The 144,179-nt window shown below is 34.9% G+C and overlaps 1 long non-coding RNA gene across 1 annotated transcript; it reads left to right on the forward strand.

Moving 5' to 3' along the window:
- The first annotated feature begins 26,404 nt into the window (after positions 1–26,404).
- On the forward strand, positions 26,405–90,369 carry LOC144288333 (uncharacterized). Its single transcript, XR_013356285.1, has 4 exons — positions 26,405–26,482; positions 51,531–51,621; positions 85,195–85,260; positions 90,282–90,369. It is a non-coding gene; the product is annotated as an uncharacterized LOC144288333 (long non-coding RNA).
- The last annotated feature ends 53,810 nt before the right edge of the window (positions 90,370–144,179 follow it).

Raw genomic sequence — 144,179 nt, forward strand, 5'->3', positions numbered from 1 at the left:
ATCAAAAGTACAGAGCAATGAAACTAGGAGCTTGTTATTTGAAAAAAAAAATAGAATTGATAAACCTCCAGCCAAACTTATCAATAAAAACAGGGATCCAGATAAATCACAAATGGGAGAGGAGAAATAACAACCAACATCACAGAAATACAAGATAATATTATTAAAAAAACTATATGCCAACAAATTGGACAATCCAGAAGAAATGGATAAATTCCTAACATATAAACTACCACAACTGAAACAGGAAGAAGTAGAAAACTTGAGCAGACCAATAACCAGCAATAAATAGAATCAGTAATCAAAATCTACCAAACAAACATAAATCCAAGACCAGATGGCTTCACAGAAGAATTCTACCAAACATTTAAACAAATTAATATCTATTCTACTCAAATTATTCCCAAATATGCAAGTGGAAGGAAAACTTCCAGGTTCATTCTATGAGGCCAAAATTACCCTGATACCAAAACCAAAGACCCCATTAAAAAAAAGAGATCTATAGGCCATTATCCCTGGTGAACATGGATGCAAAAATTTTTCATAAAAGACTCACAAATTATAGTACCTTAAAAGAATTCACCATGATCAAGTGGAATTTATTCCTGGGCTACAGGGGTAGTTTAATATTCACAAATCAATCAATGTGATACAGCACATTAATTAAAAAAGGATAAGAACTATACCATCCTCTCAATAGATACAGAAAAATCATCTGGCAAAATACAGCATTCATTCTAAATAAAAACACTCAATAAAGTAGGGCTAGAGAGAACATACCTCAACATAACAAAGGCCATATATGAAAAACCCACAGCTGATATCATCCTCAATGGAGAAAACTGAGATATTTTCTTCTATGTCTTATCAGGAATAAGGCAAGGATGTCCATTTTCACCACTGTTACTTAACATAGTACTACAAGTCTTAGCCTCAGCAACCAGACAACAAAAAGAAATAAAGGCATCCAAATCAGCAAGGAAAAAGCAGACTGTCATTATTTGCAGATGACTCTATATAGATAGATACTTTATTTTATTTTATTTTTTTTATAATTTTTATTTATTTATGATAGTCACAGAGAGAAAGAGAGAGGCAGAGACATAGGCAGAGGGAGAAGCAGGCTCCATGCACCGGGAGCCCGACGCGGAACTCGATCCCAGGTCTCCAGGATCGCGCCCTGGGCCAAAGGCAGGCGCCAAACCGCTGCGCCACCCAGGGATCCCGATATATACTTTATATATATATAGATACTCTATATATATAAAAATCAGAATATTCCACCAAATAACTACTGTAAATGAAACACAAATTCAGTAAAGTTTCAGGATACAAAATCAATGTACAGAAATCTATTTCATTTCTATACACCAATTATGAAGCAGCAGTAAAACAAATCAAGGAATCAATCCTATTTAAAATTGTACCCCAAGCCAAAAAGATACCTAGGAACACATCTACCCAAAGAAGTAAATTATCTGTACTCTGAAAACTATAAAATGCTGATAAAAGAAATTTAGGATGACACAAAGAAAGAGAAAAACATTCCATGCTCATGGATTAGAAGAATAAATATTGTTATGATGCCTATGTTACCCCAAACAATCTATACATTTAATGCAACCCCTATCAAAAATACCACCAGCATTTTTCACAGAACTATAACAAATGATCCTAAAATGTGTATGGAACCAGAGAAGATCCTAAATGGCCAAAGCAACCTTGAAAAAGAGAAACAAAGCTGAAGGTACCACAGTTCCAGACTTCAAGTTACATTACAAAGCTAATTATCAAGGCAGTATAATACTGGCACAAAAACAGATACATAGATAATAAGAAGAATAGAAAACCCAGAACTGAACCTACCACTCTTTGATCAATTAATCTTTGACAAAGCAGGTAAGAATATTCAATGGAAAAAAGATACTCTCTTCAAAAATGATGTTGGGAAAACTGGACAGCAGCATGCAAAAGAATTAGCCTGGACCATTTTCTTATACCATACACAAAAATGAATTCAAAATGGATGAAAGACCTAAACATCATATAGGAAACTATCAAAATCCTCAAAAACACAGGCAGTAACTTCTTTGAGATCAGCTGTCGCAATTTACTACATATGTCTCCTGAGACAAGGGAAACAAATGGAAAATCAACTATTGGAATTTCATGAAGATTAAGTTTCTGTACAACAAAGGAAACAAAACTAAAAAGCAACTTTTGGAATGGGAGAAGATATTTGCAAATAACATATTTGATAAGGGGTTAGTATCCAAAATATATAAAACTCAACATCCAAAAAAACCAAATAATCCAGTAAAGAAATGGGCAGAAGACATGAATAGACATATTACCAAAGAAGACATCTAGACAGCTAATAGACACATGAAAAGATGCTCAACTTCACTCTTCATCAGGAAGATGCAAGTCAAAAGTACAATGAGATATCATCTCACAGCTATTAGAATGACTAAAATTAACAACACAGGAAACAACAGATGGTGGTGAGGATGCAGAGAGAGAGAAATCTTTTACACTACTAGTGGTAATGCATATTGGTGCAGAGCCCAAATGCCCATCAAGTGGTGAACAGATAAAAAAGACAGGATATAATAATGTAGATATAGATACACACACTGGAATATTATTCAGCCTTAAAAAAAGAATGAGATCTTGCCACGTGTAATGATGTGGATGAAACAAAAGAGTTCTGCTAAGCAAAATAAGTCAGCTCCAGAAAAAACAAATACTATAAGATTTCACTCATATGTGGAATTTAAGAAACAAAGCAAATGGACGTCGTGGAGGAAAAAAGACACAAATCAAGAAATAGAGTCTTAACTAGAGAAAACAAACTGATGGTTACCAGAGGGAGGGTGTTTTGGGGCATGGGTTACCGATGTGATGGGTATTAAGGAGGGCACTTGTGATGAGCACTGGGTGTTGCATAGAAGTAATTAATCACTACATTCTACATCTGAAACTAATATTATACCGTATGTTAACTAACTGGAATTTAAACAAAAACTTGGAAAAAAAAAGTATTTTTCTTATGTGTGATTCTTCACAAAGATGTAAGGAAACTTAACTCTAATTTCAATAGCATTATTCTTTCTCCAATACTTTGGACATGCACTTTAATATTTCAGAAGTAGAAGTTGAAGTTGAATTCTATTGGAATTAAGTTAAACCTGGAAATATTGATACTAGCATGAAAAATTCTTGCCATTTGAGAAACCATTTTCCTTCTCACACATACAGTGGAGTAGCCAAGGGCCTTTTGCAATGTAGTCCTATGGAATGCAGAAATGTAGAGTAGCTAAGCAACAGTGAGATGAGAATTCTAGGTAGCTGAAGTTAGAACTCCTAATTGTATGAGTTGTAAAAAGGAGGGCCCCACAAAACAGAACAAAACAAAACAAAACGAAACAAAACAAAAAACCTACTTCAGTGTCATGGGATTTATGATGCTCAAATTTGTATGTGGAATTATCATTTGAGCAAGAAAGTAGGAATAGGGTCTGAGCAAATAAAGAAAACTGGGTTTTACTGCTTCTATGAACTAGATCAGAGCCTTCAAATATGACAGTTATAACTATAACCAAGAGACATCCTTCCTTACTATTTATGGATAAGTTATTATCAATTCTCATATTTTCTCATGTGTAATATATGTACAACTTGCAGTTCTGGATAATTTTATGCCTACAGTTGTTGAGGTTTTTTTTTTTAAATCTCAAAAAACTTATTTTTAACCCTTTCCCTTCTCTCTGCTAATTTTCCCTTGCCTACTGTACCTTCACTAAAAATCCCCATTCTTGTATAGTTTTACTTCATAAAGTGTAGGAGGACAGTGGTGATGGGGTTTCAAATAAACACAGAGTTGCTTCTAGGATTCAATCTAATGTTATCAATAAATGATCTCAGACCCTTTGAATGCATTTTTTGGGATTCCCTTCACTATTTTGTTGTTAAAGGCTACGAAAATGAGCCTTTTTTTGTTAGGGGTTCTGTGGGACTTTAAGTAAAATATTTTTTGGTGTATGTAGATGCCTAATCAAGCTGACAGCATTAGTAGGTCATTATCCGGGATTAAAAGTCATTCTGTAGTCACCACAAAATACTTTTTCCCTATCATGCAAAAGTTAGCAGTTGGCACGGCCAAATGCAATTAGAGATGTTCCAAATAGACTGTTAGAATGGAAGCTCAAGTTAGTTTTATTAAATGTAGAAATTATTGAGCATTTTGGGTTTAATATTTCAAGTGTTCTGAACTTGAATCTTTTGTTACTTTGGGCTCAGAATAATGAATTTTTCTTTTTCAAGAACAATATTTTAATAGCTTTTAAAAAAACAATTTCCAAAATCTATTTCAAAAGCTTTTTTAGAGCCTCAAGTTGCTCTCTTAAAATATAATTTGATGAATAAAGTATAATCGACAATTAGTCACATATAGACTGGATTTTCCTCAAAATACATAAAATATTAAAGTTTCAAAGTAAAAAAAAAAAAGAAAAGCAAACTATGTCAATTCCATTCTCTTCAGAATTCATGTCAAGATTTAGACTTATATCCAAAGCATACTAGGTTTAGGTCTTTAAAATTCGTACAGTGAAGAAATTGCTTTGTGGAATGGGTCATTGAAATGAGAAATCTGCCAACAATTGATACTTTGTTAGTAGGGTTTTTACCAATCGCTCAACAATGCTCCATGACCTTATTTATTTCTTTCAAACAACAAATCAGCTTTCCAACTGAGCTTATTTTTCTAAGAAAAAATCTTTTCACCTTGAAAACAAATATCCTCAAACCCAAGGGAGACTTCCACATTTGGAATGTATGTAGATAAGTGATAAGGCATGATGATATGGGAGTTTTAATGGTTAGAAAATAAATAAAATTAATTCAGTTTCTTTCTTTACACTTCTCTCTGTAGCCTTTATATCACATTGCTATTTTGGGTGACATTAGAATCAAGTATGCAATATTTATAGAAAGATGTTACTCTAGTGATAAAGTATTACAAAAAGCCTTGGCAACAATCTAAGACACAGCAGGGGAGCTGTATGAGAGCTATTTTTGTAATGTTTAAAATTATACTAAATTAAAAAAAAACCCTGTTGGGTTTTAAGCTTTAAATAGCATAGTGTGGTGTAACTGATCAGAGGATTAGATTCTGATAATTTATTACATAAAATGAAGCACATGTTGACAAATAATATTTATGTATGAAAAACATTTTAGGTCATTTTGATGTAATTCAGTATCTAAAGTCTTTCTCAATGGATTTTTTATCTAAAAATAGAGGACTATAAAATGGAAACTGTATTAAAATAATTTGAAATAGTAAACTCCTGGAAAATATTAACAACTAAAGTACATACAGCATACATACATACATACATACATACATACACACATAATCTCTAAAACTATGAGACCTGGATTAGCCTGTTACCAGGTAAATTTCTCTTTTTCTAATTCTATTTTTACTTTGTAGCAGCTTTATGGAGATAGAACTCACAATAAGTGCAATTCACCTTTTTAAACCATTTTATTACGTGATTTGCACCAGCATCACAGACACATGCAATTGTACTCTATCCAATTTTAAAATATTTTTATAGTTCTCACCCCTTCTTCTCTACCACCATCCATCTCCTAGCACTGAGTAACTACTAATCTACTTTGTTTCTATAGATTTCCCTTTCCTAAACTTTCATATGAAACAAATATGTGGTCTTTTGTGGCTGGCATTTTTCACATAGCATGATGTATCCAGGGTCCGTCCATGTTGTAGCGTGTATTAATACTTTATTGCTTTTGATGGCTAAATACTGTTCTATTTTATGGATATACCACATTATAGTTCATCCATCCATCAGTTGATGGATATTTGTTTTTTCTGCTAGCTTTTGGCTATTATGCTATGAGCATTAGTGTACAACGTTTTGTGGGAATGTATGTTTTCACTCTCTTAGGTCTCATTCTCTTTTTAAAGTCATATTTTGTGAGAAGAAAGAATTCACATTCTACCTGAAACTTAGGTGAATAAAAATCAAGGATGTGTCTTATTATATCAATAGCCTACTAGAAGAGGTTTTGGCTCTTCTATAATTTTAAGAGGTTTTTTTTTACATTTTGGTTCTAGAATATATATAACCTTTTAGTCTTATTTACTTGACTTTTAAAATAATGATTATATAACAATGATATATATGTAATATTAATACAAGTATATATAATAATGACTGCATGTATTATGAGTATGTTAAACTTAACATGTAAATTTTCTTTTTTTTCCTATGCTCACTTCTCAGAATTGATATTTTTTTATTATTAATATTAAGTGCAGAGCAGGAAACAGGATGAAGTAAACATACTAGAAGACTATGATCAACAGGTAGATATTTAAATCTTATTTGGTAGAGTTTCAAGATATTTGTTACCATTGTCCCTGGCACCCAAAATTGTTTGCTAAGGTTTCCAACAAAGGGGCCACTTCACTTGCTGAAGACTCTCTATCTGTACAATCTGTCTGTGGGAATTCTCTCTTATTCCTTTAAAAGGAATCTTAGGAGTTGAAGAAAAGGTAAACACATTCTCAAAGCAGAAGTTTTTACACTTAATGATATTTATGTTTTTATAAGTAAATCTCCTATTAGTCTTTGAATTCTAGTATTGAGAGTTCAGTGTGAAACAGGAATATTGTCGTGGAAGACCTTTGGTTACACCTGATGCCCAGTTCAAATTATACTTAACCAAATATTTTATTTCCCTAGACAACTATATCATTATGTATGTGTATATACCTCAGCACTAAAGACTTTTTGTAATAAATGTATTAGATGTTCAGGTTTAATTGAAGCAAGGGTAAATTCTTGTTTAAATTCAAGGCCAGAATTTGTCTCTTAATATGTAATTGGTATTTACTTAACATACTCAAAGTCATAATTAGAGTCCTTACTGGAGTTAGAGAAGAGACTTTGACTATAGTGGCAGAAAAAATTTACAACAGATCAGAAAAAGAAACTCAATGCTTTAAACAGGCAGTAAAATCAAACTCTAATGGGGTCTAGTGGAAGAGAGGATTGTTATGTTTTATTCTCCATTTGTTTTATATATCATATTCTTCAGAATTTATATTTTGTTATTCAATATAAATAAAGCGCTGGGGATCCCTGGGTGACGCAGTGGTTTGGCGCCTGCCTTTGGGTCAGGGCGCGATCCTGGAGACCCGGGATCGAATCCCACATCAGGCTCCCGGTGCATGGAGCCTGCTTCTCCCTCTGCCTATGTCTCTGCCTCTCTCTCTCTCTCTCTCTCTCTCTCTGTGACTATCATATATAAATAAAAAATTAAAATAAAAGCACTGGATGTTATTTTTTCATGTCCTTGTACCAACTAAGTGGTAATAATATCATAAGAAACAACCATATGTCCAAGTAGTGAGAATTGCTGAAAACTGAGTAAGTAGACATAATTTTAAGAGGTTTTTTTTTTTTTTTTTACATTTTGGTTCTAGAATATATATAACCTTTTAGTCTTATTTACTTGACTTTTAAAATAATGATTATATAACAATGATATATATGTAATATTAATACAAATGTATATAATAATGACTACATGTATTATGAGTATGTTAAACTTAACATGTAAATTTTCTTTTTTTTCCTATGCTCACTTCTCAGAGTTGATATTTTTTTATTATTAATACTAAGTGCAGAGCAGGAAACAGGATGAAGTAAACATTTTAAGGATCTTCTGCAATGGAAACAACACAAACTTTGGCTTTTCTTATAAGAATTTATATTGATTCACTTTGGAAAGAAATGATTCTTGACACACACACACAATTTGTAATATACCTTAGTGAAAACTATGCTTATATGTTTGAATGGAAAACGATAAATTCATTAATTATTGAAGAAATTGTAATGACTTCACAGATATGGTAGAGAAAGATTAAATTTTACCCACTTCTTTCTAGATATAGGTAATACTTATGTTTTCTATTTACTGAGCTAACAATATCTACACATAGATATATACATCTCTTTATTAAGTTTCATTTAATATTGACAACCATCTTATTTTTCCATTTTACAGGTGTTTAATATGAAAAAAATCATAACATTTAATGGATTAAGGTGTGACTGCACCCACTCAGTACAGTTACTAAAATCAGTGAATCATACACTTGAAATGGGTCAATTTTATATGCATAAGATAAACCCTGATAGAGTTGCTTTAAAAAAAATCAAATTGGAAGGAATTACAATAGTATCTCCTACCTATATTCTGTTTACTATTTTCCAGGAACTGTGTTGAACACTCTTCATGGATTGTTTTATTAATTACAATAATCTATAATGTATGTACCATTCATATTTATAGATGAAGAAACTAACCAGTAGAAGTTATGATAATTGCTCAATTCACACAAAAGTTTTTGGTAATTGCTCAATTCACACAAATGGTCATGTAGATAAGAATGTATATCCTCCCTAAATGTATGGGCCACAATGCATAGACATTACTCAAATTAGATTAAAACATTTCTATTCAGGTCAAGGATAATAATTTGCTGCTTATTTTTAACAACATTTTAAAGTAGCTAATTATATGAGACCCATGACTCCAAAACCAGACTAACCTCTGACCATTCTGGTATATGATAGGGAATTTCCCTTTATTTAAAAAGGTAATCTGCATTGGTAAGTCTGTGAATTTCTGCTCAAAGTATGCTAACTTGTAATACGTAGTTTATAATAAATGTGGAAGTGCCTACTTGAGACTAATGGAAAAAATGTTGTGATGTTTTTAGTTGATCTAATAAAAATTTAGTTAGTATTTACAGCAAGCACTACCTAAATGATTTTATTATCTAATGAGTAATTAGCCCAAACATGTTGTTTTTGTTTTTGTTTTTGTTTTAATAATAGACTTTGTCACTCCTTTCCTTCAGGAAAAGAAGAAGAAAAAAACCCTAAACATAAAGAGCAAAGCTCTGATCTCCTCTGATAGAGCTAGTGCACATCAGCACTCTGATTTTTCTTATTGCTTTAAATTATATTATCTCATCAGTTTTCATATTGTAGGATAAAATCACAACTTCTTAAGGTTGGTGTTATGAACTTTAGAAAAATACAAATCTGGGTTGGAATTGCTAACAGTAGTCCTTGGAACCCATGGTCGTCACCTGCAAAGTAGGACTACAAATACCTACCTGTATATTTGTATTTGTTGTAAGTCTATGATAAGAATTACCAAAAGCAGTGCTAGGCCCATAATAGGTACTTATAGGTACCTATTAATAATAATAGTAGATTAGAACATACTTGCACTCTCCTTTTAAGAATGTGTGTGTTTTTAAGCAAGATTATCCACCTTTGAAACTTTAGGCAATCCTTGAAAGATGGAAATTTAGTTTCTGAAGTACTGCTGCAATTGTATTGATTGCATTTGGTATTTTTTAATGATGACGCATCTCTAAAGAAAGACTAACAGAATTTTGTTTTCACATTTGAAATTCTTTATGCATTGTAGAATCATATGCCTGGAAATAATAGTAGAGATATTACATAAATGAGTGAACAATCTCTAAGGATAAGCAGAAAGAATCAAGAAAGATATTCTTTCCAAAAGAGGGACACCAACTAATGCTAATCCATCGGAATTTAGGTAGGAAACATGTGCTTATTGTCTTTTTCCTCAGCATAGGATGGGTTCATCTGCCAGGTTCCATTTGTTCACTTATTAAATAATATACACTGTCTGTGAAAAGGTTATAAACAGAAAGGGAGAGCAAGGTGAAAGTCACTGGCATTCTTCTGGAGTTGTCTGATATAATATAACCTGAAGTTACATGAAATGGTGAAGTGATGCAAGAAGATTCTAAAACAATGTCAACTTTCAGAAGGTCATATAGTCTATTTCCATTTATAAATGATGGGAAATTATAGGAAAACTATGTTGTTGGGATGAAACTGGGTTCTGCTCTTGAATAGGTATGACCTTTGGCGAGTTCTCACTCAGTTTCTTTATCTTTACAACAGGGAAAGGGTGGTTATAGGGTCTCATTCATTCATTCATTTAGCAGATATTTATTGGTCATTTCTCAAGTACTAGGCTCTGTGTTAAATTGTGAGGAAAATTTAGGGAATAGGAAAGAAGCTCTGTGCTTTTAGAGCTTTTATTTATATGTAAGCATACAATATTCAAATAGCAAATTAACATGTAAGATAATAATTAATGTGGTAAATTCTAAGAAGAAAATATGAGAAGGAAAGATCAACTGTAGGTAGTGTTCCCAGCATCAATCAATAAGCAAAGTTGAATTCTGATCCAAGACTGGGAGGATAGGAGCCATTCATATGAAGATCTTAAGACAAGAGTTCTGCAGGCACAGGGACTCCACAGGGAGGTGGAGTGTTAGTGGCTAGAAAAGGCTTCTTGGGTCAGAGGAAAGGAAATATGGGCTTTGGAATATTAAGACCGAGTGGCTATATGTATATCAGAATTGCTATGCACTTTTGGTCACCATGTACTCCTTACTCTTTTGAATGATATGTTACAGAGGTTACCTTCACTTTGTCTCTCATTGCACGTTGGGTGTCTGAGGGGCAGAAAACTTGTCTTTCAACTTCACAGGTCTCCGGATTGAGAGAAGTCATGGTGAAGACCTGTACGTGGGAACCCCTGGGTTGCTCAGTGGTATAACGCCTGCCTCCGGTCCAGGGCGTGATCCTGGAGTCCTGGAATTGAGTCCCACGTCAGGTTCCCTGCATGGAGCCTGCTTCTACCTCTGCCTGTGTCTATGCCTCTCTCTCTCTCTCTCTGTCTCTCATGAATAAATAAATGAAATCTTAAAAAAAAAAAAACCTGAAATCTGGCATTGTGATGCCCCCAGATATGGTTTTCTTTTTTAAAATTCCCCTGGCTATTCGGGGTCTTTTCTGATTCCACACAAATCTTAAAATAATTTGTTCTAACTCTCTGAAGAAAGTCCATGGTATTTTGATAGGGATTGCATTAAACGTGTATATTGCCCTGGGTAACATTGACATTTTCACAATATTAATTCTGCCAATCCATGAGCATGGAATATTTTTCCATCTCTTTGTGTCTTCCTCAATTTCTTTCAGAAGTGTTCTATAGTTTTGAGGGTATAGATCCTTTACCTCTTTGGTTAGGTTTATTCCTAGGTATCTTATGCTTTTGGGTGCAATTGTAAATGGGATTGACTCCTTAATTTCTCTTTCTTCAGTTTCATTGTTAGTGTATAGAAATGCCACTGACTTCTGGGCATTGATTTTGTATCCTGCCACGCTACCGAATTGCTGTATGAGTTCTAGCAATCTTGGGGTGGAGACTTTTGGGTTTTCTATGTAGAGTATCATGTCATCGGCGAAGAGGGAGAGTTTGACTTCTTCTTTGCCAATTTGAATGCCTTTAATGTCAGGTTGTACTACAAAGCTGTGGTCATGAAGACAGTGTGGTACTGGCACAAAAACAGACACATAGATCAGTGGAACAGAATAGAGAATCCAGAAGTGGACCCTGAACTTTATGGGCAACTAATATTCGATAAAGGAGGAAAGACTATCCATTGGAAGAAAGACAGTCTCTTCAATAAATGGTGCTGGGAAAATTGGACATCCACATGCAGAAGAATGAAACTAGACCACTCTCTTTCACCATACACAAAGATAAACTCAAAATGGATGAAAGATCTAAATGTGAGACAAGATTCCATCAAAATCCTAGAGAAGAACACAGGCAACACCCTTTTTGAACTCGGCCATAGTAACTTCTTGCAAGATACATCCACGAAGGCAAAAGAAACAAAAGCAAAAATGAACTATTGGGACTTCATCAAGATAAGAAGCTTTTGCACAGCAAAGGATACAGTCAGCAAAACTCAAAGACAACCTACAGAATGGGAGAAGATATTTGCAAATGACATATCAGATAAAGGGCTAGTTTCCAAGATCTATAAAGAACTTATTAAACTCAACACCAAAGAAACAAACAATCCAATCATGAAATGGGCAAAAGACATGAACAGAAATCTCACAGAGGAAGACATAGACATGGCCAACATGCACATGAGAAAATGCTCTGCATCACTTGCCATCCGGGAAATACAAATCAAAACCACAAGGAGATACCACCTCACACCAGTGAGAATGGGGAAAATTAACAAGGCAGGAAACAACAAATGTTGGAGAGGATGCGGAGAAAAGGGAACCCTCATACACTGTTGGTGGGAATGTGAACGGTGCAGCCACTCTGGAAAACTGTGTGGAGGTTCCTCAAACAGTTAAAAATATACCTGCCCTACGACCCAGCAATTGCATTGCTGGGGATTTACCCCAAAGATACAAATGCAATGAAACGCCGGGACACCTGCACCCTGATGTTTATAGCAGCAATGGCCACGATAGCCAAACTGTGGAAGGAGCCTCGGTGTCCAACGAAAGATGAATGGATCAAGAAGATGTGGTTTATGTATACAATGGAATATTACTCAGCTATTAGAAATGACAAATACCCACCATTTGCTTCAACGTGGATGGAACTGGAGGGTATTATGCTGAGTGAAGTAAGCCAGTCGGAGAAGGACAAACATTATATGTTCTCATTCATTTGGGGAATATAAATAATAGTGAAAGGGAATATAAGGGAAGGGGGAAGAAATGTGTGGGAAATATCAGAAAGGGAGACAGAACGTAAAGACTGCTAACTCTGGGAAACGAACTAGGGGTGGTAGAAGGGGAGGAGGCGGGGGGTGGGAGTGAATGGGTGACGGGCACTGGGGGTTATTCTGTATGTTAGTAAATTGAACACCAATAAAAAATAAATTAAAAAAAAAGACCTGTATGTAAGGATTCTTATCCATATTCAGACCTGGGTCAAAACATGAGACTAAATGGCGTTTCTAATGTCATAAGTGGATAAAAAGTGATTAGAGACAGTGTACTGGAAGGATAGAGTATATTTTGCAAGTGGGAAGGGTGCAAGTTGTTGTGCTCAAAAGGCAGACTGTGGTAGACGCTCAGAGATGACTGTGATCATACCTACCATGCTGCTTTCTAAAATGACTTTACTATTCTTAACAAGAGTTAGAGAATATTTTACTTCCTTTTGAATCAGGGCTGGACTTGGGACTTACTCTAATGAATGTTGCAGAAGTGATTAAGACTGCTTTGAGATATCAGGCTCTTTGAAGAGAAGATGCTCCATAGCAAAGGAGATCTGGAAAATGAGAATCAAGAAAAAAGAGAGGATATGGAAAACTGCCCACCTCCTGCTATTTCAGAAATTCTAGTCACTGCACCAGATATGTGAGTGAGGTCCTCTGGGACCTACCTACCACAGTTGAGCTGTCACATGACACAATTTGAGGATGATTCCAGAAAAGTCTAGAAAAAATAATTGCTCAGTCAGCCCATCAAAATGTGAGAAATAATAAATTTTTGTTTTAAGCACTTCAGTTTTGAGGCTTGTTACTTAGCAATAGATAATTTATAGCAAATAAAGAATTGTCCAAATAAATTGTGAAAAATACTGATATTCACATTCAGGTGATGAATGGATTCAGTAAAAGGCCAAGAAATTATACATCTGTATGGGTTAGAACCATCATTAAAATTTCATTTTTTTTTTCAAAATACAGGAATAACTAGAAACCACAGATAAAATGCTAATTAGGTAAACCAAATTATAAGACTGAAGCTGATTTAATTCAGGATTATATGACTAATGAATTTTACAGCTATTTTATAGAAATTACAATGAGAAGAAATATTAATAATTTAGGGAAGAATAACATCTTAATTATTTTATTGAACATTTAGTTATGTACTGTTTTAAGTGCTTTATTAATTTATTAAATCCAATAAAATTCTGAAAAGTATAATACCTATTAAAAATTAGTAACTGAGAGTTTAATAAACATGTCCAAGATTACACAGCTAGTAAGTGAAGATTTTATCACCTTTAATATCAGGTGGAGCAAAAGCTCAGGATAAAAATAAGGTCAGTTGGTATTACTACTTTCACTAAATTTCATGAACCTGAACTCTGTCTTTAAAAAGAGGAGAGTATCTAGTATGACATATACTCTCATCATACATTATTTGAGGCTTTTGACAATGACACTGGAAATTGCTTTGACAGGTTGACAGCAAAGGTTCACTTTGCTGATAGCCAACTTAAATATTTAAGCTATAAGATTATCATGGCTTGGATTAGAATATGAACAAAGAATTTTGAAGAAGGGACTTTTGGTGTTTATAAAAGAGAAATAGAGGATTTAGCAACAGATGCATTTACAAGAAAGGACTGTGTAATTTGGCTCTCCTGTGTTACCAGCTGGGAATTTCAGCTGAAACTTGACCAATCTCCTCAACATACTTCACCACTAGGATCACATTAGATTATCACGATGATCATTACTAGAATCTCAGGGCCTTAAAAATCAAATTATCTATTTTCTCAACTCTGTTAATCTTGAACAATTCCTACTTCTTTGGGGAACAGTAAGATTTGTATGATTCAGTGAAGTGGATAATTTCTTGATACTTCAGTAAAGTGACAACATAGTGTCATCAAATGGAAGCAAGATATGTATTCTGCTATGCCATACAAAACATTCGTTTTGAGCCCACGATAAAATTTTATATTTAATTGGTTCAATATATCAATCCATTGTTGCAATAGCAGTTCATTGATACTGGGGGGACAAGTTGCAACTCAACTGAATGTAAATCAATATGAAATTGAGAAATTCAAAGTTAGCAAAGTAGAGATGGTTCTTATTTACTATGCCTGGGGAATTTTTATTCTTGAAAATACAGTTTCAATTTTATAGAAGAAAATCTTAACAATTGCAAACAGTGTAATATGGTACAATAGGTAACCAATAAAATAGCCCACTCATTCCTAAAGTACCTCACCTTAAATTTTTTTTGAAAAATTAAGTACCTCACTAATTTTCAATGTTTCAAAACAAGTATTACTTATTTGAGGGATAAGTGAATACTTCTAGAGATTTTTATAAAGTAAAATATATATCATAATTTTGATGTTAGTTTATAGTGCAGTTGATCAGCCATGTATATTGCCTCTCTATATACTTAAGAACTTTTAAACACCCCCTAATCAGTGCCCTTTTAGTTTCTTTACAGTTTTCTTTTATTTCCCTAGTATCAATTCTGATCTGCAAAGCTGTAATTTTATGAAAGACAATGAATAGTGTGTGTGTATATATACATATATATATATATATAATATATAATATTTGCTATCACTTCCCTTGATGTTTTTATCTTAATGAAGGAGATAAACAAACATGGAACCAATGGATAACTTAAGGTAGTATTTCACAAGTCTCCAATAGAAATTGTTGATGTCCATTAAGTGTATGCCTACTTATCAAAAACTCTGTAATCATTTATAGAACCCACATTAAGCAGCTATTATGCCAGACATTAGGGTAATAGGAAAGGGAGGTATAACTGTCAAGATGTTCCCAGTCCTCTGCATTGTGCCCATTTATCTCTTCCTTCTGACCCCTGGCAACCATTGATCTTTTTACGCCTTCATAGTTTTGCCATTTCTGTGAAGTCATATAGATTGGCTTATTTCACTTAGTGATATGCTTTAATTTTCTTCCATATCTTTCCATGGCTTGATAGCTATTTTTTTTCTTTTTAGCACTGAATAGTACTGCATTTCTTGGATGTATTCAGTTTATTTATCCATTCATCTATTGAACAATATCTTAGTTTACAAGTTTTGGCAATTATGAGCAAAGCTGCTATAAAAATCTGTGTGCAGGTTTTTGTGTGGACATGTTTTCAACTCCTTTGGATGGAGTTTTCTTTTAAAACAAGGAATTATTAAAGTTAATAAATTTATTTCTTTTACATTAATTTTCTACTCCTGATTTTAAGAATAAAAGCTAGAACGACTATTCAAAGAATATCACTGGTTCTCTAATATCTTCTTGTCAGAACCAGAGCAAGGATATAGGAGATGTTCTGAAATTAGCCATGTGTGGGTTTATTTTTATTGAAATGTATATTTGCCACAGCAAATTACTTTAAGCATTTGAACCTTTGATCTTTGAGGTACTTCAAATCTTTTTTTTTTATTCTGATATCTAGGCATCCATCATATTTTCTTCATATTTCTTCAATTCTGAGAGCAAATTCTAACTTAAAAAATTGATTTCCATTTGGTTTATTTAGAGACTACAAAGAGATCAGTGAGGGTTTGTCAAAGCCTTTTGACTTCAAATAGATGGAATCTTTCTAAGTATTGTTTTTATTTACTAAACTGTTCTAGGCATTTTAGGGAACAGGATGCTCTGATGATATTTGTCTGGAGAGATTTCCTGTTTATTCTGGCGCAGTGGTATCTGAGCAAGTCAGACTGTGGTGGGGAAACATCACAGGCTGTGTGCTCTAACAGCTTCTTCCACATTCTCGTACTCTTGCCAAAAGTGAAACCAATGCCATATTTACCACTCAGCATTTGAGTTGTGACACAATGCACAAACTGTGGCATTAGATTGGCCATCTGAGTTTCTTCATGTGAATTGCAATGATCTTTTTTATTGCTATTTAATCATATTGAGTATGCTAGGGACTTTGGTTTCTGTCTACCAGAGTGAGTTCCCAGCACTTTTTATTGTTCTTTTAAAAAATATTGTTATGGTAGACAATTGGTTATATATCATGAAATAACTAACTTTTCCGAGGGGAAAATTGCAACTATTCAGAACAAAATTACCATGTTGGCTAAGAAAATATAGCCCTAGGGGCAAAAGAAAAAAATTTATAAAACTTTGAGCTTATGAATTTTTCTTGAATGCAAGAAATGGAACTGTCAGTATATGCATGTTGATAAATTTATCTGAATATGTATTACTTTAAATTACTTCATAGAGTTTTGCCAAGAAGACTATATGAGTGTTTATTAGCCATTATTTTAGATAAACTCATACTCTTATCACTAACCTTTAGATAGCTCTTATTCCTAATAGAAAAACAAAACAAAACATTTAAAATACTTCAATCAAACTTTTAGAACATTGGGTACTATCTGGCGCCTGTGCTAAAGTGCAATTTCCACAAAGATGTCTAAGGCCCTAAATCATATCTGTAATTTATTCTACAGAGTAAATCTTATTAAAATATATTTTATGAGGGCAGGTTTTGATAGAAAAGGAAAATAGACCATGGGAAACCTGAGTGCCTATCAAGAAGGGAAAGGATGGGGGCACCTGAATGGTTCAGTGGTTGAGCAATTGCCTTCAACTCAGGTCATGATCCCAGGGTCCTGGGATTGAGACACACATCAGGCTCCCAACAGGGAGCCTGTTTCTCCCTCTGCCCATGTCTCTCCCTTCTTTCTGTGTCTCTCTTGAAAAAAATAAATAAAATCTTAAAAAAAAAAAAAAAAGAAGGGAAAGGATGCCAAAAAATGAGAGGTGGGCCTCAGAAGGAATACTAGAAAAGGAGAGAAATTTTAAAAAGGAAATTTTTAAAGAAAAAGAAGTATTTCTTTTATTTGAGCTTTCCCTAGAAACAGAGGCTGATACAAATATTTATGAGTCAATAGGTGATTTGGTAGGCAATAATTTGGGAGACACTGGAAAGAAAGTGAAGAGTGAGAAGGAAGAGAAGGTATCTAAGATACAGAGCCTGAGAGATTAAGTTTCCTTGAAGTTGCTTTGAGAAGTAATCATAAGCAACAAGAATGAAGGGTAGTGGATGAAACAGGAAGGAGGGAAAAACAGGAGAAGATTGATGGATGACTATGACTCAATTATCTTCGGACCTTTTGGGAGACTTCTCAGATACATTTCAGAATTGTTCCTCTGTCTATGTGAGAAATCAAAGGGGAAGAATTGATTCATTTACCTAACATACAACATAGTATAGTGGGAAAATAAATGTAAGTTTTAGAGTCAATTGTCCTGAGTTTATGTCATGGTACTCCCTGCTTGCTAGCTATGTGGAATAGTTGTGAAAACTTTGAGACTTTTATTTTACTTATGTAAAATAGGAGATAATATTATATATTTTTTTGCTGGTAAAAACACAGATAACATCTTTAAAATTTTCCAACAGTGAAAGATTTCCAAATGTCTATCTCAAATTAATTATTTCTAAAAATAACAATGACAGGTTTTTTTTTTTTTGCTTTGAAATTCTAATTTTTCTTTTGTGACACCAAACTTAAAATATTGAACACAGACACTTACTTGATCATTGATTTAATCTTGTATCTTTTTGATGGAAATAGGAGCGTAAAAGACAGAATTGAAAAAAAAATAGCCTTAAATAATTGTACTTCATTAATTGCAAAAGTGGGAACAGGATTTATGACCTTTTCAACATTTTCTACATGTACATGGATTGGCAAATATAAACTTAAATAGTATTTTATTAACTCTTTCAGTATATTTTAATGACTTAATTTTAGAAAGAGTCAAATGTAGTATTAAGTATAGATATTTACACATTCTATAAAGGAAATACAGCCAAGAGATCAAAGCACTTTGAGATTAGCTCTACAATATGCTCTTCATCTATTCCTGATGCCTGCATTCAAGATAAATAAAACCATTTAATTTTTCAGCAGGTTCTATGGAGCCTGTGAATCATGATGACTCACTTTCAATGGGGTTGTGAAATACTTTCCCTCATTTCTTCCACTTTATGGAATGATAGAACCTAAATCTGGCCCAAACTGTAACGTATGTACAGCCTCAATATAAGCTTAAGAAGTCAGAAATCTACTTTGATATTTAAACAACATCAATATTTAATCACTAAATTGTAACAAAAGAAACTTTCACCAGCAGAATTTTAAAAATTTTGTAGTCTCTTTTAAATATGAAAGATTTTAGTTATATGTAAACAGATGTTAATCCATTTTATAAGAGCTTGATGGCAAAGGTGACAAAAAGAAAAATGACACTATTCTGTGAATATTAAGTCCTAGATGGTAATTTTTACTTTTCCTCATGTCATACTAGGGAGGAAAAGTCCACTCCCAAAGGGCACATCACCTTCACTCCACTGTCTCACCCACTGGGGAGATTTTGTACTGTCACAAAGACCTTTGCTTCAGGGTAAAGCAGCTGTTCTGGGTACTTGCCAATTGAAGTGATGGTCTAACAAAATCTGTCAACAGAAAAACACATCACATCCTCATATTCCTGTTGTGGTTGCTTTCTCTTTTCCCTTTCAACATACCCCTTGGGACACTGCCTTATACAGAAGGCCAAGAAGGTGACATACGTGTGAACATATGGCCCTGTCCTCCTGGGGTAATGTACATGAAAGCATATGGAGCTGCCCTCTTACTCGTCAGCAAACACAGGAAAGACTTTGCCATACCTTGTTACCTTGTTGATTTTCCATATGGTTCTGAATTGTTTCTGAAAGTAAATGATTTGCACTAATTTCCCTCCAAAATTCCTTCTAGATAGGAAGAAAGATCCTGGCTCCCTAAAATTCAGTAGATAGTCATCTAAATATATGTATTTCTAAAGAAGCAGATTACTACTACAATTACATATATGCATATCTATATATATGTGTGTATGTATGTGTATATATATATATATATGTGTTTATATATGTGTGTGTTTGTACATATACCCCTAGGTGAAAAATTACTATTTAAATATTTTTAAGTACTTAAAAAAAGTATTTTATTCTGACATACATTCTAAAAGAATTCAGATTGTTGGGGTTTGTTGTTGTTGTTGCTTTACATTTAGATATTTTCATTCCCTTTGGCTAATTTACTCTTACCATATTCTTTGATTTTAGTTTAGAGCCAATTCTTCCAAGAAGCCTCATATCCTAAGCTTAAGATAGATGAGGTTTCTAGGGACCTTCTTAAACTTTCTTCTTCCTCACAATTGTACTTATCACCTGTTTAAAAACTTGAAACTATTAACCACAACATGTGAACATCATGAGGAATAGACATATCATAGACATGAGGAATAGACATTAAAAGTACCTTTTTCATCAAGATACCTCTTCCATGACTAGAATGGGACCATGAAAGAGGTAAGTGATTAATAAAAATGAAGAAATGCATTCAAATAGGTAAAATTTTCTAGAGACCTAGACAAAGACAATATTAATAAAGGCAGAGGGGAAATTTTGCAGTAGAAAATTCAGCATCTAGGGTGCCCGGGTGGCTCAGCTGGCTAAGCATCTGCCTTTGGCTCAGGTCATGATCTTGGGGTCCTGGTATCCAGCCACACATTCAGCTCCCTGTTCAGCAGGGAGTCTGCTTCTGTTCTCCTTCTGCCCCTCCCTCTACTCATGTTCTATTTGTCTCTGTCTCTGTCTCTCTCTCAAATAAGTAAGTGAAATCCTTAAAAAAGGGAGACAATTCAGTATCTAGTAGTTGAAGTGATTTGGGATTAAAGAACATAGCAGAAACAGAAGTAATCTGTTGCCTAGTTTATGATGATGAAGAAAGAGAATACGTAGGAACCGAGAAGGGATTTTTGGTAGGGCTAGAGAGAAGAAAGTGGCTAATAATTACTTTTTTTTTTTTTTTTTCCTCCAGTGGCCAAATCTGATCACTTCCTTTCTTTCCAGAATTTGGGATAAGTGATATCATGCCACTACAGGAAAAAGCAATTATTTTGTGTTCCAACTTCCTATTACTCACAGACTTAATGATCTGTGGTCCCTTGCTGCCCTGATTCAACCACAAGGCTATCCCAGTTGATAATCTGATATTGATAAACCAAGTATTTATCATCAACACTCTAAAGACCACATACTTGAGACTCTCCACAGAGGCTTATAAATCTTTCTGTCTCTAAAATATGGTGTTGTTCTTTCAATTTCATGGTGTGGCTCTAGAAAGTTACTCAGTATAACATTTTGATTGATAAGGAGCTCTCTTCTTTGGTCCCTGCTTTAACTATGCTTTTCACAGATCATTATTTTTGGTTGATTTCTCAACAAAGTCTTTAGGCCAAGAGATAAAGAGAGGAAATATATTCACAATATTGAAACAAAACAAAACAAAACAAAACAACAAACCTGTCAACCAAGAATACTATACCTGGCAAAGATGTCCTACAGAAATAGAGATAAAGATTTCCCCAAACATACAAAAGCTGAGGGAGTTCATCATTAGATCTGCTTTACAAGAAATGCTAAACAGAGTTCTTCAAATGAAAATAAATGGGTGCTAATTAAAATTGTAAAAACAGATGAATATAAGTATAAAACTCCCTGGTAATTGTAAATAGACAGTTAAAGTAAGATTCACTAATATTGTAGTGGTGGTCCATAACTTACTTACAGTTCTAGCTTACAAGTTAAAAAACAATGTATTAAAAATAACTATAATAATAATAAGCATAATAATAATTTGTTATTAAGATATACCATATAACAATATATAAATTGTAATGTCAATAACCTGAAATAAAAAGGAAAGAAATAAGTATAAAGTTTAAAGAATGCAATAGAGGTCAATAATATTAAAGTGAAATAGGGTGCTATATATATAACACATTTCTTGTAAGCCTTTGGTAGCCACAAAGAAAAAACACATAATGATTAAAAAGTTATGATTAAGAAATCAGAGCAAAGCATTATAAAAGTCATCAAACTACAAAAGAAAATAGCAAGATAAGGAAAGATGGATCTACATAAGAGAAAACAATTAGGAAAAGGGCAAGAGCAAATCCTTACCTACCCATAATTACTTTAAATGTAAATGTATTACAGGGAAAGCTGGGTGGCTCATATATATATAACAAAATAGAATTTATAAAAATGGCCAAAAGAGACAAATAATGTCATTATATAATGATAGAGGGATCAATTTATCAAAAATATATCGCATTTATAAATATTTGTGCACCCAACATCAGAACACCTAAATATATTAAGTAAATACAAACAGAATTAAAGGGGAAATATGCAGCAATGCAGTAATACTTGGGGACTTTAATTCCATAATTCAGCAATGAGTAGATTATCCAAAGGACCAGTAATAAAACAGTACATTTGAACATCACTGTAGAACAAATGTACATAGTACACATATACAGAGCATTCCTTCAACAACAGCAGAATATATATTTTTCCCAAGCACATATGGAACATTATCTAGGATAGATCCTATGATGGGGACCAAAACCAGCTTTAATAAATTAAAAAAAATTCAAAATATACCAAGGATCTTCTCTGATCATAATGGTCTAATACCAGAAATCAGCAACATGAGGAAAACTGGAAAATTCATGAGTATCTGGATATTAAATACCACATTCTTAAGCAACCAATGGATCAAAGAAATAAAAAGGGAAATAAAAGAGTATCTTGAGAGAAACAAAAATGGAAATACAACAGCATACAGAAAAGGCAGTTCTGAAGAGTTTACAGCTACAAATTCATATATTAAAAAATAGAAAGCTCTCAGACTAACTTTACATGTAGAGGAACTAGGAAAACAAAGACAAGCTAAGCCCAAAGTTAGCAGAAGGAAGGAAATAATAAAGATTTGAGCAGAAATAAATAAAAGAGTACAGGGAAACAATGGGAAAAATGAATATAGTTGAGTGTTGGTTCTTTGAAAAGATAAAATTGGCAAACCTTTAGCTAGACTAACCAAGAAAAAAAAAAGGAAGAAATCATGGGAAAAATAATAAATGAAAGACAAGACTGTATAGCTGGTACCATGGACATACAAAGGATTGTAAGGGACTACTATGAAGAACTATATGCCAACAGACTGAAAAGTTTAGAAAAAAATTGATAAATTCATTTAACAGACCAACAATGAGTAAGGAAATTGATTCAGTAATCAAGATTCCTCCAACAAAATAAAGACCAGGATCAGATGGTTTTATTGAATTCTACAAACACTTAAAAATAATTAATGTCAAATATTCTCAAACTTTTCCAAAAACTCAAAGAGGAGGAAATAATCCCCAACTTTTTTTATGAGGCTAGCACTACAGATACCAAAGCCAGATAAGGGCACAAGTAAACTATAGGCCAATATCCCTGATGAACATAGATGCAAAAATTCTAACAAAATACTAGCTAAGTCCAACAACACACTAAAAATATCACACAGCATGAGTAGTGGGATTCATCCCTGGGGTGAAAGATGGTTCAACATATGCAAATCAATAAATGTGACACATCATAGTAATATAAGATGAAAATCTTATTAGCATATAAACAGATGTATATTATATCAACAGATGACAAAATTTAACATCATTCATGATACAAACTGTCAACAAATTTGGTTTAAAAGAAATGTAGCTCAATTAATAAAGTCCATCTATGACAAACCCAAAGCCAACATCATACTCAAAGGTGAAATATTGAAAAATTTTTGCCAAAGATCAGGAACCAGACAAGTGTGTCCACATTTGCCACTCCTATTCAATATAATGCTGGATATCTTAGCCAGAGCAATCAGGCAAATAAGTGAAATAAAAGTCATCAAAATTGGAAAAGAAAAGGTGAACTTTGTATATTTTCAGATGACAAGAGTTTATATGTGGAAAATCCTAAAGATTCCACCAAAATGTTGCTAGAATCATCAACACATTGAGTAAATTTTCAGGATAAAATATCAACGTATAAAAATTAGTACAACTTCTAATACACTAACAATGAATTAACTGAAAAAGAAACAAAATAATCCAATTTATAACATTATCAAGAACAATAAAATACTTAGAAATTAACTTAACCAAGGAAGTTAAATATTTCTACATTGAAAATACACTCATGGCAGAAACTAAAGACATAAGTAAATGGAAAAATATCCCATGTTTATGTCTTTAAAGAATTAAATTGTTAAAATGTTTATAGACAGAAAACCATCTATAGGTTCAATGCAATATCTATGGAAACTCCAATGGCATTTTTCACAGAAAAAAAGAATCCTAAAAATTTCATGGAAGCACGAGACCACAAATAACTAAAGTGATTCTGAGGAAGAGCAACAAAATTGGAGGCATTATGCTTCCTGATTTCAAACTATGTTACAAAGCTATAGTGGTCAAAACAGTATGGTACTGGCTTACAAAAAAAAAAAAAAAAAAAAAAAGACACAAAGACCCATTGAACAGAACTGAGAGCCCAGAAATAAAGCCACACATATATAGCAACACATCTGATAGAGGAGTCAAGAATCCTTGATTGGGAAAAAATAGGCTCTTCAATAAATAGTGCTGGGATAAATGGGATATTTACAGGGAAAAATACAACTTGACTCCTATCTTACACTACTCATCAAATCTAATTTAAAGGATTAAAGATTTACATGTAAGACCAGCGACCATAGGACCCCTAGAAGAAAATCTAAGGAAAAATCTTGATGTCTCTTAGCAATGATTTTTTTAATATGACCCCAAAATACAAGCAATAAAATCGAGGTTAAAAATGTGGACTATATCAAACTAAAAACCTGTACAAAAAAAAAAAAAAAGAAATGAACAAAATGAGAAGGCAATCTATGAAATGGGATAAATTATTTTAAAACTATGCATCTGATAATGGGTTAATATCCAAAGTATCTAAGGAACTCATACAAATCAATAGCAAGAAACCCATAACAATTCAAGTTAAAAAGAATAAATAGAGAAACAATAGATATTATTCCAAAGAAGATATCCAAATGTCCAAAGACACACAAAAAAACACTCAATATCTCTAATCGTTATGAAAATGCAAATCAAAGCCACAGTGAGATATTACCTCACATCTTTTAATATCACTATCATCAAAATGAGAAGAAATAATAAATGCTAATGAGGATGTGGACAAAAGCAAACCCTTGTGCACTGCTGGTGAGAATGTAAATTTGTACAGCCTCTGTGGAAAACGGTATAAAGGTTTCTCAAAAAATTAAAAATAGTACTACCACATGATACAATACTTCCAGTTCTATTTATATATCTGAAGAAAATGAAGTAAGTATCTCAAAGATATCTGCATCTACCATTTTTATCATAGCACTATTTGCAATAGCCAAGGCATGAAAACAATGTAAGCATCCATCATTAGACAAATGGATAAAGAAAAAGTAATCTGTGTGTGCACACACACACCCATGAATACCATTTAGCCATAAAAAATAGGAAATCCAGCCATTTGCAACAGCATGGATGGAACTTGGTGGCATTATGCTGGAAGTAAGTCAGGCAAATACTGTATTATCTCATTTATATATGGAATTAAAAAAAAAAGTGATCAGATTTGTGGCTGCCAGAGTGCTGGTGATGGGTAGCGAGAATTGTGTAGAAATTATCAAAAGGCACCAACTTTCTGAAATAAAATAAGTTCTTAGCTGTAAAGTACAATATGATAAAAAAAGGAATGTTAGCTATCAACATTTGAAGGTTATTATAAGAGTAGATTGGAAAAGTTTGCATCATAAGGAAAATATTTTTTTAACAATGAGAGGTGATGGATGTTAACTAAACTTATTGTGGTAATCAATTGACAATATATATGCATATCACATCATTATGTTGTACACCTTAAAGTCATGCATTATCCTACATCAAGTATATTTTAAGAAAACTGGAAAAAATGAAAGAAAAATCCTTATCTCTTTTTGGATTGTTCAGATCCAATGTAATTGAATCTAATGTAATGTACTTAATGTATACATTGAACTTAATGTAATTATCTTTTTAAGATTTTATTTATTTATGAGAGACACAGAGGGAGGCAGAGACACAGACAGAGGAAGAAACAGGCTCCTCATAGGAAGCCTGATGCAGGATTCAATCCATGGACTGGGATCACACCCTGAGTCAAAGGCAGACGCTCAAACGCTGAGCCACCCAGATGTCCCTGAACTTAATGTAATTATTTATAAGATTGGGTTAAATCTACCATCTTGCCATTTTCTTTTTGAAACATAGGATATTTTTTTTTAATTTTTCATCTTTTTCTGTGTTTGTTTTTGATTAGTTGAGTTTAAGTGATATACTTCACTTTTATTATGGGAACATTAACATAGCATATTTTCTTTTCCCTCCAATACATTGTGATATTTCTGTCACACTTTCTTAATTTTTACAAACTCCAAAATACATAGTAATAAAATTTAATAATGTCTTAGTTTTAGAGCAACTTTAGATTTATAGAAATATTTTGGTAGTAGAACTACTTCCTGTGTAACTCAAATTCAGTCACCCTATTAACATCTTGTGTTAGTAGGATATATTTTGTCACAATGTGCCTTACTTGGCATGTTTCTCATGTTTTTGTCATGATTAGAATTAAGTAACATATTATTGAAACAAAGTCCACTAAGACACAAAGTCCAATTCTTATCACATAGCATCGGGAATACAAAGTATCAATATAACCTCTGTTGATGTTAACTTTGATCACCACACCTGAGATGTGTTTGTCAGGTTTCTCCATTGGTAAGTTACTCTTCTTCCTCCTTTTCCATAATGTACTCTTTAGTAGCAAGTCAGTTTGTGCAGACCAAACTTAAGAAGTGGGTTTATGTTTCATCTCCTCTAAGGTGATTATATGAAATTATTCTGCATGGGATATTTGTCTAATCTCTTCCATATATTTATTAAACAGTTGTTATTTATACAATATTTTATTAGTGTGGGCTCATGGATATTTATTTCATACATTGGGTTGTAATACTACTTAATTTTGTTGATAAATTTTTTACCTTTGATCACTGATAGTTCTTTCAGTTGGTTTCTGCATCCCTTTAACATATCCCCATAATTTTTACTCTAGGTTTGTGTTGGGGGTTTTATGTTTTTTTTTTTAATTCTTTTTTTTTAAGATTTTTTTTTATTCATTCATGAGAGACACAGAAAGAGAGAGAGAGAGAGAGGCAGAGACAGAAGCAGGCTCCACGCAAGGAGCCCAACGCGGGACTCGATCCCCGTGCTAAACCACTGAGCCACCGGGGCTGCCCGGTTTTATGTTTTGACCCACTTTCTTACTTTCTGCAATTTCGGGCTTATTTTGTATATTTCTAACCCCAGCCCTAAAATCAGCTATTTCTCTAATAAGTTCTGTTTTTTTTAATATATATATTTTTAATTTTTATTTATTTATGATAGTCACAGAGAGAGAAAGAGAGGCAGAGACACAGGCAGAGGGAGAAGCAGGCTCCATGCACCGGGAGCCCGACGTGGGAATCGATCCTGGGTCTCCAGAATCGGGCCCTAGGCCAAAGGCAGGCGCCAAACCGCTGCGCCACCCAGGGATCCCAAGTTCTGGTTTTTAATGGAGAATAGTATTATAAATTATAATCTGGGCACTGGGTGTGTCTCTTGCTATGAGGTTGTCATTGATTCTAGGTCCTTTTAGCTGACAGATGAAGGAGATATGTATGCGTATGTATACTAATCTACATATTTGCACATATTGAATGTCCCTTATATTCAACTAAGTCTCTTGATTCTGGATGATGAAAACATAAATGGGAAATGGTTGCCTTAAAGCTTCTTCTCTTTGTTCTTTTCAGAGAACTTGATTGTTTGATCAGCATCATAGAATTTTATCTTATGCATGCCCATTTTGCTATTTGGATAAAAATTTAAGGAGACTCTATGAGGATTTCTATGGCTTTTTTGTGCAGTTGTGCTCTCTGTTATATTCTGTCCTTAAAATTCTAGTCCATCCTGCCCAATTGTCTCCTGTGACAAGAATGCTGTGTTCTGTTTAGGTTCTTGTATTTATGCAGGAATTTAGAAATTGACCCCAGGCATAAAGATGAAATTTCTTCCTCAAAAGAATTGATCAGTTAAGATGTCATGTTGTATACTTCCTTAATCTAGTATTATTTAAATATTCTACCTATTCTAGAGATTTTAGTAGATGTTTCACAACAGGGTTGTGACCAAACATGTTTGGGAAACCTTGGATTCAAATAGATTTTTAAAATTATTTTTAATATAAATATCCAAAATGAGAGTGCAGAAGTCATTATTTTTACACCTATTTAACCAGTGAATATTATTGATATAAATAAAAAATTTCACAGTATATTATTTATTAGATAGAATATAGGTAATACTTGTCACCATGTACATCACATGGTGAGCTACAGAGGAAGGGTCCTCAGATTTCAAACATGCAACTTCAGGAATTGGAAATTAATTTTAAATTATATTTACTAAAGCCTCTTTAAAATTTCATTGTTTTTCTTGCAAGGAACTTTTCATCAATCAATTATGCTTTTATTTCCTTTTTTTCTCATTGAATATGCCACTTCTTTCATATATGAAAGTTGTAGAATTCTATATTCTTTTCTCTCTTCTACCTCTTTCTGCTTATTTTTCTAACTTGAATGAGCAAATCCATTCATTTTTCTGAACTCTGTCTTTATCTCCCCACAAGGCTGAAGACTCTATTTTGATTAAACTTTCAGTTTTGATTGTTTTCTTTCTCTATCCATTTTCTTTTGTGTTGAGCAATTAGACTCCATATGCTTTTCTCTGACCCCAAGATTCTATATTTCAATTGATGTGTTCAAGTATCAGCCAACTTAAATACTACTTTGACAGACATTTATGACAGGTATTTGACAGATAACTATTTCCACAATGGCCTTTCTATACTCTCAAACACAAGATTCCCTGAAACTACTATATCTACCAGAATATTATCCTACATTTTCATTCATCTATTCTTTCCTCTAGAGCTAACTTAGTTGACTTAAAATGTCTTGGTGTCTCTCTAACATACAACTACATCCTTTTTAGTGGCTATTTCATTCCTAAGTAATAGTTGAGTGTTCTTTTCCTTAGCTTGCTGACTGGTATAACTGCAAAAGCCAGCCAGAGAATATCACAATTTTCTCTGGAAACTCTTTTGAAATAAATCATGAGTGGCTGCATATATAAAGCTCACATAGTGTTCTTTTGTTGCTCATGTCTGAATAACCATCTAACACATCTATTCCCAAGGTCTTTATAATTATGGTTCAAAAAAAAAAAAAAACCACCCATGTATTTCTACAGACTTATGCCTTTGAATCTGATTGTCATAATGGAATTGTTCTTTACTGGATTGTCTCTCATCTCAATTGCAAACCATCCTGAGCTTATTTTAGGAACACCTGGCTTCCCCTATTCTCCTATAAATTTCACTGTTGTGGAGTACAGCCTTCTATTTCTCTATTCACTCCTTGCTCCTCATTAACCACCATAATCTCCTCTCTGGAAAGTAGCACTCCTGCCATTCATTAAAAAAGCCTATTTAATTCAATGTTACATGTACCTTACATTTAAAGGAATGTTTCTAGTTGTATAGTGAATGTTTTTTCCAATGCCATGAGAGTTGTAGTACAAGTGAAATCAATGGTAGAAAGGGTAGAGTGAAGGTGGGGCATCTGAATACCCTGATAAACACATCATTGCCTGAGCAAGATTTCAGACTGATTCTAGCTAGTTTGGTCATCTGTTTGCCTTAAAAGCCTGAGAAGATATACTCTTTCTGTTCCACAGTCCTCCTAACCCCTGTGACAATCCCCACATTTTAACATGATTAATTTTTTAGGAAAGAAACAAGCAATTGTTAAGAACACAAATTCTGAAATCAGCTGACCTGACTCTGCTGACTATTCTTCACCAGATGCGTATGTTTTGCCAAATTATTTCATTCCTCTAAGCTGCAGTTTTCTCATCAAAAAATGGACAAATTATTTGAGATACCTCATAGAGTTCTTTCAGAGTTAAATGAAGTAATTCACATAAGGCAGACAGCACAATACCTCACAATAAATGCTACCATCTCTTAGTCATTATTTTCCTTATTGTTTATTAATGGTAAGGATTTCTTCTATTTTGTTTTTCTATTTTGTAAAAATAAATTTCAAGTCTTAACTAACAATGAGTAGGCTTTAATGTTCATCATTTGGAGAAATCAGAACTACATTTTTGCCTTCTGTATTTTCTTGTTCACCTCATGATGCTATTGGTTCTATTTACTGGTAACACCTAAATTTTTATTCAACCTTAATCGGGAATGGACTAGTCATAATAAAGATATGATTTCAAAGTCACGAGGGAATCTCATACCAAAATTATTGTTATCTCCCAATCAGAAAATTGATGCCTAAACAACCACACTAACTGATGCATAAGACATAGAAATTCCAGGTTGTAAGAAATGTCCAAATTCTTTTAGAGAAAGGTCAACCTTAGAAGAAGTGACTTAGTTAAATGATATAACTAGTTAGTGTCTAATATGTGACCAGAAAACAGATGTCATGAATCTGGTTCAATATTATCTCTGGCATGATTTTTTTTTTTTGGTTAGGACTTATCAATATATGTTTGCTTTATTTTTATTTTTCAATTTGTTTTTAAGTTAAAACTTGCCAACATATATAACTCCCAGTACTCATCCCATCAAGTGCCCTCCTCAATGTCCATCACACAGTTACCCCAACCTCCTGCCCATCTCCCCTTCCACAACCCTTTGTTCATTTCCTAGAGTTAGGAGTCTCTCATGGTTTGTCTCCCTCTCTAATTCTTCTCACTCAGTTCTCCTCCTTTTCCTTATAATCCTTTTCACTATTTCTTATGTTCCTCGTATGAGTGAAACCGTATGATGATTGTCCTTCTCCGATTGACTTACTTCACTCAGCATGATACCCTCCAGTTCCATCCACATTGAAGCAAATGGTTGGTATTTATCCTTTCTGATGGCTGAGTAACATACCATTGTGTGTGTGTGTGTGTGTGTGTGTGTGTGTGTGTATACACACCCCTGGCTATTCAGGGTCTTTTCTGACTTCATACAAATCTTAAGATTATTTGTTCCAATTCTCTGAAGAAAGTCCATGGTATTTTGGTAGGGATTACATTGAATGTGTAAACTGCCCTGGGCAGCATTGACATTTTCACAATATTTATTCTTCTAGTCCATGAGCATGGAATGTTTTTCCATCTCTTTGTGTCTTCCTCAATTTCTTTCAGAAGTGTTCTGTAGTTTTTTTGGGTATAAATCCTTTACCTCTTTGAGAAGGTTTATTCCTAGTTATCTTATGGTTTTGGGTGCAATTGTAAATGGGATTGATTCCTTAATTTCTCTTTCTTCAGTCTCATCGTTAGTGTATAGAAATGCAACTGAATTCTGTGCATTGATTTTGTATCCTGCCACACTGACGAATTGCTGTATGAGTTCTAGCAATCCGGGGGTGGAGTCTTTTGGGTTTTCTAAGTACAGTTTCATGTCATCTGCGAAGATGGAGAATTTGACTTCTTTGCCAATTTGAATGCCTTTTATATCTTTTGTTGTTTGATTGCTGAGGTTAGGACTTCTAGTACTATGTTCTATAACAGTGGTGAGAGTGGACACCCCTGTCCTGTTCCTGATCTTAGGGGAAAGGCTCCCAGTGTTTCCCCATTGAGAATGATATTAGCTGTGAGCTTTTCATAAATGACTTTTAAGATATTGAGTGAGGAATGTTCCCTCTATCCCTATACTTTGAAGAGTTTTAATCAGGAATAGATGCTACATTTTGTCAAATGCTTTCTCTGCATCTATTGAGAGGATCATATGGTTCTTGTTTTTTTTCTCTTGTTGACATGATCTATCACATTGATTGTTTTATGAATGTTGAACCAGTCTTGCATCCCGGGGATAAATCCCACTTGGTCATGGTGAATAATCTTCTTAATGTACTGATCCTATTGGCTAGAATCTTGGTGAGAATTTTTGCAACTGTGTTCATCAGAGATATTGGTCTATAATTCTTTTTGGTGAGATCTTTTTCTGGTTTTGGAATCAAGGTAATGTTGGCCTCATAAAACAAATTTGGAAATATCCCCTCCTTTTCTATCTTTCAAAACAGCTTTAGTGCAATATTTATTGTTTCTTCATTACATGTTTGATAGAATTCCCCTGGGAAGCCATCTGGCCCTGGACTTTTGTGTCTTGGGAGGTTTTTGATGACTGCTTCAATTTCCTTGCTGGTTATTGGCCTATTCAGGTTTTCTATTTCTTCCTTTTCCAGGTTTGATAATTTGTGGTTTTCCAGAAATGCATCTGTATCTTCTAGATTGCCTGATTTGTTGGCATATAGCTGCTCATAATACGTTTTTAAAATTGTTTGTATATCCTTAGTATTGGTTGTGATCTCTCCACTTCCATATGTGGTTTTATCAATTTGAGTCTTTTTTCTCTTTTCAATAAGACTGGCTAGGGGTTTATCTATCTTATTAATTCTTTCAAAGAACCAATTCCTGGTTTTGTTGGTCTGTTCTACAGTTCTGGTCTCTATTTCATTGAGTTCTGATCAAATCTTTATTATATCTCTTCTTCTGCTTGGTGTAGGCTTTACTCGCTGTTCTTTCTCCAGTTCCTTTAGGTGCAAGGTTAGCTTGTGTATTTCAGTTTTTTCCAATTTTTTGAGGGCTGCTTACATTGAGATGTATTTATTTCTTATGGCCGCTTTTGCCGTATCCCAAAGATTTTGAATGGTTGTATCTTCATTTTCATTAGCTTACATGAATCTTTTTAATTCTTCTCTACTTTCCTGATTGGCCCATTCATCTTTTAGTAGGATGCTCTTTAACCTCCATGTATTTGAGTTTCTTCCAAATTTCTTTAGGTGACTGAGTTCTAGTTTCAAAGCATTATAGTCTGAAAATATGCAGGGGACAATCCCAATCTTTTGATATCAGTTGAGACCTGATTTGTGACCCAGTATGTGGTCTATTCTAGAGAAAGTTCCACATGCACTTCAGAAGAATGTGTATTCAGTTGTGTTTGGATGGAAAATTCTGTATATCTCTGTGAAATCTATTTGGTCCAGTGTATCATTTAAGGGCCTTGTTTCTTTGGTGATGTTTTGCTTAGAAGATCTGTCATTGCTGAAAGTGCCATTTTGAAGTCTCCCACTAAGTTTATTATTATCTAAGTATCTCCTTACTTTGTTTATTAATTGATTGATATACTTGGCAGCTCCCACATTAGGGGCATAAATATTCATGATTGTTAGGTCTTCTTGTTGGACAGACCTTTTAAGTATGATATAGTGTCCCTCTTCATTTCTTACTACAGCTTTAGGATAAACTTTAATTGATCTGATATGAGGATTGCTACCCCTGCTTTCTTTTGAGGATCATTTGAATAGTAAATGGTTCTCCACCCCTTAATTTTCAGGTTGAAGGTGTCCTTAGGTCTAAAGTGAGTCTCTTGTAGATAGCTTATAGATGGGTTTTGAATTTTTATCCAGTCCAAAACCCTGCATCTTTTGATGGGATCATTTAGCCTATTCACGTTCAGAGTAACTATTGAAAGATATGAATTTAGTGTTATAGTATTACCTATTTAGTCCCTATTTTTGTGGATTATTTCTTTGGGTATCCTCTTTCTTCTACAGGGTCCCCCTTAATATTGCTTGCAGAGCAGTGTGGTGGTCACATATTCTTTCAGTTTCTGCCTATCCTGGAAGCTCTTTATCTCTCCTTCTATTCTGAATGACAGCTTTGCTGGATAAAGTATTGGCTGCAAGTTCTTCTCATTTAGGACCCTGAATATATCCTGTCAGCCCTTTCTGGTCTGCCAGGTCTCCGTGGAGAGGTCTGCTGTTAATCTACTATTGCTCCCCATATAAGTTAAGAATCTCTTGTCTCCAGTTGCTTTAAGAATTTTCTCTTTATCTTTGAAATTTGAAAGTTTCACTATTAAATGTTGAGGTGTTGAACAGTTTTTATTGATTTTTGAGGGGGTCCTCTGTATCTCCTGGATCTGAATGTCTGTTTCCTTCCCCAGATTTGGGAAGTTCTCAGCTATGATTTGTTCAAATATACTTTGTGGTCCTCTCTCTCAGCCTCTTCCTGAATGCCAATTACACATTTTTCTTCCTTCTCAAGCTATCATTTATTTCCCTAAGCCTTTCCTCATGGGCTCTTGTTTTTCTCTTTTTTCCTCAGCTTCCTTCCTTACCATCAACTTATCTTCTATGTCACTCACTCTTTCTTCTACCTCATTAACCCTTGCAGTTAGGACATCCAGTTTGGATTGCATCTCATTTAATCTATTTTAATTTCAACCTGATTAGATCTCAATTCTGCAGTAATGAAGTCTTTAGAGTCCTTTATACTTTTTCCCAGAGCCATCAGTAGCTTTATAATTGTACTTCTGAATTGAATTTCTGACACTATATTGAAATCCAAATTCTATAACTCTGTGGCAGAGAGTATTGTTTCCGGTTCTTTCTTTTGTGGTGAATTCTTCCTTTTAGACATTTTGTCCAGTGTAGAGTGGCTATATGAGTGGCTGAGTCAAATATATCAACCATGACCTACGTAAAATATACCCTAGATGATTGTGTGGAGGTCAGAGACCAGAAAATAAAAGAAAAAGAACAGAACAAAATAAAACAAATGGACCAGTAAAGTGAAAAACACCTTTAAAACAAAGTAGTCAACATGAAAAGCCAAAAACCAAAAACGAAGAAGAGAAAAGCAAAAGATAAATAAATAAATAAATAAATAAATAAATAAATAAATAAAAGAGGAAAAAGAAATAAAAGGGGGTATGGTGGTGGTGAGGAAGTGGTAGTAGAGAGAGAATGTAGTCTATCTGAGGGGTCCTAGAGGGTGATCCTCCTGGTTCTGAGTATATTTTGTTCTGTACATTAGAAGATGCTCAATCCCAAACTTATACAAACCAGCAATACTTATATAAAGCCTCAACATTGATCACAAAAACAAAGTAAAAGAAGGGGGCAGAATGGGAAGGAAGAGAGAATATAATCTCACAGAATGAACCAGCATGGTATTCCATTTGGTTCTGGGTGTATGTTGGTCGTGTTTTAGAAGATACTGATTTCCACTATTGTAAAACAAATGAGGCAGAAAAAACAAAAATCCATATCTCATATATCTACCAAAATTAAATTGAATACATTGAAGGGAATCCAGAAGTGAAAAATATATCTAAGACATAGAATTGTAGAAATATGAAAGTCAAAAAGGAAAAAAAAGAATAAAAATGAAGAGCTGGTAAAATATTGTAGTTAGAGTGAAGAAAGAGAAAAAATATTGGAAAATTTTAGTCTGATATAAAAACAAGTCATAATGAAAAAAAAAAAAAAAAAAAAAGAACCCTCTAGTTCTATATACTATGTTCCCTCAGTCCTGGAGCTTTCCAGCACTGCTTTGTCAGTAAGCTTGCTCTTCCCTTTTTCTTCCAGCTGATCTTCTGAGAGTCTGCTGTGCTGATTCTCAGGTGTGTGTATCTGGGGGAGCTGCCCCACCCCCTGCCAGGTGTTGGGCTCAGTGGGAGCTGTTGACCCCACAAGGCCCCTGTTTCCTGGAGGCCCCACTCCGTCCCAGGCACGGAGTGACACCAAGAGGAACACCACCACTGGCGGCGGCCAGATTTCCAGCTCTGGTGTCCAGCTTCCTGCGAGTAACTAACCGTAGTCTCCCAGTCCACACTGGCCTGCATGCTCCTGGGCACAGGGGTGGGTGCACTGATCTGCACAGCTTGGGGGCGCCCTGCAGCACGAGAGTCCTTGCTGTCCTGTGCCCTCCCTGCTTCTGCCTGTCCCAGGGGGAATGCAGGATCACCAGCTATGGCTGCTTGAGCACCCTGAGATCTGGAGCCCTGTGCAGATTTTTAAGAGGATTTTAACTGGTTGTGGGGAGGGAAGAGAAGGAAGGACAGAGGATTAGAGGCATGAGGACCTCCTATCCCCTTGGCCTCCTCCCCTCCTCCCAGGCCTACACTCCTCCAACACCTCCTGTGTCCCTTGTAAATAGAATCAGACCGGCCAGTCTATTCCTCTTCCCTTCCCTGCAGCCCTCACCCCCCCCACCGGGTTTAAATAGATTGTTATGATTTTTTTCTTAAAGAAAACATTGATTCACATCATCCAAACTGGCCCATACCCCTTCTACAGCTGTGTCCCCACTTCTGTCCTCTGCCCCTGAGGTCTCCTTCCTCCTCTCCCTACCCTGAAGGGCTGAGGGGGTGGGGGTCGGGGTGGGGGGGCTCCTGATGTCTTGGTTTCCACAGTAAGGTTTGCCTGTGTACCGACCTCCATTCAATAAATTATTGGCATGAAAAAAAAAAAAAAAGAAAAAAACATGTGCTCCTAGAGACCACCTCTCCCGAAGAGAAGAGGGCACAGCCATCTCCGTCCATTGCCAGGATCTAGGGTAAAGGGAGCCCTGGAGCCGGCCCACTGACCAGGCTGCTCCCGAATGCTCCCGAGGGCTGCAGTGTTCCAGCCCTTTGCTGATACCGGACCGTGGTTTGCAGTGAGCTTTCGTGCAGGCACCCCTCCTCTTTCAGTGACTTGGGGAATCTTGAGGCTTCACTGTCCCTCCTGCAATTCTGTCCAATTTCCCCCCCTTTTTTTTAAGATTTTATTTTTATTTATGAGAGAGAAAGAGAGAGAGAGAGAGAGAGAGAGAGAGAGAAGCAGGCTCTGTGCAGGGAGCCTGATGCGGGACTCGATCCCGGGTCTCCAGGATCACACTCCAGGCTGAAGGCTGCCCTAAACCACTGGGCAACGGGGGCTGCTCTCCAATTTCCCTTCTAAGCACTTTTCCATCAGGGAAAAAAAAACTCCAGCGTGGATTTTTAAAGTTCAGGCTTCTCCAGGGCTGGGCTTTCCTGCCCAAGAGACTCTTGCTCCTCTGCTTTAGCCTGGCTACTTGTGGTACCCCTCCTTAATTTTATTCTTTTTTATATATTTTTTCATCTTTCTACCTTGTTAGAAGTGAAAACTTTTCTCTCTGTAGCATTCCAGCTATTCTCTCTTGAAATCTCAGGTCAAATACGTAGGTGTTCAGGATGTTTTGAAAGTTATCTAGGTAAGTTGATGGGACCAGGTGAGCTGAGGGCCCCTTACTCTTCTGCCATCTTGCCCCTCCCTCTTTTTATTTTTTTAAGTGGATATATTCATTGTTACTAATTTTTTCCCTGTTGGAGGCAAGTCAGGAACCAGTGAAAGATGCCAAAATATAAGTCTGAGAATACTAACAACAGAAAGGGCCAATTTGCAATTTTCCTAAACATTTTTCTACTAGTGGTCTTTTTTCTTCTTTTATTTCTTACTATTTTCCACCCTCAGTGATATCTACCTTGCTCACCAAACACACATGCCATACATGACATAGTGAGACAGTTTATTGCTTTATGACCTTCTGCTTTGGTCTAGATGTATTTTTCCTTAGTTACCTTACCACCTTCAGTTCCTTTTATGAAAATAGCCATGTGTTTTGTTTCTTTGCCAGAGGTTGTTAGGGTGGGATAGGGCTTGGTGTTTATATTTGTTTGTACATGTGTATGTGAGTGGATGTATGGGGATGGGAGAAGAGTTTTTATGAGATGTACAGGATTTTGGGGTTTTTTATTTTTTTCAGTTCTAAAATTTTCTATTAAGTTCTTCTATCTCCAATTATTTTGCTCAATTTTTTTTTTTTTTGCTCAAACTTTTATTTTTTTTTTTCAAGAGTGTTTGCTTTCCCATTAAAGCATTTTTATGATGGCTATTTTAAAGTCTTAAGTAATTCCAAAACTTATGTCACCTTCGTGTTAGTATATATTATTTTCTTTCCTCATTCAAGTTGTCATTTTCCTGGTACTTGGCATAATGATTTATGTTTGGATTAAATCATGGGGACATTTTTGTTATTCTGATACGAGATTCTGGATCTTCTGTTTCAGCATCATGCTTCTAACACTGCACCAGAGGGACAAAGAAAGCACTATGCTATTACTGCCAGGTTATATTGAAAATTAAGGTTCCACATTCATTCTCCACTGATATCCTGTATGGAAGGAGGGACCTCATTACTACTTCTCACATGGCCTTCTTTGGCAAGAGGGTATGAGTCTTATTACTGCCTTGTAGGGATTAAAGTTCTGTCTCTCCACTTGACTTTCTCTGACACCAGTGGGCAGAAAGGATCCCTTACTACACCTGAGGAATGGAAGTCGAGGCTTTCCATTTATCTTTGGGGCAGAAATGGGGTTTGGGGGGCTACAGTTTTTTCCATGGTGTTGCCTGAGTATGACAGATTGTAAATACATATTTATCTTGCTAAGTTGCCTCACTCCTGGTCTTTTGGTTAGAAAGATTAGGCTTTACTGGGGCTTTTATTTTGTTTCTGTCTTTCCTTGTCAATGTTTCTGAATTGCCAGCCCCTTAAACACCCAGATCAAAGTATATATGGTCAAAAAGAAAACCTAGGGAAACACCATGCCATTCCTTGGGTCCCAGGTTCCCTAGTCTGTCTTTGACCTTCTAACTTTCAGAGTTTTCTTAGGATTTTTTGCTCTCCTTAACTAAAGGAAAAATAAGAAGTGTGCTTATCTTGTTTGAACTGGAATTTCCCGCTCTCTACAATTCTTATAGTTCTACAACCTAGGACTTAAGAATATTTTTTATATTTTTAAATATTTTTAAAAAGTTCTAAAGATTATTCCACAATACAAAAATTATGTGAAATTCAAATTTCAATAATTTAATCTGTAGTTAAGTGTGTACTAGAACACAGCCCTGCTCATTCACTGTGTATTGTAACTTCTTTCACACTGCAACAGCAGAGTTGAGTATTTGTGATATCACAGAGACCAGATAGCCTACAAGGCCTGAAGTGCTTAGTATTTGGGCATTTATAGTAAAAGCTTATTGATTTCTCATCTTTATGTTCCCCCTAGCCTCACCAAAAAATGTATCTCAACATTCTTATTTATTTTCTCTTCCTCACACCCCAATATTCTTTTTGCATATGTGAGGAAATCACCATACAAGGCTTTCCTCCAGTCAACCCCTGCTTTAGCTGTTCCCAGCCATGCATTCTCATCTAGTTTCTGGCAGGCACTCCAGTCCAATAGGCAGGCAGGATCCAATCACCTCTTTCTCTCCAAAACAGCCTTTTTTTAGGCTTTTAACTAAAAGAAAAAAAAAAAACAAAAAAACAAACCAGACCAAAAACTAAAAACCAAACTAAGTATGTGAAAAAGTGGTTCTCAGTCATTAGATGAAACACAAAAAAGAACCCTGATTCCTGCAAGATGGGAACAAATGTGGTGATCCCCGCTCTGATTATTGCTTTTCAGGTCACAGAACTATCAGGGAGAACTGGAGAGGAGCTCAGCAGTCTTTTTGAATTGTAGAGACAGAGCTCAGAGTTGGATGGGCCAATATGACAAAGTTTGTAAGAAGACCAAAGATGAGAGTTGCTGTAGAGGGTCCTCTCAAGTAATTAAGCTGGAAACTGATCAGTAACATGCCTCACAGGCAACTACCTTAGGTTAGAAGACAGACCAACCAAAATAGAGAAGGCAATACCCTTGGCTCACAGAGATTGAGGAATAGTATCCTTTTTCACCATCCAAACAAACTACCCCCCTTTTTTTTAAGGACAAACCACTATTTTTTTTTTAATTGGGAATAGATGGGTTAGTTCCTAGAAAGATCTTGTCTCAGTAGTAAAGGAAAACTAACCTTAGGGTAAATGCTGTTCTTGTCTCTCCAAAACAAGCAAACAAACAAAACAAAATGTAACTGAATAACAACTTCAGCATACCCAAAATCTCAAGGTATTTAGGAGAATACAGTACTATATGAAATATAAGCATTCAACAAGATGAAATTCAAAATATCTGTTACCACTTTTTTTAAAGAAAGGAAAATATAGCCTATTGTGAGGAAAAAATGTCAAAAAATCATTTAAAATGAGATAAAAATCATGAAAGGAACCAGACAAAAAGGGTACATACTGTTTAGTCCCATTAATATATAACTGTAGAAAATATTAACTAATCATCAGTGAGAAAGAGGATTACTTATATCCTATGTACCAGAGAAGCAGCAGGGGGCATGGTAGGAAGACATTACTAATGAGTATGAGCAAACTTTTGAGAGTGATGTTCATTGATTTGTCCATGGATACACACATATGTCAAAACACATCAAATTGTACAATTTAAATATGTGAAGTTCATTGTTTTCAAACTTTTTTCAAATTTTTTTAAACTTTTTTCAAACTTTTTTCAAACTTTTTTTCGAACATGGAAGAAAATAATCGGAAATGGCAACCAACTCAGAACATGACATAATATAAAAATAACAATGCATTTTTCCTGAAAGTTGCAAGGATTCCATCTATTCACACAAAAGGACACTGCAATCTTGTTTACAGTTGCTGGACTGAACTACAGGAACAGTTTTTGTTCACTACATCTTGGAATCCTAGTTCTGTGACAACCTCATTCGGGTAGAAACATACTTCTCCATTAACTCCAGTAGAGCACTAATGCCCATTTATGAATGTATAGCATATTAATAAGTCCTACTACTAACTTCTGTTAACATCTGAGTATATAGCCTTTCTGAGTAAGTAGGTAGTAAAGAGATATGGAATTATTTCTTATTAAGTTCCAAGAACTAAATAAAGCTCTGGTAAAAACAAACAAACAAACAAACAAACAAACAAAAGGTTTGCAGGACATTAAAATGTCACTACTAGAGCTCATACCGTCCTTATAGAGTCTCCTTTCTCTACAGGGCAGTGATTAAGAGCACACATCTGGAATAAAAGCATTCAAATCACAGTTCCCATAATTATTAGCTGTGTGGTGGGGGAGAGTTAGTTAACGCCTGGGTCTCAATATCTCCATAAGTAGACTTAGCACCATAACATTATGCTTTTGTTGGGGTGAACATTGATGAAATCAAAGTGCTTCACCAGTGCCTGACTCATAGTGAACACTGAATCTGTACCAATTCTATTATACCAACACAAATAATATGCCAAAGTAGTATTTATAATGCTTTAATCATCACATGTACATTAGAATCTTTGACAAGCATTGCTCTTATTTACTATTTCTGTACTTGTTGATTTTCATTGCAAATTAATGGAATTATTTATCATATAGAAATACATCCAAGTCATCTTGAACACTAGACCACAAAAAATGATTATTCACAAAAAGAAATAGAAATTTGTTCCACATGGTGACAATTAGATAACTTATCTCATAAGTTTTTGCTAATTAGTTAAGTCCATTTAGTAAAGCTTTTCTACATAATCAGTATTCAGTATTTTGAGGAGGAAAAAACAATTATATACAAATACATGTTTTTAGCATTAGATTCTTTTTTTTTAAGATTTTATTTATTTATTCATAGACACACAGAGAGAGAGAGGCAGAGACACAGGCAGAGGGAGAAGCAGGATCCATGCAGGGAGCCTGATATGGGACTCAATCCCGGGACTCCAGGATCATGCCCTGGGTTGAAGGCAGGCGCTAAACCACTGAGCTACCCAGGGATACCCAGATTCTTATTTTTTGTAGATATTTTGTTGCTTACAGTGGTGACCTCAATGGAAGGCGAAAACTTAATTCCTTAATTGTGACTTTTTTCCTCTGGTTCACTTTCTAGTCTATTTCTTATTTAATACAACAACAAAAAAAGGTCCAACTGATTGTACAGTTTATTAAGTGATCTAAGTTTATAAATGTTAAGTCTGCAAAATATATCTCTTTAATGTTCCTAATATTTTGACACTTTGGGAATGTTTTTGAATATCCATTGAAGTACAACAAATGTCATCATGTAATAATATCTACAACTAGGATAACCATCTCAAAGATTAAGGTTTAGATATAAAAAAAATAAGCAAACACAAAATAGGCTTGAATTTCACAATGAAATAATCACCCTCATCTCATTGCGTGGATTAGCCAGGTTTCTTTTTCTTCTTCTTCCTTTTTTTTTTCTATAACAACAATGTCAAGTATGTGTAGAGCTATTTATAATTTGACAAAGCATGATCACCATTAACTCAATGGTCTTTAATTGTTATTAAGAATTTGACATACGCTCCAACCCCCCCCCCAATTATCAATGCTAATTGTTATTAAACCCAAATGTTATTGGGTTGTAGTGTGACCATTCTTATGTAATCCCCAAATGTTATATATTTTGGGCAAACATCATTCAATCCAAAACATGAAATGCAGTAACACCACATTAGGTGATAAACAACCTCAGTAAAGCATTAGTGTCATAGGTTATAGATCATTCTGTCATATAAAGCACTACTCTCTCTTTATCTGAGAAAAAAGAGGAGATATCAAGGATTTTTCTTTTCCAAAATCAAGGAGTTTGAAATTTAACTATCTTCATATTTGATTATGGATAAATGTGCAGATGTTGCACACGTGAATATTTTGAAAATCTAATTATAGTTTCTAAAATGTTTAAAAGTATAGTTTCTAAAATATGTTTCTAGGGATGCCTGGGTGGCTCAGTGGTTGAGTGTCTGCCTTCAGCTCAGGGTGTGATTCAGGGGTTCTGGGATCGAGTTCTGTATCAGGCTCCCCACAGGGAACCTGCTTCTCCCTCTGCCTATGTCTCTGCCTCTTTCTCTCTGTCTCTCATGAATAAATAAAATCTTTAATAAAATAAAATAAATTTCTAAAATGTATAACATATGTAAACATGAGCAAACTAACCTCAAAACATCTAAATCTTTCCTATTTACTCACCTTGTTGCATTTAAATGTTTCCTACCATAGTGGAATATAATATAGTATGGCATTACATAGTTTTATGTTTATACATACCCTTTGCGACTAAATTTCACTGATCAAGGAATAGATTGTGATTGAAAATGGGTCTCAGTTTAAGAGTTTGTGTTTTTAATTAATCTTATAAAGAATTTAAATATATATATATGTAAAATATATAATTATGCAGTGTCTGAATAGGACAAGTTATACCCATTATACAGAATATTAATTTATAATGCATATTAAAAGTTATTTTAAAATTATACAAGACTACCAAACAAATATAATTTGATGTTGCTTCAGAGCCAACAAATGGATTTTGAGATAGCAACATATGTAATTGAAGACATCTGTGAAAGATACAAAGTAATGAGATTAACGGTACTAATGACAGTATTGTCAGCTAAATTCTGATTGAAGAAACCTTTGAAACTTAAATAAACTTAGCTGCACATAATAAATATACGTTTTCCATATCCTTGACAATACCCAAGGTAAATTATGTATTGAAACCCTCAAGGGAAGAAGCAGATTGCATTAAGAATAAAGAATTATGTGCATTAGAAAACAAGTTTGGGCTTCTACTGGATAGAAGTCAATACATGAGATGAAGAAGAATTCACATTCATAATAAAATATTTTTAAGTCATAGAACTACCATGTTTTGTTAAGTCTTTTTTTTAGCAAAAATGGAAATGAGCTAAATGAATATATAAAAAATGTAGTTGACTTGTATTCTGGTAGGAAAGCATTTCCTAATGTACAATGATTACAAATGGCCAAGGTCCCAGTGGCTTTAGCACATGCAATGTCAGATAGTATATTACCTGACAAAATGATGTCTTACTTAGGAATATTATGATGGAGTAATAATATTTTATGCTTAGTTATCATTACAGACTAATTACATTTTTAACAGGAGGTTTTAAGCATGAAAAAAATCACTAAGAGTATATGGAAGCAAACATCTTTTATTTTCAGGTAGATAGCATTTTATAACAGGAAACAATGCTAGGATATCGTAAACATCTTTTGCCTACCTTTATATTTCAGTAGCTCAATATAACCACATTTCTCCAAAGACTCATTCTGTTATTGAAAGGTAATGGTGGGAACCAACTTAAGAACATGTAAAATGCAAGATTTTTTAATCAATGAGAAGCTATTAATTTAACCAACCCTTCCTGTAATAATATTGAGACAGACTGTCTGCCTGTTTTTACATTATAGCTAGCTTTGCAATCTGTGTAGAATTTAATGAGGTGTGTAATTTTTGTGAATTTATTGATTCTGAGAGATTCAAAGATTTTAATGCTACTGAACTTTAGTATTTTTACCTTTCATTTATCTCATATATGGACAATACTATTATAATGCCAGCTGTTGATCTCTCTGTGCTGCCTTCTATACATCAATTACTTTTCTCTAAATGTACGTGGAAAATGTCCTTAAAAGAATATACAATTTATTCTGTTCCTCTCCTTATTGAGATTCTTTCATTCTCTATATTCAGTTTTCTTGTGGTTTCTCTATTCAGTTAATTTCTCCTTTTGCGTTGCATTATCTCAAACTCCTAGATTTGTATACAGACCCATTATGTCTTGTTTTACCCCTGTAATAACCACATACTTTGTCTCTTGACAGTATTTTCATGCCCTAGAAAGTTAAGACAGCTTCAGAGTAATTTAAGAAAGCAGGTAATTCATTAAAGCAAACATACTCTCTATTAATTCTAGTAGCCCAAGAGGTCTAATGTCATTGAATATTTCAGTAAGTTATATGAAAAAGCATAACATGTAATATGAAAACCGGCTTCATAGTAATACATTTTGTGATTGGCCACACAGCACAGTACTAATGGCTATTTATCCAACACAAACCAGAAAATGTTGGATGGGTTTATTTTATTTTCTAACCAATTATTTGAATTATGTAAGGATGATATCTATGATATTTGCATATTGGTAATATCCAAGTTTTACTATGTTTATAAAACTATTTGAATAAAGGCTGCATGTGAGGGTCAGGAGGGCTCCCTTGAAGCCCCTGACCGGCCTGACTCCCCATGGGGTGGCTGTGGCTATATCTGCTCATCTAGTCCAGGACCTGAAAGATGGAGCAGATATGCAGTGACCAGGGAGGAGAGTGACAAATCTTGCTGTCCAGTAACACTCATCTGCTGTTCATACCACTTTGGCTAGGCTCTCTCTCCCCCTTGTCAAATTCTGCTCACAATCTACCTACTTGAACATTATGAAATAGGAGAAAACATGTCTAATTTGGGAATTCTGGCACTGATCTGCACCTTGAGGGGGGTCTGAGGACACAGAATGACTACCCTGAGGTCAATCGGCCGAGAGGAAACCCCACTGAATCTCCCAACATCCAGCTGGGAAGGTCCTCTGCTATGGGCCTCTCTTGCCACACTGCCCATCAAGTGCCCAGGAAGCACCTGTTCAGACCAATTGCACCAGTTTCAATTTTCCACAGGAGGTTAGGGGTCAGAGCCAGGAAGTAGAAATGCCCATCAAGGAACACACTGAATCTCAAAACAGGGTGTAATGCAAATTTTTAAAAAATGCTAAGATTAAGAACAGAAAGGCTGCCTAAATGCTAGCTCACAGGCTGCCCAGAATTAAGCTTAATGTGTGTATTGCATGTTTTCTCATCATGCTAATCTTACAAATCACTAATGAGAAGAGACCTTGTTGGTGATTAAAGGTAGACCAGAACAATTCTCCACTTACTTAGTTTTTATATGGAACAATTCTGGGTAAATTTCCATTTTGAGACAAATTCAGGTAGATGAAAGTTTGTTCCCCTGCTTCAAAGGCTTAACAACCTTTGGCTTAGTAAATATTGATACCTGTTTTAGTTCCTTGGGGATTCATCAATTCAAACTAGAATATGTAGTCCAGAATTGATACTTCAATATAGATGACCAGCAAACTAGAAAACCCACATGTACCTAATGGAGAGTTGATGGTTTTAATGTTTATTTCCTACCTATAACCAAACATCCCCCTCAACCCCTTATTGACTCAGTTTGATCAATAGCCTTTAGTGTAGAACCTTGTCTAAGGCATTTTAAAAGTCAGAGTCAATTGCAACTACTCCTCACCCTTGATCAGTTGTACCATTTTCCAATATGACGTAGGCATTTTTTTTTTTTTTTTACAGAAGCTAGATTGCCACTTTCTAAAAAAGCTGGCTGTGATTTTACCCATTACAATATGCTCTGCCAGGTGACCTTGAGAAGGATGCATTCACTGTTACAGTCCCTTCTGGGAGCTGAGAGGTTAGGGTTCACAATGGCTATTCAAAAATATTATGGCTATTTTATCAAGTTGTTCTAGAAAGTGCCATTGTGTTAAAGATGTAAAGAAAAATGGGATCCCTGGGTGGCACAGCGGTTTGGTGCCTGCCTTTGGCCCAGGGCACGATCCTGGAGACCCAGGATCGAATCCCATGTCGGGCTCCCGGTGCATGGAGCCTGCTTCTCTCTCTGCCTGCGTCTCAGCCTCTCTCCTCTCTCTGTGTGACCATCATAAATAAATAAAAATTTAAAAAAAAAAAAAAAAAAAGAAAAATGTATGTATAAAGCCTTTGGGAATTCCAAGGCAAGGAACAGTATTTCCATTTTCCAAGTTACTCTTCACCCCAAATGAAACAACCATGCTTATGGCAATCAGCATGCATCAGAATCCTGGGGGGCCCTGTTAAAACACAGATTTCTGGGATGTATCCTCAGAATTTATTATTTAGTACATTTGGGATGGTTTCCAGGAATTTGCTTTTCCATCAGATTTCCAGGGATGCTGATGCTGCTCATCTTGCTACCATGCTTTGAGAAGCATGTATAAAAGCTAGGCAATGCAGTCAATCAGGTTAACAATCTTTAATTCTTGAGAAAAATTTATGCTTAGCATTCCCAAATCCCCCATTCATTTTCACCTTTCTCCTTGATCATATTAAAACTACTGAATATTTACTTTGAATTCCCTTGAAATGTGACTTGAATTCTCTTTTGGTTAAATATTTGTTCTTGCTTTTGACTCACTCCAATATTTTTATTTTTTTTTTTCTAAATGCAGTTTCTATTGTCTGTTTCAGGGCCATCTATTTGTCAATTTGTCTTTTTAGCTACAGGATCCCAGATACTAGGTTAAGAACAAGAAAAAAATTAATTATTTTCATTTTATGGTATTAAATCACATGGAATACCTGCACTTAAAATGGATGCTTCTTATTCCAACAGGAATATATGTTTGTCTTAGCCTGTTTTCCCCAGAAAGAAGAAACTAAAGCAAAGGATTAAGTACTACCTGTTCACCACAAAATGCAGCTCCAGAGGCAGGAATTCACGGAAAAGAGAGTATGGCACAGAAGGAGGCCAAGAAGAGGATGTGTTTTCACTCAGTCCAGCACTTGAGCATTAAGTACAAATTGCTCATTCTCCTGGGACTGCCTCATGAGAGGCTTTTAAATGACTGTTTTTAGGGCAGTTCATTAAAAAAAAGAGAAGAAAGTAATATATTCTCCCACTGGTCAAAGGTGAGCCCCATAGGACATTAAATTCCCTTGTACTTCCTAATGGTGCACATGTGTACACCCGAGGTTTCGGTGTTCCATGCCTCATTGTCAAGAAGGAAGCCCTGAGGTTTGTGCACACATAAAGGTCCTCTGAGGTCTTAGAGGAACAGGTTACTCCTAGTGGCCAGGACAGGTACAATGGCCAAATGCTCAAGAAACTGGAGAGAGCAAAAGAATCTAAAGTGGTCATAACAGAAAGTATAATACTCATTATAAAACATTGTCTTCCTTGTTCTTTCTGCCATTTTATGTCAGCATTGATCATTTTCTGTCTTTCTGATTCATGGTTGCCCTGACTTGTAAGAAATCAATCTCTCCCGACTCTGTTCCTATCTTTTGCTAACTCAGATTAATCTTTTAGGCAGATACCTTTTAGGTGGCTCCCTTTTCCTTTACATAACACTTAAATATTGCTTGGAGTTTTATCATTGGCCACCTTCTCACTCGACTTTCCCTTGATAATCCAGTCTACTCATACCTTTAACTAACTGACATCTATGTGCTCAAGGCCTCAAAATGTATCTCCTGTCCCAATCTCTCTACTGAGATGCAGACCCAGATAACTAGTGGCAGGCTCTCTATTCTCACCTGGATGTTTCATAGGTATTTCAGTTTTGTCAAGGCTGAACAAATTACCTGTCTTGTCAGAATTTCTATTTCTTCTGTAATTCTTAACATACCATCAGCCTTCACTCTCCCCATCCAATCTTTAATTAATGGGGATAATTTTTTTAATGTCTTGAATTTGTCTAGCTCTCTCATCCTCACTACTGTTATCATCATCTCTCACTGGGATTTGCTGCCCTAGGATTTTAATTGGATGGCTCCCTTTTAGGGTTCCTCGTTACTCTACTGCTTAACTTTCTTCAGTTGTTCTTTGTAGTTTTCAGGAGGAAGAACAAACATCTTGGCATGTCTTTACATGACTTACTTTTTGCTTAACTTCTTCAACTTAAGCATTTACTACTCCCAGAGGTGCCCTGAGCTGCTATTAGAGTCATGTTCCCTGAATTTACCTACACTGACTTATCTTCTGGTTCACGAGTCAGCATTGAAGTTCACTCTTTATCAGACACCTGTTTATAGATCAAAATCCAGCTTTTCTAGGAGATCCTGCCTTACGAGTCCTACCCCAATCCAGACTTGTCATGCTTTTTGTATATTTCTTTTGTTTGCTCAGGTTGTACTGTGCTTTTTCTCATCAAACAACACAGGCAGGTAATCCGTATTCTAACATACTAGGTACTTAAGCATTACCCTCATTTAAATTATGAATTTCTTTGGGGCTGGACTTGCTTTCAATATATCTTGATCCATATGAAATGGCCAATCTATTTTTGAGTTAATAAATAATAACATTTACTGATGAAGGAATTTTCTCAGTGTAACTCAGGCTATGTAAGTTATCTCATTGCCTGACTTTTTTTTTTTTTCGGCTGAAGAAACTGAGGCTTATAGAATATAAATAAATTGTTCAAAGTCAAACAGCTAGTAAATGACAAAGCCAGATTCATCCTCAGGCATAGCTGATTCCAGAACATTTGTCTTTCCTACCAAACTACTTTGGAAGTACAAGGATTCAAATTCTCTCTACCCCTCGCCTGCTTAAGGCTTTACTCGGCCCCTTTTAAAAGCTATGTCTCAATGTTCCAAAAATGGGTAGTTATACTTATGATGGATTTTTTTAGGTAAGCAAATATACTATACTAGCACAGCAATCATTACAATCATTTGTTGTTATTTTAATTTTACTTATTAGGAGAGTAAGCCTGAGCATAAAGAGATCACTTGGCAGGTCATGAATGGACCTAAAAATTCATAGTTCATCAAAATTTAATAGAATGGGAACCTCGTACTTTCCTAACAACATGGGAAATGCATACAATAATATCATGAAATACTATATATGTGGGAGACATTTTATTTGAAATTTATGGGAAATTACTGTGGAGAAATAATACTAAGGAAGAGAATCCTCAGAGACAAAAGATCATTTTACTGTAAATTTACACCTGTTGATGAATTGGCAAAACCAAAACTGTGTTACATTTACCTGGGTTGAAGACCAAGAGGGGCCAGTAGAATAACAGCTAATATTGAAGACCTGAGAAAAACCTGCTAAGGCAGCCTTGCATTTCTAGGCTTGCCTGTTAGTTTTTATTCTTGACATACTTTTCTTGAGAGGATTGAGGAGTAATACATTTTACTGCTAGTAACTTTTACCGATAGCTTCTTTTGAAGGGTTAAGGCATTATATGTATAATATGCATATATCCTTAAATGTATATGCACCAACCAACAATCTATGATAAGTCAAACATATTTAACAAGCCTAATTTTCTTACTGATTTAATAGGGCTCAATAAATGGAAACTGTGCAGTCAGAATAATGAAAAGAGGACATAATTTATCTCATTCTGTTTGTGTCCTTTCTATGTTCTTTTGTCCTTTGATTGCACTGGTGGATAATATTATTTTGTTCCCAAGGAAATATGTCCCTTTGATTAGGTTGTAGATATTCTCTCATTTGTCACTGTTCTATCAAGCTATGCCATGTAACAGCAGGAACTCTTGATTATTTAATTGCTTGTAAGAACTCATTAAATCTGACTATCAATCATGGGACATATGGTAAACATCACCCAATGGCGTGAGAGGTTGTCGCAATGATCTGTCACTAGGGCAAACCCTTTTTTCAGCAATACAGACTTTGGTTTAGTTGTCTGATCATGATTATTTTTAATTGATATTGATTTACAAGTCAGGGCCATCTAGTAGCCTTAATCTACACTTTGAAGTTAATAATGTAAGCATTTATAATTTTATTAGAAACATACTCAAATGAATCTTTTCTGCTTTGTACCTGATTTTCTTCTGTAATAATTGAATTTATTCTTTTACAAACAGTACATAATAAATTTTGAAATCTATTATTTTTCTCTGGATAGAATTCATATAGTACTCCTTAATAAATAGAGTTTACAAAGTCAACATCAATACTTTGTTATAATCAGTTTTGGGGAAACAGCATCTTAGAGATTATTTCTGAAATGGTTCTCTTCAAATTAGAGAAAACCAAAACAACTATTTTGCTAAGGAGTAAAACCATAAAGTTCAAACCTAGAGTATTTTCCATTAAAGTGAATATAATTTTAAAATATTTATTTACAGAAAACTTTAAAAGAATCTGATCCTCCATTATTTTCAAGACTGGGGTATATGCTGCCTTTAGGAATTCAGTATAAAGCCCAATTTAAAATACAATTCTTTCTCATTAAGTCCACTTCTTAGAAAACTATGCATCTAGTGTTTATCCAAATCAGGTGTGTTTAGAGGCAAAGAAAAACAAAGCCCTAAGCTCCCTCTTCAGATGGATTTATAAGGATTGAAGCCATCTGAGAATTCATAGTTCCAGCAGCCTTCAGAATTATGTACCAGGGGCTTGTACACATGCAGGAACAAGTTTGGATTCTACTGGTGAAGCTCCTCAATATCTCACTCAACAAATATCTGTGGTGGCTGTTTACATTGAAGAAACATTTCAGTGTGGTTCCCCAAGTCCTCTGGAGAACTGGAACAGTTTGAAGTGTAATTTTTCCTCCTGGCAAAAAAACCAACTAGTTGGAGACTGTGAGGATGAATTTCAGAAGGTTTAAGACACTTCTTTCTGTTTTAAAAATATCTTCAGTAAATCAGGGTTGATAAGCCTATAATAGCAGAGACTGTATAAGGATAATATATACAACAGCTACTTACTCTTTTCTGCACTGGAGTGGCATGGGTTGTAGGTAGGTTGGTTTCAGCTGTGGGACTATTGTATCCATAGGAACAGAAGCACCACAAAGGCAAAAGTTTCATCACACTATTTCACTCATAGTATTTAGAATGAAAATATAGTAGGTGCTCCATCCCTGTTGTGGCAAATGGCAAGGCTTCATTAGTCTTTAGGGCTGAATAATATTCTGTGTGTGCCTTTGTGTGTGTGTGTGTGGGTGTGCACATGCGTGTGTGTGTGTGTGTGTGTGTGTGTGTGTGCAGCTTACATTTTCTTTCTCCATTTATCTTTCAGTGGACATTTTGGTTGTTTACATGTCTTGGTTATTGAAAATAATGCTGCAGTGAATGTGGGAGTGCACATGTTTTTGAATTAGTTTTTTTTTTCCAAATGCCCAGAGGCAGAATTGCTAGATCATATGGTAGTTCTATTAGTAGTTTAATTTTTTAAGGCATCTCAATACTGTTTCCATAGTGGCTTGTACCATTTTATATTCTCACCAACAGTGCACAAATGTCCCCTTTTCTACACATCTTTGCCAACATTTGTTATTTCTTGTCTTTTAGGCAATAGTCTTTCAGGCCTAAAATTGAATGAAATCTTGCCTTTTGTGACAACATGGATGGACTTTGAGGGCGTTATGCTCTATGAAATAAGGTAGGGAGAGACAGATATCATATGATTATGCTTATATATGCAATCTAAACAGAACAAAATAAAACCAACAAAAAAACCCAAAATTCATAGCTGAAGAGAACAGGTTGGTGCTTACCAGAGGTGGTAGATCAGGGTGGGACAAATGGGGGGAAAGAGGTGTCACAAAGTATAGATTTTCAGCTATAAAACATGTAAGTCATGGGAATGAAATGTACAGCTCGAGGACTATAGTTAATAATATGGTATTAAATATTTTAAAGTTGCTAAGAAAGTAGATCTTAAAGTTCTCATCACAAGAAAAAAAAAACTGACACTATTTATGGTGACAGATGTTAAATAGACTTATTTTTGTGCTCATTTCCCGGTACAAATATTGAATCATTATGTTGTACTCCCAAAACAAATATAATGTTGTATGTCAATTATATCTCAGTAAAAGATAAAATTAAAAAGCAGTTGTTCAATAAATATTTATGGCATAAATGAACTAATGAATGAGTCAATGACTATGATACCAAAGTGTTTCTTGGGGAGAAGAATATTTTGTTTCTTAAAATTTCTGCAGTTAATACAAAGGCTATTATTCATTTTGGGCTGCAACATGCCAACACTTTTAAATAGTATCTCACTTAATCACATAGCAAGTTAATACTCACAGAGTGCTAAGCACTGTGGTAAACCTTTGTTATCACATGTAATTATTACTCTAAATGTATCTGTAGTAGATATCATTATCAGTTCCAGTTTAGAGGAAAGGAAGCAGTGGTTCAGTGAGGTTAAGCAGCTTGTGTAAAGAGATGTAACTACTAAGTGAGAGAGTCCAGATTGGAATCCAAGTCTGCCAGCCCAAGTCTTCACTCATAACTCTAGAGCAGTAAATATGGGCCCTTGTACTTCGACTGTCTTCTTACGCTCTGGGCTAATAGGCTATGGCACACGTCCTCAGAACCCTTCTTTATACAGGGCTCCATGTGGGCACTGTTCTTTGGTGTATGAGAAAAGCCATTCTGCCATTCACCTATATTCTCAACTTCTTTTGAGCACTAACAATATAGGCACCCTATATTGGCGTATCATATGTACATAGAAAGCAATTATAAATGGAATATGAGGAGCAAAGATGGTAAATCAAGACTCTGTGTGCAAAGTAAGAATGGTTGTACTTCCGCTTTCCATATAATGTTAGAGATCTTGAACCCACACAACAGATGACTATCACTTCTCAGCTCATGTCAGGTAAGGTTAGATCTAGAGGAGTTTTCAACGCTGAAGGTCACTCATTATTTTTCTTATTGAGATGTGATGGAACACTTCTCTTACTGAGAGTTTATTTGCTTCCCTTTCTCTGATTGCTGGGAGGGCAATTCCTCTTCTTGGAGGATAATTATTAACAGTTTTTCCCCTTTATCATAATCTACATATGACCTTATCAATTGTACTGTAAGTCTTAATGTCACTTGTCTGTAAAGCTTGGCCTGGTACTGATAAGGGTTCCTCCCTTTGTGATCCTCTAGCATTTTTCTTTTACCACAACAGTGTCACACGTGTAATATAATTTATACCTTTGTGTTTCTGTCACTGCTGGTAGACCCTGAACTCTCTGAGGGTAAACTTTTTTTAAGACTGTATTTCACCCCTATTTTACAAGTTATGCTGTGTAGATTTCATCTTTTAAATTCTAACATTCCTTAATTGAATGGCTATAGTAATGACACAACCTGGCATATGCCCAGTATTCATTCATATTCTACTTTTTATTTTAGTCTTTAATTGTCAGTTTATATGCTTTATCTTTGTCCCTCATCTTTAGATTGCTCACAGCACATATATCAAAGAGGTAACAGAAAATGTTTATTACATTGAATGAAATATATTTTCTTATCAAATTAAATATTATTTTATACATATTCAAATATTATTACAATATTATTCAAATATTGATTGTTGATCTTTTGGATAGGTTACAAAAGTCAATGTTGCCCATCGCCCTCAAGTCCCAGATATGCAAATTCTTGTGGACTGTTTAAAAGTGTCCACATGGATGAAATTAAGGATACTTGAGTTGTTGGGGTAAATGATAGGATTTCTAGAAGTAACGAGTACACCCTAATAAGTCTATATAGGTCTTCTCTATTGAAAATAAATTTGCCATTTGCAGTATCAAGAAACCAATGCTGCCATATGGAACCAGTAAAAATGACAGAAAGAATACAACATTGTCCTGTATTCATAGCACAGGCACTCCGGGATGCACTTGTCTTTTTATGATTAATTTAGACATTTTCACTAATAGATTCAAAGATAATTGCCAGATAAACAGCTGTGCTATCCCTACAACAGGAGAGGAAATGAGTAAGGGATATTAAATAAGGAAAAATGTTGCTCAGGTGCATTAATCTGGAAAATGGAGCTCATTGTAAGATGCTCTGTCTTCCTTGGTATTTGGATTTGAAAATTGCAGTATTAAGGCATAAGGACATGATAGGGCACCAACAGAAGAAATAATATTCTTATAAAACCAAGGGATTATAATGTGATTATTTATGAGTGAATGAGTCTTGTGATTTTCAGTCTTTTACTAAAACTTACAGTATACTTAAGAGGAAATGTTTAAAATAATTTTTCCTAATGTGTACGAACCTTGAGCCAATGTTTCAGAGAATATTTGGGATATATAAAAAAAACAACTCATGGTAGGTGCTCTCTTGCTAATTTTAAGATGTTATTTTTGCAGAGATGAATTGTTCTGATTTGTTCAAGTACAATGTGCTGAAACCATCGATGACTTTGAAATTATTTTATAAAGTAATTGTTCCTGTTTCTAAATCAAACTCCCAGAAAACACATATCCTATTTGTAAATATGGAAAAGGCAATTGTGCAGTATCATCAAATTTACTAAATTTGATTTGATGCCAAATGTAAATAGACAATTGGATTCAGTAGTTGCCTTAATATGTTAAGTAATACCTCAGATGCTTTGGTAACATTTGTCTAAAACTGTTTTTCCTATTTTATTTGCTTGCTTCAATTTTAATGAGTATAGTGAGCCACTGTACTTTTAAAATCTTTGCACATGTAAACTATCAACTCAGGCCTTTATAGACTTAGTATATTGATGGGAACTGCATTATACTAATTTTATGACTTTCAGATAGGTTAGTGCCAGTGAGGTCAGCTCAAGAGTAATGAATGTCATTTTAAAATACCAAGAAGCATGATTATTTTCATACTGATATTGCTGTGGAAAAATACCAAAGAGGCTGTGAGATTATGCCACAAAGTATAGAAACTGTTCCAGGAAGTAAGTGCATAAACTCGGCTGTGCAAGTGTACAGAAAAACCCATTAAAACCCATTAAAAGGACCCAAACTGTAGACAGAAAATAAAAAAGGATTGATCAGCTGCATCCATGAAGGCAATAGATTGTCCATTTATTAATTAAAAGTACATTTTATATATTGTGATGTGATAAATAGTTGGGCTGTATAGGTTAATTCCCTCAGATCTGCACCGAGGGCTATTAGCATTGATAAATTATGCACTATGACATTTAACATTTCTGATTGACGGTCTAAAGGAGTGCTGTACCTGCAGCTTTGCTTCTGCTATTTACACAGCAATTTAGTCTGGCTATAGTCCACTGTGAAGTATTTCTCATGCAAGCGGGCCTACCCTCAAATAAGCATGTGCTTTTGTGGTTGTGCGATTATACTTCCAGAACCAAAATTAAATCTCTTGGAGCATAGCTGTCTCAGTCAGACAACTTCTGATATATATAAACATTATTGGGTATCACGGGCATAATGAACTTAAATACCCCAACATATGGGATGTATTGTATGCATAATAAGGAAACCTATTTCTATAATTTTTGTAGTAATATTATATAATGCTATCAACTTAATTTTATACATTGCCATAAGGACATTTTCTTTCGTGTTTCTTTCCCCACACTGTTCTATTTTTCTAAAATCAGTTTCTCTATTAACTTTCAAAAAATATGTTTGAAAAATTTTCTGAACTACATAGTTTGTTTTAAAGATTTATTCATTTATTTTAGAGAGAGAGAGAGAGAGAGAGAGAGAGAGAGAACATGCAATGAGGGAGGAGGGGTAGGGGGAAAGGAAGAGAGAGGCTCTCCAGCACACCCCCCCCCCCCCCCACTGAGTCCAGAGCCCAGTGCCACTTGGCTGGATCCCAAGATCCTGAGATCATGGCCTGAGCCAAAATCAAGACCTGGCACTTAATTGACTGAGTCACCCTGGTGCCCCTAAACTATGCAAAGTTTTAAAACTCCATCCAAATGTTTAAGAACCATGCTTCAAAGACTCTGTATGCACAAATGGTTCAGATCATGATCTCAGGTTGTGAGATTGAGCCCCATGTCAGGCTCCATGCTGTTGAGCCTGGAGACTGTTAAGATTCTTTCTTCCTCTCCCTCACTTGTTGCCTCTCGCTCCTCATTCTCTCTCTCTCTCAAAAAAACAAACAACTCCAATAAAAAAATATACAAACAAAAAACCCCTTAAAACCAATGCATTAAAGGATCAAACTATTTCCAAGTAACTTAACTATGTCCAAGAAACTGGCACAAGAATACTTGTGGAAATTTAAAACTGTTCATCTATCAGCAAGGTAAAATTCCCATAGCCAGTATCCAATAAGAAAAAAAAAAAACAAAAACGAATCTTTTAAAGAAAAGATGACACCTAAGAAGAAGAAATTATGATAGAAACTATCTAAAATGAAGCAGAAGAAACACATTAATCTCATCATGGAACTGTAGACAAGTGTTGAGTATCTGAACTTGCATGTAATTTGAGTCACTGAAAGAAAAAAGAAAAAGAGCTGGCAGAAATATTTGAAGTGATAATGGCCCAAAATTTTCCAATTTTGATAAAATCTGTAAACATGTAGATCCAAAAATGTTAATAAATCCTAACCATAAGATATATGAAGTACACAGAAACAAATCATAATCAAGTTTTATAAAAGCAAACATTAAAGAGAAAAATCATAAGAGCATCCATAGAAACAAGAAGTATTATAGAGAAAGCAAAACAAAACAAATTCTCATTGAAACAATGTAAGTAAGACAACAGTGGAATAACATTTTTAAAGGACCAAAACTAAAAAGAAACAAACCTCCAAATCTGTGAACCTACAATTTTTTTCAGGCAATATAATATTTAAAAGCAAAGGTAAAATTTTTTTAGACGTATAAAGGCTGAAATAATTTATAATCAGCAGAAATGTATTAGGAGAAATATTAAAGGAAGCCATTGAAGAAGAAAATGGACATATAGGTTGATGAAAGGAATGAAGATCATAAATATAGTAACTACATTGGAAAATGCATGTTATTTATAAATACTTCATCTCATTAGATAATTAACTGCTTAAACAAAAATAATGGCAATGTGAAACAGATTTTATAACTTATGTTGATGTTTGAAAAATTAGTACAGAGGCTAGGAGGGGAAGAAAGAAATGGTGTCTAAGGCATTATAGCACACATAAAATGGTATAACCTCACCTGCAAGCAGACTGATTAAGTTCAAGATATGTACTATAAACCCCAAAATAACCACTAAAAATAACAAAGAGGTATAGCTTATGTAGGAGAAAAAAAGGAATCATAAAAAATACAATAAATCTCAAACCAGAAAAATAAATGTGAAGCTAACACTAACATAAAGAAAGCTAGAATAACTCTAAGAATATTAGACAGTCTACTTCAGAGCAAAGATTATTACCAGGAACAAAGGTTCATTTCATAATGATAAAGGGGTCAATTAACCAAAGAGGCATACAAAAATCCTAAGTATACGTACCTCTAACAAAAGTCCTTCAAAATACATCAAACAAAAACTGACAGAAGAGCTAGAATAGACAAATTCACAGGTGTAATTGGAGAATCAATATCACCCTTTTATTTGAGAAGCAGTAGATCCCCCTCAAATAATCTATGGGAATATAAAAGACTTGAACAACATTATCGATAATTTGACCTAATATTTATAGAAGAGTCTACACAACAGCAGTTGAACACCTATTTCTGACAAGAGCACATGGACCATTTACCAAGATAAATGGTATTGTGAGCAGTAAAACAAGTCTCATATTTCAAAACATCAAGCCATGCCAATCATGTTCTCTAGTCACACAAAAAATTAAATTAGAAATGAAAACCAAAATGTCTTCTGGAAAGTCCCAAATATTGAGGAGTAAATACACTTAAAACAACCTTTAAGTTAAAGAGGAAAATATAAAGTGGTATTAGATAACATCTGGGAACAAATGAAAATAGAATCACAACACATCAAAACTTGTGAAATATAACTAAAGCAGTACTTGTAGGAGATTTAAAGCACTTAATGATGATATTAGAAGAGAACAAAGTTCATAAATCAGTGACCCCAGGTTTCCCCTTGAATAACTAGAAAAAGAACAAATCAAACCCACAATAAAAAGAAAAAAAAGGGAATAAATTTAAGAGCAAACATTAATGAAATAGAAAGTAGAAAAGCAATTGAAAAAATTAATCAAACCAAATATTGGTCGTTTGATCAATAAAATTCATATACCTTTAGCTAAACTGCTAAGAAAAATATGGAAAGAAATTGTAACCTAACCAATATCAGATTTGAGATGGGTTATAATATCACTATAGATTCTACAAATATTCAAAGGATAGGAAAATATTATCAACAACTTTATGCCAATACATTTTAGAACTTAGATGAAATGGACAAATTCCCCCAAAATTGTAGCTTACTCAAGATAAAATAGATAACCCGAGTAGCCCAAAAACTAGTAGAGAGATTAAAGTTATAGGTAAAAACTTCCCAAAAAAGACAATTTGAGCCCCAAATGACTTAAATGACAAATTCTGCCTAACATATAAAGAACAATACTAAATCTGTGCAAAATCTTCCAGAAAACTAAAGTGAAACCCAGTCCTGATACTAAAACTAGGTAAGAGGTACTACAAGAAAACCACAAACCAAAAACTCTCCAAGCATAATAGGATAATTCTACACAAAATTTTAACAAATTATGTCCAACATTCCATAAAATGGATAATATTTTATGACAAAGTTTTAAGCCAGGAATGCAAAGTTTGGCTTAACATTAAAATGTCACTGTGATTCCCAACATCAGTAAACAACAACAAAATCACCTCAACAAATGTAAATGTCCATCAATAGATGAATGGATCAACACACGGCTTTATGTCTATACAATGGAATACTATTCAGAAATAAAAAAAATGAACTCTTGAATCATATATAAATATTAAAATAAAAATGGAGAATAAAAAGCCTTTCAAAAGAGTATGTAATTGTTGAATCACTGTTGTATAACTGAAATTAATGTCAACTATACTTCAATTAAAAATTAAAGAAAAATGAATGTGTACTGTATGGTTTATATAAATTTATGGAAAGTGCAAACCTCTGTAGTGATAGAATGTACATTAGTGAATCTCTGGGGAAAGGTTAGGAGAGGGATAAAGTAGGGGAGCTGGGAAGAACTCAATGAAATGGATTACAAATAGGCACAAGGACACTTTCAGGAGTGATGGATATATTATCTTGATTGTGGGGATAGTTTCATGGGTGTTTACCCATGTCAAATCTTATCAAACTGTATACCTTAAATATGTGCAATTTATACTGGTTACATCTCAATAAAGTGATGTTTAGAATTTCAGAGTCCTTCTGATATAGATTATCATAATCTTCAGAATCATGGCGTTGGTCCTTCTTGGCTGATGGGAGGGATAGTCTTTCACACTTGTCCCTGCCACCTCTTCTCTCCCAAATTTCAAACAGTTTTAATTGATTCTGGTAGAGGGACAAATTTTCCTTTCTTTTAAAATTTTATTTAAAGTGCTATGGGAGTAAGACCTCAAGAAAAATCTTTATGTCACCTGTGAGTTGCTATGTCTAAGAATCAGTTATTATTGAAATTTAGAATCCACCAATTGACCAGCAAATATGTACTTAAACACTTTATAGGAACTTCTGTTTTGTTGACAAGGTTGATTCCGTGCTAAAGAAATTTCAGTCAACATGGATGTTTGGCTTGGTTCTGAGACCCATGTGTTAAAATAGTCATAGAAACACTATTATAGTAGCTCCAAACTATAAATAACAAGTGTCTGATTTATAGAGTAGGTAAACAAATGATGATATATTTATATAAGGAAATACTATAGAACAATGAAATACCATATACCTTTACTTAACAAAATGGATAAATTATACAAATAACAGTGTTGAAGGAAATGAGCTAAACACAAATGATATGATTCCATTTTATATAAAGGTCAAAAACTAGTAAAATTAAGCAGTAATATTAAAAATTAAAAGAGTGTTTATTTTGGGAAGGGAAGAGGGAGGGTAATTGGGATGGGTCCTAAAGTAGCCTTGTGGTATGTTCATTAATTGCTGTCTTTTAACTGGTTGGTGGTTACATGAATGTGCTCACTTTGTAATTCATTTACTCCTATAATTAACAACATTAGTTCATCAAGTATAAACAAAAAAATTTTGAAAACGTCACATAAAAGTAGTCCAGTTATTTAAGAGTTACTTAGCAAGGGATCTATCTACCTGTGTCAGATTCTTCTTATTTTTAATATCAAATTTTAATTCATTTTAATTCAGGTCAAGATAAGGAAATTAAAAATTAAAATGAATTCAGCTGTTTTGTTTAATAATTTAAATAATTTCTAGATTAGATTAGAGAAATTATAATTTCTCACCCAGAGTTAGAGTTCTATCTGTGATAGAAATTACAGTTTGATGGAAAACCATCATTTGCTATGATCCAGTTAGCCAAGCCTATGAGCTGATTCCTGTTTACCTGGGAATAACTTGTTTGACTTATAGGACAACCATCCTGTAAAATGCAAACCTACCATAAAGTACAAATAATGGGCCTGGGTTTTGCAAGATCATTAAAATATCTAAACAATAATTTTGTCATTGACATGCACCTTTCCCTGCCTTGACATTTTAGTTTCAGTCCTACTAACCTCTAGGAAGCCTCAACAATCCAAAAACTTGTATTTGAAAAATGTGACACATTTATCAACACACACGTTAGCAATTCCTTGGGTGATGGCTTGTGTCTGTGCTAGCTAAGTAATGAATATTCATTCCAAGACTAGGGTTTGGGCGGAAGAGGGGTGGCTGGAAATGTTTCTCATCTCTATCCCTCTTCTTTACATTGCTTGTGCATCATGTTTCAGATACCGCTCTGAACTGTTGGGACAATATACTGAGTGACCTGTCACCTCAACCATGGGCACATTCAACACCAGTACACACTATGTTGGGGTCGTGTGTAAAAGAAATATGTTCCTTGATTTGAAGTCCATGATAGCCTGTGAGATGGTATCACTTTTGAATATTTTAATTTCTTTTGGACATCTCCATTTTATTGATTCTTCCATGTGGTAGAATGAGGAGACATCTCCTTTTTTAATAACTCACTCTCTTAGAGCTTCAAATTTCTCAGCTTTAAAATGAAGTTTGTAACATCAATTTCCTAAGACGATTTTTAAAGAATATATGTAGTAATATACAGAAACTATCTAATCCAGTGATTGCCAAGTAATAGGTACATAATATTTAAAACTTCTGAAGGTGGGGGAAAGCATAGGAGAGAAGAGGAAAAGAAGAAGAAGGAAATGTAGGAATAGTGACAAAAAGGTTATAAAATTTACATTATGAACTAATATAAAACAATGATTAATATCAAAATATAAAAGCTAAAAATATGAAGCATTATTCCAAAAGTTCAATAGTTTGTCTTTTTAAGCAGGTTGATTATGAAGGGGGATTTTTTTGTGCTTACCATGTTACAAAATCCAGAACATAATATTTAAAATAGATACACACTGCTTCTTGTCACATGTCATAAAATTAGTTCCTAAGATGGTTTAAAAATGTTTCTCAAATATTTTTAGGATCTTTGGATATCTTTTAATACATCTAATAGGAAAAGGATATCATCAAATTGTTCAGTTGGTAGATGCAGAATAGGTAAGAGATAAGTAAAACTTGAAGCAGTTACTATTTATTCCATATATTATTGTAAAACATTATTATTTTTGCAGAAAGCTATAGGTCTTATTAGCAAAGGAGAGGGATGGGGAAGGTGGGAGGAAGGAGAACAGAAGGCAGCACTGTGAAAGTGGCATCCCAGGGAGTGTAACAGGGGAGTTCTGGAAATCTTGATTTTTTTTTTTGCCCATTTTCCCCCCACAAACTATCTCTTCTGTTGATAAGCAGGCACATTAATTCTATTTGATTTCCATTAAAAAAAATCTATGAAAAACCTCTTTATTGATAGCTGGGAAGATTTGTCAGACTATTTCCTGTTTCTCTTAAGACATTTCCCATGTATTATTACTTGTTATGTCTGAATGTCTGTGAGATTGTCCTTCTGTTTTGGTTTTATAATGAAGTTACCATGAAAATGCGTCACATCTTTTGTCCTTGCCTCCAGTTTCAGTCATTATTACCAACATGAAAAAATCCACTGAGTTTTATGAATTCTCTTTTATTTTTAGATCTAGAGTTTGGTGAGAAACCATGAACTTCACAACCCCTATGCAGTAAATAGACTTGACTCTCCAGTTTCTTTTTCTTTCACTTTTCTCTATTGGTTTAGAAAAGGTAAAATAAAGTTGCTTTAGAAGCATATAGTCTCAAATAGAGCAATTGTAAGAAGGGCTTATCCTGTTTGATACAACTAAGTCTTCCAAGTCTTTCCATTTTTGAAACAGAAAGACTATTTTTAAAATAAAGATCAAAAAGAGAACAGAGTTGTTTAGCTACTAAAATGAGCTTGGATATAGTCTTCCAGGAAGGCAACGTAAAGCTACACACACAGATCAGATCTTTAAATAGTAAGATGCTAATGAAAATACACGATTTTTCCTTACTATATTATAAAAATATGCAGTAAGTTTAAAACCTGGATCTAGAATTTTAGTCCCAAAGGTGCAAATAAAATAATTCTAAGGTGAAGCAAAAATGCCTTTGTGTTACTACCCATAATATAAAAGACAAGTCAAAAAGTGTAACCTAGATATTTTACTTGCCTATGAATTTCTCTTTGGTTGCACCTTGCCTTAAAAGTTGTCCTCTAATGTAGAATGATTCACCATGTCTAAGAAGTGTTTTAAAATTGACATGTTTAAAAAATATTACTGGTCTACTAAAACTTGTTTTATACATAACATTTTAATCCTGGATCTCTTATTAAATTATAGTGAACTTTTAGAAAGTAAGGCTGTGAGATCATTCAACACTGTACTCTTTCCTCAGTTACAGACCAGTACCTAACATAGGGTTTTGCAAAAAATGATGTGATTCTCTTATAGTTTATCTATTTGTAAGAAGAAATACAATTGGGATCAGGAGTTTAATCACCTTTTTAAAAATCCTGTTAAGGGGGGAAAAGATATGGAGAAAGCATACGGCGTTGGTCAAATCTCACTCTATCACTTCTGAACTGTGCGGAGTCTAAGGTCTAAAATGGGATTAATAATATCAAATTTGAAGGAATGTTCCATAGAATAAATGAGATTGCATGAAAATGAGTAAGTAGATTGTCAAATGATGGAAAGAGAGATCTCTGAGTTACATCCCTTTGCACCTAGTTTCCTTAAAATTAGTTTAAGGCATATTTGTAGTTTATTCCTAAAATCCTGCCACAACAATTCCCACCACAGTAGATCCCAGCTTGTGTATGGATTGTGGTGGCACTTGTTATCATCAGGCTCTCTGCTATTAAGACCCGTGAGAATGTGATTCAAATAGAACTGGACTCTCTTAAAAAAGAGAGTGAGTTAGCCTTTGAGTGAATATTAGGACAAAGACCTTGATAAAAAGATACTAAGAGCTAGCATTTTTCTTATGCATTATGAGCTGAACTGAAATAAATACTGAAGTTTCATTTGGCACATTTTTGGCATCATTTCTCTATACACTATCTCTAATGGGTACAGGGCATGGCCCTATTAGAATACCACAAGATGTTTTCATAGTACTGGGATGAAACTCAAGTAGGTTTTGAGTGTGAGTGAGAAGGACACTGTCAGCCAAGAAACAAAAGGAAGAATTTACTTTCTGTGAACTCATCAAGGAGTTAAAAATAGATGGACATTTATCTACAATTCACACTTGATTATTTTTGTTCATTTCATGTTTCTTATTTGGTATAATGTCACTTAAACTGACATTATTACTTTTTATCATAATAGAGGATACTAAGCAAACTAGATAAAATTCTAATATTCTTTAACTAATATGTTTTAAATTGTATTATTGTAATATAATTAGTTATATTTACATCTGGTAATAGGAGATAAATGAAGGTTTTTCACAGTATCATTAACTAACATTACTTGATTAACAACAATTGTTAGTCTATATTGAACAGCATTTAGAACTTAATATGTGCATAATTTTTATCACTTATTAGTATCTATTTTGTACTGTTTTATCAAGATCTTGACATTTAATACTCTATTAAAAGAACACTGGTTTATTTTAATGTCTTTAGTGACATTCTTAGGATTGTAACACCAAATGAAAATTTAACAAAAACTTATTTACTCTAGAGTATGTAGTGATTAAGAATAATAAACCTTAAACCTTAAATCTGTTACATAATAATTTGTTGAGAAGGAGAACCTGAAGGAAAGAAAGAAGAAAAGGAAATGATGTGTTCTGGTGCACCACATCAGTCTGCAGTCAGATGAAGCTTGGCAGTGGCATGGGAAGCAAGGTCACTTTTCTGGCACTGATTTAATCTAATCTTTCTTTTGCAGTTGAGTATATATATTTTAGTCAAGGAAGTTTGACCCAGAATTTATTATGGCTGGAAAATATCTATAATAACTGAATGTTGCCAGCAAATAATTAATACTGCAAATACAGCTCTGGAGATTATAGATAAACCATATATCTCTATATATATTAAGAGAGCAAGTACTTACAAGTTGACTGTCAACAAATTCTAATTTCACCTAAAACCGTGACATATAGTTAAATTCTCTTGGCACTGGTGTGGAAGATTTCACATTTTAAACTTTGTGAAACACAACATAACAATGCAAGGCAGGTAAAAAGAAAATCCAATGGAATTCAGTACATAAATGGTCAGTCCTTCAAAGTGAAAAATTTATTGGTATAGTATTAGAAGTTTCCACCACAATATTTTGTATTCATAGAATTATTTTACACTATTCCTATAGGTTTGATCAATGAGAATAAATTACTATTTATTGTCAAATGATAAAGATGATTTTCATATATGTGTTTCCATCAGTTTCAACATAGAGGATTATCCACCAAGATATGATTTTAACCCTAACTTATGAAACAGTAAGTTTGCTTGTAATGGTTTCATGTATATGGCCAAGGATAAGAGACTTCTAAGAAACAACGTATTTTATACTCAGCCTGAACAGAAGTCAGCCTGAACATTGACATATTTGCATTTATTTCTGTTGTATTCAGGTCCCATTTGTACACCATAATATGGCCCAGATGAATGTGGTATGCACAGATTTCTGTCACAGCTCAGGAAAAAGGAGCTTGGGGAATATATTTTTTTCTTAAAATTATGCAATAGGTAAAGGACAGCAGTAAAGGGAGATGTTAATGCATTTTTTTAAGGTTACCAATTGCATGAACAATCCTTGCAAGAGGCCCAGTTTAAAGAACAATCATTCAACTTCTACCAGTTCATAAGAGCCAATTATATATATCTTGTCCCAAGGCCACATTCAGTGAGGACTCTTTAGGAGCTGGAAATCAGATGTCATGAGAGTATTTATACCAGGGAACCAGGCAAACACTAAATATCAAGGCTTTTATTGTTTTCATTTCAGAGAAAGTTGTTTCAGTTGCATACCACTGTACCACCCCATCTCTGTTGTTGATTTTTGGCGATAGTAGTTTAAGATAACGTATACTGTGCATAACAGGTACCTATTCTAACCAATTTTCAAAAGGTCAAAAGGTGTGTATGTGTGGACTCATGTGCAACAGAGAGAGAGAGAGAAGCATAACATGAACAAAAAAGAGGAGTTACAATTGAAGAAGAACTTACAAGATGACATAGAAATGTGAATCTCAGAGAGACTCCAGGGATATCCTATAGGCTGCACCAGAAGAATGAAGGCTGTGAAATTGGATAGAATATTTATTTAAAAAGCAACAGTCCATCATGGAAGTTGAGAAAAAGAAAAAAAAGGTTTTTGAAATATGTGTTATAGAAGTGAAACTTAGGAAGACTGAATGAAAAAATGGATGGAAATTCCTAAGTCACTCAAATTTAGGGGCAGACTCAGCATTAACTCTTGAGGACATATTTCATAGCATCCCCAGGCATGGAAAGTGCCTTTTAAAATCATATTATGTTAAAAATATATAGTTTCAAAAAATATATAGTTTCATTAAAAATGTTAAGCAAAGAGTTGACATCTCCCAAATTATGTTAATGAGTTAATCAACAAAATATTCGGAAGAGCTGAGAAGGTAATTTAGACTCTCTCCATTGGTCTCAACAATCCATCACTTGAGTAACCCTATTTCATTTCCCTACCAAACCTCTAGCATCTACACTTTATTGACTCTACCCCATCATCACCATTTATATTTCCAATGGAGCCCCACTGTATTATCCTAAGAAAACCATTCTGCTTTCTTCAGACCATGCATCAGAATCAAGGTGAATTTTTTATTTCTCAGTTGATCAAATTGTTAGTAGTTTTGAAATTCAATAAAGACTTAAAAATTTTGTTCCAAAAACTCTAACTTTACTAAGAAAAATGTGGTTTATCAGCAGATGTTATTAGAAACAATGTTGTACTAGGAACTCCACTCAGCACAAAAGCCGGTTCTGTTTCTTTACAATATACTTCTTTGAAGACCAGTTTGAATTTCTGAGGTCCTGGGGCTGTGAGCATGTGGACAGCAACTTGCTGGTTTCTATTTTTAAAATCAATATTATCCCAATTTATGAATGTTTAAAAAAATAAATTTCTAAGTGTGACCTGAATTACTTCCTTGGAAGAATCTGCATTCTTGTAAAATCCTGCAGTGAGTACCAAGGGTAAGAAAACTGACACCTACTGGTCTTAAGTTTGAACCAAGGGAGGACTCCTAAGCAAACGCCTATTCTTGAGATTGCATTAATAAATGTAAACAGGATGTTTCAGCACAGAAGCATAAAACTGCCTGATATATGCAGGCCTCTTTTTAATGATGTTTAAAAAGGAGCTAAACATCTCCCTGGGAATTCTTAAAACATTTATCTTTTAGGCAGTTATTTAGCTTCACAAGTCTTTGTTGTTTCACAAGCTGGAGAAAATAGGTCAGCTAATGTTATATTAATCAGCAAATTAATATTTTAATTTGATTTTCTTTCTAGTGAAAATGCATGTACTTCCCCCCACCCCTCCTTTTTTTTTCCCTACTTCGGGACTGATGTTAAGTGGTATGATTATCATATTGTACCTTGGAGTTCTGAGATAACAGAGTCCAGTGAGAGCTCTATTCTTAGAAAAGTGGGAGGTTTATCATGCCACTTACACATTTAAAATGACACTCCATGGCTCCTGTGCAACCAAGTATCTTAGAGCTGAGTCACACGATTCTCCAAATTGTGTTCTTCGATTCATATTCTAAAATAGTACCTTGCGAATCCAAGTAGAAAAAAACTTTTTGCTTAGTAGCAATCCTGTCTTTATTTGAGGAAAAAAAAAAAAAACTTACTCAAATTACCTGAACCATGTAAATGTGGGTTTCAGAGTCCATTTTCTATTTTCATGTATTAACTGACAAGTCAACAGATAGATTCAAAGAATCTGGTGGCATGTTTTTTTTGAAAGTGAATAAAGATCTACCAGGTTTAAAGTAGAAATTTAACAGACTAGATACTCTTATATTCCTTTCCTCAAAAGAAAATGCTCCTTGTTTTTTTTTTTTTTTTTTAATGTCCATTAAATAATTAAAACATGCTAGGGGGTAGGAAAGTTTGTGACATTATTTATGTAGTGATTTTAATTTTCTGTTAGCAGCAGTCACTGTGAAATTTAATGTATTCCTACCAATCCAAATTTGGCATTATTAATGGAGTGAATGGCCATGCAGCCTCAAAGAGGTTATGAAAGACTAAAGATGGTAGAATGTGCCTGAGGTTTATACTTCTAGTTTGCTGTTCTCTTGAAACCTTCTCAATGGAAGGAACAATACCCGATATTTCTATTTCTCTGCCTTGTCAAAATTCAGTTACTGCTTGGCAGAAAAGGATGCTAAGCTAATTTATAAGTGTCGAAAAACACGTATGTACTGAAAAAAAAAACAGTAAAATTTCAAATTATCACTGGGAAGTATAGCAAAATGTATCAACTGGAAATTTCTGTAAGGATGATCTATTTCCATCAGATGCAACATTTTCATTGACCTATAAAATTTTGAGTCCTAAATGTCTATCTGTAAAACTTCTTACATAATCTATAGCATAAGCTAATTGTAGGAAACCCTACTCCAGTAGGAAAACTACATGCTTAATTAGCATAAATTAGTACCAAATGCTTAATTCTACTCTAACTATTTCTGTTCCCTGGTTCTCTGTCTCTGTCAGAGAAGTTCCAAACATTAGCTATGTGAACAAAGTCATATATAATTCTCAGAGAAATACTTAAGTTTATCATGTAAAAGTATACTGCTTTTTCCTATATAAACATGTTACAAAGAGTTCTGTATTTAACATTATTTCTGCCTTTTTATTATAGCAAATGTTAGAAATTATACTAACAAAATGTTGACTATGCAGAACTCATGTGAAACTGGTATGTTTAGATCATATGTTAAGTTTTCCACTACATTTTCCTTTTAATGGGGAAGTTTTACATGAAAAGAGAAAGGTGGAATCCCTGGGTAGCTCAGCAGTTTAGTGCCTGCCTTCAGCCCATGGTGTGATCCTGGAGTCCCAGGGTCGAGTCCCACATTGGGCTCCCTGCATGGAGTCTGCTTCTCCCTCTACCTGTGTCTCTGCCTCTCTTTCTCAGTCTGTGTCTTTCATGAATAAACAAAATCTTCAAAAAAAAAAAAAAAAAGAGAAAGGTAAGTAAGAAAAAATAAAAGATTGTTACTTGAAAAGAGCATAGAAATATAGATTCACATGTATTCATCAAAAATGTTAAGTAGCTCAGAGAGAAAATAAATTAATTTACATTTATGAACCATCAACTACAGGCTATATTTTCTGCTAGACGTTTGAAATGCATAATAGTAACAAAGTACTTTACATTTATTGAATGTGAACTGAGTGTCCCTAAAGAGAGCCAGAGTGTTCCCATGTTGGCAGTATCCTGTGGGTTTCTGACAAAAGTAAATGCAAATCCTCTCAGCAGGGAAGGGACCAATTCAGGTCTTGAGTATTCACAAGAATTGAAATAAGAGCTCACCTTGAAACATCAGCAAACACACAGAGACCTGTGGTTGCCACAAGTTCAAGGTAGGGAGATATGAAAAGGAGGAACAGAGTTTTTAGACCTCCGAAACTACTCTGTAGGATACTATAGGGGATATAGGTCATTATACATGTGTCCAAACCTATAGAATGTACAACACAAAGAGAGAACCCTTATATAAACCATGGACATTGAATAATAGGTGTCAATATAGGTTTAGCAATTGTAGCAAATTTACCAATCTGGTTGAAAATTTATAATGGGGAAAAATATGCAGGTTGTTTATGGAAGGGGTTTATGGAAAATCTCCGTACTCTTCTTTCGATTTTGCTGTGAGCCTAAAGCTGCTCTAAAATATAGTCTTTTCTTCAAATCAAAATTTTAAATCAAATACAATGAAGGAATAGTGATAGTCTCAAAGATTTCATAGGTAGAAATTAGTAAATACAGAAAATAAAATAGTATCTAGTGAATATGTTTAAAGATATAGAAGATGGGGTCACAAAAATGAATCAGCAAAATAGCACTATGTACGCTGACCAGGTAGATTTGTAGGTGAATTAATTCGACTGTATAGGAAAGAAACTAAAATTTCTATAGTAATTAGTAACTGAAAGGATGAGTTAAAATGAAGATTTGATACAAATGAAAACAAAATCTTCTCCCTTAGGTTGTTTCTGTGTCTTGGCTTTGTGAATGATGCTGTATGGAACATGGGAGTGCAGACAGCTCTCTGAGATAATGGTTCCATTTCCTTTGGATATATACCCGGAAGTGGGACTCCGGGATCATACAGTAGCTGTATTTTTAATTTTTTGAAGCAACTTCAAACTGTTTTCCTTAGTGACTGAACCAATTTACATTCCCATCAGCAGTGCACAAGTGTTCCCTTTCCTCCATGCCTTTATCAGCATTTGTCAGTTTTTTTTTTAATAGTAGCCATTTTAGCAGGTATGAAGTGATATTTCACTGTGGTTTTGATTTGCATTTACCTGATCATTAATGATGCTGAACACCTTTACATGTACCTGTTGGCCATCCGTACATCTTTGGAACAAATTCTACTCAGATGCTTTGTCTATTTTTTAATTAGGTTGTACAACTTCCTTGTATATTTTATATATGAGCCTTTTTATCAGATATGTGGTTTGCAAATATTTTCTCCCATTCCACAGGTTGCCTTTTCATTTTGCTAATGGCTTCCTTTCCTGGGCCACAGCTTTTGAGTTCAGTGCAGTCCCACTTGTTGATTTTTGTTTCTGTGGCTTTCAAAATGTCTTTGTGTTGACTTAGAATTTTATTGTTTGTGTTGAGTATTCAGGAGAACACTTTCTGATACCCGAGTTAAGGGTAAGCATCCTGTAGCTCCAGGAAACAGTTTAGCATAGCAGCTTAGCCTAGCATAAGGTAGATACTCTCTATTTGTTGAATTGACTCCCATGTGCTCCTTTGGCCATCCTAGTTTTAGATTTCTCAATTTCATTCAGTCTTGTCTGTCCCTATGTTGTTCTTTAATGGAGTAATCAATCTTTTCTCCCAGTGGGAACCATTTCTTGATTATCTATTGTGATCTTTTTTATATATATTAAAACACTGCTTTGCCTTTGAGACATTCTACCACTGTCACTTATGTAGATGGTGATGTCCCCCAAGGATCCCAAACACATGTTAATGAATTCTCTTTAGAATTCAGTAACTTGGTTCTTTTCATCCATCAACTGGTCATTGTTTCAAAGTGCCTTAAAAAACAGCCTATCCATTTGGCACCCAGTCTTACTGCTCTTTAGAGAATTAAATAGGAAATAGAAATGAGCTTCATGGTCCAAGAGAGAAGTTTTAGAGGGTAGCCACGAGGAGTAAAGAATATGAGACAGGGTCAATGTGAGGATTGGCTAGAGACAGTGAAGCAGAACTTTGCACTCAAAAGGCAAATATGGTTGACCCAGAGAAAGAAACATTTCCTGAAGTTTGAGGGCCTTCTTCTGAGCCTGGAAAACACTTAAAAGCACTGCTAATATAACACCTATTACCCAGTTGATAGTCCTGAGTATTTGTCTAATTAGCATTTTAGTCATTTTATAAAAGTTCGAGGGTTGAACATGGAAGAAAGTGCATCCCAATAATGCAGAAACATAAAGACATGGAGAAATAGAGAAAAATGACAAAGCATTTGATTCAGAGAGAATGCTCAAATCAGCAAGAGCTGGAAATTATCACATTATTTAGAATGAAATGAAGTTCTAACTGCGTACTGACCAAATTCTCTTGCAGTTGGTAATGCGAGGTTACTTGACATCATAGGTAACCTGGCAAACATAAATGGGAACTGATTTCTCAAGGTCAACTACAGGTCAAGAGTTTAGTTTTCTCTCTTGGGTTCCCAAACTACTTCTTATTGCCAAAGGTACATTTGTTTTTAAATCTATAAGGACTTTCTGATCTGATGCAGGCTATGTTCAGTGGGTCCTCATACCCCCATGATGAACAAATGTGTTTTTACTGTGTTTTAACTCAAAGTAAAATTAGAGTGCTGCAAAATAAAAGGCCCTTCCAACTGTACGGTGATGTGAGATTCTCCCATTCCAAAAACTATATACCATAGCTTAAGCAATATACAAAAAACATGGATGGGGTCCTTGAAAATATCGGTTGTCCAAAAGTAGTCACAAGGAAAAAAAATCTATTGATGAATATTAACTCTGAGAAATCTAAAAAAGTCTATTTCAAAATCATATTTTGATATAATTTTTGTTCTCAAAAGAGGTACTGTTGTGACTTCCATTTAAAAAAATAATATTTATTAAAGCTGATACTAAAATCCCCTATTTCCCGACTTCTGGATCACTCTTTGAATATAAAAAATAATATCCTTGTAGTTTCATTTGTGGTTCTAAAAAAGCGTTTGACTCATTAAGGTTGAATGTCAGGAAATTTCATCTAATGTTCCGTTTTAAAAGAGAAAAGAAGGGAGAAAGATTTAGATGAAAAGTAGAGTGTATGACCTTAGAAATGTATTTATAAGGTCTGGCTGCAGCAGCCAAAAATAATAACCATTGAACCTAGTGAATAATTTAAGGCCAATGAGCTAACAGTGATCTTTGCAATGGGATATTAATACGTAAATATTTTAGTCAGCTTTTTCACACCCAGCATAAAAATGCCTTGTATTTCATCTACAATCTCACCGTAGGTGAAATTTCTGAGTGATTCTATGTTCTCACTGAAGTTTTTATATATACATTCACACGTTATAATTAAATTATTTTACTCCTCAAATACATTCTAGAAAAAAAGATCATATTTTCTAAAAGATGCAGTGATGATTCCTAAGGCCATGTTTCATTTTGCACATTGGGATAGTACTACAAAATGATTTGATTCTTTCATCTAGATCTATTTGCTCTGACACTGGAGTTTATTTCAGATTAGAACAATTTTTTTAAACCAATACTTAACCTTGAAGAACTATTAACAAAGGTGATCAACAGATATAAGTATTTGAGAGTTGCAAAAAACATTCACTATTCACTCTAATATAAAAATACATATAACTATATCCATTTATAAATTATTAATTTCTTTGTGTTTCTTTGATGTTAATAAACCAAAGCTATGACTCTGGTTTTCAGACAAATGATTTATGTTCGCCAGTGTTTTTAATTGCTTGTTGTGTTAAGGTGTAGTTCTTGGCTAGAAGTTTAAGATGAGTTTTTCACACAGCATGATAGAATGGGAGAAAACTTGAAAGGGCATTACTAGGTCTTAACTTAGACACCTAAATTCACTTCCTCTTAGTTTATTTTCCTCCCCTTAGATGAGAAGACATGTCTGATTAATTGATAAGGCCTTCAAACTACCATTGTAAATGGATTAGCTATGGTAATACCTGAGTTGTCCCAAATCTTATAGGTAAATGGGACCTTGAAAAATGCAATCCTATTTTAATGGCTGTTTAAAAACAATGTGGGAAATCTAAGAGTAACACTCACTAGGTTTCTCTTCTGCCATGTTTGTTTACACCCATTAGTAAAGTATGGATTTCCATAGGCCACAAACTTGGGTGTATAAAAAAATGAAACTATCTTTAAATCTTTAATAATTAAATTTACAGCCTAAGTAGAGGAAAAATTTATAATTGATTGTAGAGTTTTCATGACCAAACGAGTTTCTTTATATCCATCTAAATTCTTGTTGGCTAGAATAGGCTCCAGGCATCAGCGTGGGGAGGCATCTACTCTTTTATATCCAGGATCTAACCCAATTAGAACTACATAAGCGATGTACATCAACTGTCTGGTGTCCACTCACTAGGCTTCAGAGGTGCTTACCTCTAGGTCAATCACTCTCTCACCAATTATTGCCCTGTGCCCTTTTGATTTCTCTCCCAGTGCCTTGGAAAATATTATGGTCTTCTGAAAAGCTGTTTGGTAGCTGCAGGAAAGTAGGAGGGCTTCTTCCATCCACCTCTGATCAGGTATGTTGTCACCATGTCAATTCTATGGTTGTTATACTACGTCTATGTCCTAGGGACTCTGCAGGGCTTGTCATAACTCCAGACTTACTCTGGAAAGCAAAGTACAAATTTCATTCTTTTTAGGACTGCAAATATCTGAGGATTCCATTTTCCATCCTGTCTGAAAACTAGACCCTGGAGAAGAGAGCAAGTTAGAGGTCCCTTATCAAGGCTCTAACAGTATCTGAGTTTTATTCTTCCCTTCAAACAGTCCCTTCTCTTTCAACATGGGAACATTTACCTCTTTTTTTGGGGTTAGTTCAGCTTTCTATCTACTCTATTTTCAATCTTTTTTTTTCTTTCAGGTCTTAGCCTTTTGAAACTAAAAAAAAAAAAAAAAATCCCTAGATTCTTATAATCAAAGCTTTTCCTCTGAAAGCTGTCTTTCCTGAATTTCAAAGATTATTTCTGAATCCAAAATCAAATAACTTGACTTCTTACTTTTCTCTGGCTTTCTGTGAGGCTTCTTTCTTTCTCTTTGGCAACGCACACTGCTGAGTCACTGGAGTTGTCTGTGATAACCATGATCACTGTGTTGCACTTGTGTGATTCAGAAAAAGGCCCCATTTCTGGATGGAAGCAATAGAAACCACACATTATCTGGGTGGATTTGTCCTCTGGATACAATGCTTGGCAGTGGCATAGTGCCCTTTAGCTGAAAAAAAGCTTCCATTTCTTTCAGTCAATGCAGCTCCGTGACATGATTCATGGCTTGGTTAAGTAGAGTATAGACCAAATTTTGGTTCTCCAGAGCCCTGAGATGGATGTCCTTGTGTAGGGTCCCACAGACAGACATAAACTGCATTTTGAGGGACAAAGTGCAAGGAGGAAGCCACTTCTGCAAATATTTCAGAAAAAAATTCCCACCATTCCCACCAAGATCACCTAGTTCTTACTGCAGTAGCAGCAACATGATTTGGAACATGTAAGAAAAAAATAATTCATATCATACTAAAAAAAAAGAGGCTGTATTTTAAAAAATGGTCCCAGAAAGAGGACTTAGATAAATCCTATATTCTCAATTACCAGAATCCATTAAACAAGTGCAGCCAAATTTTGAAATGATGGAAAGAATATTATCTTCCTATCTCCCTTTGTTCTCTCCCATTGTATAAGAATCCTCCTGGTTTGATTTGGTAGACACTTGCCAAAACCCATTCACCAATGCCAACTGGATAAGAAAAATGCTTTCTCATGTTATTATGTGTGATGTTAATTCCTGGGATATGTACATCATCAAGAATGCATCCAATATGATGAAGTAAGGAATTCTGAAGCCAGATGCAAGCTGTATTTACAGCTTGGTATAGTTATGCACCTCCTAAATACATCACAAACTATCTTATATTCCTAATATACAGTTTTAAAAAATGAAACATGGGCTTCAGATATGCTCTTTGAAAATGTGCTGTTAGGATAAATACTCAAACCAATATATAGATCAAAGTAATTCTTATAAGATTTTCTTTTATTGATTATCAGTCCACTTGATTGGAACATTCCTGACTAAGATCAAAGTCACTTTGCAAAAATGACTGTAAACCTGATAAAGTAGTAGCACCAGAGCACTGGCCTACTTTGAAGGTGTGTATGAAAAGTGAAAGCAAATCAATAATAATTATATAAACTGAAATGTATTATCTTGTATTAATTCTGTAATTATAAAAAATGTAGTGTAGGAAGATTATTTTTAAAGTACACCAAAGTCTATTAGCTAAATTTGTTCAAAACATATTATTCTACTTATTTTCAAAAGCCAATTTCAATATTTAGTAAGATGAAGGCCATAGAAATAAAGCACAAAAATTAGACAAAAATCAGTTTGAAAAATTATTTAACAATCATTTTACTAACTTTTTTCAATATTAGAGAGGTAATAAAATATGAATTTTAACAAGACAGTTATAGGATATAAATAAAGGTCCATCAGCATGGGAATCTATTGAAGACATATTAAATAACTCAAGATAGTGGATTAGTATTGTTTGACCTTCTTGAAAATTTCTAAATCATCTATTTCTACATCCTTACTAGCATTGATTGCAATCAGTTGAATCAGTAGTTTATGTTCATTTCCTTTCATTTGCTATTATTTTACACAGGGGAATATTTGCATTTGCATTGTATTCCTGACATAAGTAAAACCCACTTCAAAGTTCATACCTGCTGTAATGTACTAGTAAATTTCAGCACTTCCTTCAGTAAGTCATCCTTTTCATAGGAATGTTGACTATAAGAATCTTGCTTTAACAGTAATCTGAGGATCATAACTTTAAAAGATTAATAGCTAACTAAAGGAATTAAAAATAAAACCTGGCAGTTAGAAGAATTATACTGTTTCTTACTTAAATATTAATCTCTAAGTGGAGAAAGAAGAGAAATCGAGAAACTATAGATTAAGAAGTGCATTAAGGTATTCATTAAAAAGCATTTAGTGAAACAACCAGAATTCCAAACACAAAACCACTCAATAACTCTAGCCTTACTGCCTGGTCTAATGTAATGCTGTGGATGGGACTGAGGTGATAAGAAGGAAGTTCTGTACCACATACTGAGCAAAAGGAAAGCACCTTACCCTCACTTCATTTAGTATCATCGACAACATAGATGTTTACTGTCTTAAAAATTGTTCTATTATTTTCTCCTCAATTTTTGCTATTCTGTCTGATGGAGGTTTTTTTTTTTTTTTCCCCCTGTATGAACTCTAAGAGTTAAATGCTTTGTGGCTAATGAAAACACAGTGTAATGGGTTTCTGGGGCCAGATTGTATTTCAGGTTCAAGTGTCCCTCAGAAATAAATATAAGTTATTAAGTTGTACTGAGGGAAAGTTGGATTTTTTTTGCATGCATATTATCTTTGGTGAAATAAATGAACTTATTCTGTAATTTATAACACTGCAGTATTCAATTTATATTTTTGAATTAAACTCATTCATACAAAAAATTCACTCTAGTCTTTCTCTGTCCTTGTTTGTATACCTTAGTACACAAAATTAACACTGAGAGCCATGAAGTTTATGTTTTAATACTTTGCCTGTTCATTTCAAATATATTTGTCCATTCGATCTTATCGAGGCATAATTTGTAAGGTAAAGTAGCAAGTTTAGGTCATCTTCAAATCCATCTAGATTAGCCATCCCTCCCAGGTTTACTAAGGATATTGTCCCAGTCTCTGTTGGGACAGACTCAGCCAAAGGGGTCTCACAGAAGTAGGCTCTGAAGCAGCTGGCTTTGACTTTGTATGTCCCTGATGATTAGTGAATGTGTCTTATTCTATAAGAATCATCTGCTTGCTTGAAATTTTATGCAGCAACTCTTTGTTCTTTCACTGAGAACCCTTGAGAACAAGTTTCATCTTTCAGATGGCACAACGTTGTGTTTAAAAACAATTTTTTCATTTTCTCAATCTTTTTTTTTTGATCAAGCTAAATATTCTTTAAAGTTTTCTTCATATAAGTTATTTTTAAACATGTCCTTTATCATTCACCTATCTGTCACACCATTATTCATGATACTTGCTCTACTTGGCCTATGTTAGTTTCTCAATGCATTACCAAAAAATATATGCATGATATTTCTTTTAACTTTCTTCTTGATAAATTCTCCAACTTGTCATGAACAGTGTAAATGACTTAGCTATCTGTATATTGTATATGTGTCTACACAAGTAGAATTAAGGTTTTTAATGTCATACCCATAGTACTTTAATAATTATTTCTAATGAAGTCTCATAAGGTAACAATTATATATAAAACACAGCAATTAGATGAATCAAAGCTGTATTTCAGGAGTTAGAAAACTTCTGTAAAAAGCCAAAGTATAAGCATTTTCAGTTTTGGGGGCCACATAATCTCTGTTACAACTATGCAACTCTGCCTTTGTAGCAACAAAGCAGCCATATGCAATATCCCAAGGAATGAGCGTAACTGTATTCCAATAAAGCTTTATTTACAAAAACAGGCATGAGTTGGATATATCCTGTGGGGCATAGTTTGCCAACCCTGTACCAGATTTTGATATCAGAAAAATGTTTCAATACTTTGAGTATGGCTTCATAAGTACGGGATTTCATTGTACCTGAATATAGTTTGGATTCCATTGAGGCAAGAAAAACATCTGGCTCATTAATTATGAGCCATACTTTTCTAGAATGGAATGAAGATTTGTTGACTACTCTTTTGAAACAGAGCTCAAATTATACTCTATTCTTTTTGTAAAGAAAACTCTTTTGCTTCATATTTATTCTATTTTCCCTTTTCTGTTCTCAGTGGAACTACTAATTTTCTTTATGTAATAGGACTAGATAAATAATGATACTTAAATTATTCTTAAACAGATTTTTAAAAAAACTTAATTGATTAAACTGTTTTATTCTAGGGGAAGCAAGATGCTAGTAGCTAGGAGTATTTTAACATCTTTGCAGGAATAGTTCTAAATTTTAAGCCTGCATTTCATTCTGGAGGCATTTATTTTTACATATGGAGAATTTGTTTAATTTGTTTTCCCTTTCCCACACAGGAGAACTATACTATTTGAGTAATTAGAATAGAAAGTACCTATACTAATACAAAGAAAAGAGAACATGGTGCAGGCAACTCTTTCTCACCCCTAGAATGTATCAAGTATTCTAAAATGTAATTTTATGGCAAAACAAAAACATGAACTAAAATGTCTGAAAACAAATGCCGACAGGATATCACCAGTGGTGAGATTCAATTTAATGTGGGGATTATCTTGTAGAAGAGCACTGGAAACCATTTTCTTATTGAGTTATGCACAAGGAAATAAAATTCTCCTCGTTTTTAATTATCCTATCTGTCTTTAAGTTGGTTAATTACCCATCTCTTGCATTTATTCTTATCTTTTAAGCCAGTATAGTTACCATTTCTCTATTTTTTTTTTTTTTAGTTTCTTGAGGGATAATACTCAAAGTACTGCAGATAATCTAGAATTCCTTAATTATTTGAAAAATTTACGTTAAGGAAAATTTTTTTTTACAAGTATGCAATCCAGGTTTCTCCAAGGGACTAATATAGTTTTGGGGCATTAAATATTAAAGAATTCAGACCATTGCTTCAACAGTATTCTCCTTGACACCCTTGCTATCATAGCTTCACTTAGGTGAGGCTATTGATTTTAAAAACTTTGCTTTTTTTATCCACCTAAGAATGTACGTTCTGACTTTGGATACAGAGGTGGTAAAAGGCCAAAGTTGAATTAGATATTGTTTAAGCATAACCAAAGTGTCTTTATTATGTTTTTAAAGATGTGTTTTATACCAGTGTTAGTAGGACACAGAATGGGTTAGTTCTGAAAAAATAATTTTGTATTATAACATATATTTTTAAAAAGATGAATGACTCAATTAAAAATTATGGCTGTTCCATTTTAAAATGTCTTCAGTTGTAGTACTGTAATGAGGACCATTTTTAAACTGGGCTCAGACTCTGATGACATATGATCGCCGCCAGCTGCATCAAGAGGCAGAGTCTGGGTAAAAATAAGTTATTTGACCAGAACAGCAGAACAAAGCTGAAAATCTTCTGACACCTGATCCCTTCAGCAGCTGTGGAAATCTATTGAAAGGGTTCTCCTTCTAATGCATTTGTCAGAATGCTAATTGGAAAAATGACTTCATGTCATGAGTCATACGGTCACCTCTGTGGACCTCATTAGACTTAAACGAGCACACTCAAATCTACTGCAATCATTCAGATACAGCCATATGTTGGTAAAGAAGACCTCTCAGTAAGTAGTCTAGCTCCTGGCCAATTGTGAACATTGTCAAGTGAAGAAATGGGTGGAGGGGTCAAATAGAGATGTTTAATTGCAGATGTAGATGTAAGGGATTATAGCTTCCTGAGTAATCAAGAACATGCAAAAAAAAGTTTGATAATCCAATAAATTCAACCAAATTAAGCCAAATAAGTTTAGCCCAATTTTATGAAGCACCTTAGAAGCATACTGCTAAGGAACTAGAAAGGTAATGAGGATGGGGACTCAGAAACTCAGAATTAAAGAAGGCAAACCACCACTATATAGTCATTTTAGTAACAACAACAACAAACACAAAGCTATGAAAACTAGTAAAAATTTTCCAATGTAAGCTCCAAAAGTATGGACGTAAGGTATCAATTATAATTGTATTAGATGAGAAGTGGGAGAGGGATGAAGGAATCAGGGAGTTTTTTTAGGGTAGCCAAAATGTGACCTAAGACTGCAAGGATGAAGACAGATTCTGGAGGCACAAGCAGACATGGGCAGCTAAGAGAGAAATGAATGGGAATGCCTCCTAAGTAGCAGAAACTACTGAGGGCAAAGCGACACACAGCATTGCTGGGCAACAGAGCATAGACAATTCTATCACAGTAAGCATGGGTTAAAGTAGGAGAAATCTGGTGCTTGTAAGACCAGAATGACAACAAGGCCTTTGAATGTCAGTCAGGGGACCACCAGGATAAAGCCACATAATAGCAAAAAATGCTTAACAAATATTTTTAAATGGAAAAGAATGGTCTCTAAAAGTACAGAGAATAATTTTATTTTTTATATTTTTAAAATTTATTTTTAAAAACCAAGAACAATTATTTTGTAAAATAATGCTTATAATCTCTTCATAGGTATACATATTCACAATATAAATAATACTGTGTAATCAAATTGATTAAAATATCTTGTTAGACTATTTGCCACCTAGTATAGCAAACTGACTCTTCATCTAAACTTTCTTTACTTCATCTGGTTATCTTCCTACGAAATACTGAAACCATCAAGGGTCAAAACAGTCTAGAAAGAACACTCCTGTTAAATATACAACTCCCGTCAACTCTATGACAACTAATCTTTGACAAAGAAGGAAAGAATATCCAATGGAAAAAAGAGAGTCTCTTCAATAAATGGTGCTGGGAAAATTGGACAGTCACATGTAAAAGAATGAAACTGGACCTTTCTCTTACACCATACACAAAGATAAACTAAAAATGGATGAAAGACCTAAATGTGAGACAACAAAATTCAGGAATCCAACAAAATTCTAGAGAAGAACACCGGCAGTAAATTCTTCAACCATGGCCACAGCAACTTCTTGCTAGACATGTCTTCAAAGGCAAGGGAAACAAAGGCAAAAATTAACTATTGGGGTTTCATCAAGATAAAAAGCTTCTGCACAGCAAAAGAAACAGTTAAGAAAACTAAAAGGCAACCTGTGGAATAGGAGAAGGAAGATATTTACAAATGACTTACCTGATATAAAGGGCTAGTATCCAAGATCTATATAGAATTTATCAAACGTAACACCCAAGAAACAAATAATCTAGTTAAGAAATGGGCAGAAGACATGAACAGACATTTCTCCAAAGAAGACCTACAAATGGGCAACAGACCAATGAAAACATGCTCCACGGTGTTAACACATGCTGGACTGACTTTGGAAACTGCAAAACACACAAAATAGCACAAGATACACCATTTTCCTGTGTCTTATAATATTTCTTCATGGAATTGTAAGTAGGTAGTCCAGTCCTTTAAGTGTAATACTGGGTGGAGAAAACTTTTGAAAATGATTTTGGGAAAATACTAGGGATTTCTGAGACCTCTAGAAATCACTTGGTATCAGGGAAATACAAATCAAAACCACAATGAGACACTATCTCACACCAGTCAGAATGGCCAAAATTAACAAGACAGGAAATAATAAATATTGGCAAAGATGTGGAGAAAGGAGAACTTTCATACACTCTTGGTAGGAATGCAAGCTGGTACAGTCACTCTGGAAAACCATATGGAGGTCCCTCAAGAAATTAAAAACAGAGTTACCCTATCCCTATGACCCAGCAATTGCACTACTAGGTATTTATCCCAAAAATACAGACGTAGTGATCCAAAGGGGCACCTGCACCCCAGTGTTCATAGGAGCAATGACCACAATAGCCAAACTGTGGAAAGAGCCCATATGTCCATTGACAGATAAATGGATAAAGTTGTGGTATACATACAATAGAATGTTACTCAGCCATCAGCAAGGATGAATGCTTACCATTTATATTGATGTCATGGAACTGGAGGGTGTTAGGCTGAATAAGTCAGAGAAAAACGATTATCATACGGTTTCACTTATATGTGGAATATAAGAAATAGCACAGAGGATCTTAGGGGAAGGGAGGAAAAACTGAATGGGAAGTCCTCAGAGAGGGAGAAAAACCATGAGAGACTCTTAACTATAGGAAACAAACTGAGGATTACTGGAGGGGAGGTTGGTGAGGGGATGGGATACTTGGGAGATGGGCATGAAGGAGAGCATGTGATGTGAGGAGCACTGGGTGATATACACAACTGATAAATTATTAGTGGTGGTCCCCTGACTGACACTGAAACTAATGATGTACTATATGTTGGCTAATTGGATTTAAATAAAAAAAAATAAAGATTAAAAAATATACAATTCAAATGAGAAAACATTTATTGAAATATTAGTATGGTCAAGGTGCTATGGAAGTACAGGTATGACAGGGAATTAATGGCCTATGCTACGGTCCAAGTCTGACCTGGTCACTGTTTTAGGATAGCCCCTATCTGGTATTTTGGAAAATGGAGGTGCTATCCATTTTTTTTTTGTTTTTTATTTTTTTAAATTTTTTTTGCTATCCATTTTTTAAACTCTCTGCTCTCACCTTTAGCCTCAAAAGTTAAGATGCCCTAGACTGTATCAACTCTTTATCTCGATCCCCTGGCTTTTCTGGGGGTACTGGCCACTTCAGTACTTGAGCATGCCCATGTTGTTCAGCAACTTACTAATGGCCTAGATATGCCAGGTGAAGGCCTGGATGAAATGTGGAAGGCTTTGCTACTTGGTTTAATTTCATTTTGTACTAAGGCGTGTATGCCCATTGCAGTTCTATAAGTGCCACCTCAGTCTCCCAACTTAACTTTTTTAAAAAAGAAAGTGAGGTATAACCAATTTAGGTATATAAAGATCAGGCACATAGATTAAATTGTATACAGTGAACAACACCCTGAAACACCCACTCAAAGCTGAGAACTCCTCCCATACTCTAGAAGTGCTCTCTCCCTCCATGCTGCCTCCCACGGCACACTTGGCCCATCAGTTCCTCCACCTCACCAACAAGGTGATCCTTCTCTCAACTTCCATTACTTCTGTCAAGTTTTCATTATTTCTGACCCTCCCATTAAAGGAATCATGTGTACACGTTCTCATGTCTGGCATATTTTTGCTTGACTTCTTTTTGATTGTTAGATGGATCCAAGTTGTATATGTATCACTGGATATTGTTCAGTCTCATTGTATTATGTCTACTCTGTGATTGTACTAACATGCATTAATTTTGTATTACTTAAATTGTTTGGATATTCTGGGTGGTGCCACAATAACTAAAATGTTGAACACTGTTCCATGTTCTTACTGGCAATGCATATGCCATTTAAAAATGAGTACTCTGCCTTTTATGATTTAGATCCTTTTTACCAATTCTTTTTTAAGATTTTATTTATTTATTCATTCATGAGACACACACACACAGAGAGAGAGAGAGAGAGAGAGAGAGAGAGAGAGATGCAGAGACACAGGCAGAGGGAGAAGCAGGCTCCGTGCAGGGAGCCCGATGTGGGACTCCATCCTGAGTTTCCAGGATCCTGGTACTCTAGGATCACACCCTGGGCCGAAGGCAGGCACTAAACCACTGAGCTACCCAAGGATCCCCTTTTTACCAATTCTAAGTCAAATTCAGGTTTTCATTACATGAAAAATATTACAGACTACAGAGACATTAGAAAAATAAAAGATAATGAATTGGGTTAAATACTGTTTAAATTCGATCATAGTTCCATCTGAATACTGTTACATTAAGACTAAATTGTAATGCTAACTTTCAACTTAACTTGTGTCAAATAAGAGGGAAAAGAATACAGTTAATATATACTTACAATTGTTAATAGATCATCCATCGGCTGTGATGATATTATCTTGTTAAAATTTCTATCTGCCTTTTCCTAGTGCCTGTGGATGTAGCAGTAAGAAATATTTAATTCACTTTTATAGATGGAGATGCAGTCCACACAGTAAATAATCTTTCTGTTGTTTCTATTTCTGTACCTTAGGCATTGACTCAAATTGAAGGGATTATCCCACTGAAGTCTTACTAATATTTTACCTGGACCCTTAGATTAGTTTTTTTCCACCCTGATTTCCTTCCTATCTTTCTCTGGGTTTTATTCTAGTTGTTAAGTTATGGTCTCTCATCTCTCAACTTCCCCTTCTGTACTATTTGACGATAAACTGGAAATTTATGAAACATACTGCAGCTCTGCCAGTGAGTTGAATGATGGGCTCTTCCAGGAAGGTGCTCTAGAGAAAGATCAGCAGCCTGGAGAAGGAACTCCCTCACTCTTGTTTCCATTGCATCCTGTGGATCTGCTATATGCCTGTGCTCCCTGAGTCAGCCAGCAGGGTTTCTTTACTCTAATACAAGCAATTACCTCTATGCCCATAGCTCAGTCTGGTTGGCAGCTTTTCCAACACTTGTACAATCAACTTCATGGTGTCTCATTCTCACAGATTCAAGCACTGATGAACTTGGTACCCTACCTTTGGAGTCAGGGTTCTAGGTTTATGAGATACTCAAGCTTGGGAACACTGACACTGGCTGAGCACAGCCTCTTCCTCAGAGGTCTGCTTCATAGGGCCCTTTCATCAAAGGTTTAATAATTTCAATATGTTTCTTATCTGATTTTAACTCTGGGGGTGTTTTTTGCTCCCTGTAGTGGCTATATTTAGACTTTAGGTATTACTTTTTAACATTTTAATTAACTGGTTAATAATTGCCTTCCATTAAATTTTCTCTATTCAGATAACTCGTGTGGCTTTGGTCTCCTAACTGAATCAGTATGATCCAGAAATTGGTACCTGGAATGGCCCCCAGAAACACACACTTAACAATGGAAGTTGGGAATAGGTTTTGTCATGTACTTTTGTCATAAACTCCTTATCAATAGCATACAGGTTGCTAGTAATCCATGACCTAACTAAACAAGCCACTACTTATGAATGACTTTGTTGAAAGTGCTAACTGATACAGGAGATTTTAGAGGACAGAATGGTTCCTATGCTTGAATATTTGACCATATTGATGAGTCTAAGAACCACAGTATGCCAATGGTCTCCTCCCAGTTCTTGGAGCATTTACAAAAGTAAAATAATAAGCTTCAGTCTTTAATGTGTATGTTTGTATATATTAACTGTATTCTTTTCCCTCTTATTTGACACAAGTTAAGTTGAAAGTTAGCATTACAATTTAGTCTTAATGTAACAGTATTCAGATGGAACTATGATCGAATTTAAACAGTATTTAACCCAATTCATTATCTTTTATTTTTCTAATGTCTCTGTAGTCATTATTTATTGCTACATGACAAAAAATTCAAAGATGTAATAATTTCAAGTAATTTAATAGGTCATGATTCTGTGTGTTGGCAATGGAGGTTAATGCTTACTATCAGCTGATTTCCTCTCTTTATGATGTCTTATCCTTTAGGTGGCCACCATTGGCTTTTCTACATGGGCAGCAGTGTTTCAAGGGTGCAAAAGCAGAGGCTTCCAGGTAACTTGAGGCCTAGACTCACAAGTCACACAACATCCCTTCTACTGTATTGTATTGGTCAAGATTCATCACATGAACAGCCCAGAGTCAAGAGGTGTGAAAAGCAGATTCTATTGTTTAAGGGTTACAGTGCAAAGTACTATTAAAAATGGCTGTGCATGTCTGGTTGGAAATAGTTTTTGTGTCCATGTTTAAAAACTAGCTACCCTAATCCCTTTCTAAGAACTGACTGACAATATGAGAAACTTCACAATTTTCCCCCACTATTTATTGTTTCCTTTCTTTCTTGGGCTTAGACTCTATAGTACACTACTGAATAAAATCATGCACTTTAATTCATGTTCAAAAGCTTTGCCAATTTCTACCTCAGCCATACCTTTCTAATAAAATCTAAACTGAGATATAATCAACTCTAACTATAGCTTGCCTGTATTCACTATCCACAAGTATTAGTCAAAATATTTAACAAATCTTTTTATATACCATGACTAAAAAGAAATCCTCTTACAGGGTTCAAATATCATCCTTGATTTCATCTGAGCACTTAAAGTGGAAATACACACACACACACACACACACACACACACTCTTAAGCTGCCCCTAAGTGGGCCTAACAATCCTGATATCATTTACTCTTACATCCTCGAGTTGACCATTTTACACTTTCTTCTTCCAACCTTCCACATCACTCTTTCCCATCGTCAAGTGATAGCTGCACTGTTTTCACCCAATGATAAAATAGTAGCATGCAGAAAAGGCCTTGCTCAGCTTCCCACCTCCATTTCTAGTTTCTATTCTTGTTTCAACAAATGAGTTATTTCTGCTTCTACATTTTGCCCCTTGTGTGCAAAGTTAAATTTCCCCTTGTCCACTTATGGATTTCCCTCTATGCATTTTCTTTACTTCTTTCTGTCTCAGGTCATTCCCATCAAAATATAAATATACTTCAATATCTCTCATTACTGAAACAACAGCCACAAAATTACTTTCCTCCCTCTTCTCTAGCTCCAGCATACCTGTCTACATGACTGGATAGCACAATTCCTTAGAGGAGTTTACATACCACTTCTATCCACATATTCTCCTTCCCTTTCTCTGTAGTTCAATCCCAATTATGTTATCTCCTCTACTACCCTAATGAAATTGCTCCAGTGCAATTGTATAGTCCATCTGTGTTTCTTCTTGTACTTGACTTAACAGATGCAGTTGATTATTCACTCTTTTGAACTTTTTTTTTCATGCTTGTTTTTTTTTTTTTAGAAAATTATACTCTTGGCTTCCCCCCACCTCCTTGACTTCAGCTTCTCCTCCTTTGCTATATCTTCCTACTAGTTTGGGTCACTAAAGGGGGAAATCATTCCATGCTTAGTTCTGGGTATTCTTTCATCATCTAGTTATATTCACTAACTAGTGATCTCATGTAGCCTCAAGTAGAGGAATAGTATCCATACTGGAATCTGCAGACTGTATCTTTAGCCCCAAGTTACTCCGTAAGCTTCAGATTCACGTAATACCTTCCTGACACAATCCACTTCATTTCCAGTCTTCTCAGCTCGATAAACAGCACTCTAGTTCTCCTAGCCGCTCTGGCCAAACTTGGGATTTTTTTCTTGACTCCTCTTTTCTTCATGCCTCTTAATCCATTACTAAGACCTGGCAACTCTATTTTTGAGAAGATTTCACCTAACAGCTTTAGCCTCTTTCATCTGCAAGAGTGTCCTGATGTACCAGCTTTTACATGTTTCCCTACTACCTATTTTCCACATCAGACAAATCTAAGTATTACAGTTCAGATTTCATCATTCTTCTCTTTTTAAGCCTTCAAAGTTTATACATATTTACAATTAAAATTGAAGTTCCTTCACATGGCCCATCACTCAGTCTATTCTTTCATTTCCATTCCCATTGCCCTTCCTACCACCTTGCTTATATTAGTCCAGGTGCCCTGGGATTTGCTTCCTGAACTGTCCCAATTCTCTCCAACCTAAAGATCTTCATACCTGCTGCTCCTCTTGCCTTCCTACCATTTCATGTTTCTTTTCTGAAATGTCACTCCTTAGAAAAACTGCCCTGATTATTCAGTCTAAAATATATTGGATTGTTTTTCTCTTCTGTATATTTTTCTCAGGGCTTGTATCACTGTTGTTTTCTTATTACATTCTCTCCTATTAAAATATGTTTAAGATTAGCCTGCCATGTCTTTCACTGCAGAATTCATACCTTGAATAATTACAGGCACATGATAAATGTTAAGTATTTTAAACAAATGATAGAAATGAATAAGCAAAATTTTGAATTATATTTGAAACGCTAAGAAACTCTAAGTTCAAATTTTGTGGTGAAGTGGCACTAAAAATGATTTTTATTCCTTTTCCCTATATTTATCTCAAAGTCATGAAGTAACTCTTGATTTCTGTACTTTAAATATTGTCAAAATATTAAGTATCAGAGATTGTTTATTAATGAGCTTGTACCTTAAAGGATTTTTTTTCCTTTCGATAGAAACCTATTTTTAGGAGATATATACATCCTGACACCCAATGTCTTTTGATTGTAGCATTTGCTCTATTTACATTCAAGGTAGTGACCTATATATATTTGTTGCCATTTTATTATTTTTTATGTCATTGTTTCTGGAGATTTTCTCTGATCCTTTTTTGTCTTCGTCACTTTGGGTCTTTCCTTTCCACTCAGAGGCCCCTTTAATATTTCTTGCAGGGATGGCTTAGTGGTCACAAGCTCCTTCAGTTTTTGTTTGTCTGGGAAACTCTTTTGCTCTCCTATTCCAAATGATAGCCTTGCTGGATAGAATATTCTTAGCTGAAGATTTTTACCATTTAGGAAATATTGAATGTTGAATATACCATGCCATTCCCTACTGGCTTGCCAAGTTTCATTTGAGAGATCTGCAGCTAGCCTTATGAGTTTTCCTTGTAAGTCAAAGACTTATTTTGTCTTGCTGCTTTTGAGATTTTTCTATTTACCACTACATTTTGCAAATTTCATTATAATAGGTCTTGGTGTTAGCCTGGTTTTGTTGATTTTGATGGGAGTTCTCTGTGCCTTCTGGACCTACATGCCTGTTTCCTTCATAACCTTATGATTATTGCTTTAAATGTTACTTATGTCTATTTCACTCAGATCTCTGGCTGTGGCCTTTTCTTGTTCTTTCACTTGGGAGAAATTCCTTCTTGGCATTTTGTCCAAGTCTCTGCCTTCTATGTGTTAGAAAAGCCAGCTGGGTCTCCTGTTTCTGAAAGTAATGGCTTTATGAAAAAGAGGTCACGTAGTGTTCAGGACCTGACACATCAGGTAATGTCTCTGGTGTGTGCTGCGAGTACTCTACTGTTGTGTTGTGGCTGCTCTATTCTTTAGGCCAGTTGTCTGTAGGGACTTCCTTGGCTACCATGGATTTGGTCCCTGGCTTGAATGTGGCTAGTTATCTAGATGTGCTCTGGCCTGCTTATATAATGAGATTTGACACCAACTCCATTGGAAATAAGGCTCTGCAGAACTCTCTGGTGTAAGATGTAATGTGAGCAGGGGTTTGTGTTGGTTTTTTGGGGAAAAGGCCCACTAAACTGGGACTGGAACAAGCTTGACTCAGAAGGGCAGTGCTGCCAGAGCACAGGGGGTGGGGGGTCGGGGGTGGGAGGGTATATTCAGCTTGGTGTAATCAAGTTAGGCAACCAGTGTCTGCCCTGAGTCGCTTCCCTCAGGTGACTATGTTTATGTTGAGTAGCAAATTATTTATGTACCCAGATCTTTATGACTAAGATTAAATTCTTACTGGCTTGTAAATTAAAACGTATTAATTTAACATAGAACTAAATATGTAACATTTTAATTTCAAAATTTTGACACTTATTAATGTTAAAGGAGGGCCTACTATGTGCTAGCTGTTTCTGAAGTTACTGGGGTCATCATGTCTACCTGACCAATAAGGTCCTTTTCTTAGAGTTTCTCAGTTTGCTGATTATCTGTCAGCGACAGTAATCAATAAAATTGCTACTTTCAGAGATTAAAAAGTGCTATGAAAATGAAAGGGCCTCATGTACTAATTTTGATTATAAAACTAGAAATTCTCTAACTTGTATTATAAATATTTTTAGACTCTTAATTTCAATTTTTTTAATATGTTGACATTTCCATAATGTAGCAAGATAATCACTCAGATCCAATGGTGTTCTGGAACTAGCTAGTACTAGCTTCCAAGAGCAAATTATGTATAGCTCTTCCCAATTATTCACAACAGTAGCCTAAAATTATCTGTGGTATAAGAATTTACACCATGGAAACTGGAAAAATAAAATCAGCACTTTTCTTATAATGATGGTAGTCACATATAAATGTATACACATCACTGATTATATCTGTCTTCCTGCAGAAGTATATCCACCAACATTGAAAAGCAATAATTTAAAATAATGGAAAGGAACTATGTTTTCACAAAGTAAAATTAACCCCAAGAACTTTCCTGCTAAAGCTTATTATTAGAACTAATAGCTTAGCAAGATCCACAAATGCATTATGTAGGTAATAAAGCTATATAATTCCAGTCTATGATATCAAAATGCTTGACATAATTAAGAATATTTCCATTATCTAAATAACAATTATTTTCCTTTATATAGTTTATTAGATATGCTAGTGTTAAGTAAAAAATAGTGTATCATCTGAAGAAATTATACCAGATGGCTAAATTATTATTTTTCAACTCCCAAGAACTTGTAGTTTTCCTAATCTGTTTCTTCTGGTTAGCTCTTAAATAATAGAATCTATCCACCTCAATAGATATAGTCATATTGTAATTTATTTTGGCATTTAAGTTTCTGATTGTTTGCTTTGTATTTTTTCATCTTATAAACATTTTAAGGGGTTTTAAGTTTTAGAATCTGAACATATTATAGACAACAGTGGAATAGTATCCACTAACTGAATTATTTCATTGCTATGCCTTTTCTAATTTTTTGAGGACATCATAATTATTGTTAAGTAAACAGTTGCCTTGTTTTTAATAGGTTTCACTGCCTCCCACTCCTTTGGAAACATAATTGTCTTTATCGGTTTGTTCAGACTCAACTTGTATAAATATCTTCAAAAAGGAAAGCTTTCAAGAGTTCTGTTAGGGTGGCACATTCACAAGGTAAAATCTTCACACTTTCAAAGAATGACATTATATAGTGTAAATCAATATACAGTATAAGTAGTTACAAATCAGAAGGAGGTTTTTGGGTTGATTAACAAAAGACAGGATGATAGCCATGGTAGGCCAGAGACACTGCTCTTGAACGGAAAAACAAACAAACAAACAAACAAACAACCTTGGTATAGTTATTAGCCTTACTTATTTGGTAATACCACTTTATCTCTAATTGTAGTGAAGCCATTGAACAACTAGCTCACTGATTTCCTATGGTTCTTTCCACTAAGAGAGGCAGCTGCTGAATGTTTTAAGCTTTAGGAAGAGCTAAGACTTTGAATCTTTAGGAATCAGATAAAGTAGCTAGCCTGGTGGATACATTGATGGCTACAGAACAAATTCAAACATCATAAGCACATTAAATAAAAAAAAGACTCAAATAAGTTCATACAGAAGCAGATACTTCACTGGGAGAGGAACTTTCAATCACATGGATACATAAAGAAACTTGCCAAGTTGAGCATTGTTTTTAAGACATTTTTTTTCAGGATTTTATTTAAGAGAGAGAGAGAGAGAGAGAGAAACAAGCAGGGGAGGGGCAGAAAGAACAAGTAGACTCCCTGCTGAGAGGGGGGGGCCTGACATGGGGGTTCAATCCCAAAACCCTGAGACCATGATCTGAGCCACCCAGGTGGCCCAAGACATTACTTAAAGTATATATTTTTTTTAGATGGAAGTGTCCAATTAGTGTTAAACATTACATTAATAATGGTGTTCTTTCAAATAGCCAATCTACTTAACAGTCCCAGACAGGATACCTGTGTGTTTTACATCTGAAACTGTATAAACCATATGTGCAGAACTCTCATGCTAAGCACTATTTCTCCTCCTCCTGTAAGAGGGCAGGCACCCAGAAAAAAAAAAACAAGAGATTCTAGGAGATGATTTTATACACATGTGTGTGTATATGTACATGCAAACATAAGAATATATACATATATGCACACATGTATGTGTCTATATTTATGACTATGATGTATGTTATATATCTATAGTTTAATATTTCTGAAATCCAGATCAATTTATATTCACTTATTATACTTTCTCCACAAAGCTGTTACTAAATTGTTACATTTTCTCATCAATCATGCTTTAAAAGTAAAGGAAAAAGGGGTGTGTGGCTGGTTTAATTGGTTGAGTGACCAACTTTTTTGGCTCAGGTCATGACCTCAGGGTGGTGAGGTGAGCCCCACATGGTGCTCTGTACTCAGCGCAGAGTCCGCTGAGATTCTTTGTCCTTTTCCCTCTGCTCTTCATGCTGCTTGTGCATGTGTGCTTTCTCTAAATAAATAAAAAACTTTAAAGAAATAAATAAAAATAAAGGAACTGTGTTCAATCCTCTCTTTAATGAGTCAACCATTCAACTCTTATTTTAGTGACAGCATAATTGTGCTTTCTTTGTATTTAACTTTCAAGTGTAGTAAGACCGTCTTATATTCTAATATACCCAGGTACTTGAGAATATTTTAAAAAATATAATACTTTGATTTTTTTTTAAGTTTGAAACTTAAACTTGCAATAAGTAAGATTAAACCTTTAAGAAATTGTCTAAAACAACTCTTAAAATTACTTTGTTTCTAGGCTTTCCTTTTTGTGCAGTGATTTCTCTGATTATGTTGAAAAGCTATGCTTTTGTATCTGCACCTATTAAAAATCATTGATTTCCTTCTGTGACCCTGATACTAATAATGAAGAAAGTAGTTACATAACTGACAAGTACTTAAACAGAACCAGAGGAGTAAAAAATAAATGTTTCTACATTTTTACCCTATTTTGAGGGCGAATAGGAAAGCTGTTCATACTATAACCCCTCAGAAGTCCTTTTAGGTCATAAACTGCTACACTTACAGTACTGAAAGCCTTTACAATGGAGTTTACAATTACTTTTAAAATAATTAATCAAATTAGGACATCTTTTAAAATAATTACATTCAACACACAACCTGAAAAAGTAATTCTATAAAACTAGGACATACATTTTTTCCAATCCTTTGTGAAGTAACAAGAAAAATGCCCCAATTTTTTTTTTAAATATAGGTGGTATTTTGCACAATCCATAAGATCAAATCCCAAAAGAGAAATGAGTGATACAATAGTCTGTCTTAAAGATCTTATTACTTGGACTGTAGTTACCCACTGTTCTAGCCTAGGCAGTTCAAGGAACAGAGAGATGAAAGGAATTTGCTGTCTTCCAAAATACTTAGTTAACAATGTTGAACTTTGTCTATACTCAAATGCTTGTTGGCTATTCTCCCCATTCTTTTGACACTTGATCTTTTTCACATATTCCTGAAACCAAAATTAATGTCTTCACTATTTTAAGAGCTAGGTAATTTCTTTTCATTCATTTCTATATTTTATGTGTCAATATTTATGAAGTATAATAAAGCTGACCTAATATATCATCTTTTGTTAATTTTTTCCATCAGAAAACTCACAGCCAGGGGATCCCTGGGTGGCTCAGGGGTTGAGCGCCTGCCTTCAGCCCAGGGTGTGATCCTGGAGTCCCGGGGTCAGACCCACGTCAGTCTCCCTGCAAGGAACCTGTTCTCCCTCTGCCTGTGTCTCTGTCTCTCTCTCTTTCTGTGTCTCTCATGAATAAATAAATAAGTAAATAAGTAAGTAAATAAATAAATCTTTAAAAAAAAAAAAGAAAGAAAACTGACACCCTGAAGTGATTTCACCTTTATTTTATGAGTTTTGTAAATGCAGAATCTTAAGAAATTGCCACTGCTCTACATTGAATATGGACAATCCTCTTGAGGGTACTTAACTATTAAACCAAAATTTCAGCTCTATGCATTGAATTAAGTGATAAGAGTGATAAATCAATTACCCCAAAAGAGCTTTAAGTAAATCACAAGGCTATGGCATTTTGAATGAGAAGACACAAAGGACTAATGAACTCCAAGGTATTTGCAGGGTAAAAAAAGTCAAGGACCGATAAAGGTAAAAATGGATGGCATATGTGATTTCTTGGCAGATGAAAATCTGAAAGCACAAGATACAACAGTGAGTTTGGTAATATCTGCAATTTTATAAAGTCAGGCTTAAATGTGGCAATTATGCAAAACACACAGCTTAGTGCTTAGAACACAGTAGGCATCACAGTCTCTGTGAATGTGAATACTTGTGGTTGAACCTAGGGGAAAGCATGTAAAAATTGGATTTGAAGTGATGGAAAAACTAACTTCCCCTCATGAGCCCACTTCACCTACTACAATAATAATCATTAGATTCATTCATTGTATTCAGAGGGAAGAAAGTCAGAATTCAAATGGGCCACCTGGGAAAAATGACAATGCAAAGATGGTACATTTCACCAGTTAGGACATCTGCTGAGTTGAAGCCTGAGGAAATGGGAGAGAAAGGCTGATCTAGAGATTTACTACAAGAGAAGTCTGCAAGATTAATTCCTGCAGAAAGGCATTCTGTAAATCCAATGCCTGTATAAAATCCAACAGCCCTGTGTGCTCTGACACATTCCAGCTTTTTCTTTTCATAACTATAGTTCTCTTTGGCCATGGAAGTCATTCTCAGATGGTAGGGAGATATTAATTTACATGTGAATGATGTGAAATTGAAGTGTGAAAAAAGACAAAGAGCAAAGATAAGCAGAGAAAAGAAGTAGAAGATCTGACAAGTGAACAATTGGGAAAGTGTATCTACAAGACTGAACTTGGCTCAATGAACAAATATTGGTTACGGGAATAAATACTAAAAATCAAAAGTGAGGTACTTGTATCTTTTTCTCTCCTCCTTCTGTTTCTACCAGAAGTTTCCTTCACATTACAAAATATAATTTTCTGACTTGTTCAACAGACTTCTGTAAAGGCTTGCATTTTTAATCATGGGAGTTGCAACTTGATTTGTGATTCTTTCGAAATGGGTACCTTGTGGAGATTAACCTTATGACAGAGGCAGTAGTTTGATTTGAGGTACTTATGTAATAACTAGACCAAATGAGCAAAGTTATAGAATTGCAATATAAAGATAAGCTGTTCCTCTGATGCCATACTGGATGAAAGTTTTTCTCTAGGAAGCTACATTCAAAAAGGAGAATTGAATGAAGGAAGCCAACAGTGTATTCTTTCATAAAGGGACCTGAATCTTAAGAAATCACAAGGAGTATTAGGAGGAAACCCAGCTTTTACAGTTGCTGTAACAACAAAGTTCTGTTAGAATTGTGAAAGATGTTTCAGTGGTGAATACTAAACTTCTATTCTCCAAAACCTACACCTTTACATTTTGCCATTATAAGTACAATTACCTTCCAATAAATGGTAATACTACTAGTAACAGCTAAGATCTTCAGCACTTTTTTTGTCCACTTTCTTGAGATTCCTAGGTCATGAGTCATATAATTAGCAACATTTTTAGTGTTTACTCTTATATGTTTGGGTATAATGTGTGCATTTTTGTCTAATATTTTACATATATTTATTTTGGTCATGTACCTTATAACTTCCCTTTAAAAATATTTATTTTTTATTGGAGTTCAATTGCCAACATATAGCATGACACCCAGTCCTCATCCCATCAAGTGCCCGTCACCCATTCACCCCCACCCCCACCCCCCTCCCTTTCTACCACCCCTCTTTGTTTCCCAGAGTTAGGAGTCTCTCATGTTCTGTCTCCCTTTCTGATATTTCCCACTCATTTTTTCTCCTTTCCCCTTTATTCCCTCTCACTATTTTTTATATTCCTCAAATGAATGAGACCATATAATGTTTGTCCTTCTTAACTTCCATTTTATATTTAATCCAGGAAGGCTATGTTGAGTATTTCTTTAAATCCTCCAGATAAATAATTCTGTCTTTTACACACAAACAGAATTCAAACATTGGTACAAGTAGTATTTGATGAACTTTTGGAATATAGGTGAGGTCCGGAGCCGATGACCAAGAAAGAATTCTTGAGATATCTTTGGTGCAAAATGGTGGTTTTATTAAAGCATGGAGACAGGACTCGTGGGCAGGAAGAACTGCTGCCCCAGGCCTGTGAGGGGTGGTTGATTATAAACCTGGGAGTTGGGAGGGGTTTAAGGATAGTGTACTCTCTGAGGAATTTTGAAAGCAAGGTTTCCAGGACCTTGAGGGGGCTAGCTATTGTTGGGAAAGTGTCATTTATTACCGTTTAACAAAACCTGAGTCATAAGACCCTTCAGATGTATGTGAGTAGGCCATGTGCTTCGGGGATGATTGTCAACACATATCTTGGGGGTTTAGAGATATAAAAATTCCTTTAGATATTTCCTTTATGTTAAAGTAGACCTATAGGATCCTGGAGATTGGGCTAAGATTACCTTTTATCCTTAGCAAAGTATTAACATACTTATGCTAAGTTGAGTCTGTAGAGGAATGTTTCTTTGCCTGTTTCATGGATTTGTCAATGTGCTGCCCTGGGCCTGTGCTCTGTCCTCAGCTGGTCCTCTGTTCCCCCATCAGTATTGGCAAATTTTACTTCCAATATTCTATATCAAAAGGAACTTTTTATCCAATAATAGAATAATAAAGTCAATTTTTAGGAAAAAAAAGTTCTGCTTTTACTGTTAAATTCACAGTGAAGTAAGTTCAGAAACTACTTAAAGTCATTTGTTTCAAAATGTAACTATCAGTTAAAACTTGTTTGGAACATCAACATTACTTTTTAATATATTGCTAACAGTACTTATAACGCTTTGTACAGCACATTATAGATGTGTCTCTCATAGTGCATCATCTACCGCACAAAATTGATCGATGAAAGTGGTTTCACTGCTTTAAATATCAATAAAAGTTGACTTTGGTTTAGATATTGTAGAACTGTGAACTTTGATGTAATTTTATTTTTTTTTTGGTTCAATTAAACCATTTGCTTATATTCCCTCATGTGATATTAACCACTGGTGTGCATCATTCCAAGTACATTTTCTTATGGCTATTATTCTAGTTAATTTATCTTATCCCCTAGACAAGAATTAAATATTTATCCACTTAATATTTCTGTTAACTTGCATTCTCAGAAAGGATATGTAAGGTTATAGCAGTGCCTACCTGTTTCTCAGAAATCTCTCAAACTCTTCCCAGTATTATGCAACAAGTTATAATACATGGCTAGGTACTTTTGCCCATCTAATGTGAATAAAATCCTGTCATTGACCAATTTCACATAAGGTTTCTAAATGATATTGTAGTTTATTAGAATGATTACAGTTTGCTAATTTATGTTACTATTTGTATTTTAGTACATTGGTTGGAATGCATTCTCATTCTGTTACTTGAGTTAAGTATTAAAAGATTTTATGTGATTAAATATGCCTTTTTAAATGGAATTAATTATGTGTCATTGAAATGGTATTTCTGACAATCTTAAGAAATGGTAACCATCACCTGTCTTATTAAAAAGTTAAGTTTAATCAAACAAGACTGCTGTGATATTCATTGCCTTATGATCAGATAAGTAACTTAAGCTCATCGAGTGTGGTGACTGATCAAGTTCACAAAGTACTACATTCAGGGTCAAGGTCTATGGATATCTATAGTTGGAAGGTCATAGCCTTTTAAGATGTGACCTTGGTATTTTGGGAATCTCCCTATAAAAGTCTAAGTCAACTTTACTTTGAAATTCAAACAAATCTGAGTATGTATTGAGGGCCTATATCAAAGCTGATTTCAAAGTCTCTCCCCAAAGAATTAGCTTCTTAATCATTGAGAATTGCTATGTCTGAGGATAAACATTCATCATTCATGGGGGAGCAATTCTGAATGTTGCAAGATGTTACTATTTGGGTTTTCCCCCACACTTAAGCTTCAACTGATGTATAGTTAACTTCAATTAAGTAGTTTCCAATAAACAGTGAGGAGAAAAAAGTTAATACGATTTTCCGCTAAAATTTAAGTAAGGCTAAATTTCTCTAACTGTTCATGTATACTCATAAGAGTAGGTAAGTGTGCTTGGTGTTATTAAAAAGGAGTAGAAGCATATAATATATATTTCTGGAGTAAAAAGTTTTCACCTGAAGTAATTTAAAACATTAATTTCATATTAAAATATTTTTCCATTATGGAATAGAATATACATAGATTTTAATTTTATTTAATCTCAATTTGCCAACATGTAGTATAACACCCAGTGCTCATCCCAAGTGCCCTCAAGGCCTGTCACCCAGTTACCCCATCTCCCCAGCACCTCCCCCTTCAGCAACCTTCAGTTTGTTTCCCAGAGTTAAGAGTCTCTCATAGTTTGTCTTCCTCCCTGATTTTTCCCCATTCAATTCCCCCTCTTTCCCAAGGGCCCTTGCACTATTTCTTATATTCCACATGGGAGTACCTACCATTTACATTGATGTGGATAGAACTGGAAGGTATAATGTTAAGTGAAATAAGTCAATTGAAGAAAGACAATATATACATAGATTTTAGGTGAAACAGAAGTCTAAAGAGTTCTTAAGCAGGTTTCTTGTCTCTGCTTGCAGGGCTGGGCTTATGGAAAAAAATCTGAGGAATGGCTATTAAGATTAAGACTATCAAACAGCCAACTATGCTGCCCATGGGGAGCAAAGGATGTATTGCTTATTGGGGTCTGATGCAAATTCATTAGGAAAGTAAACAAATTAAGATGGAGAGGCCTTCAGCTGGACACGAGGAAAAAGCAGACAATATTCCTTCGTGGCTGCAGTGATCTGAATCTGTAGCTTTTGCAGCTGTATTGTGAGCATATATGTACAATGCCTTATGCTGAAAATCAGAGCAAAAGAAAAGCCAGGTGACATTATGTGATAACCTGGAAGTCTAGTCATGGACACACAGAAAAGATACCTAGAAGTCTGTGGCTGGAAACTAAAGTGTTGGACTTCAAGAGCCCAATAGCAATAACTTAATTTCATCATGGCCCTTTATTTCCTATGAAGCTTAGGTGGCCCAGAGCAATACCAGTCTCACTGATAATTGCAGTGAATGCTTTTAAACTGCAGATGCAGTTAACAAGCATTGAGCTAATACAGTTATGAACAAATTATACTATGTACAGATTATAGCTTTTATTACATTATCACAAAGTATGTGCAAATTTTATATGAAAAGCATTACTTTTCATTACTAAGTTAATTCTGCAAAAATAAGTATCTATTATTGAGTTCCCTATTTAATCATTTTATGTATTTGACACTACCGTTGGTTACCTATCACGTGCCAGGTGCTGGAGTAAATTCTGAAGATGACGGGAAAACACAGACACAGATGCAAACATACAGACAGGTGCACACATGCCAAATCAGAGAGACTACCCTTAAATTCAACAAGTTTACAGCAGGGATGCAGACAAGTCGGCCAGAGAAAAATAATGCAGTTGTTTCAGAAGGTCATATTAATAACCAAGACAAGGCTAGAAGCATACTTCAATTTCACAATCTCCTGGTTGCAATGACAAAAAACATATCCCGGAGGAGCCCAACAATAACTCCTAGAAGAGCTAACCATACATACAAAAAGAGGGATATGGAGTTGATGGGTAAGTATCCTGGGTGTCCCATTATTGGGAATTGCTCAGGAGGCTGTGCCACTGCCAAAACTATTGAGTTGCTCAAATGTCTCAACAGGTATTTGGCAACTGCCCTATCCTTGACATAGAAAATTGAAGACCATAGCCTACAAACTAACCTGACTAAAATTCAATGTAGATGTTAAAAGATTTGGGTTTCACATTGTTTGGTGTCAAATTGCTTTTTGATATTTGGCATATATTTTTAACTTTTCTGGTTCCCATTTTTCCGAGTCTTTGCATGATTACACAATTTTAGCAACTCGTAAAGCTGAAATTCCATAGGTACTTTGAGAAAGTGTCTGTAAAAAAAATATGCCTAATTTTTAAAAAGGTCCAATCAATAGTAGTAAATAAGGAATCTACTGATAAGAGTATCTTAACTATATCCAAACGAAATAGATTTCAGTGTAGAACTGGTCAGTGTAGAAGTTGTCTGAAAAGGATCCCAGAGATAAGAGGGGTTCATTACAATAATCATGAAAGTAACTTGTATTAATCAGGAGAAGTTGTTCTCAAACTTTAATGTGCATCAGAGTCACCCAGAAGTTTGTTTAAGCCCAGATTGCTGAAGTTCAACTCTGGAATCTGGTTTGGGGGCGGGGGCAGACTGGGAACAAACAAGTTCTCAGGGCATACTAATAATAATGGTGCAGAAACCACCACACTGGGAGAACCATGGGCTGAAAATAATATTGCTAGAATTCAACTTCATCTACATAATTAAAAAATGATACTGAAGTATTATTTTTCAGACAATACATATAATCTGAACATAGATATATTATAGATATATACTTATCTATATTTGTGTTTTTAAGGTCACACTTTAGCCACATAATGTCATAATTTTAACCACACTGGATCTAATTCTTTAAATGGTATACCCATTTAGTGGTTGTTTTAATCCCAATTGTTTCTCTCTTTTTTTTTTAATATTTTATTTATTTATTCGAGAGAGATCGAGAGAGAGAGAGAGAGAGAGAAACAAGTTCCATGCAGGGAGCCTGATGTGGGACTCGATCCCTGGACTCCAGGATCACATCCTGAGCTGAAGACGGCTAAACTGCTAAGCCACCCGGGCTGCCCCCAATTGTTTCTCAAACTAAAGGTCATAAGGTATACTTGCCTACAATGCTAGGATCCTGTCACCATACAGTACTGTATGAAAACATCGATTTTTTTCTTTTCCATGCTTACATATACTCTAAATCTAACTGACCACCTGAAACTATCAACATGTGGATGAGAAAATTTAAATATTACTATTTAGGTTTTTGACTTTTAATTTTTCTTATAAATACAATAATCTCTAAGCTATTCTAAACCACTTATTTATTCATGAGAGACACAGAGAAAGAGGCGGAGACATAGGCAGAGGGAGACATGGGCAGAGGGAGAGGCAGGACTCCTCCAGAACCCCAGCATCACAACATGAGCCAAAGGCAAATGTTCAACCCCTGAGCCACTCAGGGGTCCCTAAACCACTTAACTTTTAAGATAACATTGAAATAAGTTTATAAGTAATAATTTGTCAAAGTGAATTATGGGCTTATTTAATGACCTATTTGTTACCTTCTGATTTTTTTTTATATAGAATTTTACTGAAGGCACTCTTGTATTGGGTCATAGACATGTCTACAAGTTTAAGAAACTTATAAATTTATAGTGTTAAATGCCTAAAGCTAATTGTTTTGTAATTTTTCCTGAGCACTGGTTACAAAAAACTCCTATACTTTAGATCCGTGTTCATCTGTGTATCCCTTATACGAGTAGATATACTCATGCATTTACATAATTACACAAATAAATGAAAATAGAAAATCATATTTGAAAATCTTTCCAAGAAGTCTGTTTATAGTACAATATCAAACAATACGTCAGAAGTACCTTTTACCTTCATAATTTCTTATGTTTGTGTGTCTTATTTTTCATATCAGCAGCTCTGATTTATCCATTTAAAATTTTTATGTTATTTCGGTTTTTGTTGCTTGTTTATTATCAGCATGTATTTTTGGAAATTTTCTTTGGATTTTTTTTTAATTGATGAGATTTCATCCCAGTTTGTTAAAGAGAACCAGCTGTTTTCTTGAAAGATAATTTTCTGAAGCTGTTGTGCACCATAATTACACAGCAATTACACAGCGATATCCATAAAAGCAGATGAGGATTCTATGTGTCCTTTTACCTCATTAGAAGTTGCAAAAATGATAGATGCAGTCTATCTTAGTTTGACTATTGCCCTCTATTGGCAAATTCAAATTCTGGGATAATCTAAAAGATAGCAGCAATAAAAACAAGGATAGATTTTGTTTTTATTTTTAAAAACAACAACATCTTGGGTCACAAGGTAACACCATCAAAAGTTTAAAAAACTCTTTTTACAATTAGAATTTAAAAACATACGTTTAAAATGTAGCTATTAAAAAAAGAAGAAGAAAATCACTTAAGCTAGTGAAGTGCGAATTGGGGCTTTTTTCCAGTACCAAATTGCAGAGCACTCATCTTTTCTCCCTCACTCAAAATCTATTTGAATCATACCCTTCTTTGCAGTGGAAAATCAGTTGGATCTTTTCCTTGTTCCCAGAATGTATCCTCTTCTTTGAAGGAATCGTCTCAAAGAAAATTCAGATTTTCACATTTCTTACCATTTCCAAAATCAGCCATTAATTTTACCTTCAATATCATAGTGATTAAAATGAAACAAAATAACCCTTGAATCTTTGGTCATAGGCAGAAGAAAAATTCCTTTCTCCTAAATTGCTGAGAAGGATTTTCATTTTATGAGAGCTACCATATTTTACGAATTATGAGTGGGAAGGAAGATACACAAAATCAGCTTTTAAAAACTTAGCTGTGGGCAGGCTGGGTGGCTCAGTGGTTTAGCGACGCCTTCAGCCCAGGCAGGATCCTGGAGACCCAGGATTGAGGCCCACATCGGGCTCCCTGCAGGGAGCCTGCTTCTCCCTCTGCCTGTGTCTCTGCTTCTCTCTCTCTCTCTCTCTCTCTCTGCGTCTCTCATGAAAAAAAAAAAAAAAACCTTAGCTGTAACTATGTCAAATATTGTGACGTTTAATTTGAGTTCTATGGTGGGAAAGGTCCATGTACAAATAAAGACTATCTTTCATGTATCCTTGGTTCTGACTGGCAGCTGGGGAATACAGTATTTTAATAATTTTTATTTTGGCAGAACTAGCAGGAAGCAATCTAGTTTTGTAGCCAGCTAGGCAACCGGAGAAAACAAATCTAGGAGTCCTTTTATGACTTTCCAGGACTCAGAATTTTTAACAGATTTTAACATTTTTAAAAAGGAAAACTAAAATTTTTCTTCTCAATTTCACTTTACCATTTACACCAGGTAGACTGCTATCTTCTCATGTAATATTCGTAACGTAATTGTTGGCTGTGCAGCAAACTTAGTTCAGTTTAGCTGCAAAGTTCCTGGACTGATGTCAGACTTAGGAGTTGAGAATTAAAATTAGTTCATTTCTTTGCCAACACTAACACAAATCTTGGAGCAAATTTCCTTGGATGCACTAAAATGGTGACAGCTTAGAGAACCACTGGGGAAGCTTTCCGTATGAGAACTCAGATTAATTTAACAACTTTGACTTAGCATGATCCCACCTCGGTTGCCTCTTCCTTTGTTTAATTAATAACACCATTGCCTTTTTGAGAAGATTTATCTCCTCGAACAAACAAATTTCAAACAGAACCCATAGTTGCACAGAAAAGGAAAAAAATTATATTCCATGTAATGGCTTGTCTTGTTTCTTGTTCAACTCTTTGCCAAATGTCTGCTTGTACCTATATAGCATTTTTGAACTGAAGCATAACTGCATAATTGACAGGTTCTTTTCCTTTCCAGCAATTTCAGTCACTGGCTGTGAACCAGTGTTGATTAGTCTTTAGCAGTTGACTAAATTATGCAGGTTGCATATTTGGAGAACCTGCCCAGTTGTCATGACATGAGTCTGGTAATGTACAGAATTGGACTCTAACTTATTTAACCTGCTGGTAGAAAAAGAAAATCCTTGTCTTTTAGCTTTTGCTTCTTGATATAAAATTTCTCTATTAATGCTAATGTTTATAAGCTGTATTTCAAACATTTTACTTATCACAGATTACTATTCTCTATATATTGATATTCTGGTTAACCAAGAAAACGCTTGCAAAATATACAATTATTATTTATTCACTCATTTATAAAATAAATATATATTTAGTACTTATATGGTTCAGGCAAAATTATGTTATAGATGTGGCCTTGAGTAAAACAAATGAAAACCCCCTACTCCCATGGAGCTAATCGTCTACTCTATGGAGTCAGTCATTAAGTATTTACCATGACAAGTGGTACTAGCTCTTACAAGGAAAAATAGAGCAGAGTATAATTTTCAGGATTCAAACACGGAAGTAGAACCACTATGAATGATGTAGAATCAAGGGAATTATAAGAACATATAATAATTGATCTTACAACTGTGGAAGTTGCCAAGAGATCTACACAAGACCATTGTCTTTACATCTGGCGGTTAGCTTCAATCTCCATTTGTTTTCGGTTGGAGCAGTTGGGCAGAAAATCTGGATGTGAAGCAGGAGAAAGGACAAACTGGCCTCTATTAAGATACATTGGATCCCCTTCAGCACATACTGAGATCCGAGTTTCCCTCTCAGTACATTAAATCTCGATCACATGCAGAAGGAGGGGGCATTCTCCACTCAGCTGCAGACCAGCCTGGCTCAGGACTCCAAGAAGTTGCAGATAGTGTTGTTGGGGTAGAGAAAGGGGAGCTGAATTCTGTAGGCACACAGAGCACACAGGAGCAGCGAGGGCTATAGGCACAAGATGCAGCACCATTGTCACCAAACCCGGACTGACCAAGCACAAAGGTTACCGATTGATTCCAACTTGGAAATATTAAAACTTCTCTTGGAAATATTACAACCCCACCCTGGATTCCTACAGGCAGGCAATTCTGAAATGCAAAGTATCCATGTAGCTGAATGGACACCACTCAAAACCAGTTATAATCCATACAGGTGTATGGAGTTTAGCAAAATCATCTGCCTAGACGTACAGATATTCAAGTCCTTAGTATAGAGGTAGTATTTGTAGCTTTACAATTGGTTGAAATCATCTCAAGTAAGACTGAGAAAAAAGTAATAATAATCCTGGATGACATTTCAATGTTTACAGGTCACAGAGCTATAAGGAACTAGTAAAACAAAAACAAAAACAAAACAAAAACTAAGATGATAATAGGTAAGAACCAGTTTCCAGAAACAAGAGAGGATTATATTTTAAGAAGGAGAAGGATCACTTCTTTCAACTGCCGATGACAGACAGGCTCAGGACCACGAAGCTGCCATCTACAGCAAGCCTGGTAGACATAGAGGGAGGGAATTAGTGGCCTTGCTGGAGTGCTTTCCCTCAGGAGGGGAATCCAAGTGAACTGGATTCAAAACAGAATGAGAGGACATGTAATGGAAACAGTGCCTGCAGTCAACCATTTTGAGGAATTTTATTCTAAAACAGAAAAGAGAAATGAAAGAATAGAGAGAAGTGGGACCAAATTTGTATCCATAGGTCTCTTTCTGAGACTGAATAAGTTGCACTGAGGAGATGTGCCAGCAGACAGAACAATGTGGATGAAGCGGGAGAAATAAAGACAATTTTATTGGTAGAACTGTATTTTCAAAGGCCTTGCCCCCACCTCCTGTCACATTTACACTATTAAGAAAAAAAAAAAAAAACACCTTTATGTTAAACACAGTGAATGTAGCTAATGTCCGTATCATTTACAGTTCTGGGCCTACCACAGAGATTAGGAAAGACTCACAGTGAGAATGCATGAGACAGACAGACAAAAGGAAGTATATTTGCAGGCAAATTGCCATTGAAGAGGCACTTGGGTCAACAAGGCTGTCTTGTTGAGGAAGTGTCCCTGGGAAAAGAGAAGCCTGAGAGAGAACTTGAACATGCAGACTGTCACGTGGCTAGAGGTCTGTGCTGGTTTACACACAAAACATGAGGCTCGGGAGGGATGCAGAAGGTGCTGCTGTGAGCAGTAACCAGTGATGAGGTAGCGGGCTCCTCTAAGTACCTCAGCTTAGAGAGCTACTGCTCAGCAACACTTATGTCAAGGGAAGCTGAGTGCTAGACTGCACCCCAGTGCACAATTCAATCACAAAGTTGTTCTCTTGTTTTTATTATCTTTTTCAGACAAAGCTCAGGCTTTCCCTTACCTAACCCTGGACTAGGATTGTGCTGACACCCTCAACTGCTTTTCCCTGTCTCCTTCCACTGCTCACACAATTCCCCAACTTTGCTCTTTGAAGCACGGTTCTTATTTTATCATCATCATTCTGCTAAACAAACAAAACAGACTTTTCAGAAGTTTTTCTTTATCTACAACAAAGTAGACAAACTTCTTAAAGGTCCAGATAGTAAAGGTTTTAGGCTTGTGAGCCATACAGTCTCTGTCACTGATATTCAATGTTCATGCTGTACAATGATAGCAGCTGAGACAATGTATCAGTGAATGGGGCATCTGTATTTCAGTAAAAGTGTAATTATGAAAACAAGAGGTCCATCGACAGATTATAGTTTGTAAACTCTCACCTACAAAACAAAACTCACATGGAATGGTTTCTCATGAAGGTATTGCCCTTGGTGCCCAATTTACCTTTTCAGCCTTATCATCATACTCCATTATGAAACCATACACAGCCCAGCCACCAGTAACTGTCCTCTTTACAACTTGATGCCATCTCTTGCTGACTCCCAACCAGATCAGAAAATGCATTTACTGCTGCATAAAAATACTAACATCCATTTTCCCCATGATTCTAAGAATATATAATGATAAAATGACATCAATAGTCAATATGAAAAGTCATATATTCTAAGGTTATTAATATTCCAAAAAAACAAGCTGTTTCAATATATAAATAATATTACTCCTGAGAAATAGACTTATTCTTGGACACATACATACTTGATACATTGAATTCATAGCCAATGTAATAATGTCCCCTTCAGATGCGTGCATATGCATATTTGCAGTTAGGAAACAGTATAACTTATTAGAGAAAATGAGGATTTTGTACCTGCAGAGATTCAAGTTACTATCATAAGTCTGTCACTCTTATTTGTGATCATGGCCAAGCTATCGATCCTCATTTAACACTGGTATTTTTCTCTATGAAATGGTCTGGTTCTAAAGGCTCTGTAAAGTAAACTGATGTCCTATTTACATATATATTTTGTTAATTACAGGACGCACATTATGTATTGATGTGAAAATAACATAATTTGTATGGTCATATTGCAGGCATGAATGTAGGCACGAAATGTTAGCCATCAAAAAAAATCCTAATTTTTAAAAAATTTACTTCAATATCCTTAAGGATGCCATGATTTTTTTGACACCATGATTATACTAAATAAGATGAATAATGTTGCAATCTTTCAACTATTTGGATATTCAATGACTAATCTCTTCTCTCTTTAAAACCTTCATATTAATTGCTCCTTTTGCTATTTTTACGTTATTTGGTGTAATTAACACAAACTTCCCAAATATACAAATGCTATGTCAATGACATTAAACAACCAGAAAGATTCTTGCAAATTTTTCCAGCTTTTCTTTTTACCCATCGTTGTCCAGGAATCTAGGACACACCATTTGCAACCTTGCCAGCTCAAGATTCCTCACTTTAAGGATTTGAGAGAGAGAGAAGAGAGAGAGAGAGAGTGAACAGGGAGAGAGGCAGAGGGAGAGGGACAAGCAGACTCTCTGCTGAGCACAGAGCCAACATGGGCCTATTTCTCACCGCCCTGAGATCATGACCTTTGCCCAAACCAAGAGTCAGATGCTGAACCAACTGACCCACCCGGATGCCCAAGATCCTTCACTTGAAATCACATGCACGGGATGGGGCACACTGGTATTCACTGCTTGGGGTGACACATCATTTCCTCTCCCATTCTTCAGGCTCTACCACATAGTACCAACATTATTGATAGAGAGGCTGGGGAATATAGCCTTCCTGTGTGCCCAGGAAGAGGAAAGAAAGTCAAGAACACTTAAAACTTTATTTTCAAAATTGTACTTAAATTGAGAACAAGTTTTATAAAAGCAAGGAAAAATCCATTATAACAGTTGGAAATATACAATATATTTACTATGTGAAATTTTGAACATTTTGTAATCTTGAAAGGATTCAATTTCTATGGATAAAATGTTTACCAAATACTTAAGATAGAAAAAAAAACAAAACAAAACAGGTAAAGCCCTCTCATTTAAAACTTACAACATGGAACTGGCACAAATGCCTAGAAATGATTCGCCTTTATTAGGTAAATTGGGAAAGATTCCTATGAATGGCCGGATAGGTCACTTACAGGTCTTTCTGGATATCCATTCATTTAAAAAGGCTTTAAAAGTTATTTATCTCAACCATCTTTGATATATTTCTACTAATTATGAACTGCCAATGTCCAAACCATAGGAGGTCATTAGCCTCTTAGTCCTTGAGACAGAGTCCATCTTAGAAGATGGCTGTGTGGTCTTTAGTCCACTCTCAGAATATAACCTCCCTTGGAACAATGACTCAAGGAATCTCTAGTAGTATACAGGATCCAGGTTAAATGCTACGTACCAACACAAAAGTTGTTCTGCTCTGTAAAGATCAGGTTTATTTAATCATCTCTAAATGACGCATACATCTTCCCCCAGAAAATGGGAATCAATCTTGTACCCCTGAGAGGACCTGATTAGCAAGAAGTAAAGGCTGAGATAGGCTCTGAGCCATAGAGTTCCAGAGCTAAGGTGGTCCACACCCACTGAGGATCATCTCTCCAGATATTTCACTTATTGGGTGGAGAATGACAGGGCATTTGGAAACTGAAGTTGGGAGTCAAGAGACTTCATCTATGCAGTTACCATGATTTGCCTCTCCTACATTTTTCCCCCACAAAGTTAAGCAATGCTGGCTAAAGACAATGGTGTTTTGTGAGTTTGAATACAACATCACTAGACCTGGTGAGCACAGTAAATGATAAACATGTCTGGTAGCACAAATAAAAAACAAGAAACAAATAGTATGTTGGACAGCCCTATGTACTAAGTAGAACAAACAAATGTGGGAAAGGGGATATGGAAAGTCACAGCAGGGCACTGAATTTTGAAGTGGAGTAAGTGGGAAAGCCTCATTAACAAATGGAAGACCTGAAAACAATGAGGACCCCAGTCAGGTGAGAGTAGGGGGAGATTTTACTCTGAAAAAACAATAGAAAGTATTAAGACCCTCAGGAGGGAGCTTGCGTCTGCTGTTCTGCTTTTGATCTTGCTGCTGCTTTTCCTGGTTCCAGTTGAGTCAGCAGATAATTCCCTCAATTACTTAAAGGTTTTCTTTCCTAGTTTAGGAAACTTAGTGTTCAGGAAAAATCTGGAACTTTAAGTCTTTGTAGCCTTTTTTTTTTTTTTTTTTGAGAGAGAGAGAGCACATGCTATTAGGGTGGGGAGGGGCAGAGAGAGAGAGAGAGAGAATCTTAAGCAGGCTCTGAGGTGAGCACAGAGCCCACTGGGTGCTAATCTCATGACCCTAAGATTGTGACCTCAGGTAAAATCAAGAGCCAGACACTTAACCAACTGACTTACCCAGGTGCCCCACTCTTTATAGCTTTCTAATTCGACCCCCTCCATATGTCTCAGATAACTCATTTCTGAAGATGAGGATTGAAAATTTTTACATTACTTCCCAGTCTTGCTAATGTTCATAAGTCACTTATCTACAATTCTTTTCCCTTCAAAGGTAGCATCCTACTCATCCATATTAATAAGTAACATTTTAAGCCCCTTATTCAAACAGCCTTTTATTCATTGATAAAATAAAAAAATGTGATGGTGGGAGGAAAAGCATGGACTCTAAAAACCTTTTATCCAGGAGATCAAGGACAATTGAGTTAATTTTCGTGATTTGTATGATCCAGATATTTGGATCACATAAGCAAGTCCTTAGAGCACTCTTACCGTTTTGCTCTCCATTCTAGTCAGTAATTTATCTAATCAAACTGAGGGAAAAGAGAAAAGCAATTCATTAAATAATAGCACGTTTCATTGAAGATAACTGAATTCCATTCATCCTCAACTGGCTTATTTTAGGCCTTTTCTGATATCATTTTGCTATTAGACAGAATATTAGCTTAATACAGAGCCTGTTGCTCTGTAGCAAATTGAACAAAAATAGCATTTTAGAATAACACAAAATGTTGGCATACTGTGCTGAAGATCAGACATCTAAAATGGGCTTCGCTGGACTAAAATCCAGGTGTTTCCAGGGCTGCATTGCTCTCTGGAGGCTCTCAGGGAGACCCCATCTTCTTGCCGCTTTTACTCTTTTTAGAGGGTACCTACAGTCTTTGGGTCACTACCCCATTTCTCTTTTCTTAAAGCTAGCAATATCCAGCCAAGCTCTTCTCATGGCACCAGTCCTCTGTCTGTTGTGCTGCCTTCCTCTTGCCTTGATAAAGACCCTTATGATTCCATTGAGCCCACCTGTGTAATTCATGACACTCTACACCTCCAGGTTTGTTAATCAACCTAATTAAGCTGTAATCTTAGTTCTTCTTTGCCATGTAAGCTACATGGCTACAGCTTCCAGAACTTACAATGTGGACATCTTTGGAAGGCCAATCTTCTGCCTATGATAGACACCTTGATTCAAGTAGTACTTAATAAAATAAAGCAAAAAAACAAAAAAAGGCATTTTTAGTCTAATAGGCATGTCATACATTGTTGTGAAAATTGAGGTTTCTTTTATTATGGATATTTCTTAGGCAGTTCACTTGGTGTTGATTAATGTTTTCCTTCCTCCCAAGGCAGTGGTAGGATCTTCATGTAGGCACTCTGCAAAAGCATATTTAATTATTTCAGTGCATTTCTTTCCTTCAAAAGAAAAAGAGCTGTTAGATTGTTGGCTCTAATTGAATTGCTTGCTCATGACACTTGGGGCCTGAGCCCATGGTTTTGGCTCCCATGTAATCAACACGTCAAATTTTGACATGTATAAAGTGACATGATCACATTAAAATTTTCATAAAGAAATTTTAGCAACTACTTTCTCTTACTCCTCACATCCTGTATTATTTTTCCTGGAATGCTAGGAAATTATGACTTTTTCAGTGGACCTCAGAATACTCCCACCAAAAATGACAACAACACAAATTTTAGTGGACCTAAAGAAAGCATAAAATATTAACTTACATAGGCTTTGTAGAAATATAAACACAACTAAGATGTATTTGATCTGGAGTTTGTAGTCCCATTATTTGTACAGCAAAAGGTATGTTACAGAAAACTATGGGTATTTGGAGGATGCTCTTGTTTTGCTTTCTTAAATATAATCATTTTGTTTTATTTGTCCCGTCCATGTACTGACCTAATGCCTATCACACTTGATTGAAAATAGAGTAGCATTTATAGGGCAAAGCCAGAGGACAGAAATCAATATCTGTCTTAATGTAAATCATCAAAGAGATTCCATACAAATGATAAGAAAGGAGAAGGTGAAGGACTTTGTTATTTTTAATCAAGGCTGTTTTAAATAAACAGTGATTTGTGTTACAACATGAAAACCTGATTTTCAATATTTTGAGAAGAGATCAGATGACGACATGATAGCTGGACAAATCGTAATTATTCTTATGAAGTATTTTCCAGATTTATTTCAAAGTACTTAACAGATATTACCCAGCATGAATTTCTCAAGTTTCCATCAGTTGTTTTCGGGAAGCAAACATAATGAAACAAAATGTATTGTTTTATAATGTTCCTGTGTGTCAAACATAGTATTTATATTAGTACTTTCTTATTAATGTCACTTCATAGGCCTCATGAAAGTCATTAAATAGTTTATAGATGAGAAATTTAAAACACATGAAAAAGGATTTAAAGGTACAGAAGGAGGCAGGTCAGTTGTCAATTGAGATGTTTTCTATGCATTCTTAAAAAAAATATCTAGAACTCTGCTTGCAGAGATGAGATTTCATTTTCAACTGCCATGCCATCAGTGATCCATTCAACATCCATTTTTTTGCCATTCTTTATGGAGATACTAAGAAAAATAAGAGAGTTCCCACTTCCCACTTTTAAAAGTACAGAGTCCAATGGCAAGACAGATATGTAAACAATTAGATAATAACTTTGCAAAAAATATAATGCAGGGGAAAGCAAGCACCTCTATGGAGCAACCTAAAGGAGCCAATGGTAACATTTAGGTCTACACAGCTCCAGCTAAAATGCACAATACGTTACCATGGAAAATTTTACTCTTACTGCCCACAAAATAGCCATACCATATGATTCTGACAGAAAAAAAATTGTTTGCATCCGTAATTTAAACCACACCAGCCACACATACAGTAAAGGTACTGATGGTGGGCAGTTTCTAAATCTGTGCTAATTCGATCTCATAAATGCCAGCTGATTACATTGAGTGCCATACTTGCATGAAATACGAAGTTATTCTAAATTAATTTTTATAAAATGATATCATCAAAAATCTCAACAATCAAATTGACAATCTTTTTGAAAAGTGGTATAAAGTATAATTTTATGTAGGTAAATCGCCCAGGGGAATTGAATTAGCTGGATCCTTGGGCCCAAAACCAAAGGAGGTCATCAAGGAAAGCAATTAATAACATTAGGCTCCTTTGACTAGATTCTAAGGAATGGGCATTTGTGAAAAAAAAAAAATCACATAGCACCAACTAACAGGTAAAAGGCTTGTATCATTAATTGAATAGTAATATGGGCCTCAAAGGAGGAAGGGACTGATTGTTAAGGATACCCATAAGAACTGAAAATTACAATTTTTAAAGAGTAGATTTTCCTTTGTGCTTTAGACTCCCACATCTGAGGAGACCATAGGCTCAAGCATGGCCTTTGGGAGAATATTGTGAACTCTAGAACCTTTTACTTTTGCTTCAGAGCTATTGTGCAGAGATGTGCAAGTTGTGCACTGCACAACCCTAGCAGACTCATTCACACCGTGTGAATCACGTCATAGAATAATTTTCCAAAAGACAGCAGCACAGTTTCACATTCCAGTATATCACTGTATTGCAGCAGATGGAAGTAGTGTCTTGAGGAAGAAAGGCCTCTTTCTGTTTGCACATAAACCCTTAGGTTACTCTCTTCAAAGGAATCTCATAGTATTCAATTAAATGCTAGGGGAAATTTTTCCTTTTATTATTTTTGCTTTGATGTAAAGTAGATGAAAACTTGAAAAACAGACCGAAAAACAAAGTGGACAGTCCAGCCTTCACAAACACATATATCAGAAGAGTTTGCCTTACCACCCAGGGAAGCATAGATGTTGAAACTCCTCTAAGATTTAATGTGGCATTCACATCAAAGTAATCTGGGCAGGGGCAGCTGGGTGGCTTAGTCTGTTAAACATTTGCCTTCGGCTCAGGTCATGATGCTGACAGGGTCCTGGGATCCAGCCCCACCCACATCAGGCTCCCTGGTCAGTGAGGAATCTGCTTCTCCCTCTTCCTCTGCCCCTTCCCCTGCTTATTCTAAATAAGGAAGGAAGGAAGGAAGGAAGGAAGGAAGGAAGGAAGGAAGGAAGGAAGGAAGGAAGGAGGAAATAAATAAATAAATAAATAAATAAATAAATAAAATCCGTAAAAAAATAATTTGGGGAACATTTTTTTTTAAGATTTTATTTATTCATTCATGAGAAACACACAGAGAGAGGTAGAGACACAGGTAGAGGGAGAAGCAGGCTCCGTGCAAGGAGCCTGAGGTGGGACTCCATCCTGGGTCTCCACCATCAGGCCCTGGGCTGAAGGTGGCGCTAAACCGCTGGGCCACTGGGGCTGCCCACAACTTTTTTTTTTTTTTTTTTTTTTTTAATGAAAGAGTTATATGTAATGGACAAAAGTGTTGTATAACCCTTCTATAAAAGAACAATCTAGTGTTTCCTTAAGTTCCATAAAATTCTATTGCTGAAAATGCTCAAAGATGAAAAAAATATACATAAATTGTTTAAATAAATAATAGCATGGTTATATGCATATATATGTGTATGTATATACGTGTGTGTGTATATATATTCTATTGCTGAAAATGCTCAAAAATGAAAAAAACATACATAGATTGTATAAATAAATAGCATGGTTATATGCATATATATGTGTATGTATATGTGTGTGTGTATATATATATATACACAATCACATATATGTGGACTACATAATGTAATCATGTCAGTGATTTATAAAAACACACATTACATGGTATGTTTTAGGTGTGGTAAATTCCGCAACAGAAAAATCTTTAATAAATCCAATATTTCTGATATTATCTTGCTTTACAGCATGTTTTTCCTTCTAAGATCCATCTGTTCTCATCTTGTATGAAAGATATGAGTGGAATTTGTTTTGAAAACACTGTTTTCATGATATTCTACACATAAGGAGATTAAGAATCTCCTTATTCCCATTACATTGGCCACATTGTTTTTTTTTTAAGTTAAGACCAAAAAGAAAAATGTAAGACATATAATTAGGAAGAAGAAATTTGACTTAAGAGCTGAAATGTAGCCTGTGTCGTATTTTACCTCTGTGGCCCTCAGCCATCTTTGCCTTTAGAGGCTGTGTTAAAGAACTTCCACTTAATTAACTGACACCGCTGATCTGAATTAATGACAAGATCCCTAGCACTTGTTTTCAGCTTTCTCTAGGGAGCCAGCTGAATAGAAAAGGCAGATTGAGAGAGTCTCCATGGGACAACTGTATCTAGGAGATAGCATAGAGGCTAATTTCTATTGTAAGACCTTCATTAGTCATCTGTTGGGCATAGTTACTGAGTTGGGAATATTGCTTTAGCAAAAGGTGAAAATACCCTCTTTTAAATAAATCTACTCAAATGTGCAAGATTTAAGGTTCTCTTTGACAAGAATACTTAACATTTCAGATACTTCAGTCATGTCAAGTAGCAATGTAATAAATGTGAAGGCCAGAGGATTTTGGCCTCAAAAATTCTATTGTGCAAGAATTAACTAAGAGGAAATCAGTATTGCTTAACACTTACTTCCAGATTATTTATATCACAGAGCCTAAACTCTGACATTGCTTTCCTTTTTATCCATTATAAAAGATTACAATGGATGTTAGAGACACTCACCCTCCTTTCACAGGTGTTTAATTCTTTCATAGCAAAATATCCTTTACTCACTTAGCAGAACTGAAAATAAAGATCGAAAAAAATGTCAAATGCTTTTTATAACTGAAAAAAAGTCTTGACTACATCTCAATTTGAAGGGTAAAATAATGACTGAGACAGAAATGGTTTATGTCTTTAGGAGTTTCTATACTAAGGATTCATTGCATTTATTACCATACACAGGGCAATGTTTTTTTTTTTTTTTTTTTTTTTTTTGGAAAGTAGGATTATTGGCATACATAGACCACTAGTGAAAAAGAGGTAATAAGGAGTGAACTTTTTAGGAGTCAATATAGATTTTCCTGTTTAAGACTACATACCTTTACTTTGCATGGTTTTTAAATTTTTCTCAACTGTTAAATTGTCCATGGAGAATGTTTCCTTTTATAATTCTGTATGAGAGAAGAAAAGTGTTAAAAAGTTAATAATATATCAAGAAACATAGGAACTTTAAAAGGATAAGATAATTCAGGGATCCCTGGGTGGCGCAGCGGTTTGGCGCCTGCCTTTGGCCCAGGGCGCGATCCTGGAGACCCGGGATCGAATCCCACGTCGGGCTCCCGGTGCATGGAGCCTGCTTCTCCCTCTGCCTGTGTCTCTGCCTCTCTCTCTCTCACTGTGTGCCTATCATAAATAAATAAAAAAATATTTTAAAAAAAAAAAAAAAAAAAAAAGGATAAGATAATTCATAGCAATTTCACATATTAGGGGATATAAATTATTTATACTACAGTTCCTTATTTCAAGATTGCAGAATACAAATAATATTTTTTACCAGAATGTTAATTTAATTTTGGTCACAGCAGTATTGTAGATGAGTTATTATAACACACTGTTCCACACCAAAATAACCAGTATCTACATATAACTTGGTTTGCATTATGTTGCTTATAAATGGCAAGAGTAATTTAAAAGAGGTTTTACTCTCTCCCCAAGAGACAGTGAGGAGCAGCAAATAGAACAATGAAAGCAAACTAAAGCAAAAATGAACTATTGGGACTTCATCAAGATAAGAAGCTTTTGCACAGCAAAGGATACAGTCAACAAAACTAAAAGACAACCTACAGAATGGGAGAAGATATTTGCAAATGACATATCAGATAAAGGGCTAGTTTCCAGGATCTATAAAGAACTTCTTAAACTCAACACCAAAGAAACAAACAATCCAATCATGATATGGGCAAAAGACATGAAGAGAAATCTCACAGAGGAAGACATAGACATGGCCAACATGCATATGAGAAAATGCTCTGCATCACTTGCCATCAGGGAAATACAAATCAAAACCACAATGAGATACCACCTCACACCGGTGAGAATGGGGCAAATTAACAAGGCAGGAAACAACAAATGTTGGAGGGATGCGGAGAAAAGGGAACCCTCTTACACTGTTGGTGGGAATGTGAACTGGTGCAGCCACTCTGGAAAACTGTGTGGAGGTTCCTCAAAGAGTTAAAAATAGACCTGCCCTACGACCCAGCAATTGCACTGCTGGGGATTTACCCCAAAGATACAGATGCAATGAAACGCCGGGACACCTGCACCCCGATGTTTATAGCAGCAATGGCCACGATAGCCAAACTGTGGAAGGAGCCTCGGTGTCCAACGAAAGATGAATGGATAAAGAAGATGTGGTTTATGTATACAATGGAATATTACTCAGCTATTAGAAATGACAAATACCCACCATTTGCTTCCACGTGGATGGAACTGGAGGGTATTATGCTGGGTGAAGTAAGCCAGTCGGAGAAGGACAAACATTATATGTTCTCATTCATTTGGGGAATATAAATAATAGTGAAAGGGAATAGAAGGGAAGGGAGAAGAAATGTGTGGGAAATATGAGAAAGGGAGACAGAACGTAAAGACTGCTAACTCTGGGAAACGAACTAGGGGTGGTAGAAGGGGAGGAGGGCGGGGGGTGGGAGTGAATGGGTGACGGGCACTGGGGGTTATTCTGTATGTTAGTAAATTGAACACCAATAAAAAATTAAAAAAAAAAAAAGAACAATGAAAGCAGGAGCTTTTGTGATGTTAGTTTATCTTGGGGGCCTATACAGTATCAATCTGCAGCCTGATTATTGAGGCAAAACTAGAAATTCCAAGGTTAAGTTGTGGACCTGAGAGGGACCAAAGAAATCTCACTTTAGTGGTACTTTGTGGTCCCTAGCAGAAGGAAATATAAATGTACTCTGTGAGATAGGATCTCAATGTGGGCTCTCAGGACTCCCACTGATGGAAAAAAACACACCACATAACCAAGGAACAATCAAAATTAGTTAGAGTACATAACATTAAACAATATCCTCACTCTCTCAAAATGAAATTTTGAAGTGTCAGAATTGAACATAAAATAATTATATATGAAATGCTTAAAGAAAAGAAGAAATAAAATGGAAGTGATATGATTGAAAGTAGATCAAAAGAGAAATTTGAAAAATAAACACAACCAAATGAAAATGTTACAAATAAAATATATTACTTCTGGTGTAAAGGTTTCAATGAATGGATTGAACAGCAGATTAGACACAGATGAAGAGAAAATGAGTCATCAGGAAGGTAGAGTAGAAGTGACCCAGGGAGTAGTATGGAGAAAGGCAAAGACATAAACTAGAAGACTTTAGAGAGATGCAATATCCAATGTGTATATAATCATGGCACCCAAAACAGAGCATAGAGAAAATAAAAGAGAAGGAAATTTGAGGACAAAATAGTAGATAATTTCCCTAGAATTCTGAAAGATAAGACATTGAAGGATCCATAGACATTGAAGCTAGAATAAAACCACAAAATCCACACTAGACAAAATTCACTAAAACTTTAAAATGTCAAGGTAAAGAGAAGATTTTAGCAAGTTTAGAGATAAAGGCCACCTCTGTTTCAATGGAACCATGCTTAAACAAACAGAAGACTTTTAAAGAGTATCTTGTAGCTAATAGAATAATGGAATAAGAATTTCATTATAAGAAAATCACTATCAAACTAGAATTGGTATTCAACAAAACTAATTTTCCAAAAGGAGGCTGAAATAGATAAATATTCAGGTAAACACAACACGAAGAGCTTGCCAACAAGAATGGGTTTAAGGAATTTCCCTTTTTTAAAAAAAAAATCTCTAAAGAATGTTCTTTAAGCAGATATTTTTTAAAAGATGTGAGATTCAAGGTGAAATGGTGAGTGAAGAAATAAATGAGTCTATAAAGCTAAACATACAGTTTTTGCATAAAATAAGTTTCTGATGTGCTGAGTTTTTTAAATTTTTTAAATTTTATTTATTTATTCATGAGTGACAGAGAGAGAGAGAGAGAGGCAGAGACCCAGGCAGAGGGAGAAGCAGGCTCCCTGCAGGGAGCCCAACATGGGTCTCAATCCCAGGTCTCCAGGATCAGGCCCTGGACTGAAGGTGGCACTAAACTGCTGAGCCACCGGGCTGCCCTGATATGCTGTTTTATAACAATAGAAGACACATAAAAATGTTAGACGAGCATAGCACATAAATTGAGAGATAAGGTGATGCTATTAAAGGGATCTAAGGCACTTTAGTTGCTCTGGGAGGGGGGTGGTTATGAAAATAACTTTGGAGTTCTTTGAGTTTAGTACTGTTGATAAAATTTAAGGTTAACCAAAGTATTAAATAGTATTAATACTATTAAAGTAGTAATAGTTGTAATAGTATTAAAATAATAGAAAAAGAATATATAAATCCAAAGAAAGTATATGTATATGGAGCAATTAAAAGGAAAAACAATGAACTCAAGAGAGGCAGTAGAGAAAAGAAATAAAATAGAGAAGAGTCATAGAAAAATAGCAAAATAGAAATAGAAATATGATGACAGAGATAACTATAGAAATCCTGTGAATTATAATTAATGTAAATTTGCTAAAGAATTCCACATGAAGGTAATTAAATAACCGTAGCTAGAGAGAGGAAGCTCTAGTTTACAGAAGAATGTCAAGCTAATAAATATGCTAAAAGTATGAAAGAGATTAGGACATTCCTATAGTGCTAGAGTCACACTGTAATATCACACAGATTATTTTCTGATTGCAAGAGAAAAAAAAAGTAACTTTGCACATGGCTATAAGTCTGACATTTCCCTAACCATTGGGTACTAACGTTGGGACACAAGCATTGTATATATGTTTTCCGATATGATGTCATTCAAAGTTTGAAATATTAGCTCTGATAAATTTCTTCCAAAACTGTTTAGCTTAAATCTAATTCAGACATAAATTCTAAATCTAGATCATTAGGAAGTATGCTGGGAATTCTGCAAGAACTGATGTTACAGTCTTGAGTATGAAATCTGTCAGGCATTCCAGCAGGCTGGAATTCAGGTTAGATTGCTGAATTAATGATTTGGGAAAGAATTCCCTCTTATTCAGGAAACCTCAGACTTTGCTCTTAAATCAATCAACTGACAGGTCGAGGCCCACCCTCCTGAGGCAGGATAATCTGCTTTACTTAAAGTCAACTATCAGTGTCAATCACATCCAAAAAATTCCTTCACAATATCTAGGCTTGTGCTTTACAAAACAGCTGGGCACCACAATCTATCCAGGTTAAAAAAAATTAATCAGCATATGTATGATAATGTGGGGGGACTTTTTTCTGTGTAAGAAAATACTTTTTAGAAACCTAAATTAAATAATTAGGGATAGGATATGCTATTTGCAATTTTCTTAGAGGCACTTCAGGAAAAATGAATGGTTTAAACAGACTAGACTTTCCTTTTGGATTCCTAGTGATCTAGCCATATGCTATTTATAAAAGATATACTTAAAACATAGGACATGTGAAGGTTCAAAGTAAAGGATTTACAAAATGTATCAGGTAAATACTGACATAAAGCAAGCTGTGTTAATAATATCAATCTGACACAACATACATTTTAACTTAAAAGCATTACTGCATACAGAATGGGTCATATAGAGTTTGATGTACTAAGATGATAATAACAATTTGAACCTTGAAACTACTGAATAAAAGTAGCTTTAAAATAAATAAAGCAAAATGGAAAAAATTACAAAATGAAATTGACAAATTTGCTATTGAGAAAGAAGATTTTCTTTAAAAAAAAAAACACGAAGATTTTATTTATTTATTCATGAGAGACACACACAGAGAGACAGGCAGAGACACAAGCAGAAGGGGAAGCAGGCTCCATGCAGGGAGCCCAAAGTGGGACTCGATCCTGGGCTGAAGGCGGCGCTAAACCGCTGGGCCACCCCGGCTGCCCGAGAAAGATTTCGATACATTTCTTATAATAATTCATAGATGAACTAGAGCAAAAATTGATAAAGATCAGGATGCAACCAGCAACCAAATTATAGACTCGATTTATTAGATATAAAATTCTAAATGTAACAAATATTCTTCTCACAATTAAGCTTAATTTGAGGTTTCTATCAAAGATGCTACATTTGCTATTTGAAGATACTTTTGAATATGATCCCATTGTTTAGATATAATATGAATAGAAATATAGCTAGGTCTTAGGTTAAAGTTCTAATTGTTTCCTGATAAAATTGCTATTCCTTGTTATCTCCTAAGAGGTAAGTTCAAAATAAAGTTTAGTGTATAAAATAGTTTCATGTAACTACTAGAACGTTATTCCTGTAGATTCAAAATATTTTTTTTCTAATGCTACATTTTAAAAATTTCTTTTATTGGGATACCTGAGTAGCTCAGTGGTTGAGCGTCTATCTTTGGGCTGAGGTTGTGATCCCTAGGTCCTGGAATCAACTCCCGCATCAGGCTCCCTGGAGGCAGCCTGTGTCTCCTTCTGCCCATGTCTCTGCCTCTCTTTCTGTGTCTCCCATGAATAAATAAATAAAAATCTTAAATAAATATAAATGAATATTTCTTTTATTTCAAAATGATTTGTCATTTCTTCTCTCTTCTGTAGAAACAGATGTTCAATTGTTTTATTATCCCAAGATTGGTGAGCATTTGAACTTCAGTTTGAATCTCCAAATATCTTATTTGAGGTATAAAACACCACTAGATAAGAGTCTTTACAGAATGTATTTGAGTGCTCATCTTCATAAGGATCTGAAAAAATCAACAAGACACAACGTTTCACTAATCCTAAGGAACTTAAAAAAATTACTAGATACTTTGGGTTTTATATGACTACTGCATATATGGTTTATATCAAATTTTTGGCGATATTTTAATATTTTATCTAGTAAGGATAAAACTGGGTCAGAGAGTGGGAATTTTAATTATTTCTACCTCCCTCACAGGCTTTAATACATCATTTTTCAAGGAAATAAAATGTCTTAATGTACCTGGTGTATTTCCCTACAGAACAAACATTACTTGTGGATTGCCCTCTTATTCACTGATTCTGGGAGTCACTTTATCCTTCAGAAATGCAGAGGCAAAAAAAAAAAAAGACAGAAAGAAAAAAAAATTGCATGAAGATGCTATGCATATGTGTGTGTGAGTATATGTGGGTGTTTAATTAACATCTATCTATGAATAAAAAGTCATTTTATGTTTGCTTTATTAAAAATGTAGACCTCTTGCATTATGATTCTGATGAAGATCTAATGTCTTTCCTCTCTTAGCAATATTTGATTCCTGAGAGAGTGCATGGATTGCCAAAATATGTTGATTATTTTCAATATATCATTTTTGTCAAAAGCTTTGTGTTTTCTCTTGCTTTGAAATACATATAATACTAGGAGGTAAAAGTAAAATAGTGTACGCTGACTTCTACTTCAATTCTGGATATTGTATAAGAACTTAGAAAAAGACTCAATACAATTTTGCAGATTCTCAGAGGATACAAAGTTACATTTAACCACATTAGATTGAATTTTAATTCAATTAAGAGCCCTTGCTGTGTTCATACAAATGGAAGATGCTACAAAAGAAGGAAAGGTAAGCAAAGGATAGTCTCTGTTTTCAAGGATGTCTGGAGAAGACAGACATACACAAATTCATGAGTCTAACAGAATAATAAGTTGCTCAATGAGTATACAAAAACTAAAAATTTGATATAGAGAGTCAGAAAATATTTTGGAAAAGGGACTTCCATTAAAATTTTGGAAATAAAACATAACTACCTTCTGTTTTACGATACACATGAGAAACACAGGAGATAAGTAATTTGGGATTTTTCTAGTAAATAGAACTATAAATTATTTAAGTTGAATTTGCTTATTTCTGCTCTTTAAACAGCATCTGATTTTTCTCAGTTTCACTCATGAATCATCCTAAAGTGAATGCTTTATGTAGTCAAATCTCAAACAGAGGAGTAGTTTCTCCTGACATTCTGCTCTTTTCCTTAAACTCAACTAACAATAAGCTCCTACAGCCAGAGACATATCCTAAAATTTGCTAGAATAGTTGTGAATGGTAAGCTTTCAATATTTTATAGCTGGCAGATTTTAACAGCCTGAAGATGAGATACAGACATTTTCTCTTTCTAAATAAGAGAGTGATAGCCTAGCTTATTAGAGTTCGTATGGCTGTTATATATGTTCCAGATCTTGTGGAGATAAAACAAAACTTTTTTTTTCTATTTGAAATAGCTATCTATTTATCTTTACTTTATAAAAATTGAATATTATAATAAAATAAAGGAGAGGCCAAATGAATCATATAAATAGAAACCATGCATCTCCGTTTTCTAGATTAAATGGAGGAGATATTTGCAGTGATTTTTGATTCAATGCAGGTTACTTTATAATTACACATTAAAAAAAACAAAATTAGATTGTTCAGAAAGTAGTTAATAATCTTTAAGCTCATGAGTTTATCTTGCAAAGTCCAAGTTTATTATTGCACATCTCTGGGATGATACTGGATACTCTTTTTAAAAAACAAACCTTAAACTTTTAGCAACACAGTGGATTGAGCTAAATCACATGGGCATCTTTCTACTTCCCCCTCCTAGAAACATCATAGAATATTGCAATAATTCTTAAAAGGCTATATGAGTTTATGAAAAAAAATAAAAATAAAAAAAGAAACCTCTGAGATGAAAGAATTGAGAATGAAAGCAAAAATGGCAAGCTTGAGTTGATATTTTGGAAGCCTTTGGGAATTTTAGACCTAGGTATATAATCTTAATACGGGCTGGAAGCTGAAAGCATGTAAGAGATATAATCTTGAGGAGAATGTAATCCGCCAGTTGACTCTCTAATAGCTGGCTCTTCAGGAGACTTGAGGAGCTGCCCTTTCTATGACGAGGTTACAATTACTCTTCTCACTGACTGAGGAAAAAAGTTTCTGGGGCTTTGGATGAAGGAAAATGCATGGTAAAAGCTGAGGTATTAACCTTTCAAGGTTATTTAAGATTATTGAAACTCAAATGTTTCCTTTAACACCTATGCTATTTTCTTTATAGGGACATATGCATATGTCTCTGCAGGAATTCAGAAATTAAAAATCTCTGCTGCAGAGGAGTTCTCAATAATAAATTACTCGGCCATGGGATGCCTGGGTGGCTCAGCAGTTGAGCATTTGCCTTTGGCTCAGGGTGTGACCCTGGGCTCTGGGATCAAGTCCCACATGGGGCTCACGGTGAGGAGGCTGCTTCTCTCTCTGCCTGTGTCTATGCTTCTCTCTCTGTCTCACATGAATAAATAAATAAAAACTTTAAAAATAAATAAATAAATTACTGGGTAATAAAATTTATTACCATGAGAGAAATTTTAAACAATCCAACAAAAGGCAATCTATTCTCAAAAATATCAAAGATACATTGAAGAGAATAGAAATTATAATAAATAATTGAAAGTATAAAGAAAGATCAAGTAAATTTGAAAAATAGCAAAGTAGAATGCTAAAAATTAAAAGTATGGTCATTGTTATTTTAAAAAATTGATTAGATAAATAACCTATTGTGTGGAGTTGAAGAAAAAATATGAAAACTGGAATATAAATGTGAGGAAACACATAAAATCCAGAATGGAAAGGAGATGAACTTTCATGAGGTGAAATATATAGAAACCTCTTTTAGACATGGGAGATAAAATAGAAAGTTTTGACTCATTTTAACAGAAGTGTCAGAATGAAACAGGATGGTGATGTAATTCTGCAACAGAAAAGTGATTGAAAATCTCCAGAAATTAAGAAAAGACATGATTGTTCTGACTAAAATGTGATATCCTATACTTCTGAAAAGAATAAATAACTTCTGACTTAGACATATTTTGAAAAATTTCCAGAGAAAATAATTATTTCATGTGAGCTTTATTTATTTATTTTGATAAAAGAAGTTCACTAAGAATATATAAAGACAAGACTGAGCCCCACATCAGACTCCACAATGGACATGGAAACATCTTAAGATTTTTCTCTCTCTCCTTCTGCCCCTGCCCCCACCACCTCTCTCTTGAAAAAAAAAAAAAAAAAGAAGTAATGCAGAGCAGAGATAAATAAGCAAAAACACAATTGTAGATAAAGAATATTTTAAAGTATTGTCAAAACTTTTATATAAAGGTCAGGAATAGGACAGGAATGTCTACTCTCACCACTATTGTTCAATATAGTACTCAAAGTCCTAACCTCAGCAATCAGACAACAAAAATAAATAAAAGGCATCCAAATCACTAAAGAAGAGTCCAACTTTTACTTTTCACAGATGACAAGATACTCTATTTAGAAAACCTGAATGACTCCACCAAAAAATTTCTAGAACTGATACATGAATTCAGCAAGTTGCAGGATATAAAATCAATGCACAGTGGTCTGGTGTATTTCTATACACCAACAATGAAGCAGCAGAAAGAAAAATCAAGGAATTGATCCCATTTAAAATTGCACCCAAAACTGTAAGATACCTAGGAATAAACCTAACCAAAGAGGTAAAAGATCTGCACTCTGGAAACTATAGAACATTTATGAAAGAAGATGAGGAAGACACACACACAAAAAGGAAAAACATTCTAGGCTCATGGAGAAGAACAAATATTGTTAAAATGTCAATATTATTCAAAGTAATCTACACATTCAATACAATCACTATCGAAATAACACCAGCATTTTTCACAGAGCTAGAACAAATAATTCTAAAATTTGTAAGGAACCAGAAAAAAACCCAAAAAGCCAAAGGAATGTTGAGATAGAAAACCAAAGCTAGAGGCATCAGAATTCTGCACTACAGGCTGTATTACAAAGCTGTAATCATTAAGACACGATGGTACTGGCACAAAGACAAACACATAGATCAATGGAACAGAATAGACAACCTAGAAATGGACCCTCAACACTATGATAAATCCATCTTCAGCAAATTGGGAAAAATATCCAATGGAAAAAAGACAGTCTCTTCAACAAATGGTGTTGGGAACATTGGACAGCTACACGCAGAATTAAACTGGAACACTTTCTTATACCAAACACAAAAAGAAACTCAAAGTAGAGAAAATACCTAAATGGGAAATAGGAATCCATCAAAATCCTAGAAGAGAAAACAAGCAGCAAACTCTTTGACCTTGGCAGCAGCAATTTCTTGCTAGACACGTCTCCAAAGGCAAAGGAAACAAAAGCAAAAGTGAACTATTGAGACTTCATCAGGATAGAAAGTTTTTGCACAGCAAAGGAAACAATCAACAAAACTATAAGGCAGCCTAGGGAATGGGAGAAAATATTTCCAAATGACATATCAGATAAAGGGCTAGAATCCAAAATATATAAAGAACTTAACAAACTCAACACCCAAGAAATAAAAAAAATCCATTTAAGAAATGGGCAGAAGATAGGAACAGATATTTCTCCAAAGAAGACATATGGGGTCACCTGGGCAGCTCAGTCCATGAAGTGTTCGACATCTGGTTTTGGCTCCTATTATGAACTCAGGGTCATGAAATCAAGCCACTCTCAGGCTCTGTCCTGGGCATGGAACATGCTTGGGATTCTCTCTCTCCCTCTCCCTCTGTTCCACCCCCAACTCATGTGCTTTTTCTCTCTAATCAATAAACTCTCTAAAAAAAAAAAAAAAGACATACAAATAGTTAACAGACACATGAAAAAATGCTCAACATCACTCAGCATCAAGGAAATATAAATCTAACTGCCATGAGGTACACCTCACACTGGTCAGAATGGCTAAAATTAACAACTTGGGAAGCAACAGAGTTTGGTGAAGATGTGGAGAAAGGGGGACCCTCTTACACTGTAGGTGTGAATGCAAATTGGTGTAGCCACTCTGGAAAACAGTATGGAAGTTCCTTAAAAAGTTAAAAATAAAGCTACTCTATGACTCAGAAATTGCACTACTAGGTATTTTCCAAAGGATACTAACATAGTGATTCGAAGGGGTACATGCACCCTGCTCTTTTATAGCAGTAATGTCCATAGACAAAATATAGAAAAAGCCTAGATGTCTATCAATAGATGAATGTATAAAAAAATGTGGTTTATATACACAATGGAGTATTACTCATCCAAGAAAAATAAGGAAATCTTGCCATTTGCAATGACCTGGATAGAGAGAGTATTATGCTAAGTGAAAAAAGTCACCTGGGCAGCCTGGGTGGCTCAGCAGTTTAGTGCCACCTTCAGTCTGGGGTGTGGTCCTGGAGACCCGGGACGAGTCCCACATCAGGCTCCCTGCATGGAGCCTGCTTCTCCCTCTGCCTGTGTCTCTGCCTCTCTCTCTCTGTATCTCATGAATATTTTTTTTTTAAAGTTACCCAGAGAAAGGCAAATGCCATATGATTTCACTCATATGTGAAATTTAAGAAGCAAACAGATGAACATTGGAGAAGGAATGGAAAATTAAATAAGATAAAAAACAAAAAACCAAAAGCAAAGAAAACAGAAGTTCTACATATAATTTCACATATATTAAGAATCTAAATAACACAATTATGTTGCAAATACTAATTATCAAAATTATCTTAAAAAACAAAATTGTCTTAGGAAGGGAAAAATAACACAATATAAAAATTTGTCAATGGATTAGTCGAAAAAGCAAAAAGAAAAAAGAAAGTAAAGAAAAAAACATTACAGATTCATGAAAAGATACTCAACATAACTAATTATTAGGGAAAGTCAAGTAAAAATACAATGAAGTATCATCTCACACCTGTCATAAATGCCACCAACAAGAAGACAAAGATTACAAGTGTTAAAGAAACTGGAGCAAAGGAAACCCTTGTGTACTCTTGAGGAAAATGGTATGGAGTAAAAAGTTAAAAATATAGCTATCATATCATCCAGCAACCTCTGTTCTGGACAGTTCTGTGTATACATCCCCAAATAATCAAATTGGTGCAAAGAAGATATATGTGCATCCCCATGTTCATTGTAACATTATTTAACAGAGCAAAGGCAGAGAAATAACCTAAGTGTTTAATGTTCATTGACACTTGAATGGATAAAGAAAATATAATATTCCTGTATGTAATAATATTCATAATATATAATAATATATTCATATGGTATGAGTATATGTTTAATATATATTCATAATGTATGTACAATATACATATATATTATTGAGCTATAAAACAGAAGGATAAACTGCCATTAGTGACAACACAGATGAACATTGCAGGCACTATATTACATGAATAATCAGACAGAAAAATACTCCATGATTTCACTTATGTGTAGAATCTGAAAAAGCAAAACTGAAGTCTTACAAACAGCAGTTTAGTGGTTGGCAGAGATAGAGGAAGGGGTTAGATAAATAGATGAACACAGTCAAAGGGTACAAATGTCCAGGTACAAGATGAATATGTTCTGTATCTCATATACAGAATGGTGACTGTAGTTAGCAATAATATATTGTATACATGAGAGGTGCTAGAAGAGTATATCTTAAAAGTTCTTAAGCACTTAAGAAAAGTAGTTATATGAAGTGATGGATTTCTTAACTAACCTTAAAATAGTGATCTTTGTCCAATATATGCGTATATCTAATCATCATGTTCTACACCTTAAATTACAGAATGTTACCTTATTACACCTCAGTAAAGCTAGAAAAAACAATTGGCGCATTGGCACAAAATGGCTTTTAAAGATTTTTTAAATTTTTTGTGCATTTGATAGAGAGGGGGAGAGAATGAGCAGGGGAGGGGCAGGGGGAGAAGGAGAAGCAGGCTCCCTGCTGAGCAGTGAGTCTGATGTGAGACTTGATCCCACGACCCTGGGATCATGACCTGAGTTGAAGGCAGATGCTTAAACAACTGAGCTGCCCAGGTGCCCCAGTGCAAAATTATTTTTAATTAGAAAAATTGAAATCAGTCTAAGTGGCCATCAGCATGAGAGTATATAAAAATTATTATATGCACATATCATAGAAATCTATGCATCAGTAAAAAAGGATAAAATGATCTCCATATACAATGTTATGAATTATTTCCTACACATAACATACATAACAACAGCATTTGGTCAATACATTCAGGCTCTCTAATAATCAGTATGAACAAATATGTAGGTCCTTTAGACACAGAGAGAACAAAGGCTTTGAGTTAGAGGAAAAAAAATCTAGGAATATCTTACATGAAAACATCAGTTGTGATTTTACATAATTTACGTTGAAAATATAAGTAGTTAAAATAACATGAATATTGTTTTTATAAAATATATCTCACTAACTATAAACAAATATGGATGTATTAATTTAGCAGTTAGTACCTTGAGGTCCTCCATTTAAACAGACTTTTGAGAACCACTATGCAAGCTTTTTCAATCATGGAAATTTGGCTCTGTCTGATGTAAGGCATGATCCCAGGGTTCTGGGATTGAATGGACATTGGGCTCCCTGCGAGGAGCCTGCTTTTCCCTCTGCCTATATCTCTGCCTCTCTCTGTGTCTTTCATGAATAAATAAATAAGTGAATCTTAAAAAAGAAAAAACTAGAAAGGAGCAAGTGAAGAAATAAGGTCAAATACACAGAAATCCAATTTTTAAAATAGAGGAAAAGACTCAATTAAAAACTTTCAGACAGTTGTTTTGAACTATAGTTCATAGATCTCTTAAAGATGGTCCTTGGATAAAACTGAACATATTAACATAAAATAAACATAATCAAAAACATTTACAGTAGGAAATTCTACACAACTAGACCTCTTAAGATATGTCCTGTTGTATGTATTAGTTTGCAAATGATGATTCTCTAAGATGTCTATCAAATTGAACATTCTCAGGTTAATCAAGTCATGGAATTTGAACATTTTCAGAGAGTAACCATATTCACTAAACATTCACCGTACCCCTTTAGGGAAGTAAAGTATCTTCTCCATTTGTGGTAGATCAAATAATTCAATATGGTAACACATTAAAAAACAATAATTACTTTACTGGAGCATCTCATAAAATATTTTAACGACTATGGATGACATTAAAATGATCTTGTTATAAGAAAGTGATAGTGAAGGTCTTAATTTGAGAACTGCCTCAAGAACTAATTGCTAACATGAGTCTAGACAAAAAAAAATGTGAAACATAATCACACTTATGGGGAAAGAGAAGAGTAAAGTTACTTTAAATACTGAGTTACTTCTCTGAGTGAAAGGAATTAAAGAACTTAGAAGTATGCTTATATATGAATAATACGTCGTAACGATAAAGTGCTTTTACACAGACCTTGTTTGATCTGAACAATGCTTTGAAGAAAGCAGAGCTTACTGGCTCAGAGTACCAAAAAGAAACCCAGACCAGAAATGTCAACAATCTATCCACAGCCACAGTACTAGGAAGAGGTAAAAACAGAGTAGCACTCATACCTCCTGACACTTCAACAGTTATTTCCTAGCTACCTGTGTTGTGGGGCGTGGTCAAGGAAATCCAATGGGCACTGAGAAGAGCATGCCATGGGAGCAAAATGTGCAAGAGTTGCAATGAGAGGGGATCCCTGGGTGGCTCAGAGGTATAGCGCCTGCCCTTGGCCCAGGGTGTGATCCTGGAGTCCCGGGATGGAGTCCCACATTGGGCTCCCTGCGTGGAGCCTGCTTCTCCCTCTGCCTGTGTCTCTGCCTCTCTCTCTCTCTCCCTCTGTGTGTCTCATGAATAAATAAATAAATAAATAAATAAATAAATAAATAAATAAATAAATAAAATCTTTAAAAAAAATAGTTACAGTGAGAGGAAACTCACACTTAACCTCTCTTTTCTAATCAGATATTAAATGTGAGGGTCTACTAAGTATAATAAGAAATTAAAATAGTACTATTTTATATTATTTTAAAATATTATATGCCAACAAATTGGACAAACTAGAGGATATGGATAAATTCCTAGAAACATATAGGTTATGAAAACTGAAGCAGAAAGAAATAGAAAATATGAGAAGACTGATTGCCAGCAATGTAATTGAACCAGAAATCAGGGATCCTGGGTGTCTCGGTTAAGTGTCTGCCTTCAGCTCAAGTTGTGATGATCTTGGCATCCTGTGATCCAGCCCCATGTCAGGCTCCCTGCTCAGCGAGGAGTCTGCTTCTCCCTCTCCCTCTGCCCCTCCCCTCTTTCTCATGCTCTCTCTCTTAAATAAATAAATAAATAAATAAATAAAGTCTTAAAAAAAAAAAAAAAAACCAACTCCCAATAAACAAGTCCAGGACCAGATAGCTTCCCATGTGAATTCTACAAAACATCTAAAGAAGAATTAACACCCATTCTTCTCAGTCATTCCAAAAAAAAATGGAAGAGGAAGGAAAACTTCCAAATTTATTCTATAAGGCCATGATTACCCTGATACCAAAACCAGATGGAAACCACAAAAAAGAGAACTACAGGCCAATATCTCTGATGAATATAGATGCAAAAATCTTCAGCAAATTATTCGTAAATCAGATTCAACACATTTTTAAAAAATCATTCACCACAACCAAGTGAGATGTATTTCCAGGATGCAAAAAAAAGTGGCTCAATATTCACAAATCAATGTGACAAATCACATCAATAAGAGAAAGGATTAAAACCTATATAATCATTTTAATAGATGCAGATAAAGCATTTCAGAAAATACAACATCCATTCATTATAAAAACCCCAACCAAGTAGGTTTAAAGGGAACATCCTGAACATAATAAAGGCTTTGTATAAAAATACCCACAGCAAACATCATACTCAAAGGGAAAAAAACTGGGATGCTTCAGTGGCTCAGCAGTTGAGCATCTGCCTTTGGCTCAGGGTATGATCCTAGAGTCCCGGGATCAAATCTCACATCAGGCTTCCTGCATGAAGCCTGCTTCTCCCTCTGTCTATGTCTCTGCTTCTCTCTCTGTGTGTGTCTCTCATGAATGAATAAATAAAATCTTAAAAAAAAAAGCAGAGGGGAAAAATTGAGAGTTTTTCCTTAACATCAGGAAGAGAACAAGGATGTCCACTGTCACCAACTTTTATTTAACATAGTGCTGTAACTTGTTGTGCTGTAAATGCTGTAAGTTGTTGATGTAAGTCTTAGCCATGGCAATCAGAAAACAACAACAACAAAAATGAATAAATAAAAGCCAAATTGGTACGGAAGAAGTAAACTTGCACTATTTGCAGATGACATAGTATTACACATAGAAAACTCAGAAGATTCCACCGAAATACTATCAGAACTGATAAATGAATTCAGTAAATTTGCAGGATACAAAATCAATGTTCAGAAATCTGTAGCATTTATATGTTAAGAGAATGTTAAGAAAACAGTTCCACTTACAATGGTACCAAAAACTATAAAATATCTAGAAATAAATTTAACCAAACAGATGGAAGACCTGTACCCTGAAAACTGGAAAACAATGATGAAAGAAATTGAAGACTAAGGAAAGAAATGGAACAGTATTCCATACTCATAGATTGGAAGAACAGATACCATTAAAGTGTCTGTACTACCCAAAGCAATCTACAGATTTAATGCAATCTCTATCAAAATACCAATAGCATTTTTTACAGAAGTACCAAAAATCCTAAAATTTGTGTGGAACCACATCAGACCTCAAAAAGCCAAAGCAAGCTTGAAAAAGGAAAACAAAAATGGAGGTATCACAATTCTAGCCTTCAAGTTATATTACACAGCTATAATAATCCAAACAATATGCTACTGGCACAAAAATAGACACATAGATCAATGAAACAGAATAAAATGCCCAGGAACAAACCCACAATTATATGGCCAATTAATCTTTGATAAAGCAAGCAAGATTATGCAATGGGAAAAAGACAATCTCTTCTACAAATGATGTTGAGAAAACTGAAAAGCAACATGCAAAATAATGAAACTGGACCACCTTTTTACACCATATACAAAAATAAACTCAAACAGGGTAAGGACCCAAATGTGAGACCTGAAACCATAAACCTTCTAGAAGAGAGCCCAGGCAGCAACTTCTTAGACATTAGCCAAAGATATGTGACATTAGCCACATAGCTTTCTAGATATGTCTCCTGAGGCAAGGGAATCAAAACCAGAAACAAACTATTGGGACTACATCAAAATAAAATTTGCACAGTGAAGGAAACAACGAACAAAACTAAGAGACAACCTACTGAGTGGGAGAAAGCATTTGCAAATAACATATCCAATAAAGCCATAGTATCCAAAATATATAAAGAGCTGATACAACTGAGTACCCAAAAACCAAATAATCCAATTAAAAAAATGGGCAGACAACATGAACAGACATTTTTCCAAAGAAGTCATACAAATGGGCAACAGATACATGAATATATGCTCATCACCACTCATCAGCAGGGAAATGCAAATCAGAACCACAGAACCACAGCGAGATATTACCTCACACCTGGCAGAATGGCTAAAATAAAAAACACAAGAAACAACAAGTATTGAGAACGAAATGGAGAAAAAGAAAGCCTCATGAATTGTTGGTAGGAATGCAAACTGGTGCAGCCACTGTGGAAGAGAGTATGGTGGTTCCTCAAAAAGTTAAAAAGAAAACTACCCCACAAGTTAATAATGCCCTACTGGATATTTACTCAAAGAATTTGAAAACACTAATTTTAATACTAATTAGTGAAAACACTAGTTTGATATATGAACCTTTACATTTATCACAGCATTATTTATAATAGTCAAACTATGGGGGATGCCTGGGTGGCACAGCGGTTTGGTGCCTGCCTTTGGCCCAGGGTGCGATCCTGGAGACCCGGGATCGAGTCCCACGTCGGGCTCCCAGTGCATGGAGCCTGCTTCTCCCTCTGCCTGTGTCTCTGCCTCTCTCTCTCTGTGTGACTATCATAAATAAATAAATAATATTTAAAAATAAAATAAAAAAATAAATAAATAAAGTGCTCTTTACCAAAAAGATTACTCAAATATAGGGAGACATATATTAAAAAAAAAAATAGTCAAACTATGGAAGCAGCCAAGTGTCCACTGATAGATGAATGGATAAAGATGTGGTATATATACAATGGGATTTTATTCAGCATACAAAAGAATGAAATATTGCTATTTTCAATGAAATGAAGCTAGAGATTATAATGCTAAGCAAAATAAGCCAATGAGAGAAAGATAAAATACCATATTACTTCACTCATATGTGAAATTTATGAAACAAAACAGTGAACAAAGGGAAAAAAAGAGAGAGACAAACAGACAAAAGTGACAGTCTCTTAACTACAAAGAACGAATAGATGGTTACCAGAGGGGAGTTGGATAGGGGATGAGTGAAATAGTTGATGGAGATTAAGGAGTACACTCATCTTGATAAGTACTGAGTGAAAAATAGAATTGTCGAATCACTATATTGTACATCTGAAACTAATATAAAATTGTATGTCAACCACACTTAAATTAAGATTAAAAGAATAGAATAGAATAGAATAGAATAGAATAGAATAGAATAGAATAGAATAATAGAATAGAATAGAATAGAATAGAATAGAATAGAATAGAATAGAATAGAATAGAAATAAAATAATACTCTTTCAGTTTTGGTTTCATTGAACTCCTAGGAAAATAGGTACCAACTACTTCTTCATTGCACAGCGAGGTGCTAAATAACCATGTGGTAATGTCAAAACAAGTACTGGAAAACAGGTTCTATGTTTCCCAATAACTTAATCTCATAATGGATTCAAAGAGGTGAAGTGAAAGAGGTCAGGAGGTTTGCTGCCCTGTAGAAGATTATATTTAAGAGAGTTGATGGGTACTGTAACAGCTTTTTTTCTGGTCTTGAATATGTCAGAAGCCACAACCAGTCTAGGTGGTGGGGAATAAATAATGGAAAGAGAGAAGGCAACCACAGATTTCATTCTCCCATGATAGGCTGATTTTAGGGAACAAGGAATTATAAGTTTGAAGGAAGTTTAGAATTTTGATTGTTATTCTGCAGTGTGTGTGTGTGTGTGTGTGTGTGTGTGAAGTAATCAGGGATTAGCTTTTAAATCTGAGAATGACTAGCAAAAGCATAAAAACCTCTCACTAGTTTTTATTTAAGTAGTGAGTAAAAGGAAACCCTTGATTGAGTGTTCAAAGAGACAGTTGTTTGTTGGAAGTGGTTGTGGGAAAATGAAGTTTCTCTTTGATGACATCTTATGAACCTTTATGTCATGTGATTGTTATGAACACTTACCATGTCCAAAGCAGAGTGCTCAAACCAGCCTTCTCCCATCCCCACATCTTTTCCTCCTTTTGCCCCCCTCATCATTATTACTGATCCAATACTTCAGGCCCAAAACTTAAGAATACACCTTTATTCCTTATTTTCAACACTCCCTACACCCAATCCATCAGGAAGTCATGTGGTCTCAATCTTCAACATATATAATTAGAATCATTATTTCTTCCCATCCAGTCATGGTCCTTCTATTCTAAGACTTCTTATCACTATCTACTACTGGAAAAGCCTCCTCACTGAGATCCTCTTCAACTCTTATCCTGCTAGAGCCCATTTTCTGTAGATCAGCCAAAGTTAACAAAGTACAAAACACATCATAACACTCCTTCACTTAAAATTCCCCACCAGTTTGTGGTTATTTAAGTAAATTGTGACTTCTCTCCATTGGCTATATACATGATCTCTGTTCCTCCCTCTGATCTCATTTCTTGTCTGCTCCTTCACACCCACGCTGAATCACAATGGCTTCCTTGAGGTTCTTCTGACACATCAAACTCATTCCTTCCTGAGGAGCTCTTCATTTTCTATTTACCTCTGTTTGTGTTTGTTTTTCCCAGATATTCTAATTGTTGGTTGCTATTCACTATTCATTCAAGTCTCTGCTCAAATACCCTCTGCTCAAATGTTTAAAGGGAACTGTTTAGAGCATCTTCTACCTTAGTTATACTTTATGCACATGAACAGACTGTTCTCTTCATAGCACTTGTCATTCTCTCAAGCATTTCTTTTAATTTTTTTAAAAATGCATATACTTGCATGTAATCTCTTTCCCCCACTAGAAAGCATGTTCTGTGAAGGCAGGCATTTATTCACAGATGTGTCTTCGGGTCTAGAGCAATCTGTGGTTTAGTGCAAATAGTCAAAAAAGTAATGTTTTTTTTTTTTTTTTAAAGGAATGGATAACCATAGCTAGTGATTTCTGAAGTTATATATTGCATCAAATTAGAATTCAAACATATCTTTGGAAATCTTAATATAACATTGGACTATAACTACACAAAGTAACATAAGTTAATTTTCATATAGTTTGTGCTCCCTACAAAAACCTTTCAGCTAAGTTATTTTGGTTAATCAACAAGAGAGGAAGGAATAGTTATCCTTCTACTTGGGTATAAAATGTCACAAAGTTCTCAATAAATTTATTCTCTGCCTAGGGCAAGAGAGAGACTCATTGGTAATTACAATCCTGCATTTCTAAAATGTCATTTAGATTTGCCAAATATTTGAAATTAAAGCTTCACATACCTGTGCAAAACAAAGGCATTGAGACAGAGGCCCACTGTTCCTCTTAAACTTATATCCCTGAAAATCAGAAAAGCAGTTGGCAGCTCTTCCATAAAGGTGTCCTAGAGCACCCTGACAATTATGTCACTCAATGGCTGAGAATACAGTGCAAGCCGATGGATTTAGCCTGACACTATTCTTCCTGGAAAGAAAAGGTGTGACTACAGTAAGAATCACTGAAAATTTACTGAAGAGGACACATTTTCGGTCTTGAATGGCCCCATCAACTATTAGCTCAGAGAGGGGAGACAGACAAGAAATTAAATATCTAGATAAAGGATAATGGTTTAGTTACATTTGGAAAGCCTACAGTGGTGCTAGGAAGGGAGTTCCTATTTTTAGATTACAGACAGTAAAAACATTATCTGATCAGGGGAATAATTTCAAGTTCTGGCACGCCAAACACACTTTGTGAAAAATAAACTTTCCATGTTGTAATTCCAGAAATGTACAATATATCTACTGGAGAAACTGACCTCATTTTTATGTGGCCAAAACTCAGTGAGGCTGGCTTTTGTTATGTATACTAATTTCAATTCACCATGTATCTATTGGCTATTATTCTAGGCCTTTGAGGATATAGGGATAAATAAAGTCATGTCTTTGCCCTGGAAGGCTATTTTGAAAGGTATTATTAAGGCATCTGACTCTTGATTTTGGGTCCTGCCTCAATTCTAGCTCTGTGCTCAGCACGGAGTCTGCTTAAGATTCTCTCTCTCTACAGAAAATGAAAGACTCCTAACTCTGGGAAACGAACTAGGTGTGGTGGAAGGGGAGGTGGGCAGGGGGTGGGGGTGACTGGGTGACGGGCACCGAGGTGGGCATTTGATGGGATGAGCACTGGGTATTATTCTATATGTTGGTAAATTGAACACCAATAAAAAATAAATAAATTTGTAAGTAAAAAAAACAAAGATTCTCTCCCTCTGCCTCTCCCACCTATTTGCACTCTTTCTCTGCCTCCCAAATTAGGGGAGGGAGGTTATTAAACAGCAGTGTAGAAAGTATTGAAATGAAGACCTTGGGTCCTTCAAGGGACAACTGGTCTATAAGGAACGGCTCATGAAAGACATCCTGGAAAAGTGGACACACAAGGCTTGAGTTAATTTAATATCCCTGAACTCAGCATCAGTCTTGAGGCTTAAATCAACAAAGAGGGAAGAGAAATTCTAGAAAGTGGAGATGGCAGGATGCCTGGGTGACTCAGCAGTTGAGTGTCTGCCTTTAGCTGAAGGCCTCATTCTGGAGTTCCTGGATCGAGTCTTAAATTGGGCTCCCTGCGGGAAGCCTGTTTCTCCCTCTGCCTATGTCTCTGCCTCTCTCTGTGTCTCTCATGAATAAATGGATAAAATCTTAAAAAAAAAAAAAAAAAAAGAGAAAGTGGAACCGGCATAATCAGATGCCCTGATGTATTACACGTATGATGCCAGGGAATCAAAAGCCTCCACATTGCTGGAATGTAAAATTCTCATCAGAGTTTAGTGGAAGATAAGCCCTAGACTTCAGGTCAAAAAGTCCATCACATGTTTAGTTGTGATTAGTGAGAGAATCAGAGTTATTTAAGTTTTCACTTTGGAAATCTGGTTTCCATCTATTCATACTACTGTATCCTAACCAGCTGTTGTCATAGACATAGTTGCACGCGCTTAGAGGTTCTCAATCTTAGAACAAAGGCAATAGGAGGGAAACCCAGTCATGGTTGGTAAAACAGGAGACAGATTGGAGGGACCAAGATTCAAAGGCATAATTGCCTACCACTATTCTTTTGGTTACTAGTAAGTTGAATTCCAACCAATGAATTTGATAGACAGGTTTTATGAGACAGAATTTCCAGGAAATTCAATGTTGGCAAATAGGGACACCAAACAGATAATAAAAGTCAGTGAAGGTGGATGCTGTGGATACCTTGACCACCTTGCATAACCAAAAACTGTAAAAACTCCTACTGTATTATAGGTGATCAGAAATTAGTTGTTGAATGATTAAATTAAAGGATTCTTAAATTAGTTCAAAGTTGAAGGATAAATAAAAGATAATATGCTCTATGGTAAGAAATAAGCCATGGATAAATTCCTGGACATGAGAGAGACAAAAACTTATTGAAGAAATTGTGGCATCAGCATAGTTCTTGCAGCCTTGAACATTTTAGGACAAGGAAATATGTTTGAAATAGACCCTACAGAAGAACGAAGAGAGGTGTAGCAGGGAACAGAGAAGGGTTAGTGCTGCTGTGCTAGTGTGGAGTTCTCTGATGAGAATGAGTATGGAGATGGACTTTTTTCTCTACAACAGTAGTTGTAGAGAAATGAGTATGTAGGACTTTTTCTCTACAACACCAAGAAGCCTAGATATGGAAGTGAGGGGTATAACTATAAATAGTTTAAGCTTGTGCTACCAATGTTTACATTTTTAGATCCTAAAAAGTGATTATCAGAAGCATCATTTACATTTGAAAATATAATTTTAATATTATGTGGTTTATATCGATTAAATTATAAAAGAATTGTGGGCAAAGTAAAATACTTCTTTATATATGATTTAAAATGATTTTTTTAGAGGTGGGAAGTTTTTACTAAGGAACTTGGAGATTTTCTTGTACTTCTATTTTATTTATTTACCTTTAATCTACAGCTTTATTCCTTAAAATAAAAAATAGATATTTCCTTGAAAAGAATTGGAAGTATTGTTGTGTATGGTATATACTAAATGTCTTCTTGTATATGATTATTCAAGTGTAACATTTTATCTTTAAAATAAAAGATAAACTCATTTATATGCTGTGAAAATGGGCGAAATAATAGGAAAGATGTGTATGGTGCTGTTATATCTTTTTTAATGTAATTCTACTTAGGTAGTTTTTAAAAAGTTATCCTGTGGCTTAGTCATATCATAAGATTTAATAGTATATTAATCATTTGTACTCCAGGGTAAAATGGCTTGATCAATATTAGAAATAAAGTCTCTACCAGGGCAATGTTTTGATAAGTACATTTTGAATAAACCTCTTCTATGAACTGAGTCATATTTCTTAAAACATTAAACCAATAAACATTAGATTTGGTTTGGAATAAGAGTGATCTCAGAAGCACATCTGACCAGCCTAACCCAAAGTGTGCCCATCTATACATCCATATCTATGCAACAAGCCCATCTAATACATTATTAACACAGGCTGAAAATAATAATGGACCAAGAATTAATTTTTTATGTGCAATATGAATCCTTGATCTTGTATATCCCAAGAAGCAAGTGAATTTATCTAAGCCTGCTGAGTTTGGAGGCAAAACTAATGGTAAAAAAAAATATATGATTTCAAATAGTTTATTGGCAAAGTCAAATTACTGAGATGGTTCAGAACAGTATCTTCTAAAAATTTATAGTAAATGGGACAATAAGGACAAAAGAATCATCCCATGAACACTGGTTGTCTTCTTGAATAGTTTACTACATTGTGCTTTATTGAAACACATCTTTCCAATATAATGTCTGTTTCCCAAATTTCTTAAAGGAGGCATTAAAGATGTTGGAAGGAAGCTCAGATATTTACAACTAAGTAGCTATTTGCTATTTAAAAATGATATTCTGAAAAAAAATAAAAATGATATTCTGACAAAAACTAATGCTAATGCATTATAATATTTTGCAAACTCTTGTCTCTAGTCTTCAGCCATTGGGAGCATGTATGACATACCCCAAATCACCATTGTAGGAGGGTTCTTAAAACACTCAGTTCCTGCTGTATATATAGAATCAAGAACTATCTCCATTTTCCAGACAGGAAAAATACACACATATACACTTATATACATGGAAAACAAAATCCCCATATACATATATATGTGTGTGCTACCTGTGTAACCATAGACAAGTAACCATTTAACCTTTCATAGCCTCAGTTTACTCATGTGTAAAGGGTAGAAACTAATTATTAGTAGCTCATTTTCTTCCATTGTGAGGATGAGGTAATATATGCCATGAACTTCACACCATTTTCAATAAGAAATAGCTATTCTTTTTCAGCTTTACTACAAATTTGCCTTTCATTTTTTTTCCTTTGGTGTTAGTTTTGTTTTCTGATGATTCAGGGGATGATTTTTCATAAAACCAGACAATGAGCCGCATGTTAATTAAAATATGCTGCTTATTCTTTGTTCTAATATGATTTCTATGGTTACTAGTGAAGATATTTTACATACCTGTTTTTAAGTGTTTATATGTGTATATATTTTCAAACTATTTTTTCCTTTCCATTAGCTTATATTTTGCAATAATAACTGTATACAATTTGCAATATTTATACATTCATGATATTAAAAAGTTGTCTTGGGCAGCCCAGGTGGCTCAGCGGTTTAGCACTGCCTTTGTGTGGTCCTGGAGACCCGGGATCGAGTCCCACGTCAAGCTCCCTGCATGGAGCCTTCCAATCTCTATGTTTTTATGTATAGTATAAAAAATGCTTTTTAAATTTTATTTCTATTTTAATTTTGGGAGAGAGACAGAGTATGGGGGCGGGGAGCTGCACGAGCAGAAAGATAGGGGCAGAGGGAGAGGGACAGAATCCCAAGCAGGTGCCATGCATCAGGAGCCTGATGTGATGGATATCACAATGTTAGAAGTTAGTTGGACAGGTTGTTAGGGCCAGGGTCCTGAACAAGAAAATATGGAGTCAGGAGAGTTAAGACAAAACAGCACTAACATCCTTTTTTCAGCTTATGCAGGACTGCACTAGCATTCTGCTTTGCATTCTTTGCAAAATAACTTCTGCAAAATGTCCTAAAATAAAACAATTAACCACAAAGCACTTGTCACAATCATGAGCAGGGGACAGTTAAGACATAAGCCCAAATATATCAGCCCCAAAGCACCATTAGCACATAGACATTAACCTAATGGGTAAACAGATACATGATCAAAGCCCTAATTGGCACAACTCAGCATACCGTGGTTGCTTAAGACAGTTTTGCAAAAGAACTCATAAAAACCCCTAACCTTAGAAACTCCCACGGCAACACTCTCAGGTCCCCTTCCCTCATCAGAAACTTTGTACTATTGCTCAATAAATTTTACTTTGCTGTCCATCATTCTTCCTCTGGTTTACCTCTTCATTCTTTGAACCAGCACAACCAAGAACTACAGACACTTAAGGAATAGAACTCCTGTAACAACGACCCTGAGATCATGAGCTGAGCTGAAATGAAGAGTTAGGGATTAACTGACTTGGCCACCCAGGTGACCCTCCAAAATTTTTTTTTAAGTATAGAATCATAGTATATTCTTTTTTTTTTTTTAATGGATTTTAGCTATCCTTTTTTTTTTTATTTACTTATGATAGTCACAGAGAGAGAGAGAGAGAGAGAGAGAGAGGCAGAGACACAGGCAGAGGGAGAAGCAGGCTCCATGCACCGGGAGCCCGACGTGGGATTCGATCCCGGGTCTCCAGGATCGCGCCCTGGGCCAAAGGCAGGCGCCAAACCGCTGCGCCACCCAGGGATCCCCAGAATCATAGTATATTCTATATCCTCAAATCTGATTCCGTTTTCTTACAGCATGTCATACTTGGGAAGGGCACTATTTGATTCAATCTGAGATATTTAGGTCCTCTATATTTTCTTCTAGTGAGTTTATTGTTTGATTTTTTAATACTCAAGTTATCATCCTAAAATTTTTTGATATAAAAATATAAATAAATCATTTTTGTATAAATATGATTCTTTGTTTTTTAACTTATCAATCTTTGTTATAAGACCATATTAAAAATAATATTTCCCATGAATTTAAAATACTACATTTTGTTGTAATAAAATCTTTAAATTGACTTTTGTCGGAGTTTGTATTTCTAAAATGTATTCTTTTGTTCTATTTATTCCTATGCCAGGTATACACTATTTTCATTCTTGTAGCTGTTAGGATATTCTCTTCCTAATTCTCTTTTTCAAGATTTATTTAATGTTCTTTGCACATTTTGCATAAATTTTGAAGTTATTCTACATATCACTAAGACATTGTTTTAATTAGCACTACAATATAATCATAGATTAACTTGAGATAAATTGATATTTGTATAATCTTGTGTCTCCTTAGAGGAGAGAATTGATTATGCCTCTCTATAAACATTTTTATAAGTAAATATTTTATATAAAAATTTGGAATACTTTTCCTTAAAGAAAGATATAGGGACACTCAGCAGTTGAGCGTCAGCCTTTAGTCCAGGGCGTGATCCTGGAGTTCCAGGATCAAGTTCAACATCAGGCTCCATGGAGTCTGCTTCTCTCTCTGTCTGTGTCTCTGTCTCTCTCTTTCTGTGTCTCTCATGAATAAATAAATAAAATCTTTTTTAAAAAATAAAGGAAATATATCATTAAAAAAGAAAGATATATTTTTGGCTATTTTATATCTTTGATAAAATTAAAATTACTAAAAAATTTTAAAATTTACTGTTAAGAATGAATCAATTCACAAATATTATTTAAAATGTTTCTCATGAGTTTTTTCCTATATTAAATATTTGAATTCTTAGGCCAGGAAAACATATACTAAGAGATATAAACATGTGCTTTTTTGAGATGTTTGCTTGAGATTACATTCTGATTGTTGGCTTAAGAATGATTCTGAGTCTAGTTTTTTTAGTCTTCCTAGTCAATAATACTTGTATTAACAAAAACTTCGCATTATTTGATAATCATGAGACTATCCAAGCAGACAATGGATGAGTGTTCATTTAAGGGAAAGCCAAAATACAAATAACTCACCAATGATTTTATCATAGAACATTTAAACACAGTCTTTTATCTATCTATCCCCATCTTTACGATCAGAAACATAAAAAAGGGTGTGGCTTGTCTTGTATGTAGAATTTGCAACTTCTGAATAATGCATATTTTTGTGATTATGAAAATAAATGATGAATTTGTATTTCCAAAAGGAATACATTGTTACACCCATGAAAACTATCTGCTCTTCATAAATTGTTTTAAAATGTTTGGTCATTAAATTTCCCAGACACGGTTTTGCTTTCTCCTTTATTCTCATTGAAGTTAATTCTTTAAAATAAATAAATAAATAAAAATAAAGTTTGTGAATCCATATATCATTGTGCTACCAAATGCTTTTTAAAAACCTGTCCTGAGAGATGAATTCACAAGTAGCTACAACAACTTAATCTGGAGCTTTTTAACCAATTGCAAGTTTCTTGTTTTATAGCTGTTTTAAAAGGTTATGTAAAGCTGTTTTGTTTCTATAGATTTTGAATTCACAAACCACTAAGTTCCACTGTAGTGAGCACGTATTATCACTCCATAAACTCATTCAGCTTCATCATTCCAGTAAAGATATGACAAGGCTGTTTATCAGTAGGTAATAAGACAGATAATTTAACTGTACAAGCTCTAATTGGTCTAATTCACTAACTGACCTCTCACCACTTGATTCACTAGTACAATTGAGCTCTGATAAAGCCTTTAATTGTAAATTGCACACAGCTGTGAGCTGCTTCTCACGCTGGCACAAAAACACTATCATCGACTGTTTCATCTCTGCGACCTGCTAATTTGGAGCATATGTAACTGTTTTTAATGCTGAAGGCTTGACATACCACAAACAGCAGATGTTGCAGCTGCCCCTGAGACGCTTTATTTAATTCAATTACGTCTTTTGGAGATATGTAAAAAAGCTAGGCAAGATGAGAGAGGGCAGGAGAATGTTAAAAATGGAGCCCCTGGTTGAGGCCCAGGTGGCTCGATAGGCAAATGATTGGGTGAATGTCTAAATGATCTTTTTAATTGAGTAGACTGACGGCTAATCAGGGTCATGAAGTGTTATCACACTGATGAGCTGAGTGGAGCCCTGGGCTGCTCTGCAATTAATGCCGCTTTTGTGAAAGGAGAAAAAAGAAAGATAATGTATACCATCTGGCAATTGTTTATGATAAAAGCAGCAGTTTGCTGCAAATTCAAGTTAAATGCTATTCATAACATTATTTTTGCTGCTGCTGAGGGCAAGGACACGAAGCTCAGGCCTTTGTCTGACTTCTCATTCTCCTTCTCAACCAAAACATTCATTTTCTTTCACGTGTGTTATTATTAATTACTTGGCTGCTTGCTAATGTATGGCCTGAATGATTCCCTGTTTGATATGCCAATGAGAAGCCCAGCATATACTTCTTGGAATCTACTTCGACTTTTGTGCCAACATATCCGATTACAATCAAACAAAGCATGGCTAAAGTCACAGCCAAAAACCAGAGAAAACAAGTCAGTTTTTCTTTTGTCCTAAGAAGCTTGTTTCTGGCATCTCTAGGATCAAAACGAAGAGGGGTGGAGTTCTTCACGACAGTGACAAAATCTCTGTGTGGAGTGACTTTTTTTTTCCTGCCTCGAGGAGATCAGCATTTGCGAACTTAAGAGTGGGTAGAGATGATCCAAAAATGCCCCAAATCTTCACTCTTTGTCCCTTAAGATGTGTGAGAATATCATCAGCATTGATACAAGGGTGAACTTAAACAGTGTCAATTTGCCCTTCACGTGAAGGGTGTTGTCTCATACACAACGACATGAACGATAGGTATGCTTTCCATCTTGAGTCATTGACAAGACCAGGAAATAAATAAGCCAAAGGGAGACTTTTAGTAAAAACTTGAAAAAACTCAACTGCTATTTAGGAAAGGAAGAAAAGTACCATTGCTCTCAAGCACAGAGAGATAAGAGTTCTGTGTCACTCCCACTTGAAGTTATCAAAGCATTCCAGGACATACATATTCAGGAGTGTGAAGTGAGAAAATAAAACACAGCCTCAAATCAAGGAATTAACTTAAGAGTGGTAGAGTGAAAAAAAAAAAAAAAAGAGTGGTGGAGTGGACTTTGAATTCAAAGACAGAAATATAGTTTATGCAGCCAGATTCCATCATGTGGAACTTGGTAGCTTAAACGCAGTTGAGATGAACGCTGCCCTTAACTGTTAACCTACCAGTATAAAGTGCCTAATGAAGAATCTACTTTCATAAAGACAAAGGCATCACCTAGTGTAATTTGTCAGGCATATTTGGAAGCTACCTACACTTTGGGCCCTGTGCCTGGGCACTGGGGGATACAGTGATCATAAGCACACAGAAACTCCCCCTCACTTGAAAG

This window comes from Canis aureus, chromosome 18 (assembly GCF_053574225.1).
Source record: "Canis aureus isolate CA01 chromosome 18, VMU_Caureus_v.1.0, whole genome shotgun sequence".
In the NCBI taxonomy this organism is placed as follows: Eukaryota; Metazoa; Chordata; class Mammalia; order Carnivora; family Canidae; genus Canis; species Canis aureus.